At 45.8% G+C, this 111,610-nt stretch overlaps 2 protein-coding genes across 3 annotated transcripts in view; both read left to right on the top strand.

Annotated features, from left to right (window-relative positions):
- Positions 1 to 3,288: 3,288 nt before the first annotated feature.
- On the top strand, positions 3,289 to 61,626 carry LOC137522391 (calreticulin-like). Its single transcript, XM_068242438.1, has 10 exons — positions 3,289 to 3,438; positions 26,480 to 26,614; positions 27,614 to 27,715; positions 30,586 to 30,789; positions 41,334 to 41,428; positions 43,138 to 43,347; positions 46,506 to 46,619; positions 49,719 to 49,862; positions 51,441 to 51,533; positions 61,123 to 61,626. The coding sequence occupies exons 2-10, from the start codon at positions 26,527 to 26,529 to the stop codon at positions 61,357 to 61,359; spliced, it is 1,287 nt and encodes a 428-aa protein (XP_068098539.1). The 5' UTR covers positions 3,289 to 3,438; positions 26,480 to 26,526; the 3' UTR covers positions 61,360 to 61,626.
- A 31,763-nt stretch (positions 61,627 to 93,389) lies between these two features.
- Positions 93,390 to 111,610, top strand: part of EPS15 (epidermal growth factor receptor pathway substrate 15) — a 176,766-nt gene continuing 158,545 nt past the window's right edge. For both annotated transcript variants that reach the window (XM_068239066.1, XM_068239065.1), the window contains exon 1: positions 93,390 to 93,476. In XM_068239066.1, the coding sequence (XP_068095167.1) occupies positions 93,450 to 93,476 (27 nt within the window). In that variant the 5' untranslated portion in view covers positions 93,390 to 93,449. The remainder of the gene's footprint in view (positions 93,477 to 111,610) is intronic.

The raw sequence follows: 111,610 nt of genomic DNA, 5'->3' as shown, positions 1-111,610 counted from the left end.
AATAAGGTTCAGGGCCGGTCCGGAGCTACCATAGGAAAAAATAGGCAATTGCCCCAGGGCCCCAGAGCCTGTAGGGGCCCCAAGGTGTCCCTCCCCCATCTTAAATGTTGCTCCCCAGAGACTCTGCAGAGTCTGTTAAGTTGGGAGGTGATTGGGGGAGGGTCAGCAGCCAGCTCAGGGGCCCAGGAGGGAAATTTGGCTGCAAAAAAGGGCCTCTAATGGCGCTTTTCGGTTTGGGGGTGTCTGTTGTGGGGCCCCCAGGCTAATTTTGCCCTAGGGCCCAATTGTTACTTGAACCGGCCCTGATAAGGTTCAATCATTAATGATTCAACACTATAGATCACAAATGACCATCACAACAGCCTTGGGGAACCCTGCACAATGTCTAGATTTTCAGCCAAGGAAAATCTAAAGTGTGTGCATAGATTACGATGTATGATAATTATATTACTACAGAGAGAACTGTAGTGAAAATAACATAAGACTAGATAGTGTCCTGGGACTAGCTATTCCAAGTACGGTAAAATTCTGTCTTTCAGGTTTATTAGAGCAATGCTGATCTTACCAACCAACTTCAAACAATGGTTCACAGCGCTTATTTCAAGCATGAAAATTACTCCTTCGCACATGGAAGTCCGATGCCAACACCAACTTAAACTGAAAAAAAATAATTTATGCTCATCAGGGGTGCCACAGAAATTTGAGAAAATATGGGCAGTATGGTTGGGCACGCCCAGTTTGGCAGATTTTGACCTGGTAAGGGATGGGATATTTGGGAGAGGTGGGACTGCTGGTTAGACAGTTGGGGCTGTCTCTCCTGTGGGTGTCGATGTTTAGTCTGACGGGTAATGGAATTGGACCTATGGCTCTAATTTTTGTTGACGCATGTTTATGTTAATATATTATGTGGTGAGTCACTGACTTTGCCTTCTGCAATGATTGTTATCCTGCCCGACAACTTTGATCTGATTGTGCACTATTACCCTTGTCCTGAATACATGTGTATTTGGATAGTGTTATGTCACGTGAACGCATTGCGGTGCTGTATGTTTTGTTTTTATTGTGTATAACTTGTTTAACCATTACCGCCCCAGCACCCTCTGCCCCCTTAAGGACCAGAGACTGCTAGTACGGTAAAACGCCGCCTCCTGATGAATCGCCGCAATAATCCGCCTCTCCCGCCGGTCACGCCATTCTGTCCCCACCGCAGGTCCCTCCCTCTGCCGTCCCTATGACGGCAGAGTGCTGTGCGCCGTTCAGGAGCCGCTTTAATTGGCTCCTGACCCTGTCAATCAATGTATGCCAATGGGATTGGCTTACAGTGATGACAGGGCCAGGAGCCAATGAAAATGGCTCCTGACCGGCTCACAGAGCTCTGCTGTCACAGCACAATTGAAGGTAAAGAGGCGCCCTGGTTGAAATAAAAGCATCTAAAAACAGCTTAAAATATGAGGAAATAATATGAGGTGGCTTACCTCAATAACGAAATCCTTGTATATGACAAAAGATTTTTATTTAGCACAGGCAACGCGTTTCGTCGGTCCAAGCCCGCTTCATCAGGCCAATAAAAGTGCCAAATGAACAAGTCGATATGGCAAAGGGAGCCTCTCATAGAGACAGCAGGGCAAGTGTATTGCGCCGGGGAAAAAACGGCGCGATCGGATTGAAATCTAAGTCCTGTCAGATCCGCGCTGCCACATGCGGGACATAGATTTCAACTGCTTCCATTCGCAAATGGTTAATGAACGCTGATTCAAAAAAAAAAGAAAATAACATAAGGAATAAAATTTCTTATTTTCTCATAGCATTAATTAATAAATTATTTAGTCAGAGTTTGCCCATTGTAAAATTTTTCCTCATTCTGATTTACATTCGGGAAATCCCATTGTCAAATATAGCTGGTCTTCCAGAATGCTTGGGGGGAGGGAGAATTCCACATAACTAATCAGCCTAGGCTAAACATCTCTGGGAGGGCGGGTCTACAGCCAATATACAGCAATTTATAGATAAAGGAATTGTTGTAGATGCTGAAACCAGGTAAATGGCTTTAAAGAGAGTCTGAAGCCAATTAAAATACTTCTTTTTACCTGCTATTTATGTTAAGCAATATGAGCAGTGCTGAAACACAGCATTCCTGCGGCAGAACGAGGTCTTTATACCCCCCAATCCCTTGGGGGAAAAAATGGGGATCGCTTCCTGTAAGAGGCAGAGCTTTGCACTGTAGCACTGCCTGTACTGGAGTCAATCTCCGCCGATTTTCTTTCACTGAGAGGGGCTGGGAGAGGCGGATATTGACGCCACTGGAGGCACAGCTACCGCGCAAAGCTCTGCCTCCCCGGGCAGCAAAATCCACGACCTGGAAAGCCGTGGAATTTTGCCCCGGTATTTGGGGGGTATAAAGCCCTTGTTCTGCACTGTAATGCGGCGTTTCAGCACTGCTAACATTGCTTAGCAAAAATTGCAGGTACAAAGAAGTATTTTAATTGGCTTCAGACTCTCTTTAAAGGGAACCTTAACTGAGAGTAATATGGATGTTTCCTGTTAAACAATACCAGTTGCCTGGCAGTCCTGCTGATCTCTTTGGCTGCAATAGTGGCTGAATCACACCCTGAAACAAGCATGCAGCTAATCCAGTCTGACTTCAGTCAGAGCACCTGATCTGCATGCTTGTTCAGGGGCTGTGGCTAAAAGTATTAGAGACACAGGATCAGCAGACGATTCAGGCAACTGGTATTATTTTAAAAGGAAAAATCCATATCCTTCTCAGTTTAGGTTCCCTTTAAAAGTGCGTATCTTGATTTATTTACTGCATTCTACTATATGTCACTACAGGACCTCTTTAAAACTCTTTGTAGTGACTGACAGTTTATACAGTTTGGTATATACAGAATTCAGGCATTCTGTATGTAAATGAGCCTAGGAAATAATTTGCAGTCTTCCACCTCGTCTTGCTGTTGCATTATATCTCATCAGCTCTTGTTTGTCATTGCATGCTGGTAATTTCAGTCTCTCCATCATCTATGAGCCACAGGTGGCGTGTATGCAGCATGTAACCCCCACAGAGAGAAGAGATGTATGCAGTAAATATCACTGATGAATAGTGGATATTTATGGTTATGGGTGGTTGTGACTGTATTCTAAAACTCATGCCAGGATTTCGTACCAGGATGAAATTTTATTAGTAAAGCTAAGTTGTGGTGTACATCATCTTACATAGGTTGTAGTGCACATCTTACACTCTCTCATCTTTCTTACAAGCATGTGGTCTGTTTTGATTGGCAGCCATGGGTGCTCCCCAGCCAATAGCAGCAAGCCATCTGTTTGAGAATTGGTTTTCGGAGTAGAATCTATTTACAGTGAATGCCACATGGGTCCAGCACTTCACCTGCCTGAGTACCTGTTGCTTTCTCCTGTATTCCTCTTAGTACATTTCTACAGGTATGTCAAATATTCATTTAACTTTTATATACATTTGTTTTTTACTTTTTTGTACACATGCTTTACATTTCTGTCTTTCCATCTATAGCATTAATCTTTCTCTTTATATCTTCTAAGCCTCTTCTATCTGATGCTATTGTATGTATACTTGTATGCTAGACTTGTGATGTATGCATACTTTGTCCCATGCATTACATTGCAAACATTTTGTATTATGTAGTAATATTATGATATGTAGCTTACTTGGGAGATTGTAAGAAAAAAAGGAAATATACAGGAGTAAATAGTCCTTATCATCATGTCTTAAATGATGATCAGTCTCAGAAATACAGTGGTGTGAAAAACTATTTGCCCCCTTCCTGATTTCTTATTCTTTTGCATGTTTGTCACACTTAAATGTTTCTGTTCATCAAAAACAGTTAACCATTAGTTAAAGATAACATAATTGAACACAAAATGCAGTTTTAAATGATGGTTTTTATTATTTAGTGAGAAAAAAAACTCAAAACCTACATGGCCCTGTGTGAAAAAGAAATTGCCCCCTGAACCTAATAACTGGTTGGGCCACCCTTAGCAGCAATAACTGCAATCACGCGTTTGCGATAACTTGCAACAAGTCTTTTACAGCGCTCTGGAGGAATTTTGGTCCACTCATCTTTGCAGAATTGTTGTAATTCAGCTTTATTTGTGGGTTTTCTAGCATGAACTGCCTTTTTAAGGTCATGCCACAACATCTCAATAGGATTCAGGTCAGGACTTTGACTAGGCCACTCCAAAGTCTTCGTTTTGTTTTTCTTCAGCCATTCAGAGGTGGATTTGCTGGTGTCTTTTGGGTCATTGTCCTGCTGCAGCACCCAAAATCGCTTCAGCTTGAGTTGACGAACAGATGGCCGGACATTCTCCTTCAGGATTTTTTGGTAGACAGTAGAATTCATGGTTCCATCTATCACAGCAAGCCTTTCAGGTCCTGAAGCAGCAAAACAACCCCAGACCATCACACTACCACCACCATATTTTACTGTTGGTATGATGTTCTTTTGCTGAAATGCTGTGTTACTTTTACGACAGATTTAACAGGACACGCACCTTCCAAAAAGTTCAACTTTTGTCTCGGCGGTCCACAAGGTATTTTCCCACAAGTCTTGGCAATCATTGAGATGTTTTTTTAGCAAAATTGAGATGAGCCTTAATGTTCTTTTTGCTTAAAAGTGGTTTGCGCCTTGGATATCTGCCATGCAGGCCGTTTTTGCCCAGTCTCTTTCTTATGGTGGAGTTGTGAACACTGACCTTAATTGAGGCAAGTGAGGCCTGCAGTTCTTTAGATGTTGTCCTGGGGTCTTTTTTGTCCTCTCGGATGAGTTTTCTCTGTGCTCTTGGGGTAAGTTTGGTCGGCCAGCCACTCCTGGGAAGGTTCATCACTGTTCCATGTTTTTGCCATTTGTGGATACTGGCTCTCACTGTGGTTCGCTGGAGTCCCAAAGCTTTAGAAATGGCTTTATAACCTTTACCAGACTGATAGATCTCAATTACAGTACTTTTGTTCTCATTTGTTCCTGAATTTCTTTGGATCTTGGCATGATGTCTAGCTTTTGAGGTGCTTTTGGTCTACTTCTCTGTGTCAGATAGCTCCTATTTAAGTGATTTCTTGATTGAAACAGGTGTGGCAGTAATCAGGCCTGGGGGTGACTACAGAAATTGAACTCAGGTGTGATAAACCACAGTTAAGTTATTTTTTAACAAGGGGGGCAATCACTTTTTCACACAGGGCCATGTAGGTTTTGAGTTTTTTTTCCTCAATAAATAATAAAAACCATCATTTAAAACTGCATTTTGTGTTCAATTATGTTATCTTTGACTAATAGTTAACGGTTTTTGATGAGCAGAAACATTTAAGTGTGACAAACATGCAAAAGAATAAGAAATCAGGAAGGGGGCAAATAGTTTTTCACACCACTGTATATATATTTTTTTTTCTTTAAGTGCACCTGTCATAAGATAAATATGGAGTCTCCAATTGATGACCTCTTTTGAAAACTGCCATTTTTTCTTTTTTTTTTTTCCAAACAATATTTTTCTATTGGGTTTTACAATTTCTTGCAAAAGTTAATATAGATATGAAAGTGTAAAATATAACAACAACAAAACTATTAAACAAACAATCTGGGACTACAAAAGGTACAACCAAAAAACCAAACTCAGATTTGTAATAAGGCAAAACTAGACAGAGAGAAATGGACATAGCATTGGATAACCAAGATATCCTGGGCAACCACTAGACACCTTTGAAAGCAGTGGCATTCTCCATAATTCTGTCAGGACAGGTCTATTTTAAGATACCTGGGTGTTCTGCACCATATATGCAGGGGCGTAGCAATAGGTGTTGCAGAGGTTGCAACCGCATCGGGGCCTTTGGGCCAGAGGGGCCCCGAAGGGTCCTCCCTAAACTGCAGTATTAGCTCTCTATTGGTTCTGTGCTCATAATAAACACTTCTATAGATGCTCTAAATAGTTGGAATCATTAACAAGCTGTTCCCCATCCCCTTCTTGTACCGCTGACACTGTAGTTGCCATTGGCAGGTTTTGGTGCGCCGTATCAATTGTTATGTATAGAGTGCTTGGGGGGCCCCATTGTAAAACTTGCATCGGGGCCCACAACTCCTTAGCTACACTACTGCATATATGCTAAAATGTTCTATTCTAAATATACAGTATGCTGGTAAGACTTGCTTATGTAATATAGCTCTAAATTAGTCTAATTCTGACTAGTATGTATCAGTTTATGTGTGAAAAATGCAACCTTGACAAGGGATAGCATTGAGAACTAAATACTAGAAATATCTTGAAGAGCGAAAAGATGCAAAATCGCACTTTTTCCTGTTTCTTTGGACTTTCTTGTGTTATTTTTAGCATTAGTTATAGTGTTAAAGTTTAGAGAACCATGAGATTTTTTTTTCTATTCTGATTCTGTCACCTGTTGCAGAGATGTTATGGGTGATTGGACTGCTTGCTGAACAGGTGCTGACTTACTGAACCGGAAGAGCAGAGATCTGAACCCAGGTCACCTGTGTCAGAGGCTGCAGTAGTGTCTGAATCACACACCTGAAACAAGCATGTAGCTAATCCAGTCAGACTTCAGTCAGAGCACCTGATATGCTGCATGCTTGTTCAGGGTCTGTGGCTAAAGGTATCAGTGGCAGAGGATCAGCTGGACAGACAGAAAATCTGCATTGTTTAAAATCAAATAAATATGGCAGCACCCATATCCCTCACACTTCAGGATTCCTTTAAACCTCACGTCCCATAAAGCAGTGTTGGGGGTGCTGCACTGTCAGCAGGTGTGACATTTGTTACCTTTGTTACTAGGGATGACCAAAGAGGTGAAAATTCTTCCGAGTTTATGCAATCTGTTATGCAAATATATGCAGCTTGAAAAACGACCAATCAATTTAAACCTGGGTTTAAATTGATTGGTCCATTTTCATACTGCATACATTTGCATCAACTCGGAATAATTTGCATCTTATTGATCATCCCTATTTGTTGCTTGCCTGCCTGCCTCCTCCCACCCTCCAGTGCAACATTTGGCTAGGGGACTGCACTGGATTGTACTGGTTCTCCAGTTCTGGATGCTGAGTCCTGCTCAGTAATGTGGCTCTGACATGTCACCATGCAGTGCTGTCATGTGATGTGACGTGACAGCCAGAAGGAGAGATGGATGTGACAGATGAATATCGGAGAGGAACTGGCACCAAAAAAATGGCTGGACACGTTAAGTGGGAACACATAATGGCTGCACTTGTTATAGGAGTGCATATGATGGCTGCACTTGTTATAGGAGGGCAAATGATGGCTGCACTTGTTATGGGAGGGTATATGATGGCTGCACTTGTTATAGGAGTGCATATGATGGCTGCACTTGTTATAGGAGGGCAAATGATGGCTGCACTTGTTATGGGAGGGCATATGATGGCTGCACTTGTTATGGGAGGGTATATGATGGCTGCACTTGTTATAGGAGGGTATATGATGGCTGCACTTGTTATAAAGGGGCATATGATGGCTGCACTTGTTATAGGAGGGCATATGATGGCTGCACTTGTTATATGGGGGACATATGATGGCTGCACTTGTTATATGAGTGCATATTCTAGCTGCACTTGTTATAGGGGGGCTTATGATGGCTGCACTTGTTATAAGAGGGCATATAATGGTTGCACTTGTTATAGGGGAGGGGCATAAGATGGCTGCACTTGTTATAGGAGGGTATATGATGGCTGCACTTGGTAAAGGAAGACATGCATGATGGCTGTACTTGTTATAGGAGGGCATATGATGGCTGCATTTGTTGTAAGAGGGCTTATAATGGCAGCATTTGTTATAGGGGGGCATATGATGGCTGGACTTGTTATGGGCTGGCATATAATGGCAGCACTTGTTATAGGGGGGCATATGATGGCTGGACTTGTTATGGGGGGGCATATAATGGCAGCACTTGTTATAGGGGGGCATATGATGGCTGGCCTTGTTATGGGGGGGGGCATATAATGGCAGCACTTGTTATAGGGGGGCATATGATGGCTGCACTTGTTATAGGGGGGCATATGATGGCTGCACTTGTTATAGGGGGGCATATGATGGCTGCACTTGTTATAGGGGGGCATATGATGGCTGCACTTGTTATAGGGGGGCATATAATGGCTGCACTTGTTGTAAGAGGGCATAAAATGGCAGCACTTGTTATAGGAGGGTATATGATGGCTGCACTTGTTATAGGGGGGCATATGATGGCTGCACTTGTTATGGGGGGGGGCATATAATGGGTGCACTTCTTGTAAGAGAGCATATAATGGCTGCACTTGTTATAGGAGGGCATATGATGGCTGGACTTGTTATGGGGGGGGGGCATATAATGGCTGCACTTGTTATAGGAGGGTATATGATGGCTGCACTTGTTATAGGGGGGCATATGATGGCTGCACTTGTTATGGGGGGGCATATAATGGGTGCACTTCTTGTAAGAGGGCATATAATGGCAGCACTTGTTATAGGGGGGCATATGATGGCTGGACTTGTTATGGGGGGGCATATAATGGCTGCACTTGTTGTAAGAGGGCATATAATGGCAGCACTTGTTATAGGGGGGCATATGATGGCTGCACTTGTTATGGGGGGCATATAATGGCTGCACTTCTTATAGGGGGGCGTATGATGGCTGCACTTGTTATGGGGGGCATATAATGGCAGCACTTGTTATAGGGGGGCATATGATGGCTGCACTTGTTATGGGGGGCATATAATGGCTGCACTTGTTATAAGGGGGCATATGATGGCTGCACTTGTTATGGGGGGCATATAATGGGTGCACTTCTTGTAAGAGGGCATATAATGGCAGCACTTGTTATAGGGGGGCATATGATGGCTGGACTTGTTATGGGGGGGGGGGCATATAATGGCTGCACTTGTTGTAAGAGGGCATATAATGGCAGCACTTGTTATAGGGGGGCATATGATGGCTGCACTTGTTATGGGGGGCATATAATGGCTGCACTTGTTATGGGGGGCATATAATGGCAGCACTTGTTATAGGGGGGCATTTGATGGCTGCACTTGTTATGGGGGGCATATAATGGCTGCACTTGTTATAGGGGAGCATATGATGGCTGCACTTGTTATGGGGGGGCATATAATGGGTGCACTTCTTGTAAGAGGGCATATAATGATTAATGACAGCACTTGTTAAAGGAGGGCATATGATGGCTGGACTTGTTATGGGGAGGGGGCGCATATAATGGCTGCACTTGTTGTAAGAGGGCATGTAATGGCAGCACTTGTTATAGGGGGGGCATATGATGGCTAGACTTGTTATGGGGGGGGCAGATAATGGCTGCACTTGTTGTAAGAGGGCATATAATGGCAGCACTTGTTATAGGGGGGGCATATGATGGCTGCACTTGTTATAGGAGGATATATGATGGCTACACTTGTTGAAGGAAGATATAGATGATGGCTGCACTTGTTGAAGGAAGACATACATGATGGATGCACTTGTTGTAGTATCTAAACTTAAGCAAGGTCTGCGCTCTCTGACTTAATGTAAAACACACACTGGTGCATCAGTCCTCATTTCGGGGGGGGGGGGGGGAGGAGAGAAGCACCTCCAATTGTGCAGGTCCGTTTATTAAAAAATATATAAAAGTTTTAAAATGTCCAAAAAAACATAAAAAACATGGGTGCTAGACAGAAGATTGGGCCTAGTGGGCATGACAGAATTTGGCTAGGTGGACTCAGTTCCCGGGGACTGCTCTTACATTGTTCACCGCTTCTAAATCAGCCTGTCAGCCTGAGCCATAAGATTAAAACCAGCGCTCGCGCTGGTATACTAGACGCTGTCCGCCCTCGGGGAATCCAGCTTGCACCCTGGACTTTGTCTGCTGAACTTAGATTGAATTATAATATACCTCACATTATAGAGCCTGTGGACTCTGGTAGGGGGGTTAATGTGAATAGTTGATTGTGAGCGTTCACTATCGAGAGGCAAGAGCTTTTATTTCTTTGATCGTTGTAGAATCTGATGCTTGGACTTGTTACAGCTGGGCACATGATGGTTGAGCTTGTTATAGGAGGGTATATATTGGCTACACTGGTTATAGGAGGGTATATGATGGCTGCACTTGTTGGAGGAAGACATACATGATGGCTGTACTTGTAGAATCTGATGCTTGGACTTGTTACAGCTGGGCACATGATGGTTGAGCTTGTTATAGGAGGGTATATATTGGCTACACTGGTTATAGGAGGGTATATGATGGCTGCACTTGTTGGAGGAAGACATACATGATGGCTGTACTTGTAGAATCTGATGCTTGGACTTGTTACAGCTGGGCACATGATGGTTGAGCTTGTTATAGGAGGGTATATATTGGCTACACTGGTTATAGGAGGGTATATGATGGCTGCACTTGTTGAAGGAAGACATACATGATGGCTGTACTTGTAGAATCTGATGCTTGGACTTGTTACAGCTGGGCACATGATGGTTGAGAGCTTGTTAAAAGGAACGGCTGCTTTTGTTACAGGAATAATAATAAGCGCCCGGCGAAGGTTCAAAAAAAACTTCCAGAAATAAAAACAAGAGAACTCAGGACTGGAGCAACCTTATGGTGTAGTATATCAAGAAAAGTTTGTGAATAATATACAATTAATCTTACTCACAAAGATGGGTTGCAAATCCAGTAACCACAGTATCAAGCAGATGAGGAGATCCAGTCCTCACTAGGGTCTCAAGGTGTCTTTTGTCAACAGTTGAGTTGCTCCCTTGAAGAATGTAAGATGTAAGCCCGACGAAGGCTGCAAGGCCGAAAACTTGCTTATTTTTATTCATTTTTAGTTAGCCAATAAATGGTATCATCCTGATTTAAAACTTCTTGCTTTTACTGATGGCTAACACGGTACAATACCCTACTGCTATCCCTTGGATAATGTATAGTTATGCAGTCCAAAAGACTCTAACTCGTCTACCCTCTTCCCCCCTGTGTACTTGGGGAGTGGGGGATCGACTGAAAGGAAAGAGGCGCCCCAAAGGGAAGATGCCTTGAATGAGTGATAATATATATAGACAGGCACTCCTAGGATTACTTCGTTTTCACAGACACTGTATTAACCTTAGGAAGCAGGCAGTGACCCGTGAAATGCGTTGTTTCCAGTGCTAATAAAGAATATTGAATTTATTAGTTTCAGTGGTTTCAGGTAAGCCCATCTTTCCTCTGGAGTGCACCTTACCTCCTAACTTACATTTAATTGAACAGCGAGGAGAACGCCAGCGCATACCACTAAGGCTGCATCTGAAATGACCACCAGCTCAGTGTGAAGCACCTAAATAGATTTTCTGCACACTTCACATTCAATTCAGATGCAAATCATATGCAAATCTGCTACTACTTATCATGCAAACAGGAAACTCAGGAGGAGGGACTGGGAGCAGCTAACCTGACAGTTGCATTTGTTACAAAGTTAGGAAAGGTCTGGCAGAGGCAGTGTATGCCTGTGCGATTAACCATTCAATTGCAACATGTGTTTAGGGATGCGCAGCCTTTCCCCCCACCTTACCTCCTAACTTGTTTGGATTTTTTTATGGCAGACACACAGTGGATCTCTTGCTGAGAGCTTCCTCAGGGCTCCGCCTTCACTGAGGCATTGCCAGAATAATGCAGTGACAAGGCCTCTGTGTGCCGCGGATCTCTGGATAAACCTGTTCCTGCATATCTCTGTTTCTGCCTCTGGCTGTGTGTCTCTAATATAGCCAGTGCATACCAATTGCTTTCCTCTGTATAGTGCTAAATTGTCCTCTGTGGCCTTTCTTCTTCTGTATTCTTGTATTCTGTGACCACATCATCTTCTCTATACTTGTATAGCTTATGTCGATGGTTCCTGTGAATGTAACAACCCCAGGTTCATCTAAAAGACAAAAGGAGACCAGGAGCCCAATGGTGCAGAATCGTGTAAGATTCAGGAAAGCAAATTGCTAAAGATATATATATATATATATATATATATATATATATATATATATATATATATACTCACAAAGGGGGGTTACAAATCCTTGCAACCACCGTCAAAGCAGGCAGGAAATTAACCGTCCCTGCTCGGTTTTCCAGGTTTGTGACAGGAACTGGGCGGTCGCACCCCGGAAGTACTTTAGGACAACTAAAAATCTATCACCTCTAAAAGAGGTATGACAAGACACTTAAAACGGGTGGAGGCACCCAATGCATAAAAGATAGAGTAATAAGCTGTTAACCTTATAGACAGAGAGGTAATCTTACCTCTCTTGAAGAATTTGGACCAGTTTATTGAAAAAGGTCTTTTATTTAAACACATAAAATTGACAACGCGTTTCGCGGGTGCTTACCCGCTTCCTCAGGTCAGTGAAAAAACAGGTGCCTTAACTGCTATGGCTGTGTAGCAAGCATGAGCGCCTCTCCGTGTGCCTCCAGAGAAGTGCTCATGCTTGCTACACAGCCCTAGCAGTTAAGGCACCTGTTTTTTCACTGACCCTGCGAAACTCGTCAGTTTCATGTGCTTAAATAAAAGACCTTTTTTCAATAAACTGGTCCACATTCTTCAAGAGAGGTAAGATTACCTCTCTGTCTATAAGGTTAACCGCTTATTAGCCTATCTTTGATGCATTGGGCGCCTCCATACTTGTATCTTCTTCTGACATTTTCATCTGAAAACTTCATTCATTTCTTTTATCACCACACCACCGCCATTCAGTCAGAAATGGATGAAGATAAAATGGGGCTCTAGGCAAGGTAGCAGTTTTTGCCCATAACCTGCCTTTTTTAGTAAGATTTTTGGAGGGCTAGCATTCACCAGGCCCCTAGATTCTCAGTAGGCCCTAGGCAGATGCCTAGGTTTGCCTTGAGAATGATCTGGCTCGGCATACACAGCTAAACACCACTGTAATGCTATGATGGAGAACCCAGCACAAGTATCTTAAAGAGAAATTCCGACCAAGAATTGAACTTTATTCCAATCAGTAGCTGATACCCCCTTTTACATGATAAATCTATTCCTTTTCACAAACAGACCATCAGGGGGCGCTGTATGGCTGATATTGTGGTGAAACCCCTCCCATAAGAAACTCTGAGGACCATGGTACTCCTGGCTGTTTCCTGTCTGTGAACCTTGTTGCAGTGTAGGAAATAGCTGTTTACAGCTGTTTCCAACTGTCAAAAAAAGCATGCAGCAGCTACATCACCTGCCAACAGTAAAAATGTCACCATGTAATGTCAGAATGTCAGAATGTAAATCAGGGATTTAAAAGATTTACAATGGGAAAACACTGACTAAATCATTTATGCATAATTATTATTACATTATTTTCACTGGAGTTCCTCTTTAAAGGGTACCTCTAGTCAGGAAAAAAATGTAGTTTAAAGGGGAACTTCAGCCTAAACAAACATACTGTCATTAAGTTACATTAGTTATGTTAATTAGAATAGATGGGTAATATAATTTTTTTACCCACCCTGTTTTAAAAGAACAGGCAAATGTTTGTGATTCATGGGGGCTGCCATCTTTGTCATGGGGGCAGCCATCTTTTTGGTTGAAAGAAGGTGACAAGGAGCAGGAGACACAGTTCCAACTGTCCTGTGTCCTGATTACTCCTCCCAGCTGCACATGCTAGGCTTCAAATGTCAAATTCAAAATGTAAAAAAAAAAATTTGCACCAAAACGGCAGAACGAGAGCAACAACATCAGAAATCCCATCATGCTTTGCACAGCATCAGGAGAAAAAAGCCCGGGTAGTTTTCTTCTGTGCAGCTAAAAATGAGGCTTGTATAAGAGAAACAAAGTTCTGATGCTGTGAAACTGTTAAAGAAACACCAGGCCCTTTCAGTGCTGCTGAGTCGATTTTTAGTCCGGATGTTCACTTTAATTATCTCAGTAAAGCTTCGATCTTTCAACCGATTTTTCCCGCACCTGCAATTTTACCCACGACAAGCAATCTTTTCCATACTTTTGCAATGTGGAAACTTGCGCACAATTGAATGAAAAACATTTTGTGACGTGTGGCGATTACGACTGTCACGGCAGATCGGATCTTTAAGATCCACGAAGACTCCCGCACAAAGTGCCGCGATAGTTTGAACTACCGTTCACACCCATCATGTGTTCCCGGGAGTAGAAAGATGGATCGGGGAATGCTCGTTCGTCAGGTCACGTCGCTGTTGGTTCCCAGATCAATCTTCTGGTGGGTATGGGCCTTGAACAACTGAAGCAAGGGGGATATGGAGGCTGCCATATTTATTTCCTTTTAAGCAATACCATTTGCCTGGCTGTCCTGCTGATCCTCTGCCTCTAATACTATTAGCCATAGCCCCTGAACAAGCATGCAGCAGATCAGATGTTTCTGACATTATTGTCAGATGCGACCAGATTAGCTGCATGCTTGTTTTTGGTGTGATTCAGACACTACTACATCCAAAGAGACCAGCAGGGCTGCCAGGCAACCGGTATTGTTTAAAAGGAAATAAATATGGCAGCCTCCATATTCTTCTCAATACAGTTCTCATTACAGTTTAACCCCCTTGCCGTTCCAATTCTGACGGCAAAGGGGCAGCGCAGCACTTTTAAAAAAAAAAAAAAAATTTAAATCATGTAGCGAGCCCAGGGCTCGCTACATGATAGCCGCTGACAAGCGGCATCCCCCTACCTACTCCGATCGCCTTCGGCGATCAGAGTAAGCAGGAAATCCTATTCAGAACGGGATTTCCTGCTGGGCTTCCCCGGTCGCCATGGCAACCGGGCGGGATAACGTCACCGACGTCATGGACGTCGGGACATCAGAGGGAATCCCGATCCATCCCTCAGCGCTGCCTGGCACTGATGGGCAAGGCTGCGCAAGGGGTCTGGAGGGGGGGGGGCGGCGGGTAGCGGCGAATCAGCGGCGATCGGAATATACACGCAGCTAGCAAAGTGCTAGCTGCGTGCAGTAAAAAAAAAATTTGAAAATCGGCCCAGCGGGGCCGGAGAAATCCTTCTGCGCAGGTTACCCTGAGCTGAGCTCGGGATAACCGGCAAGAAGGTTAAGGGGAAGCCTCTGGATGGTCCAGAGCCTTCCCTGGTCTTCCTACACCCTCTTTATTCCTCAGCCCTGATCCTCTTTAAAGATTATGCTCAGGGCCGCACTCCCCTCCATGTAGGAGCACAGACACACAGGTGCAATGTAAGCACATAGCAGAGAGCTCTGGCAATGTATGTCCGAGTTTGATGCCAGAGTTTCCTATTGGTCTGTGCAATGACCAATGAGATTATTTAGCAGAAAGGATGAAAAGTTCAAAAGGTCATCATTTCTCTGCGTGGGAGCTGAGTAAACAGCAGCCATCCCTGTGGGACATTATATCTGGTTGGAACTTCAGACCAAGGTTCTCCACACTTAAAATAAAAATCAGGAACTCCAGAAAAGTCTATTTAGCTTAGTTATACAGATGCAATCATGTATCTCACAAGTTTATTGTCACTTTAGGTGTATTAATGTAATTGTATCAGGCCCCAGGTGTTAGGAGGAACTTTAGCTTCCAATATGGTTTGCATGCAAAGTATATTATACTAGACACTTGCGCTACGGTGAGGCAAACCTCCGGGCAAGTTACCTAACCTAAATTTAAAACCTTGGGAGCAGCTAAGCAAAAAAAAAGTGTAACTTACATTTTGTTGAACAGCGAGGAGAACGCCAGCGCATACCACTAAGGCTGCATCTGAAATGACCACCAGCTCAGTGTGAAGCACCTAAATAGATTTTCTGCACACTTTGACTTCAATTCAGATTTGCATCTGAATTGAATGCAAAGTGTGCAGAAAATCTATTTAGGTGCTTCACACTGAGCTGGTGGTCATTTCAGATGCAGCCTTAGTGGTATGCGCTGGCGTTCTCCTCACTAATTACATTTTTTATTATAAGTTAATGGAGGACAAACTCTGTAATTAATATATTCAAACTAAGACGGAATGGGAGCAGATAATTCCAGCAGCCTCTGTCGTCCTATGGAAGAAAGTACCGTAACATTACACTAGAACAATAATTACATCTTCAAACCAACTAATTCAATTAAAAACATTCCATCTAACTTACTACAAGTCATTACGATATTATGCTATTAACCTCCTTGCCGGTTATCCCGGACTCAGTTCGGGGTAACCTGCGCAGGAGGATTGCTCAGGCCCCGCTGGGCCGATTTGCATAAATTTTTTTTTGTTACAAGCAGCTAGCACTTTGCTAGCTGCTTGTAACTTCCGCCGCGCCGAGCCGCTCCCCCCCGCCCCAGACCCCTGCGCTGCCTGGCCAATCAGTGCCAGGCAGCGTTGAGGGGCGGATCGGGTTTCCCTATGACGTCCCGACGTCCATGACGTCGGTGACGTCATCCCGCTCCGTCGCCATGGCGACCGGGGAAGCCCTGCAGGAAATCCCGTTCTCAACGGATTTCCTGCATACTCTGATCACCGAAGGCGATCGGAATGGGTGGGGGGATGCCGCTGCTCAGCGGCTATCATGTAGCGAGCCCTCGGCTCGCTACATGATTTAAAAAAAAAAACAAAACTCCTGCGCTGCCTCCTTGCCGGAGGAATTGAACCGGCAAGGAGGTTAAGAAAGGAGAGAATGCTTCAAAGTCCGAGCTCAGTCTCCCATTTTTAAGGCATATGATAATAAATGTGCCGGATCACTATCTGTATCTAGGTAAAATAGCGCCCATGGCAAACACTGAAATTATGCCCCCTGAAACCCCCTGAATAACAGCATCCTACCTCACCAGATCCGGGAGGCGAGAGAGGCTCCAGCCTCAGGGTGCTGTGTAGGAGAGGGCGCACAACTCACTCAGCTATCATACCCGTATTGTGTTTGAAGCAGAGAGAAATAACAAAAGGGTATACATAGCAGTGGCTGCAAGCCAGATAACTAGAGATTAAAGTGTTGGAGGGGGGGGGGGGGGGGGACTCTTCTTCTAATAGCAATCGGTGTGCGATGACTGGGAGGGATGGAGGGGCGCACTTTGATGTCTCAGACTTCGGTGCTGGAGGACCTTGTCCCGGCTCTGTACCTCACGCTCATGGGCAGAGCAACTCACACAAGCAGAGCCCCGCTTCCAAATCAGGGCACTCCTCCCCCCGCAGAGCTCTCACTCTGTTCCCAGTATAATATAGCTAAAGGTGTCTCCCTCCCCCCCCCCCCCCCTTTATAAGGTAGCCAGTCCCCAATATAGGTAGAAAGGTGTCCCCAATATAAGTAAGAAAGTGTCCCCAGTAAAGGTAGTAACGTGTCCCCAATATACGTTGGGAGGTGTCCCCAATATAAGTAAGAAAGTGTCCCCAGTAAAGGTAGTAATGTGTCCCCAATATACATAGGGAGGTGTCCCCAGGTAGTATGGTGCCCTAGTATAGGTAGAAAGTATGGTGCCCCCAGTACAAGTAATAGGGTATCCCCAGTATAGATAGTAAAGTGCCACCAGTATAGGTAGAAAGGTGCTTCCAATACAGGTAAAAAGGTGTCAACAGTATATGTAGTAAAGTTACCTCAATGTAGGTAGTAAGGTGCCTCAGCATAGGTAGACAGGTGAAATACACTGCAAATTATTTTTCTCCTATGTTGATGTCATGGTAGTTAGTTAAAATGTGACAGATTTGATACGTTTTGGACTAGTCCATCTCCTCATGGGTGATTCGCAATATTCCCTTCCCTGCAAAGGATCAATACACAGATGCCAGCTGACCTCCTCACTCACATACTCATTATTTTGTTGATTGGACTGAGCAATCACCATTTAGTAAGGCTAGATCCACACTATGGGCTCATTTCCACTAGAGGCGTTTTTTTGGGGGGGGGGGTTTAAGTGCAGGCGATTTGTACAAATCGCCCTAAAAGCGCTTACACTATACTTTCCAATGAGATAGTTCTCTTTGGTGCATTCCTTTTGCTTGCCGCTGACAAAAGCGCTGCATGTACCATTTTCGAGGCGAATTGCTCTGAATGGTAGGTATAGGGAAATCGCAAAGAGCTTGAAAAAGCGCTTTGTATATTTCCCCTGCGCTGTAATGAATAAATACAATGGGCTTGATTCACAAAGCGTTGCTAACTGTTTAGCAGGGGTGTGCTAAACAGTTAGCACGTGAAGTGCCGTTCGCGGACTTTTGCGCGCGTAAAGTGCCGCGATTTCGCGCGATCGCGGACTTTTGTGCACGCAATTTAATCGCGGCAAACTGCACGCGGAAAAGTCCGCAATCGTGCGAAACACAGCACTTTACGTGCGCAAAAGTCCGCGAACGGCACTTCGCGTGCTAACTGTTTAGCACACCCTGCTAAACAGTTAGCACTGCTTTGTGAATCAAGCCCATTGTATTTATTCATTCCCGGGGGGCAAAATAATCACTTCCTGACTGACGGAGGGACTCCAGTTTTTACAATAATTATGTATAAATGATTTAGTCAGTGTTTGCCCATTGTAAAATCTTTCCTCTCCCTGATTTACATTCTGACATTTATCACATGGCGACATCTTTACTGCTGGCAGGTGATGTCACTGGGAGGAGATGCTGCTTGCTTTTTTGGCAGTTGGAAAGAGCTGTAAAACAGCTGTTATTTCCCACAATGCAACACGGTTCACAGACAGGAAACTGCCAGGACCATGGTCCTCACAGTTTCCTGTGGGAGGGGTTTCACCACAACATCAGCCATACAGCGCCCCCTGATGATCCGTTTGTGAAAAGGAATAGATTTCTCATGTAAAAGGGGGTATCAGCTACTGATTGGGATGAAGTTCAATTCTTGGACGCGGTTTATCGTTAAATAATTGCTCTAAAAAAACGCTTGCAAAAGCGCTTATAACACACAGAGTGATTTGAAGAAAAAAAATCGCTCATCGCGGCCAAGAGCGCAAGCAAAACGCAATGTGAACGAGGCCTATAAGTGCTTTTCTGAGCACTTGCTGAGCGCTTGTGATTGCTGAGTGCTTTTTAGAAATCACTGCCATCCACTTTCATTAAAATCGCGGTAAAAATCATGTAAAAATCGTTGCTAATGCGCAGTTGCATACGCATGATTGCGGATTTTTAAAAAATTATAATTAAAGGAAAAACACATACTGTAAATCCAGGCTCATTGCCTCAAGTGAGGACACTTACAAAAGGTATAAGGGAGGTGCTAAAGGGGGTGTGGCCAACAAAACAGCAAAATCAATTAACCCCTTGCACACTCACATGCAAACGATCTCATCGAAACCAAACATTCAGGAACCACTGCTATTCCTACAGCTAAGTTAAATCTTAATTTCAAAAGAACACATTATTTTGCATTGTCACTGGGATACTCATTCAGTTTCTGCGGAATTAAAATTTCCACCAATCGAAAATCCACATTTCTGATTGGAAAACGGAATTCCGCGGAAATTCGATTTACCGCTACTCGGTAGTTTTAGCCCAATCACAAAACTCGGAAGAATTGGATCAATCGGAAAATGCTGAATTTTTTGCAACATTTTATTTTTAGACCAAGACTGATTTTCCGTTTTCCAATTTCCGTTTTTCTGATTTCCGTTTTTCCATTTTTTTTTATTTTTATTAAAGGACACCAGGGGCGAAAATAAACTGATGAAATAAACGATTGTATCTATCTTCCTTCTCTTAAAAATGAATTTTTAAGATATTCCAGTTTTATTTTATGTTTAAATCTATTTTTTAAGTTTGAACTGTTTTATTGTTTTTGCTCAATGACACATTCATTGAAGTATGCCAGAGCCAAAAACTATGAACTATTGACCCTTTTTATCTCTTTCCTGCTCTCAGAAGCCATTTTCTTCTAGGAAAGTGTTTTATAGTTGGAATTTCTTATCAGTGAAGGTCACACTGTAGTCACTTCCTGTCTGAGTCAGGACTGAGTCAGCCACCTGATATTTAAAGCTAATGTAAAAAAAAAGGCATATACTCACCTAAGGAGAGGGAAAGCTCGGTCCTAATGAGCCATCTCTCTCATCTCCCGGTGGCCTCGGGGCTGCGCTGGCTCCTCCATTCTCATCCCACGCCGAGGGGACTTTGGAAGTCTTCGGGAGCCGAGTCCTCCCGAAGACAGGCGGCGCACATGCGAACGCGTCATAGAGGGTGCACGCGCATGCGCAGTGTAGAGCGGCCCATCTTCGGGAGCACTCGAGCTCCCGAAGCATTTCCGAAGCCTCCCTTCGGCCGGGAGACAGCGGTATTTGACTGAAACGGTCGAATACCACTACGGGGGGGGGGGGGGGGGGGGCACAGGACAGCGGCGGGCACCGGAGAGGAGAGGGAGTGCTATGGGACCCAGAGCCTCCCTCTCCTTAGGTGAGTATCTGACTTTTTTTTTTAAACCGGTTCCCATTAGCTTTAACTCTTTCAGGCAGAGAAATAGGCATTTCTGACCATCCTTAGTAGTCACATATGAAATGTAAAGGCTATCTAGAGTTTTTATATGTCCTAATTCTGGCCCTTTAACATGCATAGTGCAAACATACAGTGCATCAACATTAGGAGCACATATCCTGAAGTCCTATATCTGCACAGACGTCTCACCCACCAGGCAGGTATAAATTCTTGCCTAGAGCGGCAGGAGGAGGCAGGAGCACTGCTGCAGTGAGTAGTGAGAGAAGAAATGCCTCTCAGCTCACTCAGGTATCAGTTTACACTACAGCAGCAGCTAACAGCAATGCCTGACTCGACTCATAACTGATTCACTGACTGATTCATTCAGTTCCTTCAGCTCAATGATTCAAAGAACCACGGTAATGAGTCAGTGAGAGAAGGCTCCGAGTACAGCATCAGCTCCTGAGTCTTGACTCTTCACTCTTAACTGATTCACTGATTCATTCAGTTCCTCTCTCTCTGCTACTGGTAAAGGTGGCCATACACTGGCCCGATTCGCGGCCGTTTCGACAGCAGATTCGATCCTGGGATCGAATCTGCTGCCAATCGTTCGTGCTAAACGCACCCGCCGATCCGATTTCCTCCCGAAATCGGATCGGTCCGTCGATCGCGCCATGCGGGAAATTACCCTCGATCGCCCGCGGGTAGGGAGCGCGTCGCTAGCGGCGGCCGATCCGATCAGGTATACATTACCTGACGCTGGCTCCCGGGCATCTTCTCCGCGTCTTCTCCGCGTCTTCTCCGCGCTGCACCCGCTCCATCCCGGCGCTTCCAGTGTCACTGCAGTGACCAGGAAGTTCAAATAGAGGGCGCTCTATTTGAACTTCCTGGTCACGGAGTGACACAGGAAGCGCCGGGATGGAGCGGGTGCAGCGCGGAGAAGATGCGGAGAAGATGCCCGGGAGCCAGCGTCAGGTAATGTATGCGCGGGGGGGGGGGGGGGGGGGGGGACAGGCGGCAGCGGCGGCTCCACAGATTGTGATCGGTTTCAGGCTGAAATCGATTCACAATCTGTTTGCAGTAAAGGCAGCCATACGATCCCTCTCTGATCAGATTCGATCAGATAGGGATCTGTCAGCTGGTCGATCTAATGGCAAATCGACCAGTGTATGGCTACCTTAACTGCGTGGATGACTGAGTGTAGCAGCCAGGCATGGACTGCCCCCCAGGCCGCCTTTCATTCAGTGATTTAAGGGGCCCATACACTCAGCCGATTTTCTGGCCGACCGATCGATCCCGATCGATCGATCGATTGATCGATTGAAAATCGGTTGGCCAATCGACCGATCGATGGCCGATTTCGATCGATTTCGATGGATTTCCATCGAACTGGCAGGGTGGAAAATTTAGGTCGATCTGATGAGATTGCTTATCAGTTTGCATTGGCCTTAATGGAAATCTGATGGCAAAAAAATGCCATCAGATCGAATTTCAATAGATTTCAAACTGAAATCTATTGGAATTCTATCCTGGTAAAAAATGTTCTAAAAACGCATCAGATAGATCATCAGATGCATTTCTTATCTATCTGCTGCCAATCTGACGAGTGTATGGGCACCTTTAGGGCTGGTCTGGTATATTCAGGTTTGTTGTTGTAAGGCAAAGTGAAATACTAGCCTAGCTGATAAAAGTGCAATTAGAGGGCAGGCAAGCTGGTAAATATACACAGCATGATGCAGAGCTCATCTGGAGGGTCCATGGGAAAAAAATCTGTCTGGTCTTTCCCCATTGTTATAATGACTGCATGTGCAGATAAGGTGTAAAGGTGCCCATACACTCATCAGATTGGCAGCAGATAGATAAGAAATGCATCTGATGATCTATCTGATGCGTTTTTAGAACATTTTTTACCAGGATAGAATTCCAATAGATTTCAGTTTGAAATCTATTGAATTTCGATCTGATGGCTTTTTTTGCCATCAGATTTCCATTAAGGCCAATGCAAACTGATAAGCAATCTCATCAGATCGACCTAAATTTTCCACCCTGCCAGTTCGATGGAAATCCATCGAAATCGGCCATCGATCGGTCGATTGGCCAACCGATTTGCAAACGATCAATCGATCGATCGGGATCGATCGGTCGGCCAGAAAATCGGCTGAGTGTATGGGCCCTATTAAACAGGTTGAAAAGTTTCGACAGTCCCTAGACTCCAGGAGGGCTGCTTTCTGACTTGTGTGAGAGACAGCAGGGACAGCAGTCCTATTACTGGCAACTAGTCTCTGTGTAATGTGGGACTGCAATACAGATTAGCTCTCTGCTCCATCTCCTGCTATTCTCAGTCTCACTCCACTCCTCCTCTCTCTGGGCTAGTGCACGACAAAATCGCAATAGCAATCGCTAGCAATTTGCAAATGCGACCTAATAATTTGGGCTGAGGCTGGTTTCCTCCCAGGCCAAAAGGTCCCAGTCCTCCCCTGGTAGCAGCATAGTGTGTGTGTATAGTGTATGTCTACTGTGTGCTGTGTGTGTATAGTGTGTGTGTGCGTATAGTGTGCGTGTGTACTGTGTGTACCGTGTATAGTGTGCGTGTGTACTGTGTGTACCGTGTATAGTGTGTGTGTGTTGTGTGTGCGTGTATAGTGTGTGTACTGTGTGCATGTGTGTGTGAGTGCATGGTGTAATAAGTATATTTTATGGTGAAACGCTCTGCTGCATTACAACTATTTTCTGGTGAACCCATGCCACAATAAGTGTATTTTCTGATTTTCTGGTGAAACGCTGCTGTATTATGATTTTCTGGGGTCTTGGGGGTGGGGCTCACCACAGGGGTGGTGTTCACCACGGGGGTGGGGGGTATGGGGCTGGGGGGCAATCACGGGGGGGTGTGGGGGGGGCGCCACAGGATTTCTCCCCTGGAGTGACAAAATGGCTAGAGACACCCCTGTATATCTGACACGTATATGTGAACATTCCATTACAATATAATGTTGCAATGTGATTATAGTGTCCATTGTGACACAACATAATGGATGCAGTGTGAAAGCAGCCTGAAGGTTTATAGCGGTTGCCAGGAATCACATTGTGAAGCCCTGTTGTGTCATTCTGGGTCACGCATACCCATTTCATCCTTTGATAAGACTGTGTACTTTCCTGAATATTTATAGAGGGCAGAGGGCAGAATCTGCACTTTCCAGTCACATTATGATGTTTGATGAGGGACATAATGGATATAATTATTGCCATTATAAATACATAATTGCAGCTTACAACTAGCATTCAGAGTGCGCACATACTGTAGAGTCAGCCCTATTACCTCCTAATGTAACCACTGGGTGGCAGTAACCCTTAGGTAATGAATATACACTCTGCTTACCCAACAAGCAAAGTCCTGTCTGTCAGTGACATGCACTGTGCATTCTTCTGTATTTTCACATTTGAGGAGCAGTTGAAAAGGTTGCCGCCAAAAATGGGCGCAATTGTTATTTATCGACATATTGAAATTTAAATTTATCGTATTATTGGTAGTGGGGATCAAGGGGGGTTAGGGTTAGGCACCACCAGGGGTGACTTAGGGTTAAGCACCATCGATGAGGGGTCTTAGGGTTAGGCACCACCAGGGGAGACTTCTGTGTAAGAGTAGGGAGAGGTTAGGTTCAACATTATTGGTAAATTTGCAGACAATGTAATACCACTATTAAATCGCTATTTACCATTTTTTGTTATCGATTTAGTTATTTAATGTTGCTCTTAAATTGTTATTTACGGATATTGCTAGTGATATCGTTATTTAACCTCGTGCCTAAATTAGTTCACGACTTTTTTACTTGGAGATGTAAGAATGTAACATAAAAATACATTATCTTAATTTGCCTCTGTTTTAACCACTATCTTATATTGTATGTAATAAAAATCATACATGCTGTTATTATTATTTTTTATTATTGATTTTTAAAACACCAACATATTCCGTGGTGCTGTACAAAGTAAGACAGAAAAAATGAAGTACAAAATAATGCAGACAATGGTCTACACCAGGGCTGGGCCGAGGCAGAGGCGAGAGAGGCTCCAGCCTCAGGGCGCAGTGTAGGAGGGGGGCAGGGCCAGGCAGAGGCGAGAGAGGCTCCAGCCTCAGGGCGCAGTGTAGGAGGGGGGCAGGGCCAGGCAGAGGCGAGAGAGGCTCCAGCCTCAGGGCACAGTGTAGGAGGGGCGCACAACACACTCAGCTATCATTCCCCTATTGTGTTTGGAGCAGAGAGAAATAAGAAATGGGGATACATGGCGGTGACTGCAAGCCAGGTAACTAGAGATTAGGGGTGTTGGGGGTCCTGTGGCACCTCTTAGTCTAATAGCAATCAGTGTGTGACGGCTGGGGTGGCAGGGATGGAGGGGCGCACTTCGGTGTCTCAGCCTTGGGTGCTGGAGGACCTTGTCCCAGCTCTGGTCTACACCAATATATACAAAATACAGAACCGGTAATTACAATGACAAAATTAATATGAATAAATGTGCAACAAATTCCAAGACACAAAAGGATGAGAGAGCCCTGCCCAGGGACGTAACTAGACATCACTGGGCCCCCCTGCAAAACTTTGGAAGGACGCCCACACACACACACACACACACCTCCCTCGCTTTCTGCACAGGAAAACTAAGGACCAGTGTGTTTTCCTGATGCAGAGAAAAACACTTAGACTTAAAGGATATGTCAGGCAATCTATGCTACCCCCAGATCTACTTACCCGGGGCTTCCTCCAGCCCCTTGCAGCCGACAAGTTCCTTGTCGCAGCTCTGCTCCCAGAACATACATACACACACACAGCCGTATTATTTTACTACATGATGAGAGCACATGCTATATGGAGGAACAACAATGACATGCTGAACATAAGATATAGTATTCACTGTAACTTTGGCAAAACATTCAGAATGTCACTGATTGATACTGTTATTAGGGGATCTCGGACTCAGTATGAAACAATAAGCTCTCAATGAGGCAGTCAGTCAGACATCAATCTTACCCATTCCACTGTGTCCAGTAATCAGACACCATAAGGTCAGGTCACTAGCCTGTGTGTGATAAGAGTCTAGGAATCTCTTCTAAGGGAAAGTCTACAACTTTTTTTTCCAACTGTGACTCCTTTGTTTGTAATTTTGTACATGAAGTCATCAGAACTACTGCAGTGTGAGGCAGATGTTTTTTTTACGAACCCTATGGAGCAGGGACAGTGTACAAATTCCAAAGTGTGTATGATTCCTTATCTGTGTGGTGGACACATGCAGTCAACATAACAATCGTACGAGAGTCAGTCTCTCAAACTCCCCCCCCCCCCCCCCCCCGGGTACCTTGTGGCTTCTGGGCCCTCCTGCGGAGGCATCCCTTGCAGGGTCTACTGTTACTCCCCTGGCCTTGCCCTTGCCAGCTTACAATCTAAAGGAATAGGGTGGGGGGGACAAGAGGTGGGGTAGTATACAATAATCATACCTAGAGTCAATGGGTTTTAATGTTCTATTTCTTATCTGTACTACACATACAATGCATTATCTCTGTCTCTCTGTCTCCCCTTGTTTACATTGTATGTACCCCTATTTATTGTCCAGCGCTGAGTAATATGTTGGTGCTTTATAAATACAATAAATATACTGCAAATAATAATCATCTCATAAGTTTATTTTTGCTTCAGGTTTGCAGAGCCCACAAACAGCCTAATGCTGGGAACACACAATATGTTTTTTTGCAGTCAATTCTCAGCGCAATCGATTTACCATTCGGTTCTCTGCTCGATTCTCGTATCTACTGCTAGTTTTTCTTATCTTTTTTCCATTCACATCTATGAGAAATCGAGCGGAAAACAATCGAGCGGAGAATCGGACATGACGGAATTTATCAATTGAAGGCATCTATCTGAACGATTATTCCTGCAAGAATGAAACGTGTGTTCCCAGCATTAGAGGTTGGCCTTCACTACTGTGAGTACTGCAGGCGATTTGTGCTGGTTGGTTGAGAGTGACAGCTGGTTAGTTGAATTCTGGATTTCTGGGACTCTTCAGTACTGTCCAGATAACAGAAGGTTTTTTTGTACCCAGAAAGGTAATTTCTTATGCACCTTGCACTGTTTTCATTCCTAAGAGTTATTTTTTTGTTTCCCTGTCATAGTGTATCGCTCTGTGGGCTTCTGGGGTCCCGGATCTCACTTTGCAGATATGAAGTGGTGTCTGGTACTGGCGGCTGCTGTAGCGGCTGTGTCCGCAGACCCTATTATATATTTTCGAGAGCAGTTTGAGGATGGAGGTAAGATTTCAACAAGATTGCAACATAAGAACCTGTACATTTCTTCTAATAGTCTGTGCTACACCAAATCCTGTTTAGGCCGTACATTACCATATGGACACTATAATAACAACCACTTCATAACTGTTAACCAATTAGTGCACAGCCTTGTTAAGGCATGACATATTTGTATTGCAAAAGCCCATGTCCACAAAAGCTAGACTATAATGCTTCACTTTATGATGGTGGGTGAAGCCATGCGTGCTACTTCGTTACAGTCCTAATCCTAAACCCAATCCTGGAATCCCACTGTGCTCTTTTGATTTTATATGTTAAAAATCTAGGTTTAGGTACAGGGGTGCAGCTATGTAAATGGACCTCATAGCAAAGTTTAGGGTGCCCCCCCCCCCCCCCGTGCCCCCTCCCCCCCCCAAAAAAAAGCTCCTTTGTGTACACACACACGGGCCCCCTAGTTAAGTAGCTTTCCAGTAACGTCAGCCAGGCATACCTCTTAGTATTAGATAGCCCCAGACAGCCCACAGTATAGGTAGCCAGAGGCCCCATCCCACTCAATATAGATAGGCTAGAGCACCCTCCCGTATAGATAGCCTAAAGTAGTGCCTCTGACTCTGATGCCTACAGGCATATGAAACCACTGATACTCCAGGTACCCAAAATTGCTCCAACTCCTTGACGCCGACTCCACAAGCCCTGCTGCAGACTGCTGAACACTGTTTTGGGTGCAACACTGCTTCATCACAAAAAGCAAAATACTAATTCATCATTGCAGGATAAAGGATAAGGAACATAAGTAGCCATTTGAATAACATTGATTCTCAGTTTACCTGTGCAGATAACAAGGTGGGTGAGGGTGAGGGGGGGGGGGGCAGCCAAAGTTTTGCAGTGGGGCCCAGTGTCTTCTAGTTACGTCCCTCTGTGCATGCCTAGTCTGGGATAACATGGCAAGCTCCTCCCTAAACCCATCAGTTTCAAGTTTATTGTCTATGCTTTGTTTTTTAGATGATTGGCAGAAAAGGTGGATTCCATCAAAAAATAAATCGGACTACGGCAAGTGGCAGCTGAGCGCTGGAAAGTTCTGGGGTGACCCAGAAAAGGATAAAGGCAAGTATTGTGTACTTTTAAACCAAACTTAAATTTCTTCATCTTTTCAGCTTGTTATTATTGCTGCCAAGGTTTATTTAAAGGATACCTTAGTCCAGTGATGGCTAACCTTGGCTAAACTTGTAGTGGAACTACAAGTCCCAGGAGGCATTGCAATACTCTGACAGCTCTAAGCATGACTCAGGGAGGCAGAGGCATGATGGGATTTGTAGTTTTGCCACAGCTGGAGTGCCAAGGTTAGCCATCACTGCCTTAGTCATTTAAGGACCACTATCACGAAAATGGTAAACTTTAAAATACATGTAAAAACATACAAATAAGAAGTAAGTTTCTTCCAGAGTAAACTGACAGAATTGACAGGTTTTGGACTAGCCCATGTCTTCGCGGGGGATTCTCAGCATGGCCTTTATTGTTTAGAAAGGCACTCCCTAAGGCCCAGTGCACACCAAAAACCTCTATCAGATCTGCAAAACGCTAGAGGTTTTTGAAGCAGATTTTCAGAGCGATTCTGGGCATGTTTAGAGAGGTTTTGTAAACATGCCTAGCGTTTTTTGGAGCGTTTTTGTGTAGCAGATTTCATATATTGTTACAGTAAAGCTGTTACTGAACAGCTACTGTAACAAAACCGCCTGGAAAACCGTTCTGATCTAGCGTTTTTCAGAGAGTTTTACGATTTCCTATACTTTACATTAAAGGCAGAAACGCCTCAGAAATCCCAAAAATGCTGCTGCCCAGGAGTTTGCGTTTGGGGAAAAGACGAGCCGCTCTGGTGTGCACCGTCCCATTCACTTGGCCAAGCGGTTTTCCCCCTGCAAGCGTTTTAAAAAACGCTCCGGGACCGCTCTTGTGTGCACCAGCCCTTAAAAGGATTTATACAAAGATGCTGGCCAGCCTCCCTGCTCCCTGCACACTTTTTTGGCAGTTGGACAGACCAACTACCATTCACTAAAATAAAGAAAACCCTGAGAACCCTCCATGAGGAGATGGGCTAGTTCAAGACCTGTTGGTTCTGTCAGATTTATCCTGCCTACTGAAAGTGATAGTAACAAAGGAGATAAGTAATTTATAGCTCATTTTACTCTGTAAGAAATGTTCTTTTTATTTGTATGTGTTACATGTATTTTACATTTTATGATTTTCACGATAGTGGTCCTTTTATAAAGTGTTCTTTTTCTTACCTGGAGCTTCTTCCAGCCCCCGGAGTCTTGTGGGTCCCTCGCTGTCCTCCTCCTTGTAGAATGAAATGTTGCAAAATCGTAATGCAAAATTTCAGGAACAATTGTTATTAATTTTGTATGTATACGTAATCAGCAACCGTAATTTTGAATTTTGTGTCGAATTTAGGTGTTAAAAGCAAAGCCCCCATACAATGCTATTATTGCCAATATTGGTATAGTGGGAAAATGTAAAAAAAAAAAAAAAAATGAGAAAAAAATTTGAGAAAATCGATTTTAAAAATGCAAAAAAAAAATGTTTTTGAAACTGTAATGTTTTTTGTTTACAAAAAAAACCAAAACATCTGTCTTATGGTGGCCATACATGGTACAATTTTTTCATACAATTTTACCATTTATATGTAATATAAGGGAACTGCCTAAATTATCCTTTCAGTATATTCACTTAATTTACCCTTATACTAGGGCAGCACGGTGGCGTAGTGGTTAGCTCTCTCGCCTTGCAGCGCTGGGTCCCTGGTTCAAATCCCAGCCAGGGCACTATCTGCAAAGAGCTTGTATGTTCTCTCCGTGTCTGCGTGGGTTTCCTCCGGGCACTCCGGTTTCCTCCCACATTCCCAAAAAAAACATACGGATAAGTTAATTGGCTCCCCCTAAAATTGGCCCTAGACTACAGTACTTACACTACATAATATAGACATATGGCAATGGTAGGGATTAGATTGTGAGCTCCTTTGAGGGACAGTTAGTGACAAGATATATATCTATATATACACTGTACAGCGCTGGGTAATATGTCGGCGCTATATAAATACTAAATAATAATAATAATACTACATAGAAATGGTAAGATTGTATGAAAAAATTGTACCATGTATGGCCACCATTAGAATATTTAAAATCCGTTTTCTCAAAAGCTACAAGGCATGTTCAGATTACATGTGCTGCACAGCAGTGCGATGTGCTATTGCACTGCTACATGTATTTTCCCCCCAAAACACAGCACTGACTTATCTTTGTGGTTTTGGGATATGGGAGGAAATCGTAGTGTCCGGAGGAAACCCTCACAGACACGCGGAGAACATACAAACTCCGAGCAGATAGTGCCTTGGTGGGGATTTGAAGCATGGACCCAGCGCTGCAAGGCGAGATTGCTAACCACTACACCACCGTGCTGCCCCAGGCCAACGTGCTGCCCACATGTGTTGTAAGGACTCGTGCATGTTTTGAATAAACCCATTATTTTTGCAACAGTGCCAGATGTAACTGTCCCTGACGATTGTTGAAATCCAGTGGCGTAGTGGCGAGTTTCACATGCCCCCCCCCCCCCCCAGCACTCTATACATAGCAATTGATACGGTGCACCAAAACCTTCCCAAGGACAACCACAGGGTCAGAGGTGCAAGAAGGGGACAGAGAGCATCTTGCTAATTATTATTATCATTCAAAGCATCTATAGAAGTGATTATTACGAGCACGGGACCAGTAAAGAGCTATTGCTGCTGTTGAGGGAGGGTCCTAGGAGGCCCCTCTGGCCAAAGGGCCCCAGTGTGGTCGAGACCTCTGCAACCCCTATTGCTACCCCACTGTTCAAATCTGTAGCTTACCTGTTATATTCGCTCCAGCTTTCTTTGCATCTGTCTGAAAAAATTAGAAGCACTGTTCGCTAAACATTGTGTCTTGCCTGTGCTGCAGGTATACAAACCACAGAGAACTGGAAGTACTACGCTCTGTCAGCACGGTTTGATCCAATCGGCAATGAGAACCAGAGTCTAGTCATACAGTTCACTGTCAAACATGAGCAGGAGATTGACTGTGGTGGAGGCTATGTGAAGATATACCCAGCAGACACGGATCAGGAGAAGATTAGCGGCCACTCTTTATACTGTATTATGTTTGGTAAGTGACCTCTGTGCAGAGCCGGATCATCAAAAAAGGCAAACCTAGGCAGTTGCCTGGGGTCTGGAGAGAATCTAGGGGCCTGGCAGATGCTAGCCCCCACCAAATCTTACTAAAAAAAAAAAAGTCAGGTGACCATCATTACCAATTGGCAAAAACTGCTATCTTGCCTAGGGCCCCATTTCTTCTTAAACACAAAAAAACTATGCTGTGTTCCTTTTTTCTTTCTCTGCCTGAAAGAGTTAAATATCAGGTATGTAAGTAGCTGACTCAGTCCTGACTCAGACAGGAAGTGACTACAGTGTGACCCTCAATGATAAGAAATTCCAACTATCAAACACTCTCCTAGCAGAAAATGGCTTCTGAGAGCAGGGAAGAGTTAAAAAGGGTCAATAATTCATAGATTTTAGCTCTGGCATACTTCAATCAATGTGTCATTGAGCAAAAACAATAAATAATAACAGTTAAAACTTAAAAAGTAGATTTAAACATAAAATAAAACTGGAATATCTTAAAAAGTCATTTTTAAGTTGAAGGAAGATAGATACAATTGTTTATTTAATGAGTTTATTTTGGCTTCGGATGTCCTTTAATTCTTTTCTGTCTTAGTGTGAAGGCATTTCTTTATAATAAATGAAAGCAAGCCATACACGCTTCGATTTTCCCCAGTGGATTCGATCACTCTGATCGAATCTGCCAGAAATCTGTAGTGCTGCGAGCGGCATCCATTGTCATTTAGATCATTTTTGTGGTAAAAGTTGATTGACGTTACAAATCTGTGCACAGTGTATGGGGAATTTATACCTCTCTGATCAGATTCAAAGCAGAGCGGAATTGATCTGTTAGAGCTCTTTTCCACTAGGCGCGATCTGATCTGAAAGTCAGATAGTGCTCGTTTTTGATGATCGCATTAACATGTAAATCGCGGTGCTGTTTTTCCACGAATGCAACTTTTGTGCCTTTCCGCTCATACTTGACACATAGCAGTGCAAACACAAGTAGTGGAATTGAATGGAAACGCGATCGTATTGCAGCTTGTTGTTGTTGGCATATGCAATCGTGTTTCCTTGTGGAAAAGAGCCCTTAGCCACATTGGATGGCAATCTAACTGTGTATGAATAGTTCAGGACTGTAGGCTCACACTCCCCCTAGTGACCAAGCTGTTTTTTACAATTCAGGCCACTGCAGCTTTAAGAGCTCGCTGCAGGGCCATACAACTCACCACGCAAGTTATTCCCCCCCCCCTTCCCCCTTTTTTTTCTGGCCACCAACAGAGCTTTCTGTTATGGGTTCTGATCCCTGCCGGCATGTTTGTTTGTTTATTTGTAAACTTGTGTGTTTATTTTTATAAAATTTTGCTATTTTTTTTTATTTTTTTAACTACTCCCTCCCACCCCCTGCCAGCCATTCCTAGCGATCCTCTCTCATAGGCATCAGCCTATGAGAGGGGATCACTTTGTGTGCCTCCCAAGGGGACAGCCGTGTTACACGACTGTCCCCAGTACAGCGCTGCCGTAGATTGCTGTGCTGTACATTATAAATAGACGGCGCTAACAGTCTCCTAGTGGCGTCATTCAAGCATCGGCATGCGTGATCTCCTGCAAAACCCCGCTCCAGAACTTCATGCCAATTGGCGTTGAGTGGTCCTGTGGCTGCCGCCGCTTTCACGCCAATTGATGTGGAGCGGTCGGCAAAGGGTTAAAGTGTAAGTGAGATGAGCGGAAAAAAAAATATACATACCTGGTGCTTCCTCCAGCCCCCTTCAGGCTGATCATTCCCTTGGCGTCTTCCTACTGGTTCTAGATCCTCCACTAGGCGGCCTGGTAATTCTGTCAGTTGGCGCAGGCTCAGTCCGGCTGCGCGATTGCTCCACCATCGCGCTCCCACAGCCGGGAGCATTCTGCGGGGGACTGATCAGCCTGAAGGGGGCTGGAGGAAGCCCCAGGTGTGTATAATTGTTTTTATTTTACTTCTCTCAGGTTTCCTTTAAAAGTCATAATGATTTGTCTGACTGCTGGCCAAAAGCATTGTTCTCACCACTCACCCGGGTCCCGCATGAAGTCACTCCCGTGCCGCTTAGCAACAGAACGCATCGCTAGCCTCCAAGTTTGTGACGCGTCTGTACAGCCTCTGTCCTGCAATGTTGCCTCAGGGATAGGGTTCCGATTTAAGATGGATTAAGTTGAAATGGGGCCCTAGGTGTGTAACAATTTTGGGCCCACCCTTCATGGCCATCTGGCTTATTTGGTAAGATTTGGTGGGAGGAGCTAGCACCAACCATGCCCCTAGTCTCTCTCCAGGCCCTAGGTAACTGCCTAAGTTGCCTCGTGGGCGATCTGGCTCTGGTTCCGATCCCCGTCCGGCGATATGCTTCATACAGTATATGTGTACAAGACTTTAGAGTCAGTGCCCCTTATTCAATAAACTTTTTCTTTTGAGTTTTCTCCTAGGAGTCGATTTTTTTATTTTCTGTTTAAAGTAACTTTTCAGTATTATTATTTATTGTATTTATAAAGCGCCAACATCTTACGCAGCGCAATAGATAAATGGGTTAACATACAGGTAGAACATACGGAAACTCACAACAAAACAAGATCATGCAAATGATTTGATAACAATACAGTGTCATAGGTCAAGATAGAGACTGTTCGAGTCTACAAGAGGGGTGGTTGCGAGTAAGATTGCATAATCAAGCTGGATACGTTAGGGAGGAGGGCCCTGCCGGAGGCTTACAATCTAAAGGGTGGGGTGGAGACAATAGGTGCGTCTTTTGAGAGGGGGTCTAACAGAACATATTATGGTGCTGGTGTAGGGGGGTATGCGAGCGTGAAGAGGTGAGTCTTGAGAGCTTGTTTGAAGGAATTAAAGGTGGGGGCGAGTCTGACGGCTGGTGGGAGAGAGTTCCAGAGAGTAGGGGCGGCCCTGGTGAAGTCCTGCAATCGTGCGTGTGACTGAGTTATGCGTGGTGCGACTAGGCGCAGGTCATTGGAGGATCGGAGGGGGCGGGCTGGTATGTGCCTGTGGACCAGATCAGAGATGTAGGTTAGGCAGGTCTTGTGCACTGATTTGTAGGCAAAGCACAGGATTTTGAAATTGATCCTAAAGCTGATGGGGAGCCAGTGTAGTGCTTTACAGAGCGGAGTTGTAGAGGCGCTGCAGTGAGAAGAATGTATCAGTCTGGCTGCCGCATTCATTACCAATTTAAGTGGGTCAGTACGGTTAGAGGGGAGGCCAGATAAAAGAGAATTGCAGTAGTCTAGGCGGGAGATGACAAGGGCGTGGATAAGGAGTTTAGTGGTGTCAGGGGACAGGTAGGAGCGGATCTTGGAGATGTTGCGGAGGTGGAAGTTGCAGGATCTGGCAATACCTTGGATGTGGGCGGTAAAGGAAAGTTCAGAGTCCAGAGTAACGCCTAGACAGCGGGCTTGGGAGGTAGGGTGGATTATAGTATTTTCAATAGTGACGTGCAGATCTGGGAGGGGTGCAGCTGTGCGGGGTGGGAATATTAGAAGCTCAGTCTTGTCCAAATTAAGCTTCAGGTACCTGGCAGCCATCCAGGAGGAAATGGATGTGAGGCAGGCAGAGACTTTGTCCATGGTAGAGGAGGAGAGGTCTGGGGTGTGGAGATATATCTGGGAGTCGTCGGCATACAGGTGATAATTGAAACCCATGGAGGAGATGATTTTGCCAATTGAGGCAGTATAGAGTGAGAACAGTAGGGGTCCTAGGACGGAACCTTGAGGAACACCAACTGAGAGGGGTGTAGGAGTGGATGAGGAGCCATTGAAAAATGTTGTAAAGGAGCGGTTGGAGAGGTAGGAGGAGATCCAGGCTAAGGCTAGGTCCTGAATGCCCATTAGCTGCAGGGAGTGGAGGAGGAGGGAGTGGTCGACAGTGTCAAATGCCGAGGAGAGGTCCAGGAGGAGCAGGATGGAGTATTTACCTTCGGCTTTGGCAAGGGCGAGGTCATTTACCACTTTGGTGAGGGCGGTTTCTGTAGAATGGGCTGTGCGAAAACCAGATTGCAGGGGATCGAGAAGGGAGTTGGAGTTAAGGAAGTTGGTCAGGCGTTGGTGGGCCAGGCGTTCAAGAATTTTTGAGGCAAAAGGGAGGAGAGAGATTGGGCGGTAGTTGGATGGCAGAGCAGGGTCAAGTGAAGATTTCTTTAGCAGGGGAAGCACAGTGCCTGTTTGAATACGGAGGGGAAGATGCCGGTGGAGAAGGAGAGGTTGAACAGATGGGTGAGGACAGGGGCCAGATCAGAAAAATGTGGGCGCAGAGAATCAGATGGGACCGGATCTAGGGGGCAGGAAGTGGCAGGTGAAGTTGCCAGCAGCTGGTTGACTTCCTCCACCGTGACAGGATTGAAGGAGGTAAGGGAGGAGAAAGAGGAAGGAGTTGGATGTGGTGGGGAGGCGGGTGCGAAAGAGTGGAGGAGAGAAATATCCCTCCGGATGGTTGTAATTTTGTTGATAAAGTAATTTGATAGGTCAGTGGCTGAGAGGGTGGAGGTTGGGGGGGGAGGTGTGGGGTTAAGTAGGGCATTGAAAGTGGCAAAAAGACGACGTGGGTTGGAGGCTTGGGTAGCGATCAAGTGAGTGAAGTATATCTGTTTACTATCAGCGAGGGCAGCATGGTACGTCTGCAACTTGGTCTTGTATCCCAGGAAATCATTGTTGTTGCGGGATTTCCTCCATTTGCGTTCTGCAGCTCGTGTCTCATTTTGTAGTTTTCTTGTGAGGGCAGTGTGCCAAGGTTGGGGGTTGGGGCGACTGTTGGTACGAAAGGTCAGGGGAGCAGCATGGTCTAAGGCTGCGGAGAGGTTACTGTTGTATTGAGCTGCCGCTTCGTTGGGGCAGGTTAGGCTGGGGAGGGAGGAGGAGAGAGAGTGGAGAGGTGTGGCTAGTACATTGGGGTCAAGGTTGCGCAGATCTCTCTGCCAACGTCCAGTTTGGGGAGGGGGACAGGGGGTGCTGGATGGAGTGAGGGTGAAGGTGATGAGGTGGTGGTCGGAGATGGGGAATGGTGTAATGTCCAGGGTGGTAAGTGCGATGGCTTTGGAGAAAATTAGGTCCAAGGTATTACCAGCACTGTGGGTTGTGGCGTTAGTATGCTGAGTGAGACCAAGGGAGTTGGTGAGCGAGAGAAGCTGAGTGGCAGCAGAGGTGGTAGGCTCATCAATTGGAATGTTAAAGTCTCCGAGGATGATTGTTGGGAGGTCGGAGGACAGGATGTGTGGGAGCCAGGAGGCAAGGTTTTCTAGGAAGTGCGATATAGTACTGTACCCTGCAGTACCCTGCAAATTGAAAACGTACCAAAAAGTAGGCTAAAAAGTTCTGCAAAAATGATTCTGAGTATTTTCTTGCTTGCTGGAGGCTTAAAGGGCATTTTATTGAAAAGTTGTGAAATATTACCTAGGAGAAAAAGAGAATTGAATGAGGGCCTGTGCATCTGTGACATATAAGCTCAATGATATCTATTGATATATAAAGAGGAACTGTCGCGAAAATCTTAAAATTTAAAACACATACAAATAAGAAGTACATTTCTCCCTGAGTAAAATGAGCCATAAATTACTTTTCTCCTATGTTGCTGTCACTTACAGTAAGTAGTAGAAATCTGACATTACTGACAGATTTTAGACTAGCCCATCTTCTCATAGGGGGGGTTCTCAGGGTTTTCTTTATTTTTAAAAGCACTTAGTGATTGGCAGTTGCTCCGTCCAACTGCCAAAGAAGTGTACGGTGAGCAGGGAGGCTGGCCAGCATCTTTGTATAAATCTTTTTCACGGAGTGTCTTTATAAAGAATAAAGGCTATGCTAAGACTCCCCCATGGAGAGATGGACTAGCCCAAAACCAGTAATCAGTAATGTCAGATTTCTACTACTTATTGTAAGTGACAGCAATTTATGGCTCATTTTACTCCGGGAGAAACATACTTCTTATTTGTATGTGTTTTAAATTTTAAGATTTTCGCGACAGTTCCTCTTTAATGAAAGTTCACTGATCCACTGAAAAGTTGCCAGATGTAGCCATATTTGGCTCGGTTTGGTGATAATCTAAAGGTGGCCACTAACAGTCCAATTTCTAGCAACAAATTGTTTGAGCGATCAGAAATTCTGATTGGATTGGTTGTAAATAATCTCCATTGATGGGCACGATCGATTACGTTCTATTATAAAAATAGTCATCAGACTGGATTTTGGTCAAGCCAAAATTTGGATTTTCTTGTTGTTTGTGATCGATAGGAAGCAAAGATTGGTTTGTTGATGGTAGTGAACGATTTTTCTTCCAATCAGAATTATCTGATTGCTCGAACGATTGTTTGCTAGAAATTGGATCATTAGTGGCCACCTTAATGTCATTAGAGTGACAGTAACACCTGCTGCGCCAGCAGAGGTCAGCTGAGGATAGAAGCAATCTGGTAGGTTGTAAATCCATTGGCTAACAGCTATTGCCTAATCATTAATCACAGCCTCCAGAGGACGGCTCAGCACACCAAAAACCGCTAGCAGATCCGCAAAACGCTAGAGTTTTTTTGAGGCAGATTTCAGAGTGATTCTAGGCATGTTAAGGGCCCTTTTCCACTAGCGCGTTTGCGCTGGCCGAATCGTAAAGTCGCAAACCGCTAGTGATTTTACAATCGCTATGGTTTGCTTTTTAACATAGGAATTGCGGTACGTCATTTCCACTACCGCGATTCGTTTTTGACAGGGACGCGAACGCGCGGCGGAGCGATATTTGCCGCGATTTTGCTATGCAGCGCATAGCATAGCAAAATCGCGTCCGCAAACGTCGGGAAATCGCCGGAATTGCGATTCAGCAATCGCTAGCGTTCAGCGTGAACGCTAGCGACTGCTAGTGGAAAAGGGCCCTTAGAGAGGTTTTCTAAACATGCCTGGCGTTTTTTGGAGCGTTTTTGTGTAGCAGATTACAAATATTGTTACAGTAAAGCTTTTACTGAACAGCTTCTGTAACAAAAACGCCTGGAAAACCGGCGTTTTTCAGATTGTTTTTCTACTTTCCTATACTTTAACATTGAGGCAGAAACGCCTCAGAAATCCCAAAAATGCTGCAGCCCCCGAGTTTGCGTTTGTGGAAAAAACGAGCCGCTCTGGTGTGCACCATCCCATTCACTTTCATTAGCCAAGCGGTTTTTCCCCTGCAAGCGTTTTAACAAACGCTTCAGAACCGTTCTGGTGTGCACCAGCCCTTACAGATTTCCCAGCAAGCTCATGGTGAACCAGAACTCATAGGAGTGTGTAAAACAAAAGGTATTTGTGAGTATTCAGGTTGGAGTGGGCATATGATGTCTCCCACATGCATCACTGCTGAATATGCAAATCATCCCTTGTTGTCCCTGTAAGCTAGCCACACCCCCAGAACCGCTGGAATGATGAGTCAGCTTGTTAAAGGGAACCTAAACTGAGAAGGATATGGATTCTTACTTTTAAAATAATACCAGTTGCCTGACTCTCCTGCTGATCCTGTGTCTCTAATACTTTTAGCCACAGACCCTCAACAAGCATGCAGATCAGGTGCTCTGACTGAAGCCAGACTGGATTAGCTGCATGCTTGTTTCAGGTGTGTGATTCAGACACTGCTACAGCCAAAGAGATCAGCAGGACTGCCAAGCAACTGGTATTGTTTAAAAGACAACATCCATATCTCTCTCAGTTAAGGTTCCCTTTAATATTACAGAGCCACACTAATCCATCATTGTAATGAATAGCGGAGATGCCGCCGCGCGGTCTGGCGGCGGGGCGGCTGTCTCCACGTTCAGACCGGCGGTTTCCGCACAGCAACATGTGTCTGGTTTGCCTGGGCCTTCTAGTGCACACAGATGGAGAGCTATGCATGCGTGCGCCAGAAGACAGGCCCTTTATGCCAGTAGGAGAGGTATCAGCTGATCAGGACGATCAGCTGATCCCAGCGGAACTCCTTATTGGCTGAGCGGCTGAGGGCGGCACTGTGGAGCGCTGTAGTATATATACATCTTGCCTGTCAGTTGCTGGTTGTCTGCGGTTGCGAATACTTACGTGTGAGCACTCAGACCTCAGTCAGATCCTACAGTGTGTTGGAACCAGGTGGACCTGGGAATTCACACTTAGCCAGTTTCCGCTCTTGTTATTTACTGTGTTATACTTTAGACCAGTTCCAGGGTGTTGAGACCAAAGACCTCACACCCAAGCTTAGGATTATTGTGTCATACTTTGGACCAGTTCCAGGGTGTTGAGACCAAGGACCTCAAACACAAGCATAGGATTACTGTGTCATTACTGTGTTATACTTTAGACCAGTTCCCGGGTGTTGAGACCAAGGACCTCACACTCAAGCATAGGATACTGTGTTATGCTCTAGACTAGTTCCCGGGTGTCGAGACCAAGGACCTCGCACCTCAGACTAGGATTGTGCTTTATATCTGTTATGACCTCTGGCTCTGTTGAGCTCTCTCTTGCTTTCTAATCGGTACCTCTGCCTATCTGTCTACCAGTTGCCAACCTTGCCTGTACCCGGTTACCGAATCAGCCTTCAGTCTCTGTACCTTATCTGCTCGTGTGTTGCCGACCTGGCCTGTCTGACCCTTCTGACTGTCACTCATCCCTCGAGTGATCAGTCTGTCTGTACTACCTGTGACACTAATCCACCAGGTGTCAGTTAGCTGCAAGGACCTCCTGCTCCTCAGAGTCCTTCCTGCAGTTTAGCCAGTGGCCTCTACCCCATAGGAGCCCACTGGCTGCAGTACAGTCTGATTCCCAATCCATCTGGGAATCCTTGGCTGCAGTACAGTCTGATTTCCAGTCCATCAGGGAATCACTGGCTGCAAGATTATATCTATCTCCTCCTCTTAAAGAGATAGTCCCTACACAGCCAGAGGCCACCTGCTCCTCAGGTGGTCACTGGTTGTAGTAGTATCTGTGTCTCCTGCCCCACGGGAGATAGCCTCTCAGTTGCACCAAGCACTTACACATTACTAGGTGTCCAGAGGTTAGTCATACTTGGATTATTGGCGTTTCTGCAGATCACCAAAAATCAGATACTCTCTGTGTGCTGACACCGATCGTTACAATCATGCATACAGACTGTTTTGGATTGGTTGATCCTTATCAGTGCATGGCATGGACTAATGTGGCTCTATGGGGGTAGGACTTGAAACACCCAGAGTTACAGATTACCCAGCAATCTTGTGGTGAACCAGAACTTCTAGGAGTGTGTAAAGGGTTAAAAAGGACAATTTGCATATTAAGCAGTGATGCATTGTAGTACACCCCATGTAGTCACACCATTCTGAATAATCACAAATACCTTATACGTTTTAAAGGAGAACTGTAGAGAGAGGTATATGGAGGCTGCATTTATTTCCTATTAAGCAATAACAGTTGCCTGGCTATCCTGCTGATCCTCTGCCTTTAATACTATTAGCCATAGCTCCTGAACAAGCATGCAGCAGATCAGGTGTTTGTGTCATTTTTGTCAGGTCTGACATGATTAGCTGCATGCTTGTTTCTGGTGTGATTCACACTACTGCAGGCAGATAGCTCAGCAGGACTGCCAGGCAACTGGTATTGCTTAAAAGGAAATAAATATGGCAGCCTCCATATACCTCTCACTACAGTTCTCCTTTAAGAAGGCATATTTTTACCCAGTCTGCAGCAGGGCCTATATTGCACCTCTCTCCTCTGCACGGAAGAAGCAGTAGCACTTGGGTGCCATATACAGCACTGTGGTGAGATAGTTCCTGTGTGTGCAGCCAACCTTTTATCTCTGCAAACAGTTCACAAGGACTCTTTCAGCTTATTCACACATAAGAAAACACATTGATGGAAGAGATGTCATTTTCCTCAACTATCATGTCAAATCAAAATGTTAGCTACAGCAGATCTAGTCACTTTAGGCAGTTAACCCTATCTGTGCTCCCAGCAAACCAGGAAGTACAGTAATTACAAAGCAGCATATCTGAGGAGCTCTATAAGCTGTAAAAAGGAAATATTTTTCCCCCCTGTAAAGGTTACTATGCTGTTACTTATCTTTTAGAGCAGAGAGGAAGTCCTTGGTTTAGTCTTACAGCATTCTGCATTTTGCAAGTTTATAACATGAGCTAAACTGCCTTCAGGAATAGCAGCTTAGCAGATCCCAACATTTAGCGACTTCTGAGTGACATCAGCCTGAATACAGCAGTTCCATATCTAAGACTAGAGATAATCAATTTATCCTTCATAAATTCTCCTGTAGATTTCATGAAGAAATGTGTGCTTGATGTGTACAGCTCTGATTGGCCGGTCTTCATCATGTGGTTATGCCTAGCCTCTGCTTCCTGTGCCTAAGAAACCATGAAGAAAATGAGAGATTGTGACCAGCCAGAGACTTTCAAAGAAAATATGCTCTCCCATGGATTCTTATGTAGGAGAAACGAATTCACATCTTGTGTTTCCCGAATTGTTTCATTTTATACCTGCAGAGCTGTTTGTTCTTTGTGGTGTTTGATGTATTCTTAGTTGGATATATGACAACTTATACATGTTTTCTGCTTTCACGTTTGTCAGGACCTGATATCTGCGGTACAATCCACGAGAAAGTCCACGTTATCCTAAATTATAAGGAGAGATATTATCCAATTACGAGGAATATTACGTGTAAGGTACTGTGTCACGTTGCATATTGTTTGCTTATTTTGTATTTAGATAGCAGTGACATTTCTGCATCCTCTGTCCAACTTCTGTTCTCCTCCGTGCCCTATTCCCCCCCTCCCGTGTCATTGTCTGCCCTCTTGTGTCTTCCACTGTCCCCCTTTGTTTCCCCCCTCTCTGCCCTCCTATGTCTCCCTCTGTCCCCCTCTCTGCCTTCCTGTGTTTTCCTCTGTCCCCCTTTGTTCCTCGTTTGTCCCCCTCTCTGCCCTCCTGTGTCTCCCTCTGTCCCCCTCTCTGCCCTTCTGTGTTTTCCTCTGTCCCCCTTTGTTCCTCGTTTGTCCCCCTCTCTGCCCTCCTGTGTCTCGCTCTGTCCCCCTCTCTGCCCTTCTGTGTTTTCCTCTGTCCCCCTTTGTACCCGTTTGTCCCCCTCTCTGCCCTCCTGTGTCCCCTCGGCTGCCCGTGTATAGTAATGTGAAGCTGCAGCACCGGCTCACCTGATCCCTCGGCCCTAGTGGCGATTGCAGACTTCTCTCCATCGTGGCTCCCTTCAGGCCCGGATTTACCTCACAGAAGCCTATAGGCTATATACCCACCGAACCGCACTACAAGTGTGCTGGCTGTCCCAGCTGTCACGCCTCCCTTACTTCTCTATCCCGTCATAAATAGCTACAGGTGCCCCTTAGCATTAGGTAGCCTGAACTTTCCTCAGTATCAAGTAGCTATGGATGCCCCTGACTGTAGGGAGATCTGGTCAGTGGAATATCAAGAACCAGGTGCGTAATCGCTCATTTACACTCTGGTCAGGACTCCGTATAGGGAAGGAGGGAGGGAGGGAGGCGTTCGGGGAGAGAAGTGAGCCGCCTTTCCAGCATCCGGCACCTGTAGGCACTGGCCTACAGTGACTTATGGTAAATCTGGCCCTGGCTCCCCTAGTGCTGGCTTCTGCTGCTTGAGTCATCAGCAGACACAAGGTGGTGGTGGTGGGGGGGAGGCGAAGGAGGACACCGAGGGACAAGGCAGGGAGTCCTCTACATCGCAGTGGGTCGGCAGTGGGTCGGAGGTTATCCCCATTTTTGGGGGAGAAAAAGGCAACTTACATTCCAAAAAAATACTGTACATTGTAGTAATACTGTTCACATCTGCGCATGCAGTGCAACCGATCAGTTGAGCATAACACAGTAACAACAAGACAGTGGAAATGCTTGGCACTACTGACAATTTATTGCTACATTCACTTGACTTCACAAAACATGTATAAAAACTCCATCTTGTGCATAGTACGCAGCATAAAAAGTGATTTTGAGCAGCGTTATGGGGATGTTGGATGACAGTGGGTTTGCTGGGTGCACGGCCTGACGACCGTTTCACTTAATAAGCTTCTTCTGAGGCTTAAAAGGGCATAACACAGTGCATGCAGTGCTTTACCGAATGACATGCGCGTTAACAGTGACAGTGAAGCTTGCTTTTCATTGGCTGTAAGCAACGCACCACGTGCATAATGAGCAATTCAAATTTTCCCCATCATTGCGTTCCCAGCAGGGCTGATTATGAGCTGTAATGGTGCCCATACTTGGTACCATTTTTTCATTTATCGTTTTGGTCGAATAAATGGGAAAATTTAATGTTTTTATTGTACTGTGTATGGGCAATTTAGGCTGATATTAAAAATGTAAACAGAACCTGTGTCTTTTTCTAATTCTTTTACCTTTTGTGTGAACAGCACGATGAAATCACCCATCTGTATACCCTAATCATCCGTCCAAACAACACGTACGCCGTGAAGATTGACAACGAGGTGGTGATGAACGGGACTTTGGAGGATGATTTTGCCATGTTATTGCCCCGCAAGATCCAAGATACTAAAGCTAAGCAGCCTCGAGACTGGGACGACCGGGAGAGGATTGAGGACCCCAATGAGATAAAGCCAGCAGTAAGGAAATATTTGTAATTATTGGCCTCAATTCACTAAGCAGTTTAGACTAGTCTACTGATGGGTTTTAGTCTACTGATGGTTTGGTCAGTTGCATCAAAAGGGAATTCACTATTACCGAATGTTTTAGACCTGTTTTTAGACCTGGTCTAAAACATTTGGTAATCAGGTCGGTAAAGCAGGGGAAATGATCAAAAGATGCAATTCACAAACTAGTGGCTATGACTACATCCTTCTCGTCTGATGAGCTCTCCTCTGGATACAATTAAACTCCTGCATAATTAATTCAAAAGGTTCCATCCTAACGTCTAAAATACCTCACAGAATTACTTTACCGACAGAAATCAGCTGGTCTAATCTCTGTCAGAAAAAAAAATTGTGTAATTACTTAATGTTATGCTGGATACACACGTTGAGATTTCCCGTTCGATTCCTAGGATCGAACGGATCAAATCGATTATTTCCAACATGCTCGATTCGGATTTCGTTCGTTTCTGCCGTCAATTTGCATGTTAAAGGGACTCCGAGCAGTGCAGAAACTATGGAAAGATGCATATCATTTTAAAGCTCTCTTTCTCCTCTTTCCAATGATATATAAACCACCACCCTACGCCTTTTAGTTTTCGCTATTTTCGCGATTGAAATTGCCGCGGCCGCAATTTCAATCGCGAAAATAAAGAAAACTAAAAGGCGTAGAGTGACGATTTAGGTGTCGCCAGAAAGAGGAGAAAGAGAGCTTTAAAATGATATCCATCTTTCCATAGTTACTTGTATTACACAGGACGACACTTTCCCCAGTGTCAGCAGCTCCATTCAGCAGAAAAAGTCGCCCTGTGTAATACAATGTAACTATGGAAAGATGGATATCATTTTAAAGCTCTCTTTCTCCTCTTTCTGGCGACACCTAAATCGTTGCCCTACGCCTTTTAGTTTTCTTTATTTTCGCGATTGAAATCACGGCCGCGGCAATTTCAATCGCGAAAATAGCGAAAACTAAAAGGTGTAGGGTGGCGGTTTATATATCATTGGAAAGAGGAGAAAGAGAGCTTTAAAATGATATGCATCTTTCCATAGTTTCTGCACTGCTCGGAGTCCCTTTAAGTATGCCAAATCGACGGCAGAAACGATCGAAATCCGAATCGAGCATGTTGGAAATAATCGATTAGATCCGTTTGATCCCGGGAATCGAACGGGAAATCTCAACGTGTGTATCCAGCATTAGACCAGGTCTAAAACATTACACCAAACCATCAGTAGACTAAAAACCATTTGTAGACTAGTCTAAAATGCTTAGTGAGTTGAGGTCATTTTGTGTTCGGTGAAAGGAAACCTGCATGTGTAATCTCTCCATTTTCTGTTCTTTAATATGTTAGACTGAACCCCTGAAGAGAAGTCTTGGCAAGAGATGAAGCACAACTCTCATGTTTGGGGGCGTCACATATATTGCTGGAGGAGAGGGCTAGAGAACATGTTGTTCTTTTCAGTCAGGACTGTTTTAGTTTATTTCATTGATATGAAAGTGAAACTGCCTCATAATGTTCTTGCCAAGTCAGACACAGATATCATTTGTGATAACTTGGACTTGTCTCCAGACCTTTATAGCCAAAGGAAGTGATTCCCTGCAGTGAAGTTCCTCAGTGTATGTAGGAATTGTTTCTTTTTTCGTTCCCTTGAATCGCTTATCTTTTGGAAGCTAAGATTGTTTTGTTTTGTAGAGTTTTGATCACTCTCTAATGCTGTGAAAGACAAAGAACAATGTCATAGCCTAGAGTTTATAAGTTTAAAGGACTACTCCTGATAAAAAAAAGTAAGCAGTTAAAATCTAACAGAACTGACAGGTTTTGGACTAGCCCATCTCCTCATGGGGGATTCTCTGAGTTTTCTATGTTTTCAACAGCATTTCCTGAACAGTGGTCTCACTGGCAAAATAGTAAGATACCAGCCAGCCTCCCTGCTCATTTGCTCACTATTTTGTCAGTTAGACATAGCAACTGCTGTTCAGGAAATGCTTTTGAAAACAAAGAAAACCCTGAGAATGCCCCATGAGGAGATGCACTAGTCCAAAACCTGTCAGTTCTCTCAGATTTTAAAGGACGACTTAAGTGATAGGGATATGGAGGCAGCCATATGTATTTCCTTTTAAGCAATACCAGTTGCCTGGCAGTCCTGCTAATCTATTTGGCTGCAGAAGTGTCTGAATAAAACCAAAAACAAGCCTGCAGCTACTCTTGTCAGATCTGACAATAATGTCACAAACACCTGATCTGCTGCATGCTTGTTCAGGGGCTATGGCTAAAAGTATTACAGGCAGAGGATCAGCAGGACAGCCAGGCAACTGGTATTGCTTCAAAGGGAATAAGCATGTCAGTCTCCATATCCCTCTCACCTTGGGTTCCCTTTAATGGTTTCAACTAATCAAAGCACATATAGAGGTGATCATTAGCAGCTTAGGACCAATAAAAAGCTAACAAATGCGATTGCTACCTCTGCATCCCCTATTGCTACGCCACTGAGTACACACAGCACATGGACCCAGAGATTTAACATTCAGAGGCCCACCTGGGGCCTCCACGGATAATAATAATAACAATTGCAGTGTTTGTATAGCGCTTGCGAGGCAGCCCTTAAAGGGTACCAGAGATGTACCCTAGGTGAAAAAATGAAAAAGAAGTTATACATACCTGGAGCTTCCTCCAGCCTTATACGCGCTGAGTGATCCCACGCCGCCATCCACCGCTGCCCGCATCTACGAGAACCGGCTCCCATCGCTGACGTCATCGGAGCCGGCCTACGCAAGAGAAGTGCGCCCTCTACGTATCTCTCCATACACTCCTGCAGAGATACACAAAGAGCGCACCTCTGCTATGCTTAGACTGGCTCCGACTGACGGATCAGTGCAGAGCCGGTTCTCGTAGCTGCGGGCAGAGGAGGCTGGCAGCGTGGGATTGATCAGCCCGTATGGGGCTGGAGGAAGCCCCAGGTATGTATAACTTCTTTATATTTTCAGCTCTGGTTCCCTTCCATGCAAGGCCCAACCTACTATAGCTGCTATGGTTATTGCTACACCCTGGCCTGGTGGTCTCCAGGAACACCTTCCTTCACCCAAATAACTTTTTGGAGCAGAATCCTAAACTAGTGTCTTGTTGTGTGTGTTCCAGGACTGGGATGAGCGAGAGTTCATAGAAGATCCAGAAGCAAGAGAGCCCCGGGACTGGGACTCAGCTATGGATGGGCAGTGGGAACCGCCAATAATTCCCAATCCAAAATACAGGGTACGGCTATCTCAGCTAAGGGGACAATATAGTCACTTTCTAGGAATGTTTTTTTTACCCAAGGTACAGGGTTATCTTTGTTTCCGTATCATTAAAGACAACCTGTCACTGAATGCCATTTTAATAATAATCGTCATCATCATCATCATAGTAGCAACCAAAGAAATATCCCGCTACACCAGGTATTAGGTGAAAGTAGAAAACGTCTTTATTCTTCAATCCAACATCATAACATGCAAAAGCTCATGTGTATCGGAGCATAATATGGCTCCTTAATCATAGGTATGATGCAGGCTCACCTGGCCGTGTGTCAGAGTGGCCGCCGCCCGATGTTCCCCTCAAGATGCTTCCGGGCCTGGCATGTTGGCAGTCACGCTCCTCTGATATCAGATGTGGCCTATGTTGCTCCCCGGCACATCTGCATTGTGTGTGAGCCCGTATGCATGCGTGCTCCTGGTGGCAAAATGACATCTGTTGCTGGGGGCGTGTGCGCTGTGGTATTGGGTTACATGCAGGGCCGGTCCGCTCATGAGGCGGGGTGAAACGTTTGCCTCAGGCGGCACTTCTTGGGGGGCGGCAACCGCCCGTCCGTGGGTGTGGGGGGCCGGCCGCCGAGCTGGAGGGGTAGCGGGCAGGAAGGGGGTATTGGGCCTAGCGGTGGGGAGGGGGGTCGGACCCCCCCTCCCTCGCCTGGGTCCCCCGATCTGCGCTCCACCTCCAGCTTTAAATAGTTACGTAGCTGCCGATAGTAAGAGGGACGGGCGGGGATCACTCACCTCTTCCGGTTCCAGCGTGCGCTCCACTGATGTCACTTCCTGCAACGCCGCCCACTTACAATACAGTGGCCAGCGTTGCAGGAAGTGACGTCAGTGGAGCGCACGCTGGAACCGGAAGAGGTGAGTGATCCCCGCCCGTCCCTCTTACTATCGGCAGCTACGTAACAATTTACAGCAGGCGGGGGAGCGCAGATCGGGGGACCCAGGCGAGGGAGGGGGGGTCTGACCCCCTCTCCCCACCACTAGGCCCAATACCCCCTTCCTGCCCGCTACCCCTCCAGCTCGGCGGCCCCCCCACCCAAGGCTTGGGGGGGGGGCGGCAATTTTTCTAAGTTTGCCTCAGGCGGCAAAAAGTCTAGGGCCGGCCCTGGTTACATGTGCGCGTGCACATGCATACAATGCAACACGAACGTGTGCTCGAACATGTACAGAGAATCTGTGCCAAATTTAAGCGGGCCCACTATAAAAGGCGGTCTCTCCCTGCAGTCTGTGCTGATTCCTCAGATCAGCTAGTGTGAGACTAGCCATTGTGCCCATCTGCTCTGATCTTGTTCCTGCCCGTTGCCGACCCAGATTGTTTCTGGTTTGCCTGTCTGCCTCCAATTTCTGCTTGTTCTTAACCACGAAACCTTGCCGTCTGCCTACGACCTCTGCCTGTCCCTGATTATGATTCTTGCAGCCTGTCTCCGACTACGAAAATCAGTGTATAGCTCTTGCCTCAGATAAATTTGTTACATTCCTCCAAACTGTGGTATGGTCTGTTCTCCCAACCCCTGTAAAGCTGGCCACTAACGGCCCAATTTCTAGCGAAAAATCATTAGAGCGATCAGAAATTCTGATCGGATTGGTTGTAAATAATCTCAGTTGATGGGCACAATCGATAATGAACATTTATAAAAACAATCGTCCGATTGAATTTTCGTCGAACCAAAATTTGGATTTTCTTGTTGGTCGTGATAGATAGGAAGCAATGATTGGTTAGTTGATGGTGTAGTGAACGATTTTTCATCCGAGCAGAATTTCTGATTGCTCAAACAATGTTTCGCTACAAATTGGACCATTCGTGGCCACCTTAAAGGGACTTCGAGCAGTGCAGAAACTATGGAAAGATGCATATCATTTTAAAGCTCTCTTTCTCCTCTTTCCAATGATATATAAAACGCCACCCTACGCCTTTTAGTTTTCGCTATTTTCGCGATTGAAATTGCCGCGACCGCGATTTTAATAGCGAAAATAGAGAAAACTAAAAGGCGTAGGGCGACGATTTAGGTGTCGCCAGAAAGAGGAGAAAGAGAGCTTTAAAAGGATATCCATCTTTCCATAGTTACTTGTATTACACAGGGCGACTTTTTCCTAAAGTCAGCAGCTCCATTCTGCTGAATAGAGATGTGGCGAACGGTTCCCGAACCTTTCGCCGGCGAACATCTCCAAATCCCTGGGGCTCTTACTACTTCCGGGTCGCACTGACCCGGAGTAGTACGCCTGCGCTGCCCGGTGGAGCGCGTCCTCGATCGCGTTCCTGTAACCGAGCACTCTCTGCGCATGAGCGTGACGTCATTCATGACGTCACGCACACGCACAGAAAGTGCCCGGCAACAGGAGCGCGATCTAGGACGCGCTCTGCCGGGCAGCGCAGGCGTACTACTCCGGGTCAGTGCGACCCGGAAGTAGTATGAGCTCAAGAGATGTTCGCCGGGCGAACAGTTTGCCGCATCTCTACTGCTGAATGGAGCTGCTGACACTGGGGAAAGTGTCGTCCTGTGTAATACAAGTAACTATGGAAAGATGGATATCATTTTAAAGCTCTCTTTCTCCTCTTTCTGGTGACACCTAAACCGCCGCCCTACGCCTTTTAGTTTTCTCTATTTTCGCGATTGAAATCACGGCCGCGGCAATTTCAATCGCGAAAATAGCGTAAACTAAAAGGCGTAGGGCGGCGGTTTATATATCATTGGAAAGAGGAGAAAGAGAGCTTTAAAATGATATAGATCTTTCCCTAGTTTCCGCACTGCTCGGAGTCCCTTTAAGGGTTCTCCTGTAGTGCAACTTGGTGGGCACTAGGCAGCAATGCTGTCTGTTACCCGCTAGGGGTGACGGCACAACAACACTCCCTGTGGGGTTGAAGACCTGTGGTCACTTAGTCTCTGCACTCAGGAAACTCTTGCCTCAGTAGGAAGGTCAACAGTCGTACCATCACATGAATTCCTGGACGCTGACAATTAGGCTCTCGGTTGTCTCTTTCTTTTCCCTTGTGTTAAATATTTTTTTGTCTTGATAATGCTGTCAAATAAACCTTTTTATTTTTGTTTACCTTATTGAACAGGGCATTTGGGTGCCAAAAATAATAGATAACTTAAATTACCAAGGAGTGTGGGTTCAACCATACATCGATAATCCAGATTACGTCCCTGATGATGAACTCTACAGATATGAGGAACTTGGAGTTATTGGCTTAGACCTTTGGCAGGTGAGTATACTATATACCCATTATTTAAGTGTAACCCCAGTTCTCTTCTCCAGGCAAACATGTCTTTCCATGTCTGCTTCTCCTGATCCGGAACTTCCAACTCAGGAGCTCAGCAGAACATCTGCCAAATCTAATAATATCTGCAAAACAAAAAATGGAGAGAACTGTAAGCAAATCAAAGCTGCAAATAGCCAGCCAGCTAATTAAGTATCCATTAAAAAATGTATACAACTGCTAATTTATCAATCAGTTATCTGTGGCCCTGATTACCCCCAGCCATTCCATTTATAGTGGACCTGAACTCTTACACAGGACAGAAGGAAAACCTAGAGAAATGCAGCCTGTATTTAGAGAGTTTAGCCTGTCTAATTCCCCCTCATTTGTGTATAATTACAAGTTGTAATTTGATCTCTCCCCTGTGTCACATGACTGCTATGGCAGATCAGCTAATTTGAAAGCACATGATGCTAACCCTATGTCTGCTCCCATGAAAGCAGGGAGTAGACACATGCAGACTTATTCCAGGATTGGATCAGCTGTAACAAATAAATGTTTTTCTTTAAGGCTACTTTCCCACCAAGACTTTGCGTTTTAGGGGACGTTATGGTCGCATAACGTGCCCCTAACGCAACGCATGGTGGTGAAGTTCGACGTCAGATTGAGCTGCGTTATGCAGCTCTCAAAGCAGCCGCTCCAGGTTAGTGATAGGAAGTCCGGATCTTTTTAAGGATTCGGATCATTTGAATCGGATCATTGAAAAGATCCAGATCTTTGAACCTAATCATTTAAATCATTTTACTAGGGAAGCAGACTGGGGGTGAAATGACTAGCAGGACAGGACTTTCCCTGCACTGTATATTCTGTATGTTCCTGTTTCTTCCAGACAGACATCCACTGTGAACCAAATCTTTCATTGTGATGATCCGGATGATTCGACTCACAAAAAAGATCCGGATCAAATGAACCATTCGTTCATGATCCGGACAACACTACAGTCCCACCAGAGTCTCCACAGTGCAGTGAATATTAATTAGCCATGTGGCTGGCAGCGGAGGAGGAGGAGGAGGAGGAGGAGGAGGAGGAGGAGGAGGAGGAGGAGGAGGAGGAGGAGGAGGAGGAGGAGGAGGAGGAGGAGGAGGAGGAGGAGGAGGAGGAGGAGGAGGAGAGGAGACCTCCTCCAACATTACTGAGCATGTGCAAGCAGTCTAACGTAGCTTAGCCCAGTATAACGTACAGCATGCAGCACTTTGTTTAAACGTGCTTTATTACTATGTAACGCAACGTGGGCACTGTGAACAAGCACATTGATTTTACAGTGCTGTAAGTTAGGCTGCGTTACTGGCTGCTGTAACGTGGGACTTTAACGTCCCACTGTGAAACCATCCTAAAGGTTATTATGTCGTTGTGTATCTTTTAGAGCAGAGAGGAAGTTCTGAGTTCAGGTGCGCTTTAAGGATGAGAAGATATTAGCATACTGTATTTGACAGGTTTTCTGCTCATTTCTGACTGGTCCTAAATGTCTCATACTCTTTCTGATTATAATAAGCAGGACTAAGTTACCTCAGTTTGTTTCTTCAGGTGAAGTCTGGCACAATTTTTGACAACTTCCTCATAACAAATGATGAAGAGTTAGCAGAGAGAATCGGATATGAGACATGGGGTGAGACCAGGGTAAGTGACAATGGAATTATGTGTGTGGCAGATTTTTTAAAGGTTAAAACTCGCATTTATTCTATTTTTCACCACTTGTCCACAAACCAAAGTGTTATGCTGGGAATACACCATTAGATTTTGTGTTAGATAGATGGTTCGATAGATAATTTCCAACATGTTTTTATTTTCGATTGTTTTTCTAATCGATTTCTCATAGAAGTGAATGAAAATTGATAAGAAAATCGATTGGAAAATTGATCGAAAATAAGGTCGGACAGTAAATCGACTGAGAAATCTCATCGTGTATTCCCAGCATAACAAACAGAACCTGTAATGAAAGGCTCTCTCTGCATGATTGAGGATGGGGGAGGGGTCGCTGGGTGAAATACTCACCTGTCCTGACTTTATCCATCCTGTCAAGTCATCCTCCGCCTCCCTCCCAGAACGGACCCTGCAGAGCCACAGCCCACCCCCAGCTCGGCAGCCACCAATCAGGACGCCACGTCCTGACTTGTGGCTGCAGAGCTGGGGGCAGGCCGTGACCATGCAGATGGAGGTTTCCAAAGACGTTCGTCAGTCTTCAGAAGCATGGCTGTCGTTGCACTGCCGAGAAGGGGGGCAGGGCGGCTCTCTTAGCCTGAAGACTTCAGAACAGGTAGTGTATGTAACCCCCAAACCCCCCCCAATCCGTCCTCATGCAGACAGAGCCTGTCATTATAGTCTATGTTTATTTTACCATAAGTTCTCTTTAATTACAGGTAATCAAACATATGCCTGGGTAAGAAAACAACATATTAGCATTGGGAACATAAAAAACTTTAGTACAAGATTTTTCTGTATGGGAGGCGAATAAAAATTAACAACTTAATGTTTCACTGTAAATGAGGGTAGTGCTTTAACATTTAACATCAAAATAAGACTATGGGATTCCAAGAAAGTCATATTTTGGCTTAGAGCTAAAGCTATAAGTGTTTATCTCGTCAGTTGATTTTTGCTTCAGGTTTGCTTTTAAAAGGAACCTTAACTGAGGGGGATATGGATGTTTCCTTTTAAAAAATACCGGTTGCCTGGCAGCCCTGCTGATCTCTTTGGCTGAAGTAGTGGCTGAATCACACACCTGAAACAAGCATGCACCTAATCCAGTCTAACTTCAGTCAGAGCCCCTGATCTGCATGCTTGTTGAGGGGCTGTGGCTAAACGTATTAGAGACACAGGATCAGCAGGAGAGTCAGGCAACTGGTATTTTAAAAGGAAAAATCCATATCCTTCTCAGTTTAGGTTCCCTTTAAGTACACCTAAAGTCTGAAAAAAAAGTTTAGATATTTACCTCAATAGTGGGATTCCTGCAGATTTTTCAGAAGCTTCCCATAACCCCTCTGTAGCCAACCAATCCAGCATTGGAAACCTAATTACATATTTTGACTCAGCAGTCAGCATGAGTTGAAGAGGTTTCCTCTGGCTGAGCTCCGAGAAAAGGTCCGCACATACCCAGTATCGTTATTACCGTACTATATATTTATATAGAGCTGACACCTTCTGCAACACTTTCCATAGTCATATCAGTACCTGTGCCTCAGGACAGCTACTCTAATCCTACTATAGCAGGGGTGCCCACACTTTTTCGGCTCGCGAGCTACTTTTAAATTTGCCGAGGCCAGGAGATCTACCAACGTCTCAAATGCTAAGCACGCCCCCCCCCCCCCCGCGTAGGTTAGCCAGGTATATGTGCCTGCAGCATAGGTATATGGGCCCTCAGTGTAGGTTAGCCAGGTATATGGGCCCTCAGTGTAGGTTAGCCAGGTATATGGGCCCTCAGTGTAGGTTTGCCAGGTATATGGGCCCTCAGTGTAGGTTTGCCAGGTATATGGGCCCTCAGTGTAGGTTTGCCAGGTATATGGGCCCTCAGTGTAGGTTTGCCAGGTATAGGGGCCCTCAGTGTAGGTTAGCCAGGTATAGGGGCCCCCAGTGTAGGTTAGCCAGGTATAGGGGCCCCCAGTGTAGGTTAGCCAGGTATAGGGGCCCCCAGTGTAGGTTAGCCAGGTATAGGGGCCCCCAGTGTAGGTTAGCCAGGTATAGGGCCCCCCAGTATAGGTAAGCCAGGTATAGGGCCCCCAGTGTAGGTTAGCCAGGTATAGGGCCCCCCAGTGTAGGTTAGCCAGGTATAGGGCCCCCCAGTGTAGGTTAGCCAGGTATAGGTCCCTTCAGTGTAGGTTAGCCAGGTATAGGGCCCCCCAGTGTAGGTTAGCCAGGTATAGGGCCCCCCAGTGTAGGTTAGCCAGGTATAGGGCCCCCCAGTGTAGGTTAGCCAGGTATAGGGCCCCCCAGTGTAGGTTAGCCAGGTATATGTACCTGCAGGCGGAGGAGAAGAGGCGGCGAGGAGAGACTCTGGCAGGCCAATGGGATGTAGGAGAGAAGCGGCGGCGAAGAGAGAGGCGGCGCGGCCGCTACGTCATGGCTGGGGGCGGCGCCGGGCACGTTACACACGCACATTACACAGGCTGCCCGCTGCCGCCCCCAGCCATGACGCAGCGGACGCGCCGCCTCTCTCCTCCCTCTCTCCTCGCCTGCATGCATTCTTATTGGCCAGCTGCCAGCAGCTAAACACGAGCTGCTGGCCGCAACAAACATTAACGAGACGCGGCCAAGAGGCCGCGATCTACCAAGGAGGCGGTCGCGATCTACCGGTAGATCGCGATCGACCTATTTATTGGGCAGCCCTGTACTATAGTCATTCACTATCTTATGTTCCTATTGTAGTTTTTTGTGTGTGTGTGTGTGGGGGGGGGGGGGGGGTGTACGGGAATAAACCCGTCTGTATGTTTTTTGTGATGTGGAAGAAACTGGAGTACCCAGAGAAAACCCAAGCAAATACAGAGGGCATACTAACTCTGCGCAGATAGTGTCTTGGTCCAGATTCAAACCAGGGACCCAGTGCTGCAAGGCAAGAATAGTCAGCTGAGATTGTCCAGAGGTACTGCCCCTGACTGAAACATGAGGTCACGAGTTTGACTCCTGGGTCAGACAAAAAAAAGCGAGAATATTTGCACCGTGCCACTACGTCACCCAGTACAACAGATCTGCTCATGTACGGCCAGGAGCACAGCCAGAATCAGAATTAGAATCATGTTTATTTCGCCAAGTACAACGGAGTTGTACCCGGAATTGGTTTTGGCACAAGCAGGGTCGGTGATGGTGCAGTCACATAAAAGTGCATACAGTGGATACAGTAGATAGGCAATAGTTACAGAGTATATACAGTGCATACAGGTACATGCAGATACATACAGTAGATGCATACATATATACAGTGGTACATTGCATACATAGGCATAGACAGGAAGATACATATAAGATGGACCCAGGGGAAGGACCAGGGGGGTAATCCGCTGCCATCTGGGCCCTCAAAACGCTTTTGTAGCGATATTTTGAATCAGATGCCCCATGGTCTGACCCAGGGAAAGAGATGGAGGAAAGATAGGAGAGAGGTGAAAAAAAAGTGAAGTAAGTCCCCTTGGATTCCGATGTAATCTGGCTGATTAGTGTCCTGGTCCTGTCTTTACCCCCTTGGGTGCATGTAGCGGGTCCTGGCAGCAGTCAAAACAAGGAGCTGCTAGTTGGCCAAAGAGCAAAAGGGCCGGGTCCCAGGCAGCCTAGCAGGGGCAGAGATGGCTCCCAGCAGAAGGCTCTTGGATGGTGTGCTGGCAGGCGAGGTGGCCTGGTGTGTAATGGCTGCAGTGTGTGCAGGCAGCTGTGGCAGCAGTGTCGGAGCAGTCCCTGTACCTTTAATGGATGCGTCCTAGTTCCCTAGGCAGCGGCGGTGTGGAAGCCACGTGGGTCTTCCAAGATCGCATCTCCAGGCTACACGGTGTCCCAGTCACGGTGATGGAGTGCTGGATCAGCGGCAGGGGGATCCGTGTGTCTGCAGTGGTCCAGGCAGCGGCGGCAAAGAATCCCCAGGCAGTGGTGGTGAAGTGGGCAGCAGAGAGGAGATCGGAGCGGCCGGTGGTGAAGCGGGCAGCAGAGAGGAGATCGGAGCGGCCGGTGGTGAAGCGGGCAGCAGAGAGGAGATCGGAGCGGCCGGTGGTGAAGCCGCAGCAGCGTGGAACCCTCCCGCAGGCAGTGTGAGCGATGTCCCTGGGCAGCGGCGATGAAGTGGTGGGTCAGCGCCAGCGGGGACCTGCTCATCGGAGCGCCCAGGCAGCGCGAGTGGGGAGACCCGAATGGTAGCGGCAAAGTGGCAGCGGTGGAGCGACATGGAGCGGCTGGGGCCGGCACCACGTGGGCCAACAGCTAAGCCGACCACGTGGTGAGCCGAACCTCAGCAAGTGTGCCCTGTCGCCGGAGTCCGGGGAGCCAGAGTGTCCCCCATCCTCCCGATGGTGTGGCGGAGCTAGAGGGAGACCGCCCGCGCAGTCATGGCCGTGAGTCCAGGGGGCCGTGGCTACCAGTCAGGCGCCAGAAGAAATCTATTCAACTTGCACTGAATCAGATAGGTAAAGAGGGTCATTACTGGGCTGCAGAAGGGTCCAGATAACCTCTGGGCCATCCTCAGGCTTCCCACTACTAAAGTAAGCATGTAACTTTTTTATATTAGACTTCAGGTGTACTTTAACCTCCCTGGCGGTCCATTTCTGTCAGGAATTAGGAGTCAAAAGCGGTACATTTTTTTTCATGAATTTTAGGCCTCCGATTTTTAAGTCTTAACTCACCAAAATACATCAGAATAAAAGTGTGGTAGACATTCTGCATATAAATAAAAGTCAGGAACACAAAATTGTTGAAGTAAATAAATTTATCAATAATCTGAAATAAAACTGTATAAATAAGGCAGCAAATTATGCAGTATGTACATATATACTCCTAATACACCTCCCGTGTGTGGTATATTTTAAAGCAAGGAATTGCACACAGGGCAACATCACAGTCTGGACAGTAGAATCGTGATTCTTTCCTGATTCTTTTCCCCTTCTCGTCGCTTTTGCTGCAGCACACATGACATGTCCTAGTTGGGGCATTTTTTTTGGGAGTTGGTGGAATGTATTCCATAAAATGTCGGCCAGTGAGGCGCTCCGGATTTACCACATAAGAGGCACGGCGTCCAACTCTGGCATCCGATGCAGTCTGGTACCTTAGACAGATACATTCGCACAGTTTCCAGATGAAATCAGCGTGCGTCACTGGCCTGTCACTTCCCTGCTTGTGCAGAATGTATGCATTCCAAATGCTTTGTTCTAGTAGGTGCCGGAAAATCTTCTTGTAATACTTTTTCTGCTGCTTCCTGACAGCAGGATAAAAGGTCACCGCCTGGTCAGCTTTGTCCACACCACCCATGGTGTGGTTATAGTCCATCACGACCTGCGGTTTTACAATATCCTTTCCTCCTCTCGTTCTGGTGGGGACAGTGGAGGTGTCGTGAACAGTAGAGAGGAGACAGACGTCTTTTTTGTCCCGCCACCGGAGGGCTAACATCTTCCCTTTCTGCCAAGCAGCTATGTCCCCAGTCTTCAGCTTCTGCTTGGCAAAGGCCGACGGCATCTCCCTCCTGTTAGCCCTAACAGTGCCATAGGTGTCAGTCTTATGCTTGATAAGAATCTCAGACAGTTCAGGGGAGGTGTAGAAATTATCTGTGGTGAGACAGTAGCCTTTGTCCAACAAAGGCTCCAGAAGGGACAATACAGACGATGTCGCCACTCCAAACTCGCTAAACCTGGGACAAAATTTTGTGCCTTTTCCCGTATACAAAATAGTATTCCAGATGTATCCGGTACTTGACTCGCATAGCGTGTATGATTTGATCCCAAAGCGGGCCCGCTTGGAAGCAATATATTGGAGCCAGCTCAGCCTTCCCTTATAGGCCATCAGGCTCTCGTCCACGCTGATGTCCCTCTGTGGCACATACGTGGTCCTGAAATTTTCCACCACCATCTGGTAGACCTCCCAAATTTTTTTTAGTTTTGGAGCAGGGTGGGTCGACTCCTCAAAAGTTTTATTGTTAGAAAAGTGGAGAAACTTCATTATAAGGGAAAAACGATACTCGGACATAACTGTACCGAAGAAGGGGGTTGCAATGATTTTATTCGTGCTCCAGTACCATTTCTGCAGGGGCTTCCCCACCACTCCCTGCAGAATGATCAGGCCCAAAAACAGCCAAATATCCGCTGCTGTTACCGGCTCCCAGGTCCTGCTTCTGGAAAAGGGTCCTTGAGGAGTAGCCAATTGTTGGGTCGCATAGCGATTAGTCTCCTCCACTATCCTCTCAATAACCGCCTCCGAGAAGAAAAGCTGCAGGTATGCCAGGGGGTTGCACTCGCACTCCTTCTTCAGGCCAGGCTCCCCAGTAAAAGGGAAACGTGGGGGCGGTGGCGGAGCCTGAGAAAGGTCGATGGGGCACCAAACCCGGATATCACTAACGTCGCTGGTGATGGCGTCACTGTCGCTGTCGCTATCTGGGTCGGATGACAGATCCCCAGGTGCGTCGCTGTCACTGGAGTCCGCCAGTGACTGCAGATCGCTGTCCTCCAACTCCGCCAGCGCTTCCACGGTGAGACGTCTTCTGGAGGATGATGCCATAGTAAATCCAGGCAGAGGTCGGTGCAGGCAGCAGGCAAAGAGTAGTCCAAGTCCAGGCAAAAATCGTCAACGGGTAATCAATCAAATCCAGGCAGAAGGCAGAAAGAGTAGTCAAAGTCCAGGCAAAATCGGCAACGGGTAATCAATCAAATCCAATCAGAAGGCAGAAAGAGTAGTCAAAGTCCAGGCAAAATCAGCAACGGGTAATCAATCAAATCCAATCAGAAGGCAGAAAGAATAGTCAAAGTCCAGGCAAAAATCGGTAACAGGTAGGCAGAAATCAAGATAAGCACTCACAGATCACAGAGATCACAGCCAGCTCCTCTCCAGCTCAACAGCCACAACTCCTCTCAGCAAACCAGGAAGCAAAAGGCAACATTGCATTGGATACAAAATCCTATTGTATCCAATACAATGCTGTTTTCGCCCAATCAGATGAGTTTATTTTAATTTTTTTTTTATACTCCCTCCCTCCCTCCCTCCCTCCTTCCCCTCCCTCCATCCCCTCCCTCCCCTGTGACCCTACGCTGCCCCTGTCACTCTGCCGCTGATCGGCTATTATGGTCTATTGGCCGCCGGGTCCCCAAAGATCAGAGCGGTAAGGGGGACTCCGGCGGCCGGGTGGAAGAAGCCTGGGTCCCGCTGACAAGCGCTGATCGCGCCGGGACCCAGGGATTGGCTGCAGGCATTTTTTTTTTTATTTCACAAACTCCCTCCCTTCTCGCCGCCCACGACGTCACGACGCACCGCCGATCCTCCCAGCTAATTGGCCGCCGGGTCCCGGAAGATCTGAAGGTAATGCGGACTCCGGCGGCCGGGGGGAAGAAGCCTGGGTCCCGCTGACAAGCGCTGATCGCGCGCGGGACCCAGGAATTCACTGCAGCCATTGATTTTGCTGACACGAGCAGAGCTCGGGCTTACCGCTCCTGACATGTGTCAGCCAGCCCGAGCTCTGCTCGTGAATACCGCCAGGGAGGTTAAAGGAGTAATGTAGGGGGGTAGGGGGAAAAAGAGTTGAACTTACCCGGGGCTTCTAATGGTCCCCCGCAGACGTTCCGTGCCTGCGCAGCCAGTCATCGATGCTCCGGTTTCTCGCCGCCAGTTCATTTCCTAAATTTGCCTCTGCGCCTGCGAGGCCTTCTCCTCGCTCTCACTGACGTCCCTGGCCTGCCCTTACAAGGCGCAGTGGTTTTGCCACTTTAAAGTCGCAAATTCCAAAATTAACCGGCAGCGGGGACCGGAGCATAAGCAAGCGGCTGCGTGGGCACAGGACGTCTGAGGGGGGACCATTAGAAGCCCCGGGTAAGTTCAAAACAGCCAAAACAATGTCCATAAACAGCAACAAAAATACACCACTCTGGGTATTCTTTAACCACACTGTAGGCACAGCACAAAATATACAACCTTTTGAGTCTGTACTTATTCTATCTCAGGCTCCTTGCCTTCTGCAGCCACACTGGCTTGTGAGTGACACCCTGCCACGGGCCTAATGGCAGTCTTGGCTCACTCACCAATCCAGGCTTCTCCTGGATTCTCGGTACTGCAACAACAGTCACCATCCAGGACCTTTCCATCCAAATCCAAACCAAAAACAAGCAGACATCTGTTCTGACCATCACAATAGTAAGAGACTGTAGTTCTGCCCAGAGCTAGTGGGAATCCCCAGTTGAATAAGTAATATTGCTGTAAAGTGATAAGGCTAAACATTAGGGCTAAAAACACTCTGATCTAGCGGGGTGGAAATGCATGTGTAGATGAATTCTATGTTAAGCATAGGATCCGTTTACACTTGACAATTTCAATGTAGCGGAATGGAGCAGGAACAGAACGCACATTTCCGAATGGCATGATTTTTTCGGAGCCCGCATACACTGCGGATACTCGCGGAATCAGTGAAAGCTGATGGGAACGCACAGTGTCCATTCCCAGTAGGCTGTTTTTGCCCTCCATTCCGCATCTACTCACCTGTCTTCTGTGCCTTCGGTTGCCATTTGGGTCCTCCACACTCGCTGACCTCTGCTGGGCTGGAGACAAGCACCGGTATTGGTTTCCCAACAGAACCATAGGGCTATCATTGGAGTGCAGAAGACCAGTGGGATTCCTCCATAGCACCAGGGAGGATTTTTATTGGCTCCCGGAGCAGTGGACCAATGAGAATCCTTCCTGTTGCTAGGAAGGATTTCCATTGATCTATCTAATGGAAGCCCTATGTTTCTGCCAGGGCTCTGAGCTTACCAGCCCTTCTCCCAGAGCCCATTACCGGTGTCTACAGCACAGAGGACTCAAATGGTGGTGGCAATGGCATGAGCGGCGGGCATGCACAATGGTGAGTAGTGTGAATACATTCACTGGATCAGGGGTCAGGAACCTTTTGGCTGAGAGAGCCATAAACGTATTTCCCTAAGAGACATACAATATGTTTCAAACTGGCACAGTGCGCATGCGCAGCAAAGGGCTCACTTCCCTGTTGCTATGGTGATGTGTATACACTTGATCAGCCGGGCAAGTAACAGGCAGCCTTTTGGGCCAATCAAAGTGTGGGGATCTCGTCCTACAAAGTCACTGGACCTGACAGGGTCAAGAGTGTGACAATTGGAGCGGCTGTTCCTTTTGGGGGGAGCACGAGTAAGTTAGTAGTATATGCTACAGAAGCAGCGTGCCTACTTTGAAAATTATACTTGCGCTGCCACACTAAGCTGCGCTGCTTGAGCAGTGTAGCTTAGTGAATAAACCCCTACTGATTTGTCTGTGAGCCAGATGTAGCCATCAAAATAGCCACATCTGGCTCCCGAGCGATAGGTTCCCTACCCCTGCATTGAAGGCTTCCACGGGGCACAGAATATCCTCTCAGGAAATGCTGTGAACATGCCGTCGTGCATGCGGCATTTGTGCAAACCTAGCCTTACTCTTTCCGATGTTATAGCTGTAGCGCTTCCTCAGCTGCAGTATCAGTTCCATGAATGTATGTACGTATTGCCTGTGTATGCTATTCACACTAATACCACTCTTCCCAACTCTGTGCTGTGATCTCGGACAGGAACCAGAACTGAAGATGAAAACCATACAAGACGAGGAGAGGGATGCAAAGGATGAAAAGAAACAGAGATGGAAGAAGCTGGAAGAAGATTTCGCTAAGCTTGAAGAGATGGAGAAGCTGGAGAAGGAGAGGCAGGTCCAGCTGAGGAGAAAGTTACGTGAGGACCACAGAAAGGAGCAAGAAGCCCTGGAAAAGAAACACCTGGCACGGCACAAATACATCAAAGATGAACTGTGAAAAGGAAGTGACCAGACTTGGATATGACAAAGAAACTCATTAGGGTTTATTTAACGGGTCAGTCCAACCAGAACCATTATTCCAGTTTTAGTAGATGTGAGAGAGTTAAATGATCTACAAGGGGATGCTGAAACGTTCTAGGCCTGACTAAAAAGGGAACGTCCTAGACCTAGAACCATGAATTTACATGCTGCTTCATATATTCACGATAAGGTTCCACGCCCTTGGCACCTATTTCCTCAAGTTCCTTGAATCGTTTTCCCCTCCCCCCCAAAAAAAATCACGATGTCTGGCTTTTGTAATATTGCTCTGCTGTAACTATCACCTTTATAATTCACCTCATAATTTGAAAAATGTCCTTCTGTTAAAACTTGTTCATTTTTTATGATTTGGAAACAAATAGAGAAAGATTTACCGGTAGATAGTAGGGTGAATGGTGTAGGCACTCAAATCCCAAGACATTCTTCGCCTCGCCAACAGCCTTGTGAGTATGGTGCGTGGTCTTGCAAAAAGAGAACACCCTACTACGGCTTCAAATCCAATCAAAACAAAAAGAGCTTTATTGGCATGACCAAGATACACACAGGCATTACCAAAGCAAGGAAAGAATGTGGGTATGAAGGATGTTGAGTTGTGGGGTGTGGCGATGGGGTAGAGATATAATGCGTAAGCAATCTATGGACATTTTTAAGTTTAGAGTTAATTAAGCACCTCTCAACTTCTCCCACTTTTACTGAGCACAGCAAGCTAGAGCAGTAGAGGTATTCTGCATTACCTATTTGGCATCTTTGCGCACATTCAGGTAAAAACCTTTCATATACTAAAAACCAGCAAATTTGAGGGTTTTTATTTTTTTGGCCATGGAGAAGCCACCTGTATCATAAGAACCTTTACATTTAAACTAAAACACTAGATTGCTCAAAAAGGTTAAAAACCAACCTTGAGGTGCACACTCGATATCGTTTCTGATCGGCATTACACTATTTTGGCACCCACCTGCCTACCCAGCGTGATGTGATGTGAATCATAAGCCCAACAGGTTTCCTGGATATCTCTTGTGTCTTGGCAATTAGTTTAGGTAAGATGCAAGAAAATCAGGTCATAATTAACAATTGTAGACATTGACAGTGTTGAAGGCTTCTCAGATCTTGCTACATCTTTGATTTCCAAATCTCCACCCTGAATGTTAGCATGCCACTTCTTCTGGTTTGAGTGTTTCCATCATATGCTCAAAGATTTACTTAAAAGCTTGTTTCTTCAGGAAAGGGACTTCATGAGGGTCTGGAGTTCAACACTTGAAAATTTCATACATTTTATGTCGATATGGTTCTGTCAACCATCTCAAGGAAATTGAAAACTTAGCATGAGTACAGTACTGCAAGCTGACCGTATATTTATAATACCTTTATAACAAGCGTAGCTATAGGGGAGCGAGGGGGGCACAAGTCCACAGGCGCAGCACTGTGCCACTCAGCATGGCTGCTGCACCCGCACGTTCAGAAGAGGCGGCTTGTTGGCTGCCCGAAGTGCCCCTGCTTCTCTTCCTCCCTCTGCAGGAGTGCAGAAACGTTAACATCAGCAGAAAAAGCACACATCTGGCTATATGAAGTGGGGCACATTTGGCTATGTCAAGAGAACCTGAGGTGGGGTTCTAACAATGATATCTGCACACAGAGGCTGGGTCTGCTTATACTGCCCAACCTCTGATGCTATCTCAATCCCTTCTAAGTTCCCCCTGTGCTCTGCTCTGCCCCCATAAATCACAGCCACGTTGTCGACACGCAGCAGGATGTGTTTACCTATGTACTGTCACTCTCGCCGCTCCTCCCGCCTCCTGCATAGCTCCGGTCCCCGCCCGCGTCCCTTCCCTCCCCGCTGATTGGAGAGAAGGGACGCAGGCGAGGACCGGAACTATGCAGGAGGTGGGGGAGAGGCGAGACTGACACTTGCATAGGTAAACACAGCCCGCTGCGACACGCTGCGTGTCAACAGCGCAGCTGTGATTTCAGGGGCATAGCAGAGCGCAGGGGGAACTTAGGGGGGATTGAGCTAGCAACAGAGGCTGGGCAGTATAAGCAGACCCAGCCTCTGTGTGCAGATATCATTGTTAGAACCCCACCTCGGGTTCTCTTTAATGGAGGCACATCTGGCTATCTGGACAGGGGAAGGGGGCACATCTGGCTATCTAAACCACATTTGTACATTTGACTTCACCCATGACCACAACCACACTCTGATGCGTGGCCATGGCCATTTTGTCCAGAGGGGGGCACAAAAACTTTTGTCTTTGTCCCCAGGCACTGAAAACCCTAGCTACGCCTCTGAGCAGGGCTGGATTTACCATAAGGCACTGTAGGCATGTGCCTACAGGCGCCTGATGATAGAAAGAGGGCTCACTCCCCTCATCAAGTGCCTCCCTCCATTCTTCCCTATGCAGAGTCCTGATGAAAGTATGAGAGGTTACTCACCCAGGTCTCTGCATTCCACTGATGAAATCTCCCTTCAACTGGGGCTCCTCTAGCTACCTAATACTTGGGGGCACCTCTAGCTACTTAATATTAAAGGTATTTCTGGCTACCTAATACTAAGGGGCACCTGTAGCTTCCTATGATGAGCAAGGGATGTAAGGGGGAGGTGACAGCTGGGCCAGCCAGCACACTTGTGGTGTGATTTGGCGGGGGGTTTGTAGGTTCATGGAGGGGGAAGTCTAGGGTGCCAGGACACCTGTGCCGATAGGCTCATGTGATGTAATGTCAGGCCTGCCTCTGAGTTTTGCCAAAATTACGCTCTGATTGTGGGAAGTGGATCATACCAAGAACTTTTTACCACCCCCTCGTATGTTTCAGTAACTCTGGTAGTGGAACCTCTACATTTGGGTTCCTGGGTCAGCACGCCTGCTGTTGTGTTCTCTTCTACCGGAGTTTATTTATTTTTTCTAATGAGGAAAACAGAATAACAGAAGTGTTTAGGAGTACTCATTTTGTAGGAGGAAAGCTTTCTAGGTAAGTGGGAGCTTTGCTGAGAGCTATAGAGGTAAGGTCTCATTATATGAATCCCTAAGGAGATACATACTACAGGATCTTGTCAAAAAATTAGCATATTGTGATAAAGTTCATTATTTTCTGTAATGTACTGATAAACATTAGACTTTCATATATTTTAGATTCAAATACGCACAACTGAAGTAGATCAAGCCTTTTATTGTTTTAATATTGATGATTTTGGCATACAGCTCATGAAAACCCCAAATTCCTATCTCAACAAAGTAGCATATTTCATCCGACCAATAAAAGAAAAGTGTTTTTAAAACAAAAAAAGTCAAGCTTCAAATAATTATGTTCAGTTATGCACTCAATACTTGGTCGGGAATCCTTTTGCAGAAATGACTGCTTCAATGCGGCGTGGCATGGGGGCAATCAGCCTGTGGCACTGCTCAGGTGTTATGGAGGCCCAGAATGCTTCGATAGCGGCCTTAAGTTCATCCAGAGTGTTGGGTCTTGTGTCTCTCAACTTTATCTTCACAATATCCCACAGATTCTCTATGGGGTTCAGGTCAGGAGAGTTGGCAAGCTTATTGAGCACAGTAATACCATGGTCGGTAAACCATTTTCCAGTGGATTTGGCACTGTGAGCAGGTGCCAGGTCGTGCTGAAAAATGAAATCTCTTCATCTCCATAAAGCTTTTCAGCAGATGGAAGCATGAAGTGCTCCAAAATCTCCTGATAGCTAGCTGCATTGACCCTGCCCTTGATAAAACTCAGTGGACCAACACCAGCAGCTGACATGGCACCCCAGACCATCACTGACTGTGGGTACTTGACACTGGACTTCAGGCATTTTGGCATTTCCCTCTCCCCAGTCTTCCTCCAGACTCTGGCACCTTGATTTCCGAATGACATGTAAAAGTTGCTTTCATCTGAAAAAAGTACTTTGGACCACTGAGCAACAGTCCAGTGCTGCTTCTCTGTAGCCCAGGTCAGGCGCTTCTGCCGCTGTTTCTGGTTCAAAAGTGGGTTCATGCTTCCATCTGCTGAAAAGCTTTATGGAGATGAAGATTTCATTTTTCAGCACGACCTGGCACCTGCTCACAGTGCCAGTTCGCACTGATTGGCTGGCAGGGGGAGGGAGGGTTAAAAAAAGGGAAATTTATTGTTAAATAAAACAAATATTTGTAAAAAAAATAAAATAAAATAAACATTGGGGGAGCAATCACAGCCCACCAACAAAAGGGGAGGGATCACTTGTGTGCTGAGTTGTACAGCCCTGCAGTGAGCCCTTAGGCCTCTTGCACACTAGACGCGATTCCGATTCAGATTCCGCTTTTTAATCAGTTTTTACATCCGATTCAGATTCTGATTTGCAGTTTGCTCCCTGCACACTGCAAATCGGAATCTGAATCGGATGTAAAAACTGATTAAAAAGCGGAATCTTAATCGGAGTCGCATTCAGTATGCAAGAGGCCTTAAAGCTGCAGTGGCCTGATTTGTAAAAAAAAATGGCCTGGTCACTAGGGGGTTTAAGCCTGTGGTCCATAAGTGGTTAAGAGACATCCTGATGCATAAAACACAAGTATTCCTACTTTCTCATTGTAACCGTACTGTATGTTTTAAATCCCTAGGAGTAAAACAATTTTCAAATAAGTTGAGTCCGATTAACTAAATCCATATAATGTTTCCTAAATGCTGAGCGCGGGTATTACATACATTTAAATAAGCTTCAATTCTCACTTTCCATAATAAAAGTGAAATGACTTGAAACCGAGCCAGTTAAGCTCTGTAGCTGCTGATTAATTAATGAGCTGCCAGCTAATTAACCAGCAGCTACTGGGCTATGTTGGCGCAGTGTCAATCAATGGAAATTTCCGCAGGAATCAGGACTCGATCTCTCGTTTGACAATCCGGGGATGGGCGCTGCAGTGCTATGGGGGGGACTGATGAGCGGGAAAGATGAAGCAGTTTCCAGTGGGAGGGGTAAAGAGGAGAACACACCAGATGTCTTGGCAATGATCCAGTGAGGGTCGGGAGGATGACGACCAACTCCATATTGATGTCTATAGAGCAGGGAGGTCAAACTTAAATACAAAGTGGGCCGAAATTGTACACTGCGACCAAGTCCCGGGCCAACCTCAATGTCTAGTGGCCACCTTCCTCCCTTATAAAGTCCCCTGGTGTCCAATGGCCTCCCTCTCTCCCCTATACAGTTCCCTGGTGTCTAATGCCCCCCCCCCCTCCAACCCCTATACAGTTCCCTGGTGTATAGTGGTCCTCACTCCCCTATACAGTTCCCTGGTGTCTAGAGGCCCCCACCCTCTCCTAAACAGTTCCCTGTTGTTTAGTTCTTTCCCCCTCCCTCCCCCATATGGCTTCCCTGGTGTTTTAGGGATTCACTTCCATTATAGATTCCCCGGTGGGCTAGAATAGCCAAACATAATGCAAAGTGGGGAAACCACTTGGGGGCCAGATTTGGCCCACGGGCCGGAGTTTGACATGTATGCTATAGAGCAGTGATAGCAACCTTGGCACTCCAGCTGTGACAAAACTACAAATCCCATCATGCCTCTGCCTCCCTGAGTTATGCTTAGAGCTGTCACAGTATTGCAATGCCTCATGGGACTTGTAGTTCCACCACAGCTGGAGTGCCAAGGTTAGCCTTCACTGCTATAGAGGAACAAACTCCGTGTTAACACAAATAAAAAGTGGAGAAATTAAAAACAATTGTAATATGTACATGTTTTTGAAACTTTAGAGAACAAAAAATAAAAATTGGACTAATACTTTTCATTGGCTAAGGATTTGAATAAATGTTCACAGGTACATAAGGACAGGTGTTCCCACCATATTTTGGTCCATGCAGTAAATATGCCTGTGTGTACAATATATTCGTGTTCTCATACCTGGACAGGATGTAGCCTCAAGCAATAATGCAGAATCCACTGTTAAAGGACGCCTTCACCTAAAAATGGTAAAAGTTAAAATATTGTGAAAATTCTTTGTAACAATAAAGAAGAGATCTGAGTGGAACTTACACTGGTACGTTGCAGTTTATTGGCACATTGAGGTTTGCATTGTTCTCTCCAGATTCTCATGACCTTTGCTTACATAAAACACTGGTTGATAAGCGACACTGGCAAGGTTTCTGTTCACGGTTATGTACGTGTGTAACAGGTTTCACTGAAACTACAATGCTGCATTTTAAAGTGGATCTGAACTCTTGCACAGGACAGAAGGAAAACAGAGAGAAATACACCCTGGATGCATTTAGAGAGTTTAGCCTGTCTAATTTCCCCTCATCTGTGACTAATCACCACTGTAATTCGATCTCTCAGCTCTGGCAGCAGATTTATTGCAGGATTTGTATCAGCTGTAACAAATAATTTTTTTTCTTTAAAGGTTATTATGCTGCTGCTTATTTTTTAGAGCAGAGAGCAAGTTCTGAGTTCAGGTCCACTTTAACTGCAAGAGCGTATTTTTTCATGCCATAAAACAGCAGTAAACCTGACCACAAAATCTTAGGGCTGTATTAATAAGAGGACTCATATCTCAGCTTAAATCATAGATCAGCAGTTCTTTAGTTCACCACTTACCTAAATCAGGTACTTACCTAACTTACCTAAATCAGGTACTTACCTAACTTACCTAAATCAGGTACTTACCTAAATCAGGTACTTACCTAACTTACCTAAATCAGGTATTTACCTAACTTACCTAAATCAGGTACTTACCTAACATACCTAAATCAGGTACTTACCTAACTTACCTAAATCAGGTACTTACCTAACTTACCTAAATCAGGTACTTACCTAACTTACCTAAATCAGGTACTTACCTAACTTACCTAAATCAGCATTTTGTTCACCACTTACCTATCACCTACAATCAGTTTGTCCCTTTTATGCTGGGTACACATGATGAGATTTTCTGGCAGATTTACTGTCACACCGATTATTTCCAGCATGTCCAATCTGATTTCCGATAGCTTTCCAATCGTTTCCCGATCGATTTCCGATCATTTTCCGGAAAGGATCAGAAATCTATCAGAAATCAGATCGGACATGTTGTAAATAATCGATCTGCCAGAAACTATCATCATGTGTACCTAGCATAAAGGTGGCTGTACACTGATCGATAAAGCCAACAGATAGGTTCTCCGCCAATCATTATCTGACCAGAGACAGAGCTATCTGCTCGAATCTCTCCTCACACTACACACAGATTTTCAATTGAATTCAGTATAAACTCTTTGAAAATCTGTCCCTGCCTGCTTGGTCTCCCAGTACCCCCCCTCCCCCCGCTGCTTTTGTTAGGAAGGGTACACACCATGCAATTTCCCATCAGATAGATTGGTCGGATAGATCATTTACGACAGATCCAATCTGATTTCCGATCATTTTTCTGATCGATTTGCATAGAAGTGATCCGAAAGTCGATAAAAAGAAAAGAATTGAAAATACGATCGGATCTGTCAGAAATTATCTATCGACCCATCTATCTGATGGGAAATTGTATGGTGTGTACCAGGCTTTAAAGAGTAACTCCAGTGCAAATAATGTACTAAAAAAGTGCTTCATTTTTACAATAATTACGGTATGTATAAATGGTTTAGTCAGTGTTTGCCCATTGTACAATATTTTAAATCCCTAATTTATATTCTGACATTTATCACATGGTGACATTTTTACTGCTGGCAAGTGATGTAGCTGCTGCTTGTTGTTTTGGCAGTTGGAAACAGCTGTAAACAGCTATTTCCCACAATGCAACAGGGTTCACAGACAGGAAACTGCCAAGAGTATGTACTCAGAATTTCTTTGTGGGAGGGGTTTCACCACAATATCAGCCATACAGTGCCCCCTGATGGTCTGTTTGTGAAAAGGAATAGATTTCTTATGTAAAAGGGGGTATCAGCTACTGATTGGGATAAAGTTCAATTCTTGGTCGGAGTTTCTCTTTAAGTAATCAAGACGTTTGGAAGTAAAACAATGCAAACCTAAGGAAAATATATACAGGTGAAACTCAAAAAATGTGAATATTGTACAAAAGTCCGTTTATTTCAGTAATTCAGCTTAAAAGCTAAGTCTAATATATGCAATAGACTTGTTACATGCAAAGGTCGATATTTCAAGCCTTCATTTGATATAACTATGACAATTATGGCTTACAGTTTATGAAAACCCCAAAATCAAAATCTCAGACCATTAGAATATTGAGAAAATGTTTAATATCCCAGGCTCAAAGTGTCTCTAATCAGCTAATTCATCCAAAACACCTGCAAAGGGTCCCTATTTCATACATTAGTTTAACCTTTTAAAGGAAATCAGAGCTGATAACATATACAAGTTGTATACATACCTGGTGCTTCCTCCAGCCCCATCCGCACAGATTGCTCCCACGCCACCGTCCTCAGTCATCTCCCTCTTCGGTACCGAGTCCCGTCACTTCAGCCAGTTGCGGTTAGTCTTACACAAGAGAAGTGCGCTCTTTACGTATCTCTCCAGCAGCCTCTGGAAAGATACGTAGAGGGCGCACTTATTTTGCGCAGATTGGCTGCGACTGGCTGAAGTAACGGGACCCGGTACCGAAGATGGAGATGACTAAGGACTGTGGCGTGGGAGCGATCCAAGCTTATGGGGCTGGAGGAAGCCCCAGGTATGTATACAACTTGTATATGTTATCAGCTCTGGCACACGTTAAGTTAAATTCCGGAAATAAATGGACTTTTGCATAATATTCTAATTTTTCGAGTTTCACCTGTACATGTGTGTGATCAAGCTGATAGTACTTTTTCTATTACTTTTGTTAGTTTTTAAATCATGAAATGCTGGTAAGTTATTTAGAAGAGAAGATGAAAAATTATTACCAAGGAGAAAACTTAGGAGATAAAAGTGAATTGCATATTTAGTTTTTCTCCTGTGTTTTCTCCTAGGTAGGAGATCATTTTTCATCTTCTATTTAAAGAGACACTGAAGCGAAAAAAAATATATGATATAATGAATTGGTTGTGTACTATGAATAATTACTAGAAGATTAGCAGCAAAGAAAATATTCTCATATTTTTATTTTCAGGTATACAGTGTTTTTTCTAACATTGTATCAGTCTCTAATATGTGCAGATTACACAACACTCAGCATTCAAAATGATTCTTTCAGAGCAGTCTGTGAACTAATGACCTCTCCTCTGTCAGACAGGGTCGGACTGGGACACTAAGGGCCCACCAAGGAAGTTTCAGCCTGGGGCCCCCCCCCCCGATCCCCTCCTCCTCGCCACCCCCCCCCCCCCCCCCCCCCCCATTTTGGGCTCACATACACATGTACTCTAGAAATTTTGCATGAGTTTATGGTAGGGAAAAGATTGTGAGCACTTCTGAGGACAGTCTCCAATAGGGATATGTCCACATGCGGCGCGCCGCAGCGAAAGTAAATGGGTGTCACCACGCACTGGAACATCGGCGTGGTCACGATGAGTCATGGGCAGACTTAAAAAAAAAAAAAAACCACAACATAAGTAGCGGTGTTATTCACAGAGATTAGGTCCGACCAGATACATTTTAGATAAAATATTCAAGTAGTTACATGCCTCATGATAATTCATCAAGTAGTCAAATCGCAGCAGATTTTCCGACAAAATGCAATAAGGTTGGCGGCTGATACCCCCACAAAATGCAATCAGATTGGCGGCAGATACCCCCCAAAATGCAATCAGGTTGGTGCCAGATACCCCCCCCCCCCAAAAGTGGGCAGCAGTGACCAGAAAATCGTAATGTGGGCAGCAGACACCTGAAAATCGCAATGTGGGCAGCAGTGACCAGAAAATCGTACTGTGGGCAGCAGACACCAGAAAATCGTAATGTGGGCAGCAGACACCTGAAAATCGCAATGTGGGCAGCAGTCACCAGAAAAGCGTAATGTGGGCAGCAGACACCTGAAAATCGTAATGTGGGCAGCAGACACCAGAAAATCGCAATGTAGGCAGCAGTGACCAGAAAATCGTAATGTGGGCAGCAGTCACCAGAAAATCACAATGTGGGCAGCAGTCACCAGAAAATCGTAATGTGGGCAGCAGACACCAGAAAATCGCAATGTAGGCAGCAGTGACCAGAAAATCGTAATGTGGGCAGCAGACACCAGAAAATCGCAATGTAGGCAGCAGTGACCAGAAAATCGTACTGTGGGCAGCAGACACCAGAAAATCGTAATGTGGGCAGCAGACACCTGAAAATCGCAATGTGGGCAGCAGACACCTGAAAATCGTAATGTGGGCAGCAGACACCTGAAAATCGCAATGTGGGCAGCAGACACCAGAAAATCATAATGTGGGCAACAGACACCTGAAAATCGCAATGTGGGCAGCAGACACCTGAAAATCGTAATGTGGGCAGCAGACACCTGAAAATCGCAATGTGGGCAGCAGACACCAGAAAATCGTAATGTGGGCAGCAGACACCTGAAAATCGCAATGTGGGCAGCAGTCACCAGAAAATCGTAATGTGGGCAGCAGACACCTGAAAATCGCAATGTGGGCAGCAGACACCTGAAAATCGTAATGTGGGCAGCAGACACCTGAAAATCATAATGTGGGCAACAGACACCTGAAAATCGCAATGTGGGCAGCAGACACCTGAAAATCGCAATGTGGGCAGCAGACACCAGAAAATCATAATGTGGGCAGCAGTGACCAGAAACCCCCCTCCCTCACCTAGGGGCCCCCGCTCCAGAATTGCAGCCAGCGGCAAATAATCACTTACCAGCATGACGGAGATGAGATCCGTAGCTCTGCGTGCCGCTGGCTGGTCTGCTCTCTGCTTCCTGAACTGACTGTCCAATCACGCTCTCGCAGTACTTCCTGCGAGAGCGTGATTGGACAGTCAGTTCAGGAACCAGAGCAGACCAGCCAGCGGCACGCAGAGCTACGGATCTCATCTCCGTAACTCATGCCGTTAAGTGATTCTTCCCCGCTGGCTGCAATTCTGGAGAGGGGGGGGGGAGCGCGGAAGGGGGGCCCTTAGGTGAGGGAGGGGGGGGGGGAGGCTTCCGCCCCTCCCCGCCGATCTGTGCACAATGTCCCCCCTTCCTGCGCTTAGCCCCCCTCCTTTTTAGCACTGGGGCCCCCAGGAGGCGGGACAGCCGGGGCCCACCGATGGGACCATCGGTGGTTCGGTGGGCCTGTCCGAGGCTGCTGTCAGAGAAAAAGGAATTTGTTTAGTAACAGTTGAGATAATAAAAGTCAGATAACAGCCCTCTCCACCACTTTGAAAGTCGTAGAGCTTAATGGCTTTTTTGCATAGAGATAACAACTGGAGTTTCTTAACTCTTCCTGTACTGGAAACAATTAGACTGATGTATTCTGATCTTAATGTTTTATTTCTTAGCTGTACTACACATACAAATCATAGTATAATTTTTTTTTCGCTTCAGTGTCTCTTTAAAATAACTTTTGAGCATTTTACAATTGAAAAAATACCAAGGAGGTGGAAATGTACAATCAAATTCATGTTGAGATTTTTTTTCTCTTGCTAATGGCTTAGGGCCTGGACACCCTGCTGCGCTTGCGATTTTGCCTGCGTTTTTCAGTGTGTACAGGCCCCAGTTCACATTAGCGTTGAGCAGAACGGAAGCGGATTGTATACTGTACAAACGGACCGGTATGCGATATGGATCCAATGTTAACCAATGGATCCATTCACATCCATCCGCTTGTACGATTCCGTTGTCCGTTCTGCTCAACGGACAAAAAAATGCTGCAGGGCCTATTTTTCGGATCGTTGTGTCCAGCGGAACGGAAACGGAAGGTTTTGCAGCTGCATAGGAACAAATAGAAAACTGACAGTTACAGTACACTGGCTGTAAAAACTGACAGTTACAGTACACTGGCTGTAAAAACGGACAGTTTTTAACCTGATCCTGATGGTCGGATCCCTACGTCCGGCTCCACAAAAAACGCTAATGTGAATCGAGCCGAGAGTCTGAAGTGAATAAAATTACCTTTCTTTATTATCTAGTTCTCTTCAGCAGTGTAAGCAAAGATGAATTGACACATGCGTGCGGCTGAATGATGTATTTAACCCCCCCATAATACCGGGGCAAAATTCCACGACTTTCCAGGTCGTGGATGTTGCTGCCAGGGGGAGGCAGAGCTGAGCGGTGTAGCTCTGCCTCCAGTCGCGCCAATCTCTGCGGATCTCCACCTCTCCCCACCCCTCTCAGTGAAAGAAGACTGAGAGGGGTGGGGAGAGGCGGCGATCAGCAGTGATTGAATGGAGGAGGCAGAGCTACTGCACAAAGCTTCGCCTCCTCCAGGAAGTACCATAGGACTTAGTCCCAGGGATTTCTTATGGGAGCTTAAATCCATCGTTCAGCAGCGCGGATGCAGCAATTCATCTTTGCTTATAGTGCTGAAGAGGACTAGATAATAAGAGGTAATTTTTTTTTTCACTTTAGACTCTCTTTAAAGGGCATTTTATTGACAATGGTCCATATGCCATTCACTTTTTCTCCTGAGTTTCTTCCTAGGTGATATTTTTAAACTTGTCAATAAAATGCATTTTAAACCACCGGAAAGCCAGAAAATACTAAAAATAATTTTGACAGTACCTTTTCACCTACTTTTTTTGATACGTTTTCAGTTGAAAACTGCTGGAAAGTTATTTTAAATAGAGAATGAAACATTATCTCCTAAGAGAAAACTTGGGTGAAAAAGTGAATGGCATATGGGCCCAGCTGTGATAAGTGCTCACGGGTGAATATCACTCAAATGTCCCCCAACTCCAAAGGAGCTCACCAGACAGATGCCACCTCACAGTCAGGTGGGTCTATCGTGTTTTGTAACCTCCAAAGAAGACTTCAAAACAAGCACTTCAGTATTCAAATTTCTCACCAAGGTTTATTGCAACTCAAAAATAAAAAGGGTAGACAGCTTGCGTTTGTGCGTTAGCATGCACCAAATCGGGCTTGGCTTTGTCTGCCAAAGCCTGAGCGGGTGCGTGCTACTGCGCATGCTGAGTTCTCCAGTGGTCCAGAGTGCCTGGGTGTACTGACTCATGGGGAATTAAGCTTCAGGAATCAAATTTCAGCTGTTGTTCAACACTCCTTCTTTCACCTTCGGCACATTGCAAAAATGAAGCACCTCATACTTCCAGCACATCTTCCAATCCTAGTTCACACCTTCATCACATCACGGCTAGACTACTGCAATGTTCTCTATACAGCCTTTCCAAAAACCTGCACTGCCTGAAATTAGTACAGAATGCCTATTCAAGGCTGTTAACAAGCCAACCCTGCCATTGCCACATAACACAAACCCTTCACTCACTCCACTTGCTATCAATAAAATGGAGAATTCTGGGGTATTGACATTCAAATCCTTGCACAATCTGGGCCCTGCATACCTGAAGGACTTGTTGCAACCGTGGCCCCTCCCCAAATCTTAGATCAAAAGGATCTAAGAACTTGGTCACCCCCAGAGTCCACCTCAAAACCTTTGGAGACAGAGCCTTCTGTCATGCTACCCCTACAATTTGGAACTCCGTGCCAATCAGGACATCTCTATCCCTGGAAGCATTTAAAGTATTACTTAAAGTGGATCCGAGATAAAGTTTTACTCATTGCATAATTGTGTTCCTTTCATATAGTTTATAGGGCATTCCTCAAGCCAAATACTTTTTTGTTTTGTTTTCATACTCTAATTCCCTTTAAACTAAACAAGCCCCGTCCACGGCTCCTTTTGTGCCTTGACACTGTAGCAAGGGCTCATGGGAGCTCAGTCTGGGAAGGAGGAGGAGGAGGTTACTAGCCAGAGATTTCAGAAGCAGAGGGGAGGAGGAGAGGGGACTGAATTTACATACAGGCAAGCTGATAGCATCTCCAGCCCTCAGCCTGTGACAATGTGACAAACAGAACATGGCTGCCCTCATTGTATCACAGGCATAAATAATCAAAAACTTTGGAAGCTGTTTGCAGATAGATTTGCTGTGTAAACTATCTAAACTTTAGATAAGATATATAGACAGGTTACTTGTTATAGTAAATTTTTCATCTCGAATCCGCTTTAAGCCTAAAATAAAAAAAATTAAATAAAAACAACAACACAAAAACAGGTTGACTTCCCTGGGGCTTCTTGCAGCCCCCAGCAGTCATCCTGTGCTTGCTCCATCCTTTGGCGACCCTCCAGCATGCAGCGGTGACCCCCTGAAAACTGGTCAGTCGTGGCTTCTGTGCATGTGTAGCCCCGAGCCATGCACACCCTGATCGCACTCCTGTTGCTGGGAGCATTCTGCACATGTGCAGTAGTAATTTTCCCGTACTGCGCATACACAGAGCGCTGCCATGTGACAGGGACATGACCAGCTTTCAGGTGGTTGCCGCAGCTGGCCGGATGGCCGCATAGGGATGGTGCGGGAGCAAGATAACTGCAGGGGCTGCAAGAAGCCCCAGGTAAGTTAAACTGGGTTTTTTTTTTTGCTTTTTGCTCTTTGAGTCCAATGGGAGAAAAGCACTTTACAAATGTTATTGTATTGCTCCATATCGGCTTGTGAGTGTGACCTGAGGGATGTGGCCTAAAAGTGGGCGTGGTTTGTCAAAGACAACTGACCAGAGATGAATTCGGAGGCTGCCATATTTATTTAGTTTTAAACAATGCACATTTTCTGGAGTTCCTGCTGATCTTCTGCCTTTAATACTTTTAGCCATAGCCCCTGAACAAGCATGCAGATCAGATTTTTCTGACTGAAGTCTGACAAGATTAGCTGCATCAATAAAATAACAATAAAAAGAGTAATGTTGTTCCACTCCTAATGACAATGCTATACAAGTTCCATACACAGACAATCACGGGGCTTTAAAGTGAACCCGAGGTGGGGTTCTGACAATGCTATCCACATACAGAGGCTGGGTCTGCCTATTCTGCCCAGCCTCTGTTGCTATCCAGATCCCCCCTAAGTTCCCCCTGAGCTCTGCTGTCCCCCATAAATCACAGCTGCGCTGTGCGGGCTGTGTTTACCTCTGTACTGTCAGTCTGCGTGCTCCCTCCGCCTCCTGCATAGCTCTGGTCCCTGCCTGCGTCCCTTCCCTCCAATCAGCGGGGAGGAAAGGGGCGTGGGCGGGGACCGGCGGTATGCAGGAGGCAGTGGAGCACGCAGACTGACAATACAGTGGTAAACACAGCCCGCTGTGACACACTGCGTGTCGGCAGCGCGGCTGTGATTTATGGGGGACAGCAGAGCGCAGGGGGAACTTAGGGGGGATCTGGATAGCAACAGAGGCTGGGCAGTATAGGCAGACCCAGCCTCTGTATGTGGATAGCATTGTCAGAACCCCACCTCGGGTTCTCTTTAAATGAACAATTCGTCTTTTATTCTTCTTTGAAAATTTCTTCAAGATTACGGAAAAGCATGCAAACACAATTTCGGAGTTCCAAATCACATAAAGACTACCTGACACGTGTTTCACGGCCAAAGACCGCTTCCTCAGAGGCATACTGTTTACACACACATCAAATGTGGACCCTCAACAGATACTTGACCATAATCTGATGAAGACTAAAAGCAGAAATTCACCAACGATATCGTGCATGCAGGAGCGCATCCATGAACAGCAAAATTAGCTGCATGCTTGTTTCGGGTGTGTCATGCAGACACTATTAATGCCAAAAAGATCAGCTGGACAACCAGGCAACTGGTATAGTTTAAATGGAAATCAATATGGCAGCCTCATTTTCCCTCTCTCAAGTCACCTGTCCTTTAAAGGAATACTTAAAGGGAACCTTAACTGCTGCGGAAAAATAAATTCACTTACCTGGGGGCTTTCCCAAGCCTCCTGCAGCCGTCCTGTGCCCGCGCCGGTCCTTCGGTGCCCTCCGGTCTCCCTCCGCCGCTAAGTTTCGATTTCGGACGACTGCCAGTCGTCCTGGGGCCTCTTCTGCATTCCTGGTCGTAAACTGCAGTAAAGCGCGTCCGCATGACGCGTTTGGCGTCATGCGATGACGCGTTTGGCGTCATGCGGACGCGCTTTACTGCAGTTTACGACAAGGAATGCGGAAGAGGCCCCAGGACGACTGGCAGTCGTCCGAAATCGAAACTCAGCGGCGGAGGGAGACCGGAGGGCACCGAAGGACCGGCGCGGGCACAGGACGGCTGCAGGAGGCTTGGGAAAGCCCCCAGGTAAGTGAATTTATTTTTCCGCAGCAGTTAAGGTTCCCTTTAAGTCAAAAAAAAAAAAATGACATTTACTCACCTGGGGCATCCCTCAGCACCCCGAAGCTGGATGGTGCCCTCGCAGCCCCGCTCCGATCGTCCTGTCCCCGCCGGCGGCTACTATAGCAGCATAGAGAGTGATAGCAGCGGCTGGGAACGCGGAAAATCAGCCGCGTTCCCAGCCTGTCGGCGGCTGTCGCCGAACCGGAAGTAGCCGCCGGCGGGGACAGGACGATCGGAGCGGGGCTGCGAGGGCACCATCCAGCTTCGGGGTGCTGAGGGATGCCCCAGGTGAGTAAATGTCATTTTTTTTTTTGACTTAAGTATTCCTTTAAGGCTCGGTCTGGGTTGCAGGCAGCATTAATGGGTGTATTTATACTTACCTGGGGCCTCCTCTAGCCCCATGAGGTGCATGGGCACCCTCGCCAGCCGCTCCATTCACTTGATATGCCCCCAGTAATCTGGCCGACCGCGGTCTTCTTTCTGTGCCATGTGCGCACCCCCTGTAGTGCTCCTGCAGCCGGAAGCGTTCTGCACCTGTGCAGTAGTGGCGGAAGTGCATGGCTGGCGGGGGGGGGGGGGGGGTTTAAAGTGAATGGAGCAGTTGGAGAGGATGGTGAGGGAGCCCATGCACCTCAGGGGGCTGGAGGAAGCCCCAGGAAAGTATAAATACACCCATTAATAACATCTCAGGTACACTTTAAGGGAAGTGTGTGTGTGTGTGTGTGTGTGGGGGGGGGTCAGGTCTGCTGGGGAGGGGTATGGGAGTACAACCAGCCTACAGGGAGTGTGGGGGTCTAAAGCCCATGCTTGCTATGGCGGTAAGGGTAAGGCTTTGGGGGTGTTTTTCAGCCAATGGACCAGTAAACCTAATCACAGTAAATGGCACAATGAAAAAAGAGCAATACATGAGGATTCTCAATGACATCAGGTAGTCTGCAGAGAAACTTAGCCTTGGGCACCAGTGGACATTTCAGCATGACAATGACCCAAAACACACAGCAAAAGTGGTGAAGAAGTGGTTAGCAGACAACAACATTAACGTTTTAGAGTGGCCCAGCCAGAGTCCTGACTTAAATCCAATTGAGAATCTGTGGAGTGAGCTAAAGATCAGGGTGATGGCAAGAAGGCGTCTATCAAAAAAGGGCGCGGAGTATAGCCGAAATTGTAAGTTTTAATGCAAAACCATATTTTTCGTTTAACCACTTGAGGACCGCCCCCAGCTGATGGGCGGTGGCAAAGTCCGGGCCCAAACGACCGCAATACGCCCATCGGCGGGGGCGGCTGCGGGAGTGGCTATGCGGCGATCGCGTCATTCGTGACGCGATCAGCCGCCGGGGACTCGCTCCGCCCACCGCTCGTAGTAACCCGCCGGCCGTTCGGAAGCGCCGGCGGGTTACTAGCACCCAGATCGCCGCTGCACGTATGTATAATAGGCTTTGTAATGTATACAAAGCCTATTATACTGGCTGCCTCCTGCCCTGGTGGTCCCAGTGTCCGAGGGACCACCAGGGCAGGCTGCAGCCACCCTAGTCTGCACCCAAGCACACTGATTTCCCCCCCCCTGCCCCCTGATCGCCCACAGCACCCCTCAGACCCCCCCCTGCCCACCCCCCAGACCACTGTTTGCACCCAGTCACCCCCCTAATCACCCATTAATCACTCCCTGTCACTATCTGTCAACGCTATTTTTTTTTATCCCCCCCCCCTGCCCACTGCCCCCTCCTGATCACCCCCCCACCCCTCAGATTCTCCCCAGACCCCCCCCGTGTACTGTATGCATCTATCCCCCCTGCTCACCTGTCAATCACCCCCTGTCACTGCTACCCATCAATCAGCCCCTAACCTGCCCCTTGCGGGCACTCTGATCACCCACCCACACCAATAGATCGCCCGCAGATCCGACATCAGATCACCTCCCAAGTGCAGTGTATACATCTCTTCTCTCCTCTAAACACCCACTAATTACCCATCAATCACCCATCAATCACCCCCTATCACCACCTGTCACTGTTACCCATCAGATCAGACCCTAATCTGCCCCTTGCGGGCACCCAATCACCCGCCCACACGCTCAGATTGCCCTCAGACCCCCCCTTATCAATTCGCCAGTGCAATATTTACATCTGTTATTCCCTGTAATAACCCACTGATCACATGTCAATCACCTATCAATCACCCCCTGTCACTGCCACCCATCAATCACCCCCTGTCACTGCCACCAATCAATCAGCCCCTAACCTGCCCCTTGCGGGCAATCTGATCACCCACCCACACCAATAGATCGCCCGCAGATCCGACATCAGATCACCTCCCAAGTGCAGTGTATACATCTCTTCTCTCCTCTAAACACCCACTAATTACCCATCAATCACCCCCTATCACCACCTGTCACTGTTACCCATCAGATTAGACCCTAATCTGCCCCTTGCGGGCACCCAATCACCCGCCCACACGCTCAGATTGCCCTCAGACCCCCCCTTATCAATTCGCCAGTGCAATATTTACATCTGTTATTCCCTGTAATAACCCACTGATCACCTGTCAATCACCTATCAATCACCCCCTGTCACTGCCACCCATCAATCACCCCCTGTCACTGCCACCAATCAATCAGCCCCTAACCTGCCCCTTGCGGGCAATCTGATCACCCACCCACACCAATAGATCGCCCGCAGATCCGACATCAGATCACCTCCCAAGTGCAGTGTATACATCTCTTCTCTCCTCTAAACACCCACTAATTACCCATCAATCACCCCCTATCACCACCTGTCACTGTTACCCATCAGATTAGACCCTAATCTGCCCCTTGCGGGCACCCAATCACCCGCCCACACGCTCAGATTGCCCTCAGACCCCCCCTTATCAATTCGCCAGTGCAATATTTACTTCTGTTATTCCCTGTAATAACCCACTGATCACCTGTCAATCACCTATCAATCACCCCCTGTCACTGCCCCCCATCAATCACCCCCTGTCACTGCCACCCATCAATCAGCCCCTAACCTGCCCCTTGCGGGCAATCTGATCACCCACCCACATCAATAGATCGCCCGCAGATCCGACATCAGATCACCTCCCAAGTGCAGTGTTTACATCTCTTCTCTCCTCTAAACACCCACTAATTACCCATCAATCACCCCCGATCACCACCTGTCACTGTTACCCATCAGATTAGACCCTAATCTGCCCCTTGCGGGCACCCAATCACCCGCCCGCACCTCAGAACGTCCTCAGACCCCAGCCCTGATCACCTCGCTAGTGCATTGCTTGCATCTATTTCCCCCCTCTAATCACACCTTGAGACACCCATCAATCACCTCCTGTCACCCCCTAGCACACCTACCCATCAGATCAGGCCCTAATTTGCCCTGTGTGGGCTCCTGATCACTCGGCCAAACCCTCAGATCCCCCTTCCGATCACCTCCCCAGTGCATTGATTGCATCTATTTTCCCCTCTAACCGCCCCCTGAGACACCCATCAATCACCTCCTGTCACCCCCCTAGCACTCCTATCCATCAGATCAGGCCCAAAACATCCTGTCATCTAAGAGGCCACCCTGCTTATGACCGGTTCCACAAAATTTGCCCCCTCATAGACCACCTGTCATCAAAATTTGCAGATGCTTATACCCCTGAACAGTCATTTTGAGAAATTTGGTTTCCAGACTACTCACAGTTTTGGGCCCGTAAAATGCCAGGGCAGTATAGGAACCCCACAAGTGACCCCATTTTAGAAAGAAGACACCCCAAGGTATTCTGTTAGGTGTATGATGAGTTCATAGAAGATTTTATTTTTTGTCAAAAGTTAGCGGAAATTGGATTTTTATTGTTTTTTTCACAAAGTGTCATTTTTCACTAACTCGTGACAAAAAATTAAATCTTCTATGAACTCACCATACCCCTAACGGAATACCTTGGTGTGTCTTCTTTCTAAAATGGGGTCACTTGTGGGGTTCCTATACTGCCCTGGCATTTTAGGGGCCCTAAACCGTGAGGAGTAGTCTAGAAAACAAATGCCTCAAAATGACCTGTGAATAGGACGTTGGGCCCCTTAGCGCACCTAGGCTGCAAAAAAGTGTCACACATGTGGTATCACCATACTCAGGAGAAGTAGTATAATGTGTTTTGTGGTGTATTTTTACACATACCCATGCTGGGTGGGAGAAATCTCTCTGTAAATGGACAATTGTGTGTAAAAAAAATCAAAAATGTGTCATTTACAGAGATATTTCTCCCACCCAGCATGGTTATATGTAAAAATACACCACAAAACACATTATACTACTTCTTCTGAGTACGGCGATACCACATGTGTGACACTTTTTTGCAGCCTAACTGTGCTAAGGGGCCCAAAGTCCAATGAGTACCTTTAGGATTTCACAGGTCATTTTGAGACATTTGGGTTCAAGACTACGCCTCACAGTTTAGGGCCCCTAAAATGCCAGGGCAGTATAGGAACCCCACAAGTGACCCCATTTTAGAAAGAAGACACCCCAAGGTATTCTGTTAGGTGTATGATGAGTTCATAGAAGATTTTATTATTTGTCACAAGTTAGCGGAAATTGATATGTATTGTTTTTTTTTTCACAAAGTGTCATTTTCCGCTAACTTGTGACAAAAAAAAAATCTTCTATGAACTCACCATACTCCTAACAGAATACCTTGGGGTGTCTTCTTTCTAAAATGGGGTCACTTGTGGGGTTCCTATACTGCCCTGGCATTTTAGGGGCCCTAAACCGTGAGCAGTACTCTAGAATCCAAATGCCTCAAAATGACCTATGAATAGGACGTTAGGCCCCTTAGCGCACCTAGGTTGCAAAAAAGTGTCACACATGTGGTATCGCCGTACTCAGAAGAAGTAGTATATTGTGTTTTGGGGTGTATTTTTACACATACCCATGCTGGGTGGGAGAAATATCTCTGTAAAAGGACAATTGTGTGTAAAAAAAAATCAAACAATTGTCATTTACAGAGATATTTCTCCCACCCAGCATGGGTATGTGTAAAAATACACCCCAAAACACATTATACTACTTCTCCTGAGTACGGCGGTACCACATGTGTGGCACTTTTTTTTACCCTAAGTGCGCTAAGAGGCCCAAAGTCCAATGAGTACCTTTAGGATTTCACAGGTCATTTTGCGACATTTGGTTTCAAGACTACTCCTCACGCTTTAGGGCCCCTAAAATGCCAGGGCAGTATAGGAACCCCACAAATGACCCCATTTTAGAAAGAAGACACCCCAAGGTATTCCGTTAGGAGTATGGTGAGTTCATAGAAGATTTTATTTTTTGTCACAAGTTAGCGGAAAATGACACTTTGTAGAAAAAAAACAATTAAAATCAATTTCCGCTAACTTGTGACAAAAAAAAAAAAATCTTCTATGAACTCACCATCCTCCTAACGCAATACCTTGGGGTGTCTTCTTTCTAAAATGTGGTAATTTGTGGGGTTCCTATACTGTCCTGGCATTTTAGGGGCCCTAAAGCGTGAGGAGTAGTCTTGAAACGAAATTTCTCAAAATGACCTGTGAAATCCTAAAGGTACTCATTGAACTTTGGGCCCCTTAGCGCAGTTAGGGTGCAAAAAAGTGCCACACATGTGGTATCGCCGTACTCAGGAGAAGTAGTATAATGTGTTTTGGGGTGTATTTTTACACATACCCATGCTGAGTGGGAGAAATATCTCTATAAATAGACAATTGTGTGTAAAAAAAATAAAACAATTGTCATTTATGGAGATATTTCTCCCACCCAGCATGGGTATGTGTAAAAATACACCCCAAAACACATTATACTACTTCTCCTGAGTACGGCAATACCACATGTGTGGCACTTTTTTGCAGCCTAACTGCGCTAAGGGGTCAAAAGTCCAATGAGCATCTTTAGGCTTTACAGGGGTGCTTACAATTAGGCACCCTCCAAAATGCCAGGACAGTGAACACACCCCACAAATGACCCCATTTTGGAAAGTAGACACTTCAAGGTATTCAGAGAGGAGCATAGTGAGTCCGTGGCAGATTTCATTTTTTTTTGTCGCAAGTTAGAAGAAATGGAAACTTTTTTTTTTTCTTTTTTTTGTCAGAAAGTGTCATTTTCCGCTAACTTGTGACAAAAAATAAAATCTTCTATGAACTCACCATGCCTCTCACTGAATACTTTGGGATGTCTTCTTTCCAAAATGGGGTCATTTGGGGGGTATTTGTACTATCCTGGAATTTTAGTCCCTCATGAAACCTGACAGGTGCGCAGAAAAGTCAGAGATGCTTGAAAATGGGAAAATTCACTTTTGGCACCATAGTTTGTAAACGCTATAACTTTTACCCATTCCAATAAATATACACTGAATGTTTTTTTTTTTATCAAAGACATGTAGCAGAATAACTTTCGCGCTCAAATGTATAGGAAATTTTACTTTATTTGAAAAATGTCAGCACAGCAAGTTAAAAAAGTCATTTTTTTGCCAAAATTCATGTCTTTTTTGATGAATATAATAAAAACTAAAACTCGCAGCAGCAATCAAATAGCAGCAAAAGAAAGCTGTATTAGTGACAAGAAAAGGAGGTAAAATTCCTTTAGGTGGTAGGTTGTATGACCGAGCAATAAACCGTGAAAGCTGCAGTGGTCTGAATGGAGAAAAAGGCTCTGGTCCTTAAGGGGCGAAAAGACTGTGGTCCTTAAGTGGTTAAGAGGTTGTAAACGAAAATTTAGTGCTAAATAGGTTAAATAAACGGAAATTAAATGGCAAAATACTGTCTATAACAACAAACGAATTCTGAAAAAAACATCAAATTGCGTCTATAACAAAAACGATATTTACACTTGTATTAAGCATAGCAATGCAATGGTAGGTTTTACAGATATTTTACCAAACTGTAGGCTCACACAGATTTCTCCCTATCCCTATCCCTAACCCCTAGACCCCTCTTTGTTTAAATATATATAATTTAATAAATTGTATATATTACATATATTGTGCTGTAACTATACCTAACCTTACTCTCACACAGAGCCCTCCCAGTACCTATCCCTAACCCCTAGACCCCCCTGGTGGTGCCTAATCCTAAGACCCCCCTGGTGGTGCCTAACCCTAAGACCCCCCTGGTGGTGCCTAACCCTAACGACCCCCCTGGTGGTGCCTAACCCTAAGACCCTCCTGGGGGTGCCTAACCCTAAGACCCCCCCGGTTGGTGCCTAAAGCTAAGCACCCCCCTAGTGGTGCCTAACCCTAACCACCCCCTGGTTGCGTATTTCATACTGTAACTATACCTAACCCTCCCTGTACCTATCCCTAACCCCTAGACCCCCTGGTAATGCCTAAACCTAACCATCCCCACCGCACAAACACTCTAAACACATATAAACAATAATATATTTAATCCTTAAAATACTTCTCTACAAATAACATGAATAAAATAATTTATCTTCTTTACAAATAACTTGAATAAAATAATTTATATATTTGTAATAGAATAAATAGCCTTAAAATCACATATACATTAATATTATAAATAGATAAAAGTATATATAAATATATACAATACAATAGATAGCCTTACAATCATGTACGCATTAGAAAACTTAAAATAACAGTAATATTAAAAGCGATATTTTAGTAACTATAATCAACGCATTAGTAAAAACAAAGTTAATACCAAAAGCGATGTATTTCTAATACAATAAGGTTGAAAACGGTATTTAAGCATTATACATATGAAAACAAATTTTTAAATGATCAAAGAAGTGTAAACGAAAATGTAGTTCTTATACTTTTGTAAGCGAAATTTTAAAACTAAAAAATAAGTTAAAACTGATATAAGCGAAATTTAAAAACAAAAAATAAGTATAACACAAACTCAAAAAGAACTTGTAAACGATATTTGTTATAAACCTTATTTTGTAGCCGAAAACTTTTGTTAACACGATCCCTGTAACCGCTATTTCTCGGGCGCCCTTTTTTTCTGCCGGGCGCTGAATAGCCGATATTTTGCATTGCAGTCTATGGCGGCGCCCTTTTTGTCCACTATCCCTGTGCGCCCTTTTTTACTAGCCTGGGCAAGAAGTCCCTCCAACCTGAAAGAGTTGGAGCTCATTGCTAAAGAGATGAACAAAAATACATGTGGACACATGCAAAAAGCTGGTCTGCAATTATATGAAGCGTTTGATTGCTGTAATAGCCAAAAAAGTCTTTTCTATTGAATATTGGGAAGGGTAAAATCATTTTTGACTGGACACTTCTTGCTCAAATGTAAATAACAGCTGAGAAATGTTTTTTTCCCCACAATAATGCCTCTTGTACATTGTCTTATCATCTTTTGGGAGACACCTACAGGGAGTGCAGAATTATTAGGCAAATTAGTATTTTGACCACATCATCCTCTTTATGCATGTTGTCTTACTCCAAGCTGTATAGGCTCGAAAGCCTACTACCAATTAAGCATATTAGGTGATGTGCATCTCTGTAATGAGAAGGGGTGTGGTCTAATGACATAAACACCTTGTATCAGGTGTGCATAATTATTAGGCAACTTCCTTTCCTTTGGCAAAATGGGTCAAAAGAAGGACTTGACAGGCTCAGAAAAGTCAAAAATAGTGAGATATCTTGCAGAGGGATGCAGCCCTCTTAAAATTGCAAAGCTTCTGAAGCGTGATCATCGAACAATCAAGCGTTTCATTCAAAATAGTCAACAGGGTCGCAAGAAGCGTGTGGAAAAACCAAGGCGCAAAATAACTGCCCATGAACTGAGAAAAGTCAAGCATGCAGCTGCCAAGATGCCACTTGCCACCAGTTTGGCCATATTTCAGAGCTGCAACATCAATGGAGTGCCCAAAAGCACAAGGTGTGAAATACTCAGAGACATGGCCAAGGTAAGAAAGGCTGAAAGACGACCACCACTGAACAAGACACACAAGCTGAAACGTCAAGACTGGGCCAAGAAATATCTCAAGACTGATTTTTCTAAGGTTTTATGGACTGATGAAATGAGAGTGAGTCTTGATGGGCCAGATGGATGGACCCGTGGCTGGATTGGTAAAGGGCAGAGAGCTCCAGTCCGACTCAGACGCCAGCAAGGTGGAGGTGGAGTACTGGTTTGGGCTGGTATCATCAAAAATGAGCTTGTGGGGCCTTTTCGGTTTGAGGATGGAGTCAAGCTCAACTCCCAGTCCTACTGCCAGTTTCTGGAAGACACCTTCTTCAAGCAGTGGTACAGGAAGAAGTCTGCATCCTTCAAGAAAAACATGATTTTCATGCAGGACAATGCTCCATCGCACGCGTCCAAGTACTCCACAGCGTGGCTGGCAAGAAAGGGTATAAAAGAAGAAAAACTAATGACATGGCCTCCTTGTTCACCAGATCTGAACCCCATTGAGAACCTGTGGTCCATCATAAAATGTGAGATTTACAAGGAGGGAAAACAGTACACCTCTCTGAACAGTGTCTGGAAGGCTGTGGTTGCTGCTGCACGCAATGTTGATGGTGAACAGATCAAGACACTGACAGAATCCATGGATGGCAGGCTTTTGAGTGTCCTTGCAAACAAAGGTGGCTATATTGGTCACTGATTTGTTTTTGTTTTGTTTTTTAATGTCAGAAATGTATATTTGTGAATGTTGAGATGTTATATTGGTTTCACTGGTAAAAATAAATAATTGAAATGGGTATGTATATTTTTTTTGTTAAGTTGCCTAACAATTATGCACAGTAATGTGCACACACAGATATCCCCCTAAAATAGCTAAAACTAAAAACAAACTAAAAACTACTTTCAAAAATATTGATATTAATGAGTTTTTGGGTTCATTGAGAACATGGTTGTTCAATAATAAAATTATTACTCAAAAATACAACTTGCCTAATAATTCTGCACTCCCTGTATGTCATTTCCCGTTAAAAAAAAATTACTTGCTGGTCGAATAAAAGTAACCAGTAAAATTTACCAGCGGTATGAATAATTATGGGCAGCACTGTACATTCACAGATCCTCTATATCAGGGGTCCCCAAACTTTTTCGGTCAAGGGCCGGGTCAACACACTTCAGACTGCTGGGGGGCCGAAACATACATAAAATGATGTTGAAAAACATTACATTGAGGCTGCTTTCACAGTAAGACGTTACAGGCGCACGTTAGAGCAGCCTGTAACGCAGCCCACCGCACAGTAATGAAAAATCAAAGGGCTGTTCACAGTGCCCACGTTGCGTTACATTGTAACGCTGCACCTCAAGATAACGTACTGCATGCAGTACCTTATATGCGGCTAAGCCGCATTAGACTGCTTGCAAATGCTCAGTAATGTTGGGGAGGAGGGGAGAGCGGCCAGGCACATGGCTAATTAATATTCACTGCACGGTGTGACGTGCAGTGTTTACTTCCTGGTGCGGCCGCTCTGTGCGGCGATTGGCTGGCGGGACCACGTGATGCCGCATGCGTCCAAGAGTATGCATCACGGCATCACGGGCGCCAGAGTGAGCTGCACAACGCGGCTCAGTCTGACGTCAACATTCAGCACCACCAGGCGTTGCATTAGGGGCACGTTATGCGACCATAACGTCTCGTAACACGCAACGTCCTGGTTTGAAAGAAGCCTTAATCTAGGTATTGATTCCCCCCAATCATGCCCAGAGGAGAACTTCCAGCAGCAGCAATTCAGTTATGCGGCGCCCAAAGAACGTGTTTGTGCACCAAACAGTGAAGCATACCCAGGTGACAACCTGCCGTGCCGTAAAGTTGGACACCAGTATCACCTGATGCAGAATTGGATTGGAAGCCAGCGAATGACTGATGGTTGGCTTCTACAGCATGTGGTGGCAGCACTGCTATTCTATATGGGGGCCGCCGACAGTGGCGTAGCTAAGGAGCTGTGGGCCCCGATGCAAGTTTTGCATTGAGGCCCCCAAGCACTCTATACAAAGCAATTGATACGGCGCACCAAAACCTGCCAATGACAACTACAGTGTCAGAGGTGCAAGAAGGGGATGGGGAGCACTTTGTTAATGATAACCACTATTCAAAATATCTATAGAAGTGATTATTATGAGCACAGGACCAATAGACAGCTAATACTGTAGTTGGAGAGCTAATACTATAGTTGAGGGAGGGCCCTTCGGGGCCCCTCTGGCCCATATGCGGTCGCAACCTCTGCAACCCCTATTGCTACTCCCCTGGCTGCCGATATTTAAAGGTGCAGTGGGCCACATTTATAAGTTATACATTTTGTGTGGGGGGCCAGTGAAAAAGCCTTGGGGGGCCACATTCTGCCTGCGGGTCTGAGTACCACTGCTCTATTTCCTGGACCAAACATGGCGGCATACATATGGGTTCTAGCTCCGCCCCCTGAACCCGATAGGACAGACTAGCTATAAAACCTTTTGACCCGCCCCCTCCAGCCATTCTTTTTTTCTGTCCTCGAATGGACAGGTTGCCTATATTTTTTATCTTTTCTTTTATTTTATTTCCTTACCTTTCTTTTTCTTTTTTGGCCTGTGCAGGACGGGTTCAGCCTCTCCCGTCCTTGGGGAACGTCCTATACCCTTAAATAGGGTTTAATGGCTCCGTGTGCAGCAGCTTTGCTGTTGGTGGCTGGCTGCCCTCTTTGGTAATGGCACCGCCTGACCCCTCCGTCTATCGTCATAGCGCTGATGCGGAGGAACTCTCGCGAGAGGTGGGATTTGCCGCGCAGCCACTGATTGGATGTTCTCCTGCATTTGGGGAGGACCCGGAAGCAGCTCAGAGTCTCTGCATGCTGGTTTGGCGTCTCTGGTTCGAGACAGCAGGCGCTGACAGGAGACTGAGCTGGAAGCTGTGCGGGCTGGAGCTGATCTGAGCTTGGGCAGGATTACATGTTGATCTTTCTGCGGGAGCAGGTATGATTCCCAGAACTGTTATGCAATGCAATGCTATGCAATTTTATGCTGTTGTTGGTAAACTTTCTTATGGCTCTTTATCTTTCTCTTAAATAGAGAAATGGATAATGTTGAGCACAGAGAGGAGGTGGTCGTTGTCAGGTAACAGGCTGCTAAAAGTAGCCTTTTCTGATTATGCACACAGGGTGATCCTTTTAAGATTCTCCCAAGCACAGGGGTTTCAGGTTTTAAAAGAGTGCTTTCCCCTTTTTTTGTATTTCCTGACATACACGGATTCTGGTGGAAACATATATGTGTATTCTATGTTTCCACAGTCCGGGGGAAGGAGGAAGTGGCCAGGTGCCGAGAGATCGCAAGTCGGCATCTAAGAGATGACAATCTCGGTCACGTTCTAGAGACAGGAGCCATCATTCCCGTAACAAGTCTGCAGCCAGGAGAAGATCTTCCAGAGATCATAGAAGTAGATCCCGGAGAAGATCCCCTAAAGACCGCAGAAGTAGATCCCGGAGCAGAAGCAGAAGGAGTAGGAGACAATACAGAGAATCCTCTAGGAGGCGGCAGTACCGTTCCAGATCAAGATCATCGCATAGACATTCCAGAGACAGAAGGAGAGGACGGTCCACAGATCGTTTTTCCTCTGATAGACGGAGAGGACACTATGAGAATAGGTCCCCTAGGAAAGGCAGGGGGGAGTGGAATAGGTCTTTAGAATCAGACCCCTTTGAGCCTTTCTAGAGACCTGTTCAGAATCAATGCTGGTCATGCTCCTTGCCAGCAATGCCTGACAAGAGGGTTTGCGAGGCCTGTTTTGCAGAGCTTGGAAGGGACAGAGATTCTGATAATCAACAGGTGTTAGCCTTCATCCAACAGGCAGTGCAGGAGACTTTCCAAAATATGGCACCTCCTCAGCCTGGGACAGCAGCAGTTGCTCAGGCTCTTCCGGAAGACCATCTGTCTCAAGAGGATTTATCCCCTGCGGGTTTTAATTTTGCCCTAGTGCCTGCATTTCTTACAGCTATTAAGACAGCTATTGATTGGCAGGATGAGGAGGGTACAGTACAGGAACCAGACAAGTACTATCCTCATTTAGACCAGCAACCAAAGGTTTTTCCAATTATGAAAGTGATAAAAGATGTTATGCTGAAAGAATGGAGTAGGGTGGAACAAAAACCATCTCTCAATAATAAGCTTTCTAAACTTTATCCGCTGAGGCAGGAAGATGCAAAACTATTGGACTCTGCGCCAGTAGTTGATGCATCAGTGGCCAGATTGGCCAAACGTGACTCTGCCTATGGAGAATATTGTTGCCTTCAAAGAGCCTTTAGACAGGAAGATAGATACGGATGTTAAAAAGGCCTTTCTGTCTGCTGGTTCGGACTGCAGGCCAGCCATTGCCTTGACCTCCCTAGCAAAGGCCACTCGTGTGTGGGTAGACAACGTGGAGGCAGCAATCAATGCAGGTGCTGATAAGCAGGAGATCATAAAGGCTCTGGATGAGTTAAAGTTGACAGGAGATTTCATGGGAGAAGCGGCCATTGACATCATTAGATCTGCGGCAAGATCAATGTTATACAGTGTCACCGCCAGGAGGGCCCGGTGGCTGAAGCCCTGGTCAGCCGATCAAGCATCAAAGTCAAACTAGTGTAAAATTCCCTTTGATGGTTCCCGTTTATTTGGCGCTCAGATGGATAGTGCTATTTCGATGGTGACTGGAGGAAAATCGGGCTTGATCCCGCAAGATAGGAAACAGAGGCCCTTTAGACAACAGTCCTCAAGAAGAGTCCCCAATAGCAGGTTTCACCAAGCAAGATCTTATAAGTCGGGGAGACAGTTTAACAGAAACTGGAAGGGGACACAGTCCACCTTTATGAAGGGGATAAAGGCAAAGGCTACCTCCGACTCTCTACAGAATCCAAAGCGTTTTTGATGGGACGCTTGCTCAGGATTATCCGGTAGGGGCCAGATTAGGCCTCTATTGGAGATCTTGGGTAGGGATAATCAGAGATCCCTGGGTGTTAAATACTCTGAAAACAGGTCACCCTTGGAGGTTTAAGAGGAATCCCCCACATTTCAAGTTCATGGCCACAACCATGCCTCAAGACAAGGAGAAGTCTCAGACCCTAGGCGAATTTGTAGAGACATTACTGAAGGAGGAAGCGATCATTCCATTATCAAACAAAGAATGTCGGAGGGGAATCTTTTCGCCACTATTCTTAGTAAGAAAGTCTTCAGGAGGATGGAGACCGATACTCGACCTGAAGTACCTGAACAAACACATAAGGTCAGGAGTTGACAAAGGTCTCAGTGTGGCAGCTATTAAAGTTCAGGTGTCGGCTCTTTCAGCCTTGACAAACCACCGATGGGCTGTCCATCCATTGGTGATACAGTTTGTGCAAGCAGTGTTCAAGATCAGTCCACCTAGAAAGCCGTTCTTCCCAAAGTGGGATCTAGCAATGGTATTGGAGGTGTTGTCTTCCCCTCCTTTCTTTCCACTTCATTCAATCTCTTTGGAGAATTTAGTCCTAAGAACAGTCTTTCTAACCGCTATGGCGTCCGGAAATAGAGTTTCACATTTACAGGACCTGGGTTGTGCCAATAACCTATTGGAGTTTTTCCCAGATAGGGTAGTGGTTAGGCCTGTGTTACATTTCATCCCAAAGGTCGCTTCAGGATTCCATATAAATCAGGAACTCTCTCTACCCACTTTCTTCTCGGAGGAAGCATGTCAGCCCCTGGATGTGGGACAATCAATTAAATCTTACCTGGAGGCCACGGCCTCTTTCAGGTCTTCCGACCACTTATTTGTTAATTTCAGATGTCCAAGAAAGGGCATGCAGGTTACCTCTAGGACCATTGCTTCATGGCTGGTTAGGACTATTCAGAAATGTTACAGCATTAGGGGGTTACCTGTTCCAAAAGAGATTAATGCTCATTCTACCAGGGGCATGTCTGCCTCCTGGGCATGTTTTTCTAAGGTTTCAGTTGAATCTGTATGTAGAGCAGCAGGTTGGTCTTCTGTAAGCACATTTCTCAAGCATTATCATGTTGATCCTGCTGCCTTGTCTTCTGTGGATTTTGGAAGAGCTGTATTATCGGTGTAAATAAATTTTGTTACTTTTTGCAGCATTCCCTCCCTCAAGTGTGATTTGTTACATCCCATATGTGTGCCGCCATGTTTGGTCCAGGAAATCGGAAAATTGTATACTCACCTTCCGTAATTTTCCTTTCCTGGATCAAACGATGGCGGCATACCAATCCCTCCCTCTTGTCCATTCGAGGACTGATTTTTACCAAGAATGGCTGGAGGGGGCGGGTCAAAAGGTTTTATAGGTAGTCTGTCCTATCGGGTTCAGGGGGCGGAGCTAGAACCCATATGTATGCCGCCATCGTTTGATCCAGGAAAGGAAAATTACGGAAGGTGAGTATACAATTTTCCGATATACATACGCAGATAACACAGACGCAGGCAGATAACACAGACACACCACACTCCATACATACACATCACACACATGCCATCCATATACACACTGCATCATGAAGCTGAACTGGGGAGGAAGCAGTATAATCCCTGATGTGCTGGCTGAGGATGGAAGACTCTCTCTCACTACAAGGTTTCTTTCACTTCACGTTTTCTCTTTTTTCCATGCACTTCCTTTCCCTTCTATGAACTTTAATTCAATTACTTTTCACTTCTGCGCTTCTCTTTCCCTTCCTTCCCTCCTGTATTTCCTCTTCCCCTTCCTCTCCTCTATGCATTCCCATCAGCTGACAGCTATGGGCACATTCCCTCTCAGAACTCCGCCCCTCGCCCTAGTACTACAGGCGGATAATACGGAGGATACGGAGTCCCCATTTCCCCGCACAGCCCCGCCTACAATCACCCCAGTACCCCGCCCCCTGACACTCCCGCCACTATCTTATTTACATGACCGCGCCCACTCGTTCCCCTCCCGGGTAAACCCGCCCCGCCCTGGTCCCGCCCAATGCCCGGCCCGCAGTTTCTAGAGTGGATGATGGGCGGATCGGGCCGGAAGCAGCATGGCGGCCTCTTTGCCCCGGACTCAGGTAACCCGCCGAGCGGCCGCTGCTGGGGGTCACGTCGGGGAACTTTAGAGCAGCTGCAGGGGGGACACTGGGCGGGACGCGACGCCGGGGACTGCGGGACCTCCGGGAGTGGCATCAGTGCGGGGGAAGCCCGTCTGTGATTGGCTGCTGAGCGGAGTGCTGTGTGTAACTTCTACACGTACTATAGGATGCCTGCTGGAGTGTGTGACAGAGGGGTGTACAGAGTGTGTGACAGGGGGGTGTACAGAGTGTGTGACAGAGGGGTGTACAGAGTGTGTGACAGAGGGGTGTACAGAGTGTGTGTACAGAGTGTGTGTACAGAGTGTGTGTACAGAGTGTGTGTACAGAGTGTGTGTACAGAGTGTGTGTACAGAGTGTGTGTACAGAGTGTGTGACAGGGGAGTATGCGCAGAGTGTGTGACAGGGGAGTATGCGCAGAGTGTGTGACAGGGGAGTATGCGCAGAGTGTGTGACAGAGGAGTATGCGCAGAGTGTGTGACAGGGGAGTATGCGCAGAGTGTGTGACAGGGGAGTATGCGCAGAGTGTGTGACAGGGGAGTATGCGCAGAGTGTGCGATGGGGGGTGTACAGAGTGTGCGACAGGGTGATCTATACAAAGGTGACTGGGTATATCCTTAGAGGGTAGAGAGTGACGGGGTATCCAGAGTGTGTAACAGGGTGATATATACAGAGGTGACGGGGTATATACAGAGAGGGTAGTGAGTGACAGGGGGGAATACAGAGTGAGTGATGGGGCGTACAGAGTGTGTAAAGGGGATATATACAGAGCGTGCAGAGTGACAGGGATATATACAAAAGGGATAATGTGTCACAGGGTGATATACACTTACCTAAATGATTAGGAACACCATACCAATGTGGTGTTTGACCCCCTTTCACCTTCAAAACTGCCTTAATTCTACATGGCATTGATTCAACAAGGTGCTGAAAGCATTCTTTAGAAATGTTGGCCCATATTGATAGGATAGCATCTTGCAGTTGATAGAGATTTGTGGGATGCACATCCAGGGCACGAAGCTCCCATTCCATTACATCCCAAAGATGCTCTACTGGGTTGAGATCTGGTGACTGTGGGAGTCCATTTTATACAGTGAACTCATTGTCCTGTTCAAGAAACCAATTTGAAATGATTGGAGCTTTGTGACATGGTGCATTATTCTGCCGGAAGTAGCCATCAGAGGATGGGCACATGGTGGTCATTAAGGGATGGACATGGTCAGAAACAATACTCAGGTAGCCCGTGGCATTTAAACGATGCCCAATTGGCACTAAGGGGCTAAAAGTGTGCCAAGAAAACATCCCCCACACCATTACACCACCACCACCAGCGTGCACAGTGGTAACAAGGCATGATGGATCCATGTTCTCATTCTGTTTACGCCAAATTCTGACTCTAGCGAGACTCATATGACCAGACAACATTTTTCCAGTCTTCAACTGTCCAATTTTGGTGAGCTCGTGCAAATTGTAGCCTCTTTTTCCTATTTGTAGTGGAGATGAGTGGTACCCGGTGGGGACTTCTGCTGTTGTAGCCCATCCACCTCAAGGATGTGCGTGTTGTGGCTTCACAAATGCTTTGCTGCATACCTCTGTTGTAACGAGTGGTTATTTCAGTCAATGTTGCTCTTCTATCAGCTTGAATCAGTCGGCCCACTCTCCTCTGTCCTCTAGCATTAGCAAGGCATTTTCGCCCACAGGTCTGCCGCATACTGGATGTTTCTCCCTTTTCACTCCATGCTTAGTAAACCCTAGAAATTGTTGTGCGAGAAAATCCCAGTAACTGAGCAGAAAGGAGGCACAATAGAGACACGGGGGCAGAGATGACACAGAGGGGGACACTGGGAGCACAGGGGACAGAGAAGGCACAGCGTACAGACTTAAAAGGGGAACTTCAGCCTAAACAAACATACTGTCATCAAGTTACATTAGTTATGTTAATTAGAATAGATAGGTAATATACTCTTACCCACCCTGTTTTAAAAGAGCAGGCAAATGTTTGTGATTCATGGGGGCAGCCATCTTTTTGGTTGAAAGGAGGTGACAAGGAGCAGGAGACACAGTTCCAACTGTCCTGTGTCCTGATTACCCCTCCCAGCTGCACATGCTAGGCTTCAAATGTCAAATTCAAAATGTAAAAAAAAAAAAACCAAACCAGCAGAACGAGAACAAGAAAATCAGAAATCCCATCATGCTTTGCACAGCATCAGGGGAAAAAAGCCCGAGCAGTTTTATTCTGTGCAGCTAAAAATGAGGCTTGTATAAGATAAACAAAGTTCTGATGCTGTGAAACTGTTAAACACCAGGCCTTTTCAGTGCTGCTGAGTCGATTTTTAGTCCGGAGGTTCACTTTAAGAATGGATTCAGGTTAAGAACGAACCTACAGTCCCTATCTCTTCGTTAACCGGGGACTACCTGTAATCCTTTAGGTGAGTGTATGCAGAGGGGGCAGTGTGTGACAGGGTGGTATATACTGTACAGAGGGGCAGTGTGTGACGGGGTATATACAGAGAGGGTAGTGAGTGATGGGGTATACAGAGTGTGTGACGGTGATATATACAGAGGGTGCAGAGTGTGATGGGGGGTATATACAGAGAGGGTAGTGAGTGATGGGGGTGTACAGAGTAAGTGACGGGGTATACAGGGTGTGTGTGGCAGGGTGGTATATACAGAGGGGGCAATGAGTGACAGGGTGGTATACACATAGGAGGTAGCGTGTGATGGGAGTATATACAGTGGGGGCAGTGAGTGACAGGGTGATATAATAAGAGGGGGAATTGTGTGACGGGTATATACTGAGCGGGTGGTATATACTGTACATATATATAGAAGGTAGTGTGTGACAGGGTGGTATATACAGATGGGGCAGTGAGTGACAAGGTGGTGTATACATAGAAGGTAGTGTGTGACAGGGTGGTATATACAAAGGGGGAATTGTGTGACGTGGTATATACCGAGGTGGCAGTGTCGTAGCTAAGAGATTTAGGCCCCATAACAAAACCTTTTATGCAGCCATCAAATGTAGGCACTATTGAGCAATGCCCCCTTCCCCATCCCTATTGATACAAGTTAATCTGTTCACATACCCATGCAATCCATACTGCCTATAGCCTCTGGGAACTGAGATAGTCAGAGGGTGGAAGAAGACAAGAAGAAAGTTTTATTTGTAAATACATCAAGTACCCTTTGGGCCCTCTTTGCTTCATTGCCCCATAGTGGCTGCTATGGCTATTGCTATGTCCCTGTGGAATATACCAATAGTTACTGTAGGTGATAGAGCATTTATATAATGCTTTTCTCCTGGCGGATGCAAAGCTCCAGAGCTGCAGCCACTAGGGTGCGCTCAGTAGGCAGCAAGTCTTGCCCAAGGTCTCCTTACTGAATATGTGCAGGCTTACTGTACAGGAAGATCCGAGATTCGACCCCTAGTCTTCTGTGTCAGAGTAGGGTTAGTATGTAACAAGGTGTCCTATAGAAAGTAGATGCCTGGAAGGTCCTAGATAAGGGAGGTAGTTGGGGGTCATGTGACAGTGAGATGATATTGGATACATGGGGTAATTTGAAGTCACAGAGATGTTGCTGTGACATGTAAGGTACTAAGACAGGTGAATTGTTATGGGTAAGTTTGGAATGGGTTTGTGTAGTGTAACAGTTCCTGTGATGTCTGTGTCAGTACTGTATAGAGTTGCAGCATGAAAGCATCAGAAGGCAGCAGTTATGTGTGTAAATATATCATGTGATCTGTATTGCAGTTATGTTATGAAAGGTCTGGCATGTATCAGCTCTGTGCTTGTAGCAGGGCTGGGAATGCTCTTGAGCCAAATGGCTCAGTTCAGATGGAAACTTGGTGAAAGCGTTGTGTTGCACATGGAGTATAATTGCATTATGTGGGCTGCAGTCTTATGCATTGGTTCTGTAGTTATCATATTACCTGGTACACACATCCAATTTTACAGTACCATGTAGTATGAGAGTTTTACCTACACAGTCTTCATAGTATTTTAAGTCTGTTGGCCCTTATATTACATTGAGGTGGTAAAATTGGCCATTGGTTCAGAGGAGTAGCTATGGGTGGGCTGGGGGGGGGGGGGGGGCAAATGTCCCTGGGCACAGCAGTGGAAGGGGGCTCAGCACGTCCGCTGCACCTCCACATGCATGAGAGGCATGCCTCGTTTCTGCAGGGGAGTGCAGAAACATTAAAAGCAGCAGAAAAAGCAGGGTACATCTGGTTATCTAAAGGGGGGGGGGGGGCATCACCTCACTATCTAAATGGGGAAGGGGGGCACATCTGGCTATCTATAGGAGGGCACACTTGGCTATTTGAAGAATGGCACATCTGGACAGGGGAAGGGGGCACGTTTGGCTTTCTAAATGGCATTTGTACATTTGACATCATCCATGACCACGGCCACATTCTGATGTGTGGCCATGCACATTTTGTCCAGGTGTGGGCGCAAAAGCCGTCTTTGTCCCTGGGTGCTGAAACCCCTAGCTACACCTCTGCTTTGGTTGCTTAATCAAAATTGGATATTTGTATGCAACCTATTTGTTCGGTGTTCTGTAGTCCATCGCTTTCATATCTGCCGAGAGGGAGATCAGGGATAATGCTGGTGCAGGAGAAGCCCTGGATTTATGGATACCTCAGATATATCAACTCCCGACCCCCCCCCCCCCCACACACACACGGGCTCTGCTGTCCCCCATTATAAAAAGTGCCAGGCCAGCGACACGCAAATTGTCACTAGCCTGTTATTTACCTCAGGCTGCCACTCGCCACCGCTCCCCCGCCTCCTGTATAATGCGGCTCCTTGCCTGTGTCCCTTCCCTCCCCGCCTCCGTAAGCTTCCTCCAATCAGCTTACGGAGGCGGGTAGGGAACGGACACAGGCGGGGAGCCGCATTATACAGGAGGCGGGGGAGCGGTGGTGAGTGGTAGCCTGAGGTAAATAACAGGCTAGTGACAGTTTGCGTGTCGCTGGCTTGGCACTTTTTATAATGGGGGACAGCAGAGCCTGGGGGGGCTGAAGGCACACTGAAAGCACACAGTCAGGTCATTGTACACAGAAAGTGCCTATGTGTCCTAATATGATTTATCAAACCTACCTCGGGTCCTCTTTAAAACTGAATTACCGCAGATACTTTGTTTTACGAAGGCAAAATTATATTCAGCATCGCTGTTTAATAACCAGGTCTCTTTTAGCCCCCTATACTTTCCTAGTAGTTCTGGGTCACCTTCAACTGGCTGTGGATTCTAGATTTTGATTAGCTTGCTGATGAGTTGGTGTGTCAGTTCAATGGGTTAAAGATGTTTGGTTTTAAGGGTAGGATTTCAAGGCCTCAGGTTGCAGTGTGTCATTACTATTCATTATTCATAGTGTATGGTAGTACAAAGCACATGGAGGCATCATGCGATTCAGTAATCAGTGTTGTATTCAGTGAGTGTAGTTGGTGGTGGTTCCAGTGACTAATGTAATTATACCAGAGTTGGAATGCAGCAATTATATGCTGATGTGCTTCCGCATTGCAACACATTTCCTAATCACTTCATTATCACAGATTTTGAATGCTGTTTATATACATCCATCTATAGGTCCGTACACACGCCGGACTGGAGGCAACGACTGGTCCGTCGTCACCTCCCGCTGGGTGGGCGTTCCAACGACAGTCCGGCGTGTGTACGCACTGTTGGCGGACTGATACGGCTGTTTCTGAGCATCCTCTCTACTCTAAAAGATAAGCAATGGCATAATAACCTTTAAACAAAAACACGTCCTTATTCATGACTTCATGGAAGCAGACATATAGTTAACCTCCTGTGCTTTCAAATGGCCTTATCTGCCATGGCAGTCATGTGACATAGGGGGGAGAGATCAGATTACAACTTGTGATTAGACAGAAATGAGGGGGAATTAAACAGACTACACTGTCTAAATACATACAGGGTGCATTTCTCTGTGTTTCTTCAGTCCTGTAAAGAATTCAGGTCCACTTTAAAAGAGACGCTAGGTCATTTTGGAGTGAGGTGTTGCTTGAAATAATGGCTTAGTGTTGGTCATTGGCATGCTTCTATTACTGTCTCTTTTTAGCACTACCCCTCCCCCCATCCTATCCTCAAACACTGACCTTCTCACTTAGGTCTAACTCTAAAGGTGGCCACACACCATACAATTAAAAGATCCAATTTAACACCAATTCGATAAATTTGATCGGTTGTACCGGATTTCCTGTTGTTAGTTGATAAAAGATGATCGGGAGTGTTGGATTTTTCTGATCAATTTATATGAAAATTGAATTGTGTGGGGTAGATGGACAATATCTTGATGTACAGACCCAAGCATTTTTTTCTGAGTTTTCATTTAATTCATAATTGGGGAAGAACTGAACAGAAGGTTGTGGTACGTTGGTCAGATTTTTGCTAAAAAATGTTTTTTTCATAAAAATTGATTGCAATTCTTGAATTGAAAATATATTTAAAAAACTTTATGGTGTGTGGCCATCTTAACCTGCCTGGCGTTCTGATTCCCGCGGCCCTGAGGCCGCGGGAACGTTTTTTGCGCATATTTTTTTTTTTAATAGCGCTAGGCTAGCTACATGATTTAACCCCCCCCCTGCTTCCTCCCTCCCACCCCTCCGATCGCCGCCGGCGCAAAGACCCGTCCGGAAATCCCGTTCTGAACGGGATTTCCTTTATGGCTTCCTGGCGACGAACGGAGTGACATCATCGACGTGACGTCACAGGGAGTCCCAATCCACCCCTCAGCGCTGCCAGGCAGCGCACCAGGTCTCGGGAGGGGGGCCCTGTATCGCGGCTAATCGGCGGCGGCGATCGGGTATGACACGCAGCAAGCAAAGTGCTTGCTGCGTGTTTTTTTTTTTTTTTTTTTTTTTTTTTTAAATTATTCAAATTGGCCCAGCGGGGCCTGAGCGGTGCCCTCTAACGTCTCTGGACGAGTTTACATGTATTTAAAACAGGGCTGTGGAGTCGGAGTCGTGGAGTCGGAGTCGTGGAGTCGGGCAATTTTGGGTGCCTGGAGTCGGAGTCGGGAAAAAATGCACCGACTCCGACTCCTAATGAATTTGTAACTGTAATTAAAATAGAAAATATGATAAAATGTTCTATTTCTCAGATAATAGTCATTAAAAATAATGTATATATACAGTAATAGCTATGCTTAGTCCACAAAAATGAAATAAACCAATCAAAATTAGTTACTTGTGCTGCTTCAATAAAGCAGTCCCCGTATTTTTAAGGTCAGATATACATATCTGATTGTGACTGTATATATGATGTGTGCACAGGAATCTCTTATATATACTAAATAACATCTATGCTGTAAGAATAAAGCCTGATGTGTAGCTGTGTCACTAATAGAGATGGTCAACGAGATGGAAATAATTCTGCATTGATGCTGATTTATGCAAATGTATGCACTCCCTTTGCTGATGAAATCAAATAATTTGATATGTTATTAAAATTTGGTTTGGTGACTACAAATTAAAGGGTAACTGAGACGGATGAAAAGTAAAGTTTTATACATACCTGGGGCTTCCTCCAGCCCCCTTCAGGCTAATCAGTGCCTCGCTGTCCTCCACCACCCGGATCTTCTGCTATGAGTCCTGGTAATTCAGCCAGTTAGCGCTGTCCGGCCGCATGCCGCTCCCACAGCCAGGAACATTCTGCACCTGCGCAATAGTGCTGCACAGGTGTAGTATGCTCCTGGCGGCGGAGTGTGTGCATGCGCACTACGCCTGACTGGCTCAAGTACCTGGACTCATAGCAGAAGATCCAGGTGGTGGAGGAGGACAACGAGGGACTGATTATCCTGAAGGCGGCTGGAGGAAGCCCCAGGTATGTATAAAACTTTAATTTCATCTGTCTCAGGTTTACTTTGTTACACAGTAGTACTATACTCTACATATGCACTCCCCACAGAGCTGTAGGGAATCCACTGAGAATGTTGTGCACATTGAACACAGAGGTGTTATCTGTCACCCATAAACCTTGTTCAGATTGTGCATGAAGAATGTGTAATAGAGGAAGAATCTCTTTATTCCCCTGCAGAGTACCTGCACATCATTCTAACATGTACCCACACTTACATTGCCTAGGGCCTGATAGATGTTCTTTGTTCCGGTTTGTACCTTTTACAAGTACTCTTACCAAGGACTAGTTTTAGTCTAAAGGGAATAAATATAGTAGTCTACATATCCTTCTCACTTCAATTGTCTTGTAAAATTCCTAAGCGTTGGCAGTTAAAGAGAATCTGTATTGTTAAAATCGCACAAAAGTAAACATACCAGTGCGTTAGGGGACATCTCCTATTACCCTCTGTCACAATTTCGCCGCTCCCCGCCGCATTAAAAGTGGTTAAAAACAGTTTTAAAAAGTTTGTTTATAAACAAACAAAATGACCACCAAACCAGGAAGTAGGTTGATGTACAGCATGTCCACACATAGAAAATACATCCATACACAAGCAGGCTGTATACACCCTTCCTTTTTAATCTCAAGAGATCATTTGTGTGCTTCTTTCCCTCTGCAGCTATCTTCCACTGAAGTGTCAGGCTATTTCTTCCTGCAGAGTGCAGACAGCTGTGCCTGTATGTAATTCTTCAGTATGTGAAAGCCCAGCCAGCTCAGAGGACGATTTATCCAGCTTGTAAAAGATAATAGAGCAGAGAGAAGCTGCACTAATCTAAATAATACACAGGCAGTGTGCAGAGAGGGGCCTGGAGGAGGGAGATGCATCACAGAACCACAACACTGAAGAACTTGGCAGCCTTCCAGACACAGCCTGACAAGTCTGACAAGAGAGAGATAAGTTGATTTATTACAGAGATGGTGATAGTAGAACATGCTGCAGTAAGCCAGAACACATTAGAATAGCTTTTTGAACTTGTAGGATGATAAAAAACAGGATGCAATTTTTGTTACGGAGTCTCTTTAAGAGACGAATTTCATGTTACATACTTTTAATCAACAAAATTGTAATATGCAAATTAGAGGAGTCGGAGTCGTGGAGTCGGAGTCGGTGGAATCCTAAACTGAGGAGTCAGAGTCGGTGGATTTTTGGACCGACTCCACAGCCCTGATTTAAAATTTTTACAATTTTCTTGATAGTGGTCCTTTTTTAAGACTCATCGAGCCCTGGGCAATTGCACAGTTTGACCCTGTAAAAGCACTGGTTCCCCAGTTGGTGTGCAAAATATGTATTCCACTTTCTTTTTTTTTCTTCCCCTTGACAAATGGTTCAGCTCTTATAATAGTGCAAGATGGGAGGAGGCTCCCCAATTTTGATACAAAATATAGCGAGTGGAGGTAATAGGAACAGGCTTACCTCCTGATAAGAGTTTAAGATTGTTATTATTAGACAACGCATTTCAAGGGACCTGCCTGCTTCCTCAGGCCAGTACAAGATGGTGTCTGAGCTATGTATCTCGTAATGATCTGAGGAAGTGTCCGGTGAAACGCGTTGTCTTTTATTGGTGTCTAGCAATAAAAACCTTAAAGGGAACCTAAACTGAGAGGAATATGGATGTTTCCTTTTAAACAATACCAGTTGCCTGGCAGTCCTGCTGATCTTTGGCTACAGAAGTGACTGAATCACACACCTAAATCAAGCATGCAACTAATCCCGTCTGACTTTAGTCAGAGCACCTGATCTGCATGCTTGTTCAGGGGCTGTGGCTAAACGTATTAGAGCAGCCTTTCTCAACCTTTTTACCTTGGAGGCACCCTGTAAATAACTTTTGGATCTTGAGGAACCCCTACATTTATTTTTCAGGAGGCATGGTCTTTAAATAGTGGAATTAGCAGCCTAACCTAACTCCTATTACACTGCCACTCATTATACTGTCTCCTGACCCCCCAATGTAGTGCTTCTTGTTACAGTACCACCTATTATAGTGTGCTTTATTATACTTTCCCCCCCCCCCCCCAGGATGGGGGAAAATGCTAAGGAACCCCTGCAGAGTCCTCAAGGAACCCTGGTTGAGAAAGCCTGTATTATGCTGGGAATACACGGTTCGTTTTTGCCTTCGTTTAAACCTTCGTTTCGATTGTGCCTTTTGTCCTTTTCGATCCCGAAATAATCGGTCATACGGTTAATATCACCACCCACGGTTTCGTTTTTTTTTTCGATTCTGATGGTTTCGTTTTTCCAATGATCGAAGGCTGCAAAGAAACGAAACGAAAATCCCTTTTTACAGGGACGGACTAGCATAAACGAATATATAATCGATCTGAACAGCCATCAAGCCTACCAATGGCTCGATTAGATGGATAAAGAGAGATAATATCAAACATGTTCGATCACTAGTCGTTCGTTTTTGGGGTCTATTAATCGAAACTATAATGAGATTATGACTATTTTCACATACGTTTTCAACACTCGATTCGTTTACCGAACGAATCGAAGGTTTAAACGAAGGCAAAAACGAACCGTGTATTCCCAGCATTAGAGACACAGGATCAGCAGGAGAGTCAGGCAACTGGTATTATTTTAACAGGAAAAATCCACATCCTTCTCAGTTTAGGTTCCCATTAACCTCTTATCAGGAGGTAAGACTGTTGCTATCACTTCCACTTACTACATATTGTATCACAATTAGGGCGCCTCCTCCCCTGTCCCAGGGATTACCTCTGCAGTGACATGCAGTGGTCCTCTTTTATTCCTGGAGCGTGACCTACGTACCATAGTCATCATAACTGAGTGAAGATGGTCCTTCTCCGCATGTCTAAAAATGTGGTTGCCTATAGCAACCCATGTTTGTGAGTTGTAGTTATTTATTTACTTTTCCCATTTCTCAGAAATACAACACTACTGGCGCCCGTGGTGCTTTTTTTTGTCTCCTTTTCTTATGCTACGTACACACATGCGACAACGATCGTTCGTTGAGAATGACGAACGAACTTTTAATTGATGAAAGAACGACCTAAGTAAAGTTAGCTTTAAAAGGTGTGTAACGATCTGATCGTTAGAACGAATGTTACATCACGTAAAGCAACTATTGCGCCTGCGCATAAAAATGAAGTTTCACAGAGAAATAGTAAAATGCGCATGTCAAGCCTAGTACGAACGACCGTTTGTAACGATGTACTACTTTTGCAAACTATCGTCGTTGGTTAAAATCCGCCAAGACAGAACTTTCTTTTGTAGCGATTTGGCTCGTTCGTCGTTTGCCTTAATAGTCGGTGGTTCGTTTTTTGTAATGATCGTCGTTGGTAAAGATCGGGGAACGATCGTAACAAACGACTATAGTCGCATGTGTGTACGCACCTTTACTGGTACCTGGGATTTCCGAAACTTTGTATTTATCTACTGAACCTCCCAGAATCCTATAATATTACATAGTGTGATCTTAAAGCGGATCTGAGATGAAAAACTAACTATAACAAGTAACTTGTCTATACAGTATCTTATGTAAAGTTTAGATAGTTTACACAGCATATCTAGCTGCAAACGGCTTCAACAGTAGACGATTATTTCTTCCTGTGATACGAGGGCAGCCATGTTGTTTGTAAACATTACACACAGGCAAAGCTGATAGCATCTACAGCTCTCTGCTTGTGACAAATTCACTCTGCTCTCCTCCTCCCTCCTCCCCTCTGCCTCTGAATTCTCTGGCTAGTGACCTCCTCCTCTTCCTGCCCAGACTGATTTCCCATAAGCCCTTGCCACAGTGCCAAGGCTCTCTGAAATAGCTGTGGGCGAGGCTTGTTTAGTTTATAGGGAATTAGAGTATTAAAAACAAAACCAAAAAATATTTGGCTTGAGGAATGCCCTATAAATTATTTGAAAGAAACAGTTATGCAATGAGTAAAAGTTTATCTCGGATCCACTTAAGATAGTATTCATTCCCAAATGTCAAAATCTTCTCTGCTGCTGAATTACAGTCATAAAGTATCAATAAAAAAAACAAACAAACCTGGCAATGCCTAAACCTGAACAGCCTGACCTGCTTGTGCCTTTTTTCATATCCGCTTCCTGTTTACTGTATTTCATCATACAACAGTAGTCTTGTCCGTTCAGTAGAGCGAGACGATGAATGACAGCTTGAGCATTGCGCAAGCTGTCCAGCGAGACTTGTGCTCTCTCTTCCCGGATGCAGCGTGTTTAGTGTTTTGGTTGCTTTATGCTCCTGAACCTGTAGTGTTTTTTTTTTTTTTTTTTTTTTTTTTTTTTTTTTGTTTTGTTCTTTGTTCAGTGGTGTAAGTTTGGAACTGCATTTGCTGATCCATTTAGCTTATTTCTGTTTTGCCTATATCCAGGGCTGTGGAGTCGGTACAAAAATCATCCAACTCGAACTCCAGGTACCCAAAAATTGCTCCGACTCTTGGACTCCAACTCCACATCCTTTGCATGGCTATGGAGTAGGTACAAAAATCATCTGACCTATTTATGAAACCACAGACTCCGACGCCATGTACCCAAAAATTGTTCCGACGACTCGACTTCAACAGCCCTGCCTAAATCTGTGCAATTCCATCATGGTCCCCTTGTTCACCAAATATCTTGTCATTTGCTGCATATGATCTACATTTCCCAGTTTAGGACCCTGTTTACAAAAGATGTAAGATTCTCTCTTTGTGTTGTCGGAAGCCTCATACACAGGCATGTGGCATGTCACACGGCAGGGATCGGGACTCGATCCCTTGGGCTGTGTGTAGCTGCGCACAAGAAGCATCACAGGGTTGAGTGAGTGGAGTGAACACTGTGTTTTTGTGCCAGGCCCAGTTGTTTGGGAGTCCCCTGTAATCACGCTAGAATCTTAGAAAAGGTGGTCATTTGATCTACTATGTGTATGTAGCTTAAAGAGACTCTGTAATAAAAAAAAGGGTCCCTGGGGGGGTAAACAAACAAACCATAAAAACAAGTCTGATTGTTTTACATGTTCATATTATGCTGTTTTTAATGCTTTAGGCCAGGGGTGCTCTCACACTTTATTTTTTTTTTTATGGCTTGCGAACTAATTTCCAAATTCGCAGAGGACAGGAAATCTACCAACGTTTCAAATGCTAAGCTTAACCCCCCCTCCCCTCATATAGGTAGTTAGGTATAGGTGCCTTCAGTATAAGTACCTCAATCTCTGGCGGGCAAAGGGGCAGTGTGCCTGGCGCTGCCCCCAGCCATGACATCGCACTGCCTCTCTCCTCCCCTATTGGCCAGCGGCCGGCAGCAAAACTTGATGATACACGGCCAAGTGGCTGCATTCTACAGCTGCCAGCCACAACATTTAATGGGCTGCGATCTACCGGTAGATCGCGATCGACCTATTGGTTAGGCCTGCTTTATGCTATACAGCAAAGTCCCCCGTTATCCGGAACTCAAACAACCGGAAGTCTCAACTAATGGGTATCCCTGAGGGAATTGCTGCGCTGTGTAATACATTGGTGCTTTATAAGTACAGTAAATATATAAATGAGAGGGACTTTTTTGGGGGGAGGGGGGGTAGTCTGAGGAATTTTTGGTACATGGATTCTGGATTGGAGGTTTCATAAAACGGAGGAGTCGGATGATTTTTGTACCGACTTCACAGCCCTGCCTTACATACTCTTCGTTCCTCCCGCAATGTCCTGTAACTCCTGTCGGCTTTCCGGCGTACCTGCATGGCTCCCAGCTTGTCACTTGACCGGACACAGGTCAGGTGACACGCTGGGAGCCATACACTGAGGACACCGGAAAGCTGTTAGGTGGTGGTGGGGGCGGTTTGTGTGTTCTTTTTAGGCCAGTTGCTCAAGCAACCGGCAAGTACATAAATCCATTGATCACCGCTGGTCCTGGATGCTGGGGACTCTGATGTATATATGAAATTAGATGAACATAACGTGCGCCCCTGAAAATAAGACAGTGTCTTATATTAATTTTTACTTCAAAAGATGTGCTAGGGCTTATTTTCAGAGAATGTTATGTTTGGGGGAAACGCTGGTCGTTTTCCTATACAAAATGTATATACTGCATGCCATGCTGAAACACAAGCAGCATGCACCGAGCTTGTGGTTTGCAGATATTGGCTCTCACTTACAAGAAATTGATTCTGCTAATCATGTGGGTAAGAGTCTATTTCTTTCAGGCAGAGAACTGTCAGGCTCCCCAGAGCTATGATAGGATAAGCTGTGTCCTGGGAAAACACAAATTGCCTGACACATATATACAGGACTGTAGAACTCGCATTGTATTGCTGCTCTCCTGTATCCAGGCTTTGTACTGAGCGTGACTTGCTGGTGTCATGCGGGCTGCTGCTAGGGCTTACATTCGGGGGATTTCTTATATTTCAAGCATGCTAGGAATCCCTGCTAGGTCTTATTCTCAGGGTATGTCTTACTGTAGGGGAAACACGGTACCTCTTTAATGATGTAGTCTTTCAGAGATCTGCTGCTAACTCCTACCGGTAATGTATGCCAGATTCCTCAGGACACCTTTAGAGGTATTGTGAAGTAAGCACTGTTTTAGAGGTATATAGGTCACCTACACATTAGGCAAGTGGAATTTTTTTTTTTTTAGGGGGGTGAGGGGGAAAACCAGTGTACAGTTTGTTATCTATTGCTAAAATCAGGCTGGGCTTTTCGGCCTGTGTTTTGGTATAAGCCTGACTGTGACTGCGGCAGTTAAGTAAGCCATTACGGTTTGCTGTATTGCGCACTTCCTGTACAGATTTCGGATAATTTCATAGCCATATATTGGGATTGTTCCTTTGTTTGCAGGCTGTATTGCGCACTGCCTGTACAGGATTATTTCATAGCCATATATTGGGATTGTTCCTTTGTTAGCAGGCTGTATTGCACACTGCCTGTAGAGGATTATTTCATAGCCATATATTGGGATTGTTCCTTTGTTAGCAGGCTGTATTGCACACTGCCTGTAGAGGATCATTTCATAGCCATATATTGGGATTGTTCCTTTGTTAGCAGGCTGCCCACAGTACAGCAAGCTAGCTGGCTAGTCTAGGGTTACACATGAGCTGACTGGCTACTGCCGATTCAGCTAATATGTTTCCAAAGATAACCGGCATTCCACAGAGTGGAAGGCCGAGAATTTCCAGCTATTATGTCGTTGTCTGTACAGCGACCCCCCCCTCTCTCCTTGCACCATGATGGCCCGCGAGCTGATTGTATCCTTTCTTGCTTGTCATGGTTTTTGTTACCTTCTGCGTTTTCTATATATTGTAATGGGTGACAATGGTTGTCAAAGGTCACAAGTTATCATACACACCCCGGGCCACAGCATTAAAGCCACTGACAGATGAAGTGGATAACACTGGTTATCTTGTTACCAGGGCATAACAATAGCGGCCACCATCCCGCGCTATGGGCTCGGTCTTGTAGGTAATTTAGTGCAGAGTGGGGCAGAGAAACATTATACATCACTTTCTCTCAGCGGAACAGTAAAAAAGTCCAGGTCAGCACACCTTTTTCAAGAAAAGAATTTTCTCAGTTTATTGCTCCATAAGCACGTGAAAACTTGACAATTGTTTCGGGGCCACGGCGGGTCCCCTTCTTCAGAAAGTGCAAACAAACAATACATCAACTAGTGCACATAGATTATATACTCTGTAAGGTGGGAAACCACCCATGCCAATCAAAGACCAACTCCTCCCCTCCATCCCTCTCATCTCATGTAAACATTGTACCATATCGTTCATCATACAATAAATCCTGTCTGCATACCCAAAGCATGGCGTCTGTCTCTCTTACTGCAGCCTGCCATGCATAATCTGCCCATCTACAGTCACCCACGAGGGCAGTGTCAACTCACCCTGGTGTGTCACTCAATGTTCGTGGGGGCGGAATTCCGTCTCCATTCAAACTCCATAGGCTGCCACTTCGCGCCACGGCCCCTCCAGCCGTTACCGAGCGCTCCCAATGCCTGTTGTCATGGTGACGGCATTACTTCCGCCACCCAGACTCCGCCGTCGCATCACTTCCGTCGAGCGGTGGATACCTCCCACACCATGTCTCCATGGTGACCACCACCGCACTGCGTGCCCGCAAACATCACATTGGACGTCATGGTGGAACGCCCAGGCCAATCCCACGGCGCTAGCACGTCACACCGTGGGTGTTGGCCTAAGGTCCACCGGCCAATCATGGCTCTCTCCGCATCAAGTGTGGTCAGCTCCCCGTTCGGCTGCCAAGGCAACCATAAACAGTGAGCATCCACACGTAACTGCAGCGAGGACGCAGCACAAGGGAGGAAAAAAGTCTATATATATATATATGCTTTGAGACATAAAGAAGCGTGCGCAGCGCCTATAGGTGACACACCGGTGATGACACCAACCTCATCGCCGGGCAATGTGACATGATACATACTACTGTGGCTCATTACACAACCATATGCGCAGGATGCAGAATCAGGCTAAAATGGTAACTGCAGATGAGAAGAGAAGAGTCAAAAAAGCAAAGCAAAGAGAAAGAAAGGGAGAAAAGAAGGGAGAAAAAAGGGGAAAGAATGAAAGGGGGAAAAAAGGAAAGAGGAGGAGGGGGAGAGGGGGGGGGGGGGGGGAAGAGGGGGGGGGGGGGAAGAGAGATAGGAAAAAAGGAAGAGAGAAAAGGGAGAAGAAAAGAAAATAAGGAGAAAATTAAAAACAACAAAAATGGTCATGAGGGTTACAACAATTCTCAAACAGATAATAGTGTGAGTGTACTCCCAGTGAGGCGGACCCCATTCCCCATAGCCCGCAATGCAAAATACCCAGAGATCAATTCCAACATCAAAACCAGCAAAGCATGAGTAACATGATGACGTCACTCCCGAACACATACATTATCTGTTCTCATTAGTTAATAATAATCTTCTATCTTTCATTTAGGAAACAGTTCAGAGAATTGTACTGGTTCAATCCTCTGGGAGAGACAGAATCAAGCGTGTATATCCAATATGCCTCTCTCTGAAGTAGTAGTCTGTCCCGATTGCCACCCCTCCGTGGCTTTTTCACGCTATCAATAACCAGCCCCTCAAGATCACCAGTGCGATGGCCCATATTGGCAAAGTGCACCGCAACTGGTTTGGTTACATCTAAGGTTTTACCTTTCTGTAGCGCTTCAATGGCAAGTCGAATGTCACTCCTATGATGTTGAAAGCGTACCTTAAAGGCATTCGTGGTCTTGCCCACGTATGCCAATCCACAAGGGCACCGCAACATATATATGCAGTATTCTGTGTTGCAATTGTAATAGTCCTTGAGATAATATCTCTTTCCACTCCTAGGGTCAGAAAAATATTTTCCAGTGATTAGTGAATTACATACATTACACTTATAACATTTATAGCAGCCCTTCCTATCTGAAAAGGTGAATGGAGGTTTTTCATACTTATTAGTGGGGTCGGCTTGTACCAATATGTCCTGTAGACTTTTACTTGATCTATATGAAAGTATAGGGGGTTCATGCAGAGATGGATTCAAATCTGCATCAGATTGTAGAATGGTAAGGTTCTTGCCCACTGATTTTTTAAGAGTCATTGCCATAGGACTATAGTCCTGGACCAGGGCTATATTATTCTTTGCCATTCGTTTCTCCCTACCTTCCATTATATCTGTGGCCCTTTGAAGGGCCTCAGTCAGTACATGCTCTGGATACCCTCTCTCAAGGAACCGTTCTTTCATGACCTCCAGTTCACGAGAAACTTCCTCCTCCTCATTACATATCCTCAGCACTCTCAGGTATTGCGATATGGGAAGACTGTTAATCAGATGTTTCGGATGGGCACTGTTATAATGTAGCAAGGTATTGCGATCAGTGGGTTTCCTATAGATGCTCGTACTCAATCCTCCGTCCTTTTTTGTAACCATCACATCCAGGAAAGGGACCCTCACATCTGACACCTCTGGATTGAACACGATCCCCTCAAACAGTGAATTCAAGAGCTCAATGAATGTCATAAGCTCACTGGATGTCCCTCTCCACAATAGGAACACGTCGTCAATGTACCTCGTCCACAACACCACGTGGGCAAGGTACATCGGCGAGCAAAACACCCCCGTCTCCTCCAAAAAGCCAACAAACAGATTGGCGAACGCGGGCGCTGCCGAGCTGCCCATCGCAGTCCCCCTGCACTGTCTATACCAGTCCCGTTCAAATCGGAAACAGTTTTCTGTGAGAATCAGCTCCAAACC

Source organism: Hyperolius riggenbachi, chromosome 6, assembly GCF_040937935.1.
Source record: "Hyperolius riggenbachi isolate aHypRig1 chromosome 6, aHypRig1.pri, whole genome shotgun sequence".
In the NCBI taxonomy this organism is placed as follows: domain Eukaryota; kingdom Metazoa; phylum Chordata; class Amphibia; order Anura; family Hyperoliidae; genus Hyperolius; species Hyperolius riggenbachi.
Note: the sequence above shows the minus strand (reverse complement) of the source record. Positions and strands in the feature narration are given on the sequence as shown.

What these genes read in the sequence shown, in the direction of transcription:
- LOC137522391 (XM_068242438.1), top strand. Translation starts at nt 26,527, where the DNA reads ATGAAGTGGTGTCTGGTACTGGCGGCTGCTGTAGCGGCTGTGTCCGCA. An exon ending in TTCCCAATCCAAAATACAGG is followed by an intron (nt 46,620 to 49,718) that starts GTACGGCTATCT and finishes CTTATTGAACAG; the next exon opens with GGCATTTGGGTGCCAAAAAT. An exon ending in TTGGCTTAGACCTTTGGCAG is followed by an intron (nt 49,863 to 51,440) that starts GTGAGTATACTA and finishes TTGTTTCTTCAG; the next exon opens with GTGAAGTCTGGCACAATTTT.